Here is a 144,179-nt window from a genome sequence, read left to right as displayed (position 1 = left end):
ATGCTTACTCCCCTTATCTATGGTAGTCCAAGGTTTAGGATTCCATGGAAGATCATCTCGGAAAATGTATCTCATGAGAGCTGCCAATAGAAGGCGTATCCACAGATTAACCTTACCAAGAGCCTTGCCTAGATGTCTATCCATTCCATTATCCTTCTAGAGAGTTCCTAGCTGAGTTGCTGACTTGTCTCCAACCATTAGAGCTGGTGCACCTGTATCATAACATCTGCTAAGCCAAGCTAGAACTGGCTCCATATCTGCTCTGATGTAATCCTTCCACACGTTTTGAAGTTCTTCCCAGGGTGACAAACACTCCTGAATGTCATCTTCTTCTTCCACCTTTGCCTCCTCTTCCTCAAATTGTCCCCATAATCCTTCTATCACTCTCCTAAGGATCTCTTTAAGCTGAGAAGCACCACCACTAGCTGCTGTCCTAGCAGGACCTGCATGTCCATCCTGTGATGATCTCAATAACTCAGCTATATCTTTAAGACAAAACTTCTCTTCCTCCCCAGCAGAAGTACCTTTCTGTCCTCCCCCATCAGCTCCTGGATCAGCTTTGGGCTTTCCAATTATTGTTTGTAAAACTGCTACTCGCTTAATTGGAGCTGTGTTTGAATTTACAGCTGCCTTAACAGAACCTGACAGGTTTTGAGACGGACCAGCTGCTGTGGAGGACACTTCCGGTCCTGCCGAAGAAGAAGGAGGAAATGACTTTACCTGTCTAATGGTGGCTGAGGACGTGGGAGCCGCCATGTTAGGAGCTGCCACCACAGCTGGCTGACTGCCAGTATCACAAACAGCACCGTTCAAAGCAGGCTTTCTGATAGACTTTTTCGCTTTATCTGTAGCTGATACAGATTCTCCACTCTCCTCATCACTAGAAGTCTCTGGGGTAGAGTTAGAGCTATGCTTTCTTCTCTTTGATGTATGCTTAATAATAAAACAGGCCTTAGATACCTTCTTCTCCCAGTACAGTGCATATAACAAGTACGTAATCACTATCACCAGCAGCAGATTCACACATATCAAATAAATCACCTTTGGATCCCAGCCATCACTTAAAATTACTCTTTCACCTACTGGAATCTTAAACTCCCTTATCTCAATTGGCAGATCGCTCGATGTTATATTTCCATATCTCGTAAGCCAAAAGAATCCCAGGCACTGGTCATAGAGAAGCTGAATCTTATATTTAAACCATAAATATAATTTATACATTATATATCTGCCTAAACGATCAAGAATCAATCCTAGAAAATACCTGTAGATCAATACTGAACATATTGAAAAGACTAGACACTCTAAAATCCAAAACACTTTCATGTTTGCAACTCTGACTCGAGCAGACAATAAATCAAGCCTCTGGACAGCAATTATCCACAGTATCGTTTCAGTAATGGTAAAATGTCTGATCACATTCAGGTCCCAAAGACATTAAGATCTCAAATGAAAATTCAAGTGATTTGCATTAAAAACCTGCTCAGCAAGATTTCTTTTATTGACTATTCTTTTAAAACTGGTTGCTGGTAATGCAAGCTCAAATTCTGTAATTACCAGCCCCATTCAGAACACTATTGTGTGCCTAAGATATCAAACTGGAGATCTACATCAGAAACATGCAGTCAGGAATCATAATCTGTGTCTCAAAGAGCTAGAAAGAATGAGAGTACTCAATACACATTTTAGAATCATAGAATCAGTAAGGTTGGAAAAGACCTCAGAGGTCCAACCTGTCACCCAACACCTCATGACTAACTAAACCATGGCATCAAGTGCCACATCCAATCCCCTCATGAACACCTCCAGGGACTGTGACTCCAGCGTCTCGCTGGGCAGGACATTTCAATAGCCATCAACTCTTTCTGTGAAGAACTTTCTCCTCACCTCGAGCCTAAACTTCCCCTGGTGCAGCTTGAGACAGTGTCCTCTTGTTCAGGTGCTGGTTGCTAGAGAGAAGAGACCAACCCCCACCTGGCTACAACCTCCCTTCAGGTAGCTGTAGACAGCAATGAGGTCTCCTCTGAGCCTCCTCCTCTCCAGGCTAAGCACGTTCAAGTGTCTCAATGTACTTAAATTGAGGGGCCGAGAACTAGACATAGTACTCAAGGTGTGCCCTGAGCACACCTAACCATCTAAACAGGGCAGAGTACAGGGGCAGAATGACTTCCCTGCTCCTGCTGGCCACAATATTTCTGGTGCAGGCCAGGATGCCATTGGCCTTCTTGGCCACCTGGGCACACTGCTGGCTCATGTTCAGCCAGCTGTCAACCAGTACCTACAGGTCACTTTCTGTCTGGCTGCCCTCCAGGCACTCCGACCCCAGCCTGTAGTGCTGCATGGGGTTGTTGTGACCAATGTGCAGCATCCAGCATTTGGACTTGGTGAATGCCATCATGTTGGACTCTGCCCATCTGTCCAGCCTCTCAAGATCCATCTGGAGAGCTCTCCAACCCTCAACTGATCAACACCTCCCTCCAGCTTGGTGTCATCTGCAAACTTACTGATGATGGACTCAATATTAGAATTAGAATTAGAATTAGAATTAGAATTAGAATTAGAATTAGAATTAGAATTAGAATTGATCCATAGGAGACTTACTCATAACACTGGCTTGAGCCCTTCCCCACAGAATCACTGAATCACCAAGGTTGAAAGAGATGTCAAAGATCATCGAGTCCAACCTGTCGCCACAGGCCTCATGACTAGACCATGGCACCAAGTGCCACGTCCAATCCCTTCTTGAACACCTCCAGGGATGGTGACTCCACCACTTCCCTAGGCAGCACATTCCAATGATGAATGACTCTTTCAGTGAAGAACTTTCTCCTCACCTTAAGCCTAAACTTCCCCTAGTACAGTTGAGACTGTGTCCCCTTGTTCTGGTGCTGGTTGCCTGGGAGAAGAGACCAACCCCTTCCTGGCTACAACCACCTTTCAGGTAGTTGTAGAGAGCAATGAGGTCACCCCTGAGCCTCCTCTTCTCCAGGCTAAACAATCCCAGCTCCCTCAGCCTCTCCTCATAGGGCTTGTGCTCAAGGCCTCTCACCAGCCTTGTTGCCCTTCTCTGGACATGTTCAAGTGTCTCAATGTCCTTCCTAAACTGAGGACCCCATAACTGGACACAGTACTCAAGGTATGGCCTAACCAATGCAGAGTGCAGGGGCACAATGACTTCCCTACTCCTGCTGACCACACTATTCCTAATGCAGACCAGGATGCCATTGGCCTTCTTGGCCACCTGGGCACCCTGCTGGCTCATGTTCAGGTGGCTGCCAATCAGCACCTCCAGGTCCCTCTCTGTTTGGCAGCTCTCCAGCCACTCCAACCCTAGCCTGTAGCTCTGCATGGGGTTACCATGGCCAAAGTGCAGCACCCGGCAATTGGACTTGTTGAATGCCATCATGTTGGACTCCACCCATCTGTCCAGTTGATCGAGGTCCCTCTGCAGAGCCCTTGAGCCCTCTAACAGATCAACAACTGCTCCCAACTTGGTGTCATCTGCAAATTTGCTGATGACTAACTCAATCCCCTCATCCAGGTCATCAATGAAGATATTAAAGAGGATGGGGCCCCAGCACTGATCCCTGGGGGACGCCACTGGTGACTGGCCTCCAGCTGGATGTGGCACCATTCACCACCACTCTCTGGGCTCGGCCCTCCAGCCAGTCCCTAACCTAAGCCACGAGATGACAGCTTAGCCAGACAAAGGCTGTGCTGAAGTCCAGGTAGATTACATCCACAGGCCTTCCCCACATCCACCAGGCTGGTCACCTGATCATAGAAGGAATTCAGTATTCAGTATTCCTAAGGTTGGAAGGGACCTCAAAGATCATCAAGTCCAACCTGTCACCACAGACCTCATGACTAGAGTAGGGAGGACACTACTGCCCACTGCAGGTTTTGAACTCACAACCTTCCCATTAAGGGTCTGATGCACTACCAACTGAGCCACTTGAAGGAGATCAGGTTGGAGAGACAGGATCTGCCCTTCCTAAATCCATGTTGGCTAGACCTGATCCCTTGACCATCCTTCAGGTGCTCAGTGATTGACCCCAAGATGATCTGCTATGAAGGATTCAATCTTGGAGAGCCGAGCTCCAAGCACTGATGGACTGATAAGAAGGAGACAGTGTTGGCCTTGATGGCTTGTGAAACACGGTGCAGCAGTGCTGTTGGAGGAGGGCAGATATTTGATTACGAGTGGTTGTTATGACCTGAGAGGGTCAGACTTCAGACATACAGCAGATTGATGTAACAGAGTCCCTGGTTCCTGTTGTAAACTGCTTCTGCATTGTATTAGTTTTATAAAGAAGGATTCTGCATAATAAAGTGGATACCTGGCCTGCATCAGGCTGCGTCCCGTCTCTTAATCGTGGCAAATAGTGACCCCCGACATGATAGGGGTGATGAAATGCTAAGCTGCGTCCTGCCACGTATTCCCTCGGAACTTTGAATGAGTTGCTGAAAGGAAGCAGGAAAAGCTGGCCGGCCAGAGCAATTCCTCCTGCTGGACAAGAGGTGAGCTGTGGGAAACATGGGGAACCAGGAGAGTTCCTCAGAAAGAGACGCTTATGAAGTAATGCAGGAGCTCCTTAAAAAGCATGGCAAAGTTATCTGTGGCCGTGATCTTAAGGAGATGCTGGAATGGGTGCTGGAAAACATCCCGAGAGTTACAATATCTAGCATGTTTACGAGTGAAATCTGGGATCAAGTGGGGGTGAAGTTATGGGATGCTGCTACCACAGGGAATGTTGAGGTGCAGCGTATGCTCCCATGGTGGTGGATTATATTTGAGATGTTTAAAGCACAAGAAGGGAACTCAGAACAGAGTATTGAGGGAGCTCAGACTCCTCCTCTGTTACCCTCTAAGCTGGCAGCAAAGCCAAAGCTGCAGACTGAGACTTTGGGTACATACGCAGCAGAATACCCCCCCGAGGAAGACCTCCTAGATCCAGGTCCTGTCGATCCTGAATGGGAACCAGACCTTTATCTCCAGGATCCTCACAATGTGTGGGCTTCTATTAAGTGCCAAGCTTTGCGGGATGGAGACACTGAGGTTGCTGCAAGAATTGTGGCTCCCGTACTGTACGCGGGAAGAGGGGGTAGCCCTCAAGGCTTTGTCCTTCCCAGTGATTAAAGAACTCTGTCGTACTGCCGCTGAGCATGGGCTCTCTTCTCCTTATTTCGCTAATCTTTTAACATCTATACTCGACAATCATATAATGACACCATGCGACTTAAAATCTCTAGCACAACTGTTGCTAACTCCATCTCAGTATACTCTATGGGAGTTCCAGTGGAGAAAAGGGCTCCAAGCGCTCTTACTTACATTTGCGGGACATAACAATCAGGCTTTAGCGGCACACATGTTGGATCACCTCATGGGCACACACCGACCCGGCAGCGCAAGCCCACGACTGCCCACAGGAAGCCCTGGAAGCATCGTGAGAGGAGGCATGAAAGGCTTTTCTTAAAGTCCCAGACTTCCAAAAGCCACAAAAAGTTTTTACGAATATCATTCAGGAACTGCGGGAACCTTATATGCAATTCATAGATAGGCTTAAACTGGCCTTAGAATGTCAAATCGATAATGGGGAGGCAAGGGAAATATTACTGTTGAAATTAGCTGTGGAAAATGCAAATGCAGATTGTAAGAAGCTGTTAAAATCTTTGCCTAATCAAAACCCCACTCTGCTAGAAATGATTGAAGCATGTAATAAGATAGGTACGATGGAACATAAGTATGAAGCTATGGGTGCATCTTTTGCAGCTATGAATGGTCCAATGAATACAGGAGTTTGTTATGGCTGTGGGAAACCGGGTCATCTCAGAAAGAATTGTTTGGTAGCTAACACTGGAGCCAAACCTAAGGCACCCGGGATTTGCTCTAAGTGCCAAAAGGGGAGGCATTATGCTAACCAGTGTTGATCTAAGTATAATTTTCAAGGGCAGCCTGTACAGGGAAACTGGATACGGAGCACGGGACGGTGCCGTGCGCAGACACAAATCATCCAGCCGTCACCGGCCAGCCAGATACCGGCAGCACACGTGTCTCTGACCTCCGCCCAGCAACAGCAGGCAGTGCAGGACTGGACCTGGCAACCTCTGACACAGTAACTTTACTTGATACCACGGTACATTTATTGCCAACCAGTGTGTCAGGTCCTCTTCCAGTTAAAACTCAGGAATTAATATTAGGTATATCATCAACAACGATATCAGGACTTTTGTACTTCCAGGGGTTGTTGATTCTGACAGCACAGATAAAATTCAGATCATGGCATAGACTCCGTTTCCTCCCTGCTCGGTACTGAAGGGAAGTTGTATTGCACAGCTATTATTGCTTCCCTTGGGATCAGAACGTCCCCCTGCAAAGGGACCTTAAAGAAATAAAGGAGGATTTGGATCTACTGGGGATCCACAGATTCTGTGGGTACAGACTATCTCTCAAAAACGTCCTATCTGTCAATGTGTCCTGATGTATGGTCAGCAGAAAATAGTGCTTAGTGGTATTATTGATACTGGAGCAGACATCACAGTGATTTCTAAAGCTAAATGCCCCCCCACTGGCCTGTAGCTAGTGCATCTCAGGCACTGGCAGGCATAGGGGGAGCTGGAGAAAGTCATCAGAGCCTGAATTTCATTCAGATTCAGGGACCAGAGGGACACATAGTTTCTGTGAAACCTTTTGTTTTATCTGTGCCTATGGTGCTATGGGGTCGTGATGTGCTTTCACAATGGGGGCTGACCATGAACATCCATTTTTAGAGGGAGCCATTGCGGTGCGCGACACCCTTCAGTTAACATGGAAAACAAATTCCCCTGTCTGGGTGGATCAATGGCCCCTACCATTGGAAAGGCTTCATGCACTCCAAGAACTAGTCACAGAGCAACTGGGGAAAGGGCATATTGTACCCTCCATGAGTCCATGGAACTCTCCTATTTTTGTCATCAAAGAACAAACAGGCAAGTGGCGCTTACTCCATGATCTCAGAAAGATTAATGACGTTATGGAAGATATGGGGAGCCTTCAACCAGGGCTACCCTCACCCACAATACCACGATATTGGCATTTAACTGTTATTGACCTAAAAGATTGCTTCTTTAGCATTCCTTTGCATCCAAATGATGCTCCTAAATTTGCTTTTTCAGTTCCAGACATCAACATGCAACAGCCTTTGCAGAGATAACATTGGGTTGTGCTTCTAAGGAACTAAGGAAATGTGCTTCTATGGAACTAAGGGAAAAAAAAGAGGGTGTATCACCTTTGGAAGAAGGGGGAGGCAACCCGTGAAAAATTTAAAGATGTTGCTAGGTCTTGCAGGAAGAAAATTAGGGAGGCAAAAGCGCATTTGGAGCTTAGTCTGGCCTCTGCTGTGAAGGACAACAAAAAGTCCTTCTATAAATACATTAATAGGAAGAGGAAGGGCAGAGACAACCTCCACTCCTTGGTGGACATGGAGGGGAACGTTGTGATAAGGGATGAGGAAAAGGCAGAGATACTTAACACCTTCTCAATTTTTACTAGCAGGACAGAATGTCTTCCAGACAGCTGGCCTCCAGAGCTGGCAGAAGGAGCGAGGTAGCAGCATAGTTTTCCACTGTTCCAAAATGGGGTAGTTGGTGATCTGCTCAGCCGCCTGGATCCCACAAGTCCATGGGACCAGATGGGATCCATCCTAGGGTGCTGAGGGAGCTGTCAGAGGAGCTGGCCAAGCCGCTCTCCATCATTTTTCAGCAGTCCTGGCTCACTGGAGATCTCCCAGAGGACTGGAAGCTGGCCAATGTGGTGCCCATCCACAAGAAGGGTGGGTTGGATGAGCCAGGGAATTATAGGCCTGTCAGCCTGACCTCAGTGCCAGGCAAGATCATGGAACAGGTCATCCTGAGTGCATTAATACAGCACTTAGAGGATGGCCAAGGGATCAGGCTCAGCCAACATGGATTTAGGAAGGGCAGGTCCTGCCTGACCAACCTGATCTCCTTCTACGAGCAGGTGACCCACCTGGTGGATGTGGAGAGGCCTGTGCATGTAGTCTACCTGGACTTCATCAAGGCCTTTGACACCATCCCCCATAGCAAACTCCTGGCCAAGCTGTCAGCCCATGGCTTGGACAGCAGCACTCTGAGCTGGGTTAGGAACTGGCTGGATGGCCGAACCCAGAGAGTGGTGGTGAATGGTGCCACATCCAGCTGTCGACCAGTCAGTAGTGGAGTCCCCCAGGGATCAGTGCTGGGCCCCATCCTCTTCAACATCTTTATTGATGATCTGGATGAGAGCATTGAGTCTATCATTAGTAGATTTGCAGATGACACCAAGCTGGGGACAGGAGTTGATCTGCTGGAGGGTGGAGAGGCTTTGCAGAGAGACCTCGACAGGCTGGACAGATGGGCAGAGTCCAACGGCATGAGATTTAACACATTCAAGTGCCGGGTTCTGCACATTGGCCACAACAACCCCATGCAGTGCTACAGGCTGGGGTCAGAGTGGCTGGAGAGCAGCCAGGTAGAGAGGGACCTGGGGGTGCTGGTTGATGGTAGGAGGAACATGAGCCTGCAGTGTGCCCAGGCAGCCAGGAGGGCCAATGGCATCCTGGCCTGCATCAAGAACAGTGTGGCCAGCAGGAGCAGGGAGGTCATTCTGCCCCTGTACACTGCACTGGTTAGGCCACACCTCCAGTATTGTGTCCAGTTCTGGGCCCCTTAGTTTAGGAAGGATGTTGACTTGCTGGAACAAGTCCAGAGAAGGGCAACGAAGTTAGTGAGGGGCTTGGAACACAAGCCCTATGAGGAGAGACTGAGGGAGCTGGGGCTGCTTAGCCTGGAGAGGAGGAGACTCAGGGGTGACCTTATTGCTCTCTACAACTACCTGAAGGGATGTTGTAAACAGGCAGAGGTTGGTCTCTTCTCCCAGGCAGCCAGCACCAGAACAAGAAGACACAGTCTCAGGCTGCGCCAGGGGAGGTTCAGGCTGGAGGTCAGGAGGAAGTTTTACACAGAGAGAGTGATTGCCCATTGGAATGGACTGCCTGGGGAGGTGGTGGAGTCACCGTCACTGGAGGTGTTCAGGAGGACACTTGATAGGGTGCTTGGTTGCATGGGTTAGTTGATTAGGTGGTGTTGGGTGATAGGTTGGACGCGATGATCTTGAAGGTCTCTTCCAACCTGGTCTATTCTATTCTATTCTATTCTATTCTATTCTATTCTATTCTATTCTATTCTACTCTATTCTATTCCACAAGGAATGAAGAATAGTCCTACAATTTGTCAGTGGTATGTAGCAAAAATTCTTAGTCCTGTTCAAGAGGCATTTCCTGATGTTCTGATATATCATTACATGGATGACATTCTAGTGGCGGCACAAAGCCCCGAGCTCATGGAGATAGCCGTAGCCCTCACTGTATCTACTGTGACTAAAGTGGGTTTTTGTGTAGCATCTGAGAAAATTCAGAATGTACCACCTTGGAAATATTTAGGGTGGAGAATTCAGACCCAAACAATTGTTCCACAGTCTTTACAGATCAATGTACATATGCAAACACTTTATGATGTTCAGAAATTGCTTGGAACCATAAATTGCCTTCATCTTTTAAATTTCTTGCTAATTGGGGACTTTTTGTCTGGCTTTGTAGTTTTGTTAGAACAATTCTGTGTGCTTTTACTGCTTTATTCTTTTTGCTATCCTTTTTTACCTTGTTTATTGTAATGCTTATAGAGTTTGATTAATTTCTTTGTAAAGGGGATTCTTATTATATAACAGAAGGGGGAAATGAAGGGTTAAATCTTGGAGAGCCGAGCTCCAAGCACTGATGGACTGATAAGAAGGCCTTGATGGCTTGTGAAAAATGGTGCAGCAGTGCTGTTGGTGGAGGGCAGATATTTGATTACGAGTGGTTGTTATGACCTGAGAGGGTCAGACTTCAGACATACAGCAGATTGATGTAACAGAGTCCTTGGTTCCTGTTGTAAACTGCTTCTGCATTGTATTAGTTTTATATAGAAGAATTCTGCATAATAAAGTGGATACCTGGCCTGCATCAGGCTGCGTCCCATCTCTTAATCGCGGCACTGCTCCATCATTTTCCCTGGCACTGAGGTCAGGCTGACTGGCCTGTAGTTTCCAGGTTCCTCCATCCGACCCTTCTTGTGGATGGGGACCACATTGGCCAGTTTCCAGTCATCTGGGACCTCTCTGGTGAGCCAGAACTGGAGGAAAATGATGGAGAGCGGCTTGGCCAGCTCATCTGCCAGCTCTCTCAGCACCCTAGGATGGATCATATCCGGCCCCATGGACTTGTGAGTATCCAAGTGGCTCAGCAGGTCCCGAACTAATTCTTCATGGATTTCTGGGGCATTACACTGCTCCCTGACCCCATCACCCACCTCAGGAGGCCACTCGTCCTGAACTCCTCCTGCCTTGCTGTGAAAAATGGAGGCAAAGAAGGTGTTTAGGTCCTCAGTCTTTTCCTCATCTTCAGTCACAGTGTTCCCCTCCAGGTCCAATAAGGAGTGCAGGTTCTTCTTGCCCCTCTTTTTAGTGTTAATGTATTTGTAAAAATGCTTTATATTGTCTTTCACAGAGGTGGCCATCTTAAGTTCTAACTGGGCCTTTGCCTGTCTAATTTTTCTCCTACATAATCTAACAATTCCTTAAACACATCAGGAGAAGCCTTCCCCTCCTTCCAAAGGCGATACAGCCTCTTTTTTTTTCCTTAATTGCTTCAGGAACTGCTTGCTCATCCAGGCCAGTCACCTTCCCTGCCAGCTCATCTTTCCGCACATGGGAACTGCCAGTTCCTGAGCCTTCAATAGCTCATGTTTGAAGTAGGTCCAACCATCCTGGACCCCTCAATTCTTGAGGGCTGCTACCCAGGGAACTTTACAAATAAGTTTCTTAAACAAGCTGAAGTTTGGACTCTGGAAGTCCAAGGTGAAGGTTCTGTTGGTGCTCCTCCCTATCTCCCTGCATATTGAAAACTTCACTATCTCATGATCACTGCACCATAGACAGCCTCCCACCATCACATCTCCCACCAGCCCTTCCCTATTGGAGAACAGCAGGTCAAGAACAGCCTGACCCCTGGTAGGCTCGCTTAACAGCTGCATCAGGAAGCTGTCCTCCATGCGTTCCAGGAATCATCTGGGCTGCCTCCTCTCTGCTGAATTAAGTTCCCATCAGATATCTGGCAGATTAAAGTCATCCACAAGGACAAGATCTGATGATCTTGGGACAGCCTCCAATTGCTTATAGAATAATTCATCTGCCTCCTCAACCTAGTTGGGTGGTCTATAACAGACTCCAACCAGGATGTCAGATTTTTTAGGCCTCCCTTTGATTTTAACCCACAGGCTCTCAATCCCTTCATCCTCCATCTCAAGCTTTGTGGCAAAGAGTGACTCTCTAATATACAGAGCCACCCCTTCTCCGCTTCTCCCTTGCCTGTCTCTCCTAAAGAGCTTGTAACCCCCCAGTGTAACACTCCAATCATCTGTGCTATCCCACCATGTTTCTGAAATGGCAACTATATCATAGTCACCCTGGTGGACCAGGACTTCTATTTCTTCTTGCTTATTGCCCATGTTGCGTGCATTGGTGTACATGCACTTCAGCTGTGCTGTCAATTTCTCAATTAACCCTAATTTATGTCCCACTCCCTCCTCTTCAGAGGGACTGATTTCCTCACCTACCCCCTTCAGACCTAGTTCAAAGCCCTCTTAATGAGCCCTGCCAACTCCAGTGCTAGGACTCTCTTGCCCTTTCTAGATAAGGATCCAGCAGGTCAGGTGCAGTAAAAGTTGCCCCATGATCAAAGAAACCAAAATTCCGCTGCTGGCACCATCCTTTGAGCCAATTGTTGATGGCATGGGTTGTCCTGTTCCTCTCAGTGTACTCCCCTGCCATTGAGGAAACTGAGCAGAACACCACTTGAGCTCCCGTCCCATCAATCGTCCCAGGGCCTTGAATTTTTTTTAATCACCCTGGTGCTCTTCTTGTCAATTTCATCACTTCCAGCTTGTATTACCAGCAAAGGGTAATAGTCAGAGGGCTGGATTGGCTTTGGGAGTCTCTTTCTGATGTCCCTTACCCAGGCCCCAGGTAGGGAGCACACCTCCCTGCGGGATGGGTTGGGACAACATATGGGTCCCTCAGTACCCCTCAGAAGAGAGTCCCCAACAACTATAACCCTTCTCTTTTTCTTTGTGGAGCTGGTTGTTATAGTTGATGGGGACCGCTTGGCCTTCAGCATCTCCCCAGATGGCTGCTCCTTGGCCCTCTCCTCCCCACCGCCCTTGACCTGCAGGGCCTCATACTTCTTATGCAAGGGCAGCGGAAGAGGAGAAGAGGGCCGGGATGGATTTCCCTTGCCACCCCGGCAGGGACCTGTATCCGTCCCTCTCCATTTCCAGGGACCCTTACTTCAGCAGGGGAGATCTGCAGAGCCTTCTCCCAAATATCTAACTCCCTTTTGCTTTCCCTTATTGACCTGAGCCTAGATACCTCATCCTTCAGCTCAGCCACTTCATCCTTTAACTCCACCACCAGATTAAGGAGAAAGTTCACCTGGTCACACCTGACACAGGTGTTCTCTCCTTCTTCCTCCATTCCAAGTGCCAGGCTCCAGCACTCTCTGCAGCCAGCATCCTGAATGCTGATGCAGCAACTCTGTCTGGGTAGATACTCTTTTTCTAGCCTTTGTCTGAGTGACAACCATGGTTCAATGTTTGATTGAAAAAAAAAAAAATTAATTATTTTTTTATGTGAGCTGCAGGAAGGCTAGCTCTGCAGCCACAATGGTGTTGCATGCACAGCCCCGGCGGGTTTTGAACTTCCCGTGGCCGATGTCACGCTCCCGATCCCAAGCAGGCTCATGAGAGGACGACCCTGCCAGACCTCACTGCCAACCAGGGGTCCTCCCGACCCACAAAAAACCTGAAAAGAAAGTAAAAAGCCAGGCAGAAAGCTCACGGTTCAAGCAGAGCAGTCCTGGGTGCCAGTCCTGATTGGCTCTGCAGCCCCAATGCCTGGTTGCCTGGAAGAAGAGACCAACCCCCACCTGGCTACAACCTCCCTTCAGGTAGTTGTGGAGAGCCATAAGGTCTGCCCTGAGCCTCCTCTTCTCCAGGCTAAGCAACCCCAGTTCCCTCAGCCTCTCCTCATAGGGCTTGTGCTCCAAACCCCTCACCAGCTTCGCTGCCCTTCTCTGGATACTTTCTAGCAAGTCAGTATCTTTCCTAAACTGAGGGGCCCAGAACCGGACACAGTACTCAAGGTGTGGCCTAACCAGTGCTGAGTACAGGGGCAGAATGACCTCCCTGCTCCTGCTGGCCCCATTATTCATATCAAGGTCCCTCAGGATGGGGCCCAACACTGATCCCTGCGGGACACCACTACTGAGGGAGGGAACTCCCTGGCTCTGGTGCTACAAAAGTCAGCAGCCACTAACAAAATTCCTTAACAATTTCTTGTATGCAGAAGAATGCAATGCCTGGAGATTTTAGAAGTAATTTCCCTTCTGCTTTCTAACTGCCCTTCAACTGACATTTCCATAAGAAAGTAAAAAATGGAACTTGTTTGGAGAAGTTATAAGCCAGAAAGCATACACTGTGATTCAACCTCAGTAAAGATAATTACATCCAACTTGCAAAACAGTGCACAAATAAACACATTTAACAAGTAATATTAATATAAACAAATACTTTTACAATAAGTATTACTTGGCTTTGTCAACAAAGTACAGTTCCTTCATGTGTGATCTAAGCAGAACCATTGTGTCAGCAAGAATCCAGTGCCCCTTGATGGAGTTTTGGAGTATTAAAAAAAAAAAAAAAAAAGTCTTCTGAGTGTTTGAAGATGAAACAATGCTGCCTGCTTTTCAAACCTTTTTTTTTTTTTTTTTAATGACTTTGTGGTGTGAGAGCACAATGAAAAACAGAGGATGTTGCAACAAACTGAGAGAACATTCAGTTTGCAAGAGCAGATCTAGGATTTCTGGTGACTGCGCCTGTTATTATCCAGGTCACTCAGGAAGAGCCAAACAAGAGGCACAGTAATTAGAAAAATAAGTTAATTTTCATGTATGGCAGTCTCAGTAATATCCCTCCTTTACATCCAATGCAAGTTGACTTTAATTCCATATTAAAAGGTAGTTGTACATAAAATCCAGCTATGCAGTAGAATAGAATAGAATAGAATAGAATAGAATAGAATAGAATAGAGTAGAATTGAATAGAATAGACCAGGTTGGAGGAGATCTTCAAGATCATCACATCCAACCTATCAACCAATCCAACCCACCTAATCAACTAAACCATGGCACCAAGCACCCTATCAAGTCTCCTCCTGAACACCTCCAATGATGGTGACTCCACCACCTCCCCAGGCAGACCATTCCAATGGGCAATCACTCTCTCTGTACTGAACTTCTTCCTAACATCAAACCTAAACCTCCCCTGGCACAGCCTGAGACTGTGTCCTCTTGTTCTGGTACTGGCTGCCTGGGAGAAGAGACCAACATCCGCCTGTCCGCAACCTCCCTTCAGGTAGTTGTAGAGAACAATAAGGTCACCCCTGAGTCTCCTCTTCTCCAGGCTAAGCAGCCCCAGCTCCCTCAGCCTCTCCTCATAGGGCTTGTGTTCCAAACCCCTCACCAACTTTGTTACCCTTTTCTGGATTCATTCCAGCAAGTCAACATCCTTCCTAAACTGAGGGGCCCAGAACTGGACACAGTACTCAAGATGTGGCCTAACCAGTGCAGTATACAGGGGCAGAATGACCTCCCTGCTCCTGCTGGCCACACTGTTCCTGATGCAGTCCAGGATGCCATTGGCCCTCTTGCCCACCTGGGCACACTGCAGGCTCATGTTCAGCCTACCATCAACCAGTACCCCCAGGTCCCTCTCTGCCTGGCTGCTCTCCAGCCACTCTGACCCCAGCCTGTAGCACTGCATGGGGTTGCTGTGGCCAATGTGAAGAGCCTGGCACATGGATGTCTTAAATCTCATGCCATTGTATTCTGCCCATCTGTCCAGCCTGTTGAGGTCTCTCTGCAAAGCCTCTCCACCCTCCAGCAGATCAACTCCTGCCCCCAGCTTGGTGTCATCTGCAAATTTACTGATGATGGACTCAATGATCTCATCCAGATCATCAATAAAGATGTTAAAGAACATGGGGCACACCACTGATCCTTGGGGCACACCACTACTGACTGGCCACCAGCTGGATGTGGCACCATTCACCAGCACTCTCTGGGCTCGGCCATCCAGCCATTTCCTAACCCAATGCAGTGTGCTCCCGTCCAAGCCATGGGCTGACAGCTTGGCCAGGAGTTTGCTATGGGGGACAGTGTCAAAGGCCTTGCTGAGGTCCAGGTAGACTACATCCACAGGTCTCCCCACATCCACCAGGCAGGTCACCTGATCATAGAAGGAGATCAGGTTGGTCAGGCAGGACCTGCCCTTCCTAAATCCATGCTGGCTGGGCCTGATCTCTTGGTATAGCCTTACCCCTGGTAGGCTCACACAGCACCTGGGATAAGAAGCTGTCCTCCATGCACTCTAAGAACCTCCTAGACTGTCTCCTCTCTGCTGTGTTGAGATCCCAGCAGATATCAGGCAGGTTGAAGTCGCCCATGAGAACAAGGTCAGACCATCTTGGGACAGCCTGAAACTGCCTATAGAATACTTTTATTTCTGAACAAAATTAAAGGACACATCTCTGGGAAACTGGGTTAAGGAAGATATTCACATTTGTCAAATATTGTATTGCCAGTCTCAGCTCTCAATATATGCATTCAAATTAGGCTCCATACAAGGGGGGGGGGGGGGTGGTGAGGAAAAGAAGAAGATGATGATAAAAGAAAAATATCACTAGAATATTCCCTTCCAATTTTTCTCTGAGGATGATAAGAAATCTACTATTTGTGGTTTTTTTTAATCTGGATAGAGTTAGAAATACTAGAGTACTAGAACACTAGATTCCATTTGTGTGCCTTTTTGAGACCTTGTTTTAAGGAATTAAACACCAGAATACCAGAATTTCTTTCAGTTCTGTATCACCATTGTTCAGTTTATGGCTAGGAAAGTATTTTGCTACCTTGTAAACCAAAATAACTTCAAACACTGTGGAGCAGCCCCATGTCCACATTGTAGGGGTCCTTTCTTCCGCTGTATTTTGATGCAGTCAAAATCTGAGTTTCTTGTTGTTTGATCTTGCTTTTCTCTTGGGGTATATTTACAGTGCTTCATAATATTAACCTAAGTAGTGGTTCTTAAATTATTATGACTTTTAAAATGTGTTAACATCTTGAAACACAAGACTCTTTCTTATCTTACTTTCTTCAGTTTGTGCATTTTTAGGCCTCAAGGTTTCCTGTCTGTCCAGACAGATTATGCTTACCTATTAAACTATATTGTGGACAAAGGCTTGATGTTCTGTAGTCTAAAATAAGTATATGTATGTTGGGGAGCAAGAATAAAATTTCACTTATTATTTGGCCTATATTCCAATCTGGCATGACTATATAATTACAGTAAAATAGTCTTTAGGGCAGAGGTGCTTGGTGTATTACCTCATTTTGCATGCCTGGGGACTAACTAAAGATATTTGAATTATCAAAATCATACTTTCCAGCTGTTTTTATGATTGAGACTGTGAAAAGTGCCACGCAAAAGCATGGTATGGATGACCAAAAAAAAATTTCTTTCCATTTTGGAACAAAAATGTTATAGGAACTTGTCCAGATTTTGGTATCATTGGCACTAAGTTGGTTTAAATTATTGGATAGCATAGGACTTATTTTAAAATACTCAGGGCCTAATGCCATGGTGTTTTGAAATCAGTGAGAGTGCTAAATGCTTGGAAGCCCAGGAATTATGCAGTGCCTGAAAAATTAATTAAGGTACAGTGTTTTTTTTGTTTCATTTTACACGTAGAGTATTAATTCTCATTAGAGTCTCTTTCTAAGGAAATTAATCATGGCATGTTTAAAAAAAATACAAAAGCAATCCAGGTTTCATGTTGTCTTTGTCATTAAGTGTTTGTTTATTTTTTAATATTAGGGATACATTACTGTATTTTTACCCCAAAAATCTATTAAAAGAAAACTTTAAAAGACAAATTTTATACCTTGAAAAAGTTTATCTGAAATGCCAAAATTCTTGAAAGCCAGCCCTCCTCCCTGTCAATCTTCATAAGCCTCTCCTTTTCCATTTTAAAGAAATGTGACCACTGTTTGAATTCATTTGTATTTAAACAAAGCACTTCCAGGAAGAAAAATTGCATTGTCATGAGATTTATTTATATGGAAAAAAGATCTTGCTGACAGCTGTAGTTTAGTGACTGGCTAAATGCCCTTCAGAGTTTTGTCTCATATATAACAAAACCACTGCTTTCTAGAAAATAAAATAATGTTTTCCTCCTCAAGTGACCTGCCATTTGTAGAAATTAGTGTCAAGGATGGATTTCAGCACTGTGATGACAGTTCTGGAACACATAGTGCAGTTTACAGGTCAAATAAAATTACACGGACATTCTTCAGTTTCACCGCAATCATTCATGAAACTCAGGACCATCAATAGATTTATATCCTTCAGTGTGTGACAATGTTTTGAGGAACAGTGTCATGCTAGGTCACTCCTCCTTAATAACATTGTTTCACGTTGTGCTGCAAACAAAACCAGCTCAAGGTGAAATGAACTTTATGACGACTACTTTCCTGTAGAAGGGCAAAGAGAAACAATGAGGTCCTCTAGCTAGCTTCATTTGCAAAGTAGTCAATGTAAATGAAATATTACTAAAGAACCCTCCCTACCAGAATGGGATGTCCTTGAAAACCCTGATACTTCTGCAGTGAAAATAATTTGTCATCCTTAGTGTAGTGGGTTGTTGTTTAAAATTTGGAGGGCAGCTGTGTTTTTCTGTCACAGGGTAACTGTAATAAAGTAAAGAACATGTCAATAGAAATGCAACATGTTACAGCATTCTTTTGTAAGATCTATACATCTACTTTTAACTATTTTGTTCACAGACTCATTTAGGTTGGAAAAGATCTTTAACATCATTTGTAGTGTTAACACCACTACTGAGTCTACCACTAAGGCAGGACCCCAAGTGCAGCATAAACCACAGTTAGGATGAAACAAAGTGCTTCCCAGGTTAGGTGGGTCTCACTATTATGGTTTGCTCCCTCCTTCCACGCTCACATGCAAGCCTTTTTTTCCCCCCAATCCCCAAGTCACTCCTGTTACTCCTCAGGCTCTGCAGCAGTCACCTGGCCACATTTCCATCTCAAGTCCCACTTTTCATGTCAGCAGCCTCAGGGTGGTGATATTAGTAGCATCTTAGATGGTAAACAGGGGTGCAGGGCTTATATCAGCAAAGGCTTTTCTTTCAGTAAGTTTTGCTTGTTTGCTTGTTTCTATTTTAAAAGCATCTGCCACTTTTCTAAGTAGGGAAATATAAACCCTAATATTTCATGTTATAGTTTAGTGACAAGGATGAACAGCTAGATTACAATACAGTCTATGCTATTTTATGCATATGAGGTATTACTCTCAATTGGATCATTTTTAAGAACTGGAGAGCTTCTTGTGAGACCCCAGTCTCTCCCTCCATTCTTCCTGCACTGAAACAGGTCTTTGCTTACCAGTCGTTCCACTGTCACAGAAGGGCAGTATGAAGACCCTTGAGTATCTTTACTTTTTTTTTTTTTTTTAACATTATTAAACAACTCCACAATCGTCAGCTACTTATTTGTTTAAATGTGAAGGTATTTATTCATTTGTTAAGCTTACAAAGGACTTTGCCCCTCATCTCTCTGTTTGTTTGTTTGTTTGTTGTTGTTGTTATTGTTCTTGTAAGGCTCAGAGACAGACTTCCAGGACTGCACTCCTCCAAGATCTTATATGTGCTAATGAGGGAGCTCATTTTCCTAAGAAAGAGTGCAGGAAGTCATGTTTGATTCTTGTTGCTTGTTGTGAAGTCTTGTGGGTAAACGAAGAAATTGAACAGAACACGAACATAGTACACAAAAGTACATAAACAACATGAGATTACATTGTGTGTGAAAGATACTTCAAAGTTAACACATTGCAGTTGATGCTCCAGTGTGCATTCACAAGGACTTCTTACTTGTCTAACATGTCAGCAGCTTCTGGAAACAATTAGGAGGCCAGCTGCAGTCTAGAGCTGAGGGTTTGCAGCCATTACTGCCTGGGAGTGCTGTGGCATTAGATGGTGAAATCAGAGCCGCCTTGCCACATATCCAGCTTCAATAATGCCAGAGACATATTTTCCACACACTCCTGGAATTGCAAAGAACACGTCTCATGCCGTGATTTTCAGAGCTTAGGTTAGCTTTGTGCATTTGATTTCTAAATCATAACCACTTTTTGAGAACTTGGAAAAAACATTGAAGATCAATATTTATTATGATTGATCAAGAAGCATCAGGAGGTATGGCAATATATATATAATTCTTCTCAAAACAGCTCAATATCCTTCTTTACTTATCATCATGTCAATCCTGTTTAATCCTTTATCTTTGGTCAATAGGTAGTGAAGAAATCAGGCTGTGTTGTTACTTCATGAACCAGTTTTATCTGAATGAGATTGTGCTTGGATTGTTGCTAGACTTTACAGAAAACATGAAGAGGGCCAGATGACAAAAACATACTTTATACATACCTTATAAAAACTCACACAAGAGTCTTACTCACCAGTGACAAAATCTAATATTTTTTTTTTCAAAGAGAAAGCATTCTGTGGAAAGGGTAAAAATTTTATGTGTGAGGTATTGTGCATGAATGGGAGATTTATTTCTTATCTTTAGACTGAATGTACTTTAAAGGAAGTACACTTAATTTTACACATTCTCTGGTAGCTCATCATACACCTAGAATGAAATATTTATGTAGACAGTTTGTAGAAGCAGTCAGGCACTCAGAAACAGGCTGATCTTCTGTTATACTAGACTTTTCACATGCAGGCGTCCTTGGAGAGCCTAACCCCTATCATACACATAAAAAATACATACCATATGGTTGATATATCATATATAGTTTACCAGACTCTTTGCTATCTCTCAAAGGCCAGATGTTTCTTCAAGGCAATGGCTCCAAAAATGTTACAGCAGTTTTAGTAGTTACAGATGAGCCTACCCTATCAGGAATAACACATCTGATGGTCTCATTTTCTTACTCTGTTTTGAGACCTCTAAGTGTGTACACATGTCAAAAGGGCTGGACATTTCTCTGGCAAGTGAGAGGATTTGCCTTTTCTTAGGCTTGTTTATTTTGGAGGGGGTGGGAGAATGAGTAGAACTATAAATTAGTCCCTTCTCACCCAGCTCATTTTGTACGTTCCCATCTGGACCCCATTAGCTGCAGTGCCACCAGGGCTGCAATCAGCAAAACATGGGACACTGAAGAGCTTCTTACCACTCAGCCTCAGAACAAATGCTGTTAGGGAAAACTAGATCATAACATTATTTCCCAACCCTGTATTATAGAAGAAACTGGAAGCAAGCATATGTTTCAAAATAGGGTTCTGTTATGATGAGTTTCTTTTTTTTTTCTTCTATATATTTGGAAATAATTGATATGAGGGCTGTTATAGCAGTGCTTTATAATTGGGTTTGAAATGCTTTGCTATTTTCTACAGTCATATTAATGATCTAATCAGATGTTGTGGTGTCTTAGTCATATACATATTGTATATTTGGATTTGTAATCAGATGCATTAGGCAAGAGTATAGAAATGTCATTCAAGTTAAGTATTTTGAGTAGAATACAAAAGGAAGTGCAGAATACCTAATATCAATAATCACATATAATGTTCAATCTAACTGAATGGAAAACCATAACATTGTTCTTATTTGAATCTAATCATCAGAATTAGATGTTAAGAGCTTGTTGACAGTTAGAATTTAGAGGAAGGGCATTGTTCTACAAAATGCACTGTAAATTGTATCTGCACCTTGATACCATTTCCTTTTGTCCTGTTGCTCATTACTTGAGAGAAAAGACCAAACCCCACCTTGCTACACTCTCCTTTGAGGTACTTGTAGAGAACAATAATGTCTCCCCTCAGCCTCCTTTTCTCCAGGCTAAACAACCCCATTTCCCTCACCTGTTGCTCATAAGACATTTGCTCTAGACCACTGTCTCAGTCCAGAGAGGGAAAGAGATTCAGTTCTTTCCAATTTTCCCGTGTTATGTGTCATGGTTTGGGAGAGTAATTTCTCCCACCACGGGCAAAAATAACTACTCAGACAAACGGATTGCAAAAGTGATGGAAAGTTCAAATGGGAAAACAATAAAAAAACAACAGTAATAGTTTTACAGAGAACCACAAGCACCGTGACAAAAGAGAAAATTCCCAGAACATACCCAAGAACGTCTCATCCCCACCTGGGGGTACACCCAAAACCCCAGGGCTCTTTCCTCCCTCCCCAACCCAGCCTTGGGCCTGGGCAGCTCAGGCCATTTTACCTAGGCAGCAGCAGGGGACAAAAGAGGAAGTGAAGACCCCACACTGATGTGTATAGGGGAGCAGGCCATTATGGGAAATGGAATACCTGGTTTCCTGTGACCACCCCCCCTGGGCTGGGCCCACCCCTTGGGACCTCCCAGGTGTGGTCTGTACAGTGCCATCTGGGCCAGCACCCAGCCTAAACCACCACATTATGAAATTAGAGGTACAAATGAGGCCAAAATATCAACAGTGAGGCTATTTATTACACAAATAAAGTGGATGCATCAGAAGGAGAGAGAGAGAAAATAGAGAGTGAGAGAGAGAAAAGGGAGAGAGAAGACAAAAGGAATTATATTCAACAGCAAGGCTATTTATTAAGAGAATAAAGTGGGTGGATCAGAAGGGGAGAGAGACAAAATAGAGAGTGAGAAAGAGAAGAGGGAGAGAGAAGAGGAAAAGAATTCTATTGCCACACCCCTCACCCCCCAAGACAGTTTGGGTCTGTGGAGGAAGGCTTCTGCAGCTTTGGAAGGGTGCTACAGCTTTGGCATGTTGGCTCTGCTGTCCTCTGAGCAGCCTCTTCAGCTCCATGAGTTGCAGCAGGCGGAACTTAGGACACGGAGAGAGGGTTCCTCTTGGTCTTCTTCCAGGCAACATGGTGATGTCTTCTCTCCTGGTATTCTCTCCATTTTTCTTCAGAGCAGCATTGTCCAGGTCTTTTCCTTCTCTTCTGTTTTCCTTCAACTGAGAGAGTAGTTGCTCAGATCTTTTATACAGTTTTTAGGTATGAGTCCAGGTGGTGAATATTCATATTCCAGAGAGTATCAATAGCAGTGGCCTCTGCCCATTATTTCCAGGGCAGCTGGAGCAATCATTATCTATGCACCTTCCAGAGAGTCATTCCAGTGACGTCTGCCCAATACACATCAACTACTGTCTGGGCAAGCAGCAAAGGTGATTTTACCTTTGTTGAGTCACATTAAGAGAGACAAGATTTAGTCTCTCACAACCTCTCACTAGCTTTGTTGCCTTTCCTTGGACACATTCCAGCAATTCAATGTCCTTCTGGTAGTGAAGTGCCTAAAACTGAACTGAACACAACTGAGTTGCAGCTTCACCAGTGACAAGTACATGGGACATGATCACTTCCCTAATCCTTCTGGCTGCATGATTTCTGATACAGGACAGGATGCTCTTGGCTTTCTTGTTTTCCTGAGCACACTGCTGCCTCATATTCAGCTATTTGTCAATTAACACCCCCAGGTCCTCTTCTACCAGGAATCTTTCTAGCCCTTCTCTCCCACGCCTGTAGTGTTGCATGAGGTTGTTACCCAAGTGCAGGGCCCAACACTTGGCCTTGTTGAACCTCATACCCTTGGCCTCAGCCCACTCATCCAGCTTGTCTAGATCTCTATGTAGATCATCATTACCCTCAAGTAAATCAACACTCCTGCCCAGCTTGGTGTGATGTGGTAGTTTTAGGCTGTTCCTTTAAAATTTTCCACAGATCTTGAATCACTAATGGGTGTAAAAAGGCAAATAATGGTAATTCTAAACAATCCCATTGGAAAGATTTAGTTAGGAAAATAATCTCTCATTCTTTTTGCTTCTTCAGCTCTGGCTGATGCTTCTCCTGGCTTTACTGACCTTGACTGCATTGCTTTTGTTGTGACTGATATCAACAACAACTTCTCTGCTCTGTTTCTTGTCCCTTTTGTGTACAGGGGAAAAAGGGAAGGAGACAGGAAAGGGAGAAGTTATCAGCTACCCTGGTCTTTGACCAAGGGCATTCTTGTGCTGTTCATCAATTGTAAATATCTGTAAATATTGTAAATACTGTATATTTTGTACATATTCTTTGCATTCCATTTCAGATTGTAGTTTTGCTTGTAAATACAGCTTTCATTTTCTTCCAACTGAGCTGGTCTGGCAAATACAATGTTGGGGGGAATTTTCAACCCACCACAGAGTCATCTGCAAATTTATTGAGAGTGCACATGATCCCCTCATCTAGATCATTAATAAAGGTAATAAAGAGAATTAGCCTCTGTACTGAGCCCCTTGTGACTGGCCTCCGATTGGATTTAACTCCATGTAATGGGTTGAGGCAAACCCCCTCCCCACAACAGGCAGAAATAATGACTCAGACAAATGGATTGCAAAAGTGATGGAAAGTTTAAATAGAAAACAGTGAGTGTGTACAGAAAGCCAGAAGCAGAGTGACAAGAGAAACTCCAAAACAGACCCAGAAATATCCCATCCCCACCTGAGGGTGCACCCAAGACCCCCAGGGCTCCTCCTTCCCCCCCCCCCCATTAGGCTAGTCTCAGCTGGCCAGATCTGTGAGTGCCCATCCCCCCGTGGCCTTGGGCTTGGCTAGGCCCAAGGCCAGGAGACATCTCCCCCAGTTACAATGTGGCAGAGAGGAAGGAAAGAGGAAGTGCCAGACCCCACCATGGATTTTATAGTGATGAAGGAATTATGGTAGGAAATACCTAATTTCCTGTGTCCACCCACTGGGCTGGACATCTGGACACAGGAAGCACCTCATGTAGCAGAGGGCACCCAGCCCAAACTGCAACACTTCACTACCACTCTTTGGCCATCCATCCAATTTTTTTACCCAGTCAAGTGTATACCCATCCTAGCCATATCATAAATACAAGGGGGGAAAAAGAAAAATGATGAATTTGGAAATGTCACAGGAATATCAAGTGCTTTAGCGCTTTAGCCAAAAGCCTCTACATTCTCTACCTTTCCAATAAATTATGATTTTTTCCAAGAAAAATGGAAGCATTTAACTTAGCATAACAATCAAAACCTTAGCAAATACTTGGACTAAAACCATTATTAACTAAAAACATAATGCTTGATTTGCTAGAGTAACATGAGAAATTATACAGTCATTCTGTAATGACAAAATGTATTTCTTCATTTGCTTGCTCATTTCTGTAATGATGGCTTCAGAGTTTGATAATATGTGCAATGAATGAAATCAGTTTGACCACTGTAATAAATCAATAATCTATGTTAAAAGGTTTTGGTTGTTTGTGGTTGGTTTTTTTTCTATCAATCAGGGCAACTTAGCAAATTTTAGAAAAAATGTCATAAGCACATTTAATGGAAATCTTTGGGAGTAAATGCTACAAACTGAAAATTTTCATTCTAGACTTACATTGATAGGTAAAGCCATAGGAGGAATGAAATACTTTTAAAACTTCTCCCATCACTACATTTTCAAGAGAAAAACTATAAATGCTTCCTCCTTGCCATGTTTTGAGATGTAAAACTCTTAAGTAAAAAAAGGTGTTTATTTCATCTGAAGTACTTTCTGTTAATTTCCTTGTTTTTCCAGATGGCTGTCCTCATTTAATGGGAAAACAATGGCAGTTGTTATGTGAGCGGTGGAATACCCATAACTATGATATCAAAGAGTTGCAGGATGGAATTGGACTGAACTAGTATGTTGTTATTGTTGTTAATATATTGTTTTTTAGTGGCAAGAAAGATCTGACCTACATGTCATTAAAATGGAATGGAAAAGTGAAGTGTAAGAATATCTATTTATGGTACTGGAATGGACCAAAAGGGTCCTTTTGTCTATAAAAAGAGGAGTGTGAAGAAATGCATCTCAAACACAGGACAGAAGACTCTGAACAAGCTATAGAACTGGCTGGGATGCATTATGTATATAGGCTCAGCTTCTCTTGCCCAGTTTTCTATCCTGCATGAACATCTGTCACACAAAGTGTTGTTATTGGATGTAACTCTATGTGTCAATGTAATGACATTTTTTTTGTTTAAATATTCCACTTTTTAGATTTCTTTTTTTTTTTTTATTCTATACATATTTTACAAGTGTATATTTTATCTTTCTCTGAAAACATGAACACTGCTGAAAAATGGTTATTGTTATGGGTTGCAAATGCATGCTAGAAAATATCAAGCACACATGCACATTCTGGAATTCTGTACTGTTATTCAAATTAACTCTCAATTTAGAGTTACCCAGGTCAGACAAACCAGTAAGAATTACTAGAAAAAGATTAATTAGCTTCGGTAAAAGCTTCGAAAGCATAGGAAGAGAGCACCTCCTTTGCTAGTGCCAAAACTATGATGCACTGATTGCTCACAAGGTCTGTAAGTAAAATTGCAAAGAAAGTTCTCCATTATGCTCACGCTAGTTTGAGGTTTGATCTTGTAGGAATTTAGTAATTGTTTGCTTGAGGACAACTCTTTAATATAAAATAAGATATAAGAAGAAGGATCAGTGATATCGGTATCTCCATGGGAAAGCAAATTGATTAAGGCCTGAAAACATTTTCTTTTGATTACTTGGAAAATTTATCCTTTGCAAATTGTTTCTGCAGTCTTCCTTTTCTTGGATTAAAAACTTAGTCTCTTTTAAAAAATACAAATGGCATTAAATTCTTACAGCAATTTCTCATGCTTATCTTGTTTAACAAAATGTACTTAAGTAAAGGAACAATAATCTACAAAAGCTTTCAAAGAAGCTGTAATAAGAATAGTCCTGAAGACAATCTGACAGTCATGTGCTTTTTCAAAAAATGATAGCTAGCACATGATTGCTCTGGAAGCAAGAAGTTCATGCAGACTCCTAGTCCACTGACAGCAAATTGTCTGAGGAAGAAAGCAACCACTAGAGTTCAATGAAAGGGGTGATACAGAAAGAAACAGAAGGATGGAGAGCCTGACACAGGACAGCAGGAAGGAAGGAAAGCAGGTAAGCCCAGATGGGCATATTAATCATTATAGATTTAAATTTCACTCTCCTTGGTTTTGTTTGTTTTTTCTCTATTTATTCCCCCAAACTTAAGCCAAGAGAAATGGAAGATCTCCTGAATTTGGTATCCAAATTGTATGTATCATGCAATTAGACATTGATGGGATTAATATCTAAAAGGCCACTTCCATTTAATTTTAATTTTTTCCAAGGATTTTTTGGAGCAGCACCAGCCCTTCTGCCAAAAGTATTATTTGACCAATTAAATTCTCAGTGTTTCAACATGCACAGTTTCTTTCTTTGAAATGGATTCATGTTTAGAACATGTTTCTGTTTTTAGGAACCTTTCCCATGCATTAATCTTTATACTACATGAGCAGGCATCCTAGTTAATAAAAGCAGCTATGTGCTGTTTTGAAGGTAACATCAAGAGGTCTCATTTCAGTGGAGTTTGCAGCAGACACAGACACCCTGGGTGTAAGGTAGTCTGTCTCCATTCCACTCTCTGCCAAAAAAAATAAAAGAGTCATTCTGATTCATTCTGTCCAAGCAAACTGCTTTTTAGACATACCCTTAATTGTTGTCCAGCTTGTGTCTGATCACAAGACTACAACGGTGATTAGCTAAATAAATCCAGTCCCAGACCCTCTCCTAGCAGAGTCCTCTGACAATACCAGGCATTCCTAAGCTTTTAGTTTTCCAGAGTATATCAATCAGATCCATCTGATTTCCTTATAATTTTACAAGGAACTATCTTGCAAGTCCTGGAAGGACTTTTTTTTGGTGGTTATTTTGATTTTTTTATAACCCATCTCTGTAGGTGTTTCATTGAGAGTAGGGCTAAAAAATTACTGATTTTTTAATTTGTTTTTTTTTTAATTGGAAGTGGGGAGGTGAGGAAATATGATTGATATTATATACTATACAGGAAAAATGGTACCAAAACTTTGTGACCAGTATTAACAAAAGATCACTTCCTGTAGTGGTTTGAGCCTTAACTGGGACTTAAAAGCTCAGGTAGGGGCACGGCTGAGAATCCCTCCCCTGCTCTCCCCTCCTCCCTCCCAACAGAGAGGAAAAAGAAAGGTAAGGAGCAAATTCACCAAAAAATAATTTGGAAAAGGCTTGGAAGTAGAGAGGTAAAGAGTTTTTCTTTAAACAATACGTGTATATATGTATATATTTATTTATATATATGACAATAACAGGTAAGGTTCACAAGGACAAGGAACAAGGATGGATGGGAGGGAAAAAATAAAAGAATACAAAACCAGTCTCTCTGACGAGGCTCAGAGGCAGCAGGGAGAAGGATCAGGCCTGACCACATGGCAGAGGAGCAGGAAGGCAGCTGGAGTAGCTCTCGTCCAGGAAGGCAGGAGCCAAAAGGAGAGGTAATGGCTGCAATGTCCTCCCTTTTATACTCTAGCTGGGCAGGGAGTGGGGACTGGAACAGAGTCAGTGTCCCGGGGGAAAACTCCCTGCAGGGAGGGCAAATCACTTGCAAGCCCTTCCCCCCCTTGTTTTCAGGATGGGCGTTAACCTATCACACTTCCATATCTGTCTTCCAGCTGGGCAGAATTAGACAATTTTATTTGTGAGTGTTATGTAGCAGTTGAAAAGTTCCACTTGTTTTGAGGTTTTCTTTCAGTTATATTTGTGATAGTTCCAGTGTTGCTTTCTTATTGTTGTAACAGACCTCAAATTGATAAAGAATGAAAAGTTTATTTCACAAAGTTTATTTCTTCTGTAATAATTTCTTTATAGTTTTGTTAATGACAGCTTAGATATATTTTTTTTTTTATTTTGGTTGCTTTTGGCTATTTTTTTGCAGAATTGTTAATCTAATTTTCATGCTATTTATGACACCTAGCTCAAACACAGCCAGAAAGTGTAGCAAAGATCCACTGTCAGTTGCAATATCTGGCCACCCTCTAGAAAAAGTTCACATGTGTTTGAATGAAAAACATCAGAAATATATCTACTTGATAAGAGGTGAAGCTCTAGTGTCTCAAACCACTGAAAAATTCAGGGAGAGAGATCAGCTTTTGGAATTATGCATAGAAGCAGTCAAAAAATACTTCCCTGGCTTTTAATCTGTTCAAAGGTCTGAGACACGAGCCACCCCTCTCACACTGTCCTCCCTGTGCCATGTAGGGTATACACCAAGACCAGGCATTCTGTTACTCCAGTGAATTGCTGGAATTGTCAGCCTGTACATCAATGCTATTTAAATTTATAAATACATCTTATTATGTTATAAGTGAGGGTTTTTTTTTCAGATGCATAGTTGGAGGACTGTAGGCATGCTACATCTGTAATCATCGTGCAGGCAAATGGAAAACTCTTTTTTCTTTTTTTTTTTAACAATAATACGATTTTTAATGGAATTACTGTAGCAACATTAGTCTTCAGCCACCTAGTAATTTTATAATTCAATTTTATGGGTTGCCACATAAGATAATAGATAAAATACCATCGTCAGTAAATATTAGCCTGGTGAAGAGGAGGCTCAGGGGTGACCTCATTGATCTCTACAACTACCTGAAAGGTGGTTGTAGCCTGGAAGGAGTTGGTCTCTTCTCCCAGGCAACCAGAACCAGAACAAGGGGACACAGTCTCAAACTGCACCACAGGAAGTTTAGGCTCGAGGTGAGGAGAAAGTTCTTCACAGAGAGAGTCATTTGTCATTGGAATGGGCTGCTCAGGGAGGTGGCGGAGTCACCATCCCTGGAGGTGTTCAACAGGGGATTGGATGTGGCACTTGGTGCCATGGTCTAGTCACGAGGTCTGTGGTGACAGGCTGGACTCAATGATCCTCGAGGTCTCTTCCAACCTTAGTGATACTCATACTACTGATACTGAGTTATACAGAAAAAACAAAATTATTTGCTACTGTATATGTATCACTGATGTTATATGTCAATGTTCACAATATACATAGATATTACTTGACTGAGGGGGGGGATTTTATAAAACTTAAGTGAGCATGTTTAGCTCTTAATTCTCTTTTTGTTTGTTTGTTAGTTTGTTAATGCAGTGTATGCAGATGGGCCTTAACACCCCAGTGGATTTAGGCAAAAGGAAGAAAAACACATAGATCAAGATTAAGACAGCTTACTAAGCAAAGAAAGATAAAGAAAACAAAGCAAAACCCCTCAAGTAATGAGAAAACTGTCACTTGCCACCACCCACCAGATAACTGATACCCAGCCAGACTTGTAGGAATTAGTCATTGGATCTTGTAGGAATTCTGTCATTGTTTACTTGAGGACAACTCTTTAACATAAAATAAGATATAAGAAGAAGGATCAGTGAGGATCATTTCCCCAGAGGATCATTTGAGCAATGGCTACCTTGGAATAACAATGCCGCTCATGGTCTTAATACTATTGCTGAGCATGATGTCATATGATCTGCAGTATCTGTTTGGCCTACTCACTGATAAAATGTGAAACAGGGAAGTCTTTCACACTGTGGAAGCACAGCACTGTGCTTAACAACACCTAAAACATTGCTGCATTACCAACACTGTTTTGATCACAAATCCAAACCCAGTACTGTATGGGCTGCAAAGAAAGCTAATTCTATCTTAGTTAGACCCAATAAAGATGTTTTGGTACTTTCCCTGTGCTCTGTGCTTCCTGTGATACACAGACCTGGGCCCATTCCTGGAGGTCCCCTGTGCACTTTCCAAATCAAGTTAGAATTCCTTAAAAATCAACCTATGCAGAGAGGTTTTAAGGTAACAGTGGATGAATTGTTAACATCTATTATAGCTGAACAGAATGGTACAGTGTAACTGTGGGGAACCCCATGTGAAAACCAACCCACCACACAACTGCAGTCAAGAGGCAGAATTCATGGAAGATCTGCATTGGATTTGCACCTAAATCCAAAGCCTGCTAAAACAAATCAGAATATGATGATGCAAGGAAGTCATTGTAGGTGTTAACGTTATACTCAGGTTAGTAATTGGCTGGAGGGCCAAGCCCAGAGAGTGGTGGTGAATGGTGCCACATCCAGCTGGAGGCCAGTCACCAATGGCATCCCCCAGAGATCAGTGCTGGGCCCCATCCTCTTCAATATCTTCATTGATGAGCTGGATGAGGGGATTGAGACAGTCATCAGCAAATTTGCAGATGACACCAAGTTGGGAGCAAATGTTGGTCAGTTAGAGGGCTAAAGGGATCTGCAGAGGGACCTTGACCAACTGGACAGATGGGTGGAGTCCGACGGGATGGCATTCAACAAGTCCAAGTGCTGGGTGCTGCATTTTGGCCACGGTAACCCCATGCAGAGCTACAGGCTGGGGTTGGAGTGGCTGGAGAGCTGCAAAAACAGAGAGGGACCGGGGGGTTGACAGCTGCCTAAACATGAGCCAGCAGTGTGCCCAGGTAGCCAAGAGGGCCAATGGCATCCTGGTCTGCAGTAGGAATAGTGTGGCCAGCAGGAGCAGGGAAGTCATTGTGCCCCTGTACTCTGCATTGGTTAGGCCGCACCTTGAGTACTATGTCCAGTTTTGGGCCCCTCAGTTTAGGAAGGACATGGGGACACTTGAACGTGTCCAGAGAAGGGCCACAAGGCTGGTGAGAGGCCTTGAGCACAATCTCTATGAGGAGAGGCTGAGGGAGCTGGGATTGTTTAGCCTGGAGAAGAGGAGGCTCAGGGGTGACCTCATTGCTCTCTACAACTACCTGAAAGGTGGTTGTAGCCAGGAAGGAGTTGGTCTCTTCTCCCAGGCAACCAGCACCAGAACAAGGGGACACAGTCTCAAGCTGTGCCAGGGGAAGTTTAGGCTCGAGTTGAGGAGAAAGTTCTTCACTGAGAGAGTCATTGGTCATTGGAATGTGCTGCCCAGGGAGGTGGTTGAGTCACCATCCCTGGAGGTGTTCAAGAGGGGATTGGATGTGGCACTTGGTGCCATGGTCTAGTCATGAGGTCTGTGGTGACAGGTTGGACTCGATGGTCCTCGAGGTTTCTTCCAAACTTAGTGATACTCTGATACTGTGATAGTTGGTTTCTTGCATTACCTAAAATGAAAGTGAATGTATTTGGAAGCCTCATGAAGTCTGCAACTGTAGTTTCTACTGTTACTGTAAGTAACAGTAGGTGAATCATAAAACCCAAAGTAACCCTAACAGCAGACTTCTGGAAAGGGCTTATGTAAGCTACTTATAGTTATGCCAGAATGTTGCACTTAGTTGATGAAGAGGTAGAGCAAGTATGTTTTCCATGAAAAATGTGCAACTGGATTAATAGGAATATTGATGTTGTAGAAATGACTCTTTGGGGACATAAACAAGGTGAAATCATAAGTTAACATGTATTTTGAAAAAGCAGTTAAATTTTTAGCTCACAAGACTTCTTTGGAAATGAAACAAAAACAGTAGCATTCAAATTGAATAGAACTGGTGAGCAATTCTTCCATGTCTAATCTCAGATAAACAGAAGACTTAAGATCTTAAGAGGCCACATATGAGCCAATGATGCATCTTGCCCTACTGGAGGGAGAAGCTTCAGAAACCCATGCCCTGTGCAATGGATCTGAAACAGCTGGTTGTACCCACACTGACAGCAGGTGTTGGACTTGGGCTCTGCAACCTTTCAAAATACAGTGAAGTACTTTTGAATGTAACTAATAACTGTGAATTGCTTTTAGCTTCATAGAAAAAATCTGATCTGTACTCAAACTTTAATCACTTTTACTTTGTTTATGATAATCATCAGCGTTTATCACTGAGAAACAAGATCTGCTTTGACCTATAAAATGTAAAACCTCTTTAACTGTGCAACTTCCAAAGTGAATGAAAAAAGTGTATGGGGAAGAATAATTAGGCCTAGATTTATGATATCTTCTATGAGCTAGTGCATTTTCTACCTATGGTGTACTGAAGACATCTGTGGATTTATTTTTTTTAATTATTAGTATATTTGCATGAGGTTCATGGAGAACAGGAATGTTTAAGCTCATTTAATTCTAGCTGTAAGAAAGTAAGGCACCCCACCTTTGTGTTGTGATTCATCCCTTCTGTGCAGGACACGAATCCTTGGAAAGAAGAGATCTCAGATGCCTGGAACTGGATTTGGGGGTGAAGGTAAAAAGGGTAAAGTTACTTGAAAGCCCACTGTAAATGCACACATGTAACTTGCATCTTCTTAATGTATCTTCCATAGAACTAATCTCTTTTCCTGACTTACATGTATCCATCTGTTTGTGTATATCTCAGGAAAAAGGGCCAATAAAGAATGTAATTAATTTCATACTGAGAGATATGAAGAGAGTGGTGTGAAGACATTAGAAAAAATGAAAGAACCAAGTTCTGTTTTGATATTCTGATCCATAAACATATGCCACTGCAATCTCGACCTCTATGAAGAAAAAATGTCGCTGTATTGTACTGTCTTGCATTTTCCTTACTATTTTTGACTGATTTTGTAAATATCATTATATATATTTTCATTAGAATTAAAATTTGAAGATAAAATGCATATTTTACTCTTTATATTGAGTTAAAACATTTACACCTTTATACTTATAATAAACCTGAACAGGGTGTGTTACACTGGTGTAGACTGAAAAAAGCACTTTCATTTTACAGATACAATATTAATATACAAACCCCAGAATGACCTGTGACTTTCTTAATCCCAACTGTTCATGAATATGAGTCAAACTCCCAAAACCATAGGATTCTGCTAAATATCTTCAGTTCTAAAGATAAGATATTATGAGATCTTTTTCATGTCCTTTCAGTTGTAAACACTAGAATTTGAATTTCTAGACTCTTCTTCAATCAGCAGGAGGAGAAATGAACTGCTACTTTTTATGAACACTGAGATATTAACTGCATCACTTTAAGGAACTGTGACTATTTGCCAGGAGTTTCAGAAAAAAGAACATTGAAATTAAAACCTTGAGAGGTTGGTTAACATCAATAAATTTCAGCTCAAATATTATATTTCTGGACACTAATTACTTCTGAAAGCACTCTGGATTTTGCAGAACAGAAATGTAATGATGATTGGTCCTGTACATTAAAATCTATTCAAACCTGTTATCTTTATCTGTTATCTGCCATTAACTGTGCTTTGATTTAAATACACTTGTGAAGGTGTATTTCTGAACAACATATGACCACATCATCATTTATGAGATCGTACAGGGGTTCTAATGATTAACTGCACTTCTTTAATCAATACTCACTCTCTTTCTATAAAGAGATTGTTACCTAAAGCTAGGAAGGACATTAGGGAGATAAGGAAGGAATGTAATATAAACTGTTGTCACAGGATGTGGTAAGGCATATGTCTGACCCAAGAATGAAGTCCACATCTGTTCAGGTAATAGGGGAAGAAAGAGAGGGAGGGAGGAGTGCTTCCCTAGTTTATGGGAAACTCTGGATCTGTTTTTTGTTGTTAATTCAGGAAGTGCAGGTATATGAGGAGCTGTCACAGAAAAATTAAAAAGAGAGAGTGAGAGTGATTTTTTTAGTGACCTTTGTAGTTTCACAGCACTGAGCAAGCAACCTTCCAAACATCTTGGGAGCAAGACAGAGTGGAATTTCAACAGAATAAACATTGTGTGTGTGATCTGTGAATGTTGTCAAAGGAGTATTTTCATATACCTAAAGTTGTGATCAAGAACTTAAGAGCTTACTCAATGCAAGAAATATTGCTTCTTTGGCATTTGTGAATTGTATGCACTCACATTACCTCTCTTGTAGTGAGTGATATGTGGGGATTTAATTTTTTTTTTTTCATTAGTGTTATTGATTGGCACTGACATGAGTTTTAACTGAAATATGAAAGACTTGTACTACTGACTTTAGCTTTAGTCCTTCTGTATTGAAAGCATGTGCTATTGAGTATTCCACTTGCCTAGGATTCCTTTTGAGGTTTTCATTAGAATGGAAGACCTATACTGAGAGTGGCAAATGTGACGCCCATCTACAAGAAGGGCCGGAAGGAGGACCTGGAAGTTACAGACCTGTCAGTCTGACCTCAGTGCTGTGAAAGGTCATGGAGCAGATCATTCAGAGTGTCATTATGTGGCATGGGCAGGGCAACCAGGTGATTAGGCCCAGCCAGCATGAGTTGAAGAAAGGCAGGCCATGCTTTACAAACCCAATCCCCTTATATGACAAGCTGACCCACTTAGTGGATGAAGGAAAGGCTGTAGGTGTTGTTTACCTGAACTTTATTAAAGTATTTGATGCTGTATCTTACAGCATCCTCCTGGAGAAACTGGCTGCTCATGGCTTAGAAGGGTGGATGCTTTGCTGGGCAAAAAAACTGACTAGATGGCCAGGCCCAAAGAGTGGTGGTGAATGAAGTTAAATACAGTTGGCAGTTGGTCACAAGTGGTGTCCCTAGGGTTTAGTTTGTTTAATATCTTTATCAGTGATCTGGATGAAAGAGATTGAGTGCTTCCTCAGCAAGTTTGAAGGTAGCACCAAACTGGGTGGGAGTGTTGATCTGCTTGAAGGTAGGGAGGCTCTGGAGAGGAATCTGGACAGGCTGGATCAGTGGGATGAAGTCAGTTATGTGAGGTTTAACAAAGGCAAGCGCCAGGTCCTGCACCTGGGTCACAATAACCCCATTCAGTGCTATAGATCTGGGAAAGTGTGGCTGGAAATCTGTCCAGAGGAAAAAAACCTGAGTGTGCTAGTTGACAGCTGACTGAACATGAGCCAGAAGTGTGCTCAGATGGCTAAGAAGGCCAACAGCCTGTATCAGAACTACTGTGGCCAGCAGGAACGTGGAGATGATCCTCCCCTGTACTCAGCACTGTTGAGGCTGCACCTTGAATACTGTTTCAATTTTGGGCTCCTCACTACAAGAAGGACATTAGGTTGCTGAAGTGTGTCCAGAGAAGGGCTGAAAAGCTGGTGAAGGGCCTGGAGAACAATTCTTACGAGGGTCATCTGAGGAATCTAGGATTATTTACTGTGGAGAATAGGAGGCTGAGGGGAGACCTTATTGCTCTCCACAACTACCCTAAAGGGGATTGTAGTGAGGTGGGTGTTGATCTCTTCTCCCTAGTATCACATGATAGAACTAGAGGAAATGGCCTCAGGTTGCACTAGGGGAAGTTTAGATTGGATATTAGGAAACATTTCTTTAATGAAAGTGTGGTCAGGCATTGGAAAAGGCTGCCCAGGGGGGTGGTGGAGTCACGGTCCCTACAGGTGTTAAAAAATCATGTAGAGTCATAGCACTCCTGATGTTATGGAAGGCAATGTCAGGGATGGGGAGGAAGAACTGCCCATCGTAAGTGAAGATCAGGTTCGTGATCACCTTAAGAACCTGACAGTGTTCAAGTCCATGGGACCTGATGGGATACACCCATGGGTACTGAGACAACTGGCAGATGAGGTTGCTAAACCCCTCTCTATTATATTCCAAAACTCATGGCAATCTGGGGAAGTCCCCACAGACTGGAAAAGGGGAAATGTTACTCCCATTTTCAAAAAGGGTAAGAAGGAGGAACCAGGGAACTACAGGCCAGTCAGTCTCACCTCTGTGCCCGGAAAGATCATGGAGCAGATCCTCCTGAAGGCACTGCTGACTCAGAAGAATAGTGAAGAGGTGACTTGGAACAGTCAGCATGGCTTCACCACAGGCAAATCCTGCCTGACAAACCTGGTGGCCTTCTATGAACAGGTGACAAAATTAATAGATGAGGGGCGAGCAACTGATGTCATTTACCTGGACCTGAGCAAAGCCTTCGACACTGTCCTGCACCACATCCTGGTCTCCAAACTGGTGACACATGGGTTTGATGGGTGGACCACTAGATGGATAAAGAACTGGCTTGATGGCCGCACCCAAAGAGTGGCTGTCAATGGCTCCATGTCCCAGTGGAGGCCAGTGACAAGCAGAGTCCCTCAGGGATCAGTCCTGGGACCCATCTTGTTCAACATTTTTGTGGGTGACATCAACAGTGGCATTGAGTGCACCCTCAGTAAGTTTGCTGATGATACCAAGCTGTGTGGTGCAGCAGACATGCTGGAGGGAAGGGAGGCCATCCAGAGGGACCTTGACAGGCTGGTGAGGTGGGCACAAGCCAACCTCATGAGGTTCAATAAGAGCAAGTGCAGGGTCCTGCATCTGGGTCGAGGCAATCCCAGGCACAAATCCAGGTTGGGCAGTGACTGGCTGGAAAGCAGTCCTGAAGAGAGAGACCTGGGGATGCTGGTGGATGAGAAGCTCAACCTGAGCTCTCAGTGTGCACTTGCAGCCTGCAAAGCTAATTAGATCCTGGGCTGCATCAAGAGAAGTGTGGCTAGCAGGTCAAGGGAGGTGATTCTCCCGCTCTACTCAGCTCTGGTGAGGCCCCACCTGGAATTCTGTGTCCAGTTCTGGAGCCCCTATTACAAGAGGGATATGGACGTGCTGGAACGTGTCCAGAGAAGGGCCACAAGGATGATCAGAGGGCTGGAGCACCTCTCCTATGAGGACAGACTGAAGGAGTTGGGGCTGTTCAGTCTGCAGAAGAGAAGGCTCCCAGGTGACCTAATTGTGGCCTTCCAGTATCTGAACGGGGCCTACAAGAAGGCTGGGGAGGGACTTCTCAGGATCTCAGGCAGTGATAGGACTAGGGGGAATGGAATGAAGCTGGAGGTGGAGAGATTCAGGCTGGATGTGAGGAGGAAGTTCTTCACCATGAGAGTGGTGAAGCCCTGGAATGGGTTGTCCAGGGAGGTGGTTGGGGTGCTGTCCCTGGAGGTGTTTAAGAGCAGGCTGGATGAGGCTCTGGCCAGCCTGCTCTAGTGTGGGGTGTCCCTGCCCATGGCAGGGGGGTTGGAACTAGATGATCCCTGTGGTCCCTTCCAACCCTGACTGATACTATGATACCATGATTCTTCCCTTTTACTCTGCCCTTGTGAGATGGTTGGACTTGGTCTTAGAAGTCTTTTTCAACCAAAGCCATTCTATGATATATTAGTTTACTGACATGAATAAAATATTTTCTCTTTATTCCTATTGCCTTCTTCAGCATAGAGATAAGAATATATAACCATCCATAATGAATCAGACTAAAGATGATCTCATTTTTCCTGTTTATATAAGTGATAATAAGAGCTTTATAGGAAACGGTGTATGAACATGGAATGAATAGGAGCATACTGTTTCACTTCTCTCAGGGATTTCCTGATCTTTGTACTTAATAGCTCTTCCATTAGTTTGATCTATTTTTTAATTCATGTAAACTATTAGACTATGCAACAAACAATCTAATTATATTAATTTCACTTGTTGGTTTTGGGGCTGAATCTGACTTCAGCTGCTAGCAGAACTGTATTAACTTGTTCTTATATGCAGAAAGCATCTCAGATGACACAGGGAATTTGGTCTCAGGAGCACATATTAAACAGAAACATATTCAATGTTAACACTACAATAATATACCCCGTCTTCCAAAGAGCTTAGTGATATCATAGACATCTGTGCTCAATCAAGTCAGACGTCTGAGCTGTGAACTGTTCAGATATGAAGATTCAACGGCCTCAGAGTTATGACACCAATGCACAGAATTTCGTGGATGACTTGTTTATATATACATTTTTTTTTTTCCCTCTGAGTGACAGTAAAACAAATAAAGAAGAAAGGTGCAGACTTCCAGAACATATTTTGCCTGGAAATAGCACTTTAACATCTGTATTAGAAAGATGAAGCAGTCTTTGGTCTAAGACTCATAGTAAAGCAAGATGCAAAACAAATCATGTAAAGATCTGCAATACTTCCCTTTACTTTATGAGTATATAAATCTCAAAGATGGAAATGTGATTTCCACACAGCTATTTGCCAGAGATAAAATATGAGTATTCCATGCACAGACATTGATTTGACTTAATTTCTTGGGTTTGAAGCTCAAAAGATTTTGTCTTTCTAATTATTTGCATTGAAGAGTGAAAGGTGTGGAAGGCTCAAGTGTTTGTTATTGCTGACCAAGAAGTATGTCTCAGGAAATGTAGTGGTCAAAGACCCAGACAAAATAAGCATGTAAGAAATATTTGAGACTCTTTTGGCTGTGGCAAGAACAGACGACACAATGCATCTGTTTTATTAGGGTTTATTTGTTTGGGGTTTTTTGCTGCAAATTGGGTAATTACCTGAGTGACTTTCAATATTAAATACTGAAATATTGCACTCAAAGTATTCCATGTATAGCTGACTAAAGCTTCAAATTCTGTGCTGATGAAACTTAGAAGTATAAACTAAAAAAATGACATTGCCCAATTTTGTAACTAAACTTTTTTTGAAAGCCAGGAGTCCTATGAATGTCTGTTGAGTGTACCTGTTCAGGCAAATAATTGCAAGTATGTTTGGATTACTTCTGCATCAAAGAACCACTGAATTTATTGCCTGTGGACTTTTTATCCTACTATTTGCAGTAAAAGAACAGTGAATGTAACCATCTCCTTCCTTTATATACTTCTGGATCACATCAACTTTGCAGATTTGGAGATTCAGCTGTGTTTAAAAAGCTCACTCGGTGTTTAATACCCAGGTTTAATCAATATTTTCTTTATAAAAGTCCTTTCTCTTCTATTATTTTAAAAAACAAACAAATAAATGCCATATATTTTATATTATATGTTTTAAAGCATTTACCTTTTCTGTAATCACAACTCTTAAATGAAAATCAAACGGGAAAGCTTGCTGCAGTTTTTAGATATGGCAGTACAGCATGATGAGATTATTTCTCAAGCACAGAATGAGAAGATGAAGATTATAACATCAGCAAACTCTGGTTTTATGCAAGTTATGATGTTTCCAATCAGGCATATTGGCAGTGATACCACTTTTAGGGCATGTTTATAATGTGATTTGTGAGACAGCTGTCAGTAATAAACTTTGAGAAAGTTAAAGTATAAAACAACATTGCAGATGATCAGCACATGAATAACCCTGAACTTTCATGAGCAGACCTGAATATCCATGCCTGAATAAAACCGCAAAGTAATGATGTGTCAGTACCGCAGCTGGTGGGATTAACATGGCCGCTACAACTGTATTTATGACCCCAGGAAAAGTGTGCAGTCTTCAAGCCTACTGATTACTAGCAAGGTGATACTACTGTCTCAACTTATGTGCATAGATGGCTTAAAGATCATCTTTGTATGTCTGGAAACACAGCTGGCACTCAGTGAAGGGATGGTTCCCTTCAGTCCTGTGAGACTTTCCTGTGATGTGCTCTATCTTAAACCAGATTTCAGTTCTGGACATTATTAACATAGATGAATACTCAAAAATCAAGGATTTGTCCCACTCATTTTCATTATTGAGTAATTGCATTTTTTACTATTTTAGTCCTTTCTTCTCAAGCTAAATGAACTGGAGATAAAATGTATTTCCCAGTGTATGACTCAATTAAATCTGTTTAAATTCCAACCTGGAGATATAGAAAAAATTATTTCTTTAAATGGTGGGGGACTTAAGAGTTATATTAAGAGTTTTGCCACACATCTCTTGGTCTGACTAATATTTGCTTTGAAAACTCCCAGAATATGCAATGGGCTGGAGTAATAAGTCTCAAAAACTTTACAAATAAATGACCATGTGCCTTCATATAATTTTTAAAAAATGTGGAAAATTTGCAGTGGCACTAGACAAGGCAGTTGTTCCTTTACGTTTATGGGCTAGTATGCTGTTGGTGTGTTACTCATGTTTGAGTGCACTGAAATTTGGGGCATAGTAGCATCTGGAGGTTGCAGAAGTACTGATGAGGTCTGGTCAACTCACAAGAAAAACGGGACAATCTTTCCTTAGCAACATGTAAAAAAAAAATTTAGGATAGTCCTGAAAACGTGGGCAACCTATTGAAGAGCCACATCTTGCACTTGATACTTTCTAAAAGATGCTCTCATACTATGCAAGACCTGCCCACCCATATGAGAGTTATATTTTTATTTTAGAGGGCCAGATTCAGTCAACTTTACCTTATAAACTGAAGTGTAAGACAATATCCAACTTGAATAAACATATTGGAATACAGGCCCAAGCTTAGAGTCACAATCTATGTTTGAATTATGGAAACTGGAGAAACAGCCTTAAAAAAAAAAATCTGAGATTTTACAAGGGCATATGAGTTCCTTAAACCTTCCTTGTAGTTCCTGATACTTTTGCTAACGTGTGCTAACCCTGACAGAAATCTTTGTCTTCACTGCCTCATGCTCTGTGTGGTCATTATCAGTTGACCATTTTTTAACAATTAAGTTAATGCCTTGTAAACTTATCTGAATTTTATTATCTGCTGTAGGTAACTCTACAAGGCACAGGGCAATGAGCAGGCTATCATTTATTCACTAGAAATGTGATTAATTATCTCTGACACACGCCAGTGAGACATTGAAGAACAGCAGTCTGCAATATTTGGCCAACCTTTGGCCAGACAGCAGCCAGACTAAATCATCATATCTGTAGCTAAAGGTTGGATGGTAATTGGGGTTTGCTGGGTTTTATTTATTTTTCTTTTTTTTTTTTTTGTTTGTTTGTTTGTTTGTTTGATTTGGTTTGGTTTGCTTTTGTTATTTTTGTTTATTTGTTTGGGGTTTTTTATTGGTTTGGGTTTTTTTTTCCTATGGTAGAGGCTCTGACTGTAGGAATGATTCTCATTGTGGTCCAAAATCAAGACACTCAAACTCCAATTCAGGGAAGATGGAAACACCAAACATTGCTTGCCCACACAAGGGCAATCCAATGGTGCCAAAACTGTATACAGAATCAAATGTATGCCTATAAATCAACAGATGTGTGAACTCAACATGCTATCTGATTGCATAACAGAGTGATTTGGAAGTTGTAATATAGTTAAAGGACTAGCAAGATATCAGTATAAAACACACTAATGAATACTGTTAATTCCAAGCTATTTTGCAATGCTTCACTTCAAACACACACACACACAAAAAAAATTAAAAAAAATAATTAAATGTCAGTGTAACTAACATGACTAAAAATGTTTTTCAGGAATATTTTGAAAGGTCATTTGAAAGGTCATTTGTAGACACAATAGTACAATTATTAGGTCTTGTTACTCATGTGGCAAATGATGACTTCCAATGGCTTATCATGGTACAGCTCTTTTTCAGTTATTTTAAAGCAAAAGCAAGTTTAAATAAATCTTTCATCATAGAATCATAGAATTTTTTGTGTTCTAAAACTCATCTAATCCAACCCCACTGTAGTGAACAGGGACATATTTAACTAGATCACGTTGCTTCTGAGCTCCATCCAACCTGACCTTGAATGTTTCCAGGGATGGGACTTCTACTACCTCCTGAAGCAACCTGTTCCAGTATTTCACCACCGTCTTTATAACAATTTTTATCCTTATATCTAGTCTAAATCTAATTACTTTAGTTTAAAACCATTACCCCTTGTCCTATTACAACAAGCCATATCTCCTTACCATGTTATAGGAAAATTATAAAAGACAAGCAATAATTTTCAGATCATATGTCAAAGTGAAGACTTACTAAATGTTGAGTTTTTTAAAATATGAGACTATTATTACATGGGGGCTACAAACATCTTAAAACAGTACATTGGCTGGAGATGAATGGAGCATTGTAATAGCCACTCATTAAAGTCCCTTCTATGATGAAAAAATTCAAGATAGTTTTGAGTCTACAGACTCCATTTAAAACTAAAAAAAAATCTTATGCTCACTTGTTTGAATGCACTAACGCAATCTAATACCAGTACCTAGATTTAGTCATCCAGAAATCATATTGAAGTTCCTCCATCCCTGTGAGACTAATATTTCCCTATTTCCTTTGATGGGAATTTTGTAATAATGAACAACTTTAGATATATGTTTGGTGCGTTTTATCACATGCTAATAAGCAAATTGACAAATTGAGCTACATGAGCATAACTCTGTGTTATTAATTGCATATGCTGAGACACAAGGGTTTAAAAAATCTTTTGCATACATGTTGGAAAAAAAACACTTAGAAGACCTGAAAGTATTTAAGGTTTGTGATACTGCTTTTGGCTAGACTATGGTCTAGTAACTGAAATGTGCACTTTTTTTTTTTTTTTTTTAATCAGATTTAAGATATTTCTACAAAACTTTTTTTTCTGTGTAAAAGCTCCATATAGATACAGAATATTAACAGAGCCCACACTTGAGATTTGAACCTATCACTGCCATTGGTACATTTTGTGACAGATTAGGCTGTGCCTTTAAGAAAAGGACAGTTGCAGAATTCTCTAGCAGAATGTTTACGTGTAAAAAGGAAAACAAAGATTAATCCTAAACGAATTTCATTGATCACATGTGAGATGTATCATAGCAAATATATCTAACATTCTTGCTTTCACTCCAGCTCCAGATTCAGTCTGTCTGACTTTTTGCTTTTTGGCCATAGAGCATGCAAGTGACCCTGGACTACAAGCTGATAAGATAAGAACAATTAACTTTCTTAACACCTGCTTTGAGCTAACGAGTTTCCCTTAATATCCTTTTCTCTCTCTTTCTCCTTTTTCACCTCATTAGCTACTAGGGGAAAAGGGACAAGGGAAAGAGAGGTTTGGAGGGAGCCCGAGGGGGGATTCTCCTCAGGAGGATCTGTGCTTGTGTTATTTCCTGTAAATTCTTGTATAATATTGTAAATACTGTATATTTTGTAAATATTCATTGCATTCCATTGTAGAGTGTAGTTTTGCTTGTAAAATACTTTGCTTTCCATTCACTTCTCCGGCTGAGTTTAGCTGTGCTTTATGTGGGTGCGGACGGATTAAACCATCACACCACTACACATTTTTTCAGTTATCTTGACTTCTAGATAACTAAAAAACTCTCATTTTCCTCTGTTACAAGAGATACCTAAGAAAATCACTTATGTTTCCACCAGCCCATAAAATGTTTAATAGCTGTAAATGGTCATTAACAATGTATTATTGTTTTAAGTTGTAAGTGAAGTTGTTATTTCCTGAGTAGATGCAATTTTGCACTTTGTTTTACCATGCAAGATATCTTAGGTTGCTCTTCTTGCAAGTGCATATTTTGGGGTTTAGCTAAAGATAAACTTAGATAACAGTCTATTTCAGTAGCACATTGCTGTCTAAGATATGTTGGATTTAGATTTTGTGCTTGTCTTCGTAGTCATCCCTTGGAATTTCACTTGTTTCAGTGAAGTCAAAGCAAAATCACATCTGTAGACCATAAAGGAGCGTTTCCTAAGCAATGTGAGTAACATCTCTGCCAGATCTGGAGGGCTCACAACCCTCTAGGGTTGGTTCCATAATAGTGAGGGATATGCTGTCCCTGACAGTCAGGACATGCAGCAACAATACCACGAGCCTCAGCACTGGACAAATGAAATTGCTGGCTTAGAGCATGATAACCTTGATGAAAAAAAATTGATGAAAAGCTATGACCTGTTCCCATTGCTACACCTGATACAAGTGCATCTGCTTTTTCATTCCCTTCCACCAAAAAATCTGGTAAGGTTGTGTGACTCTTGATATGTAAAACATAACAAGGAGCATATAGTTTTTGAATTTCAACCCATAACAGTTTTTAAATCCCCTGAAGTTTCTCCCAATTAACATGACTAAGGACAGCTTTATCTAAATGTTGCACTAACCCAGCCACAGAGGCTGAATCAGTAACAATGTTAACAGGACAGGAAAATTGTTGAAATACCATAGTCATGGCCTTTAACTCAACAATCTGAGGAGAGACTTCTTGGTATTCCACTGTGTTCTGCCATTGATTACCATCATACCACACAATGGCATCTTTTCCTGTTTTTCCCGAGCCGTCAGTGAACACTGTGCGACCAAGCACAGGGTTAGATTGGCTTAACTGCTTTTGTGTGAACCAAATTTGGCCACCCATTTTTATTAATGAATGGGAAGGCAGATGATAACCAATTTGACCTATACAATTTGCCATTGATGCTTGTAGTGCTGGACTGTTAGCAAGGCACCATTCAAAATATTTACCTCGAACTGGTATCACAATTTTTTCTGCATTGCTTGCCAACAATTCCACACAACGAGCTCTTGTCTTCTTAATGATAAAGTTTAAACAGACCAGGAGCAGTTTTCTTGGTTCTAAAAGACAAGAAGGCCCATTCTAAAACATGAAAATGATCTTGCCAATCAGAATTCCACTGTGCAAGCACTGCAAAAGGTATAAGATCATCTATGAAAACAAACACCTGGACTGATCAATTCAAATCTATTCTCCATACATGCTTTTTGTGGATGGCTTGTTCCACCTCTTCAATTACTTGCTTTGCTTCTGGAGTTAGAACTTGTGGTGCAGAAATGTCCGGATCTCCTGTTAGCGGTTTTAAGAGTGGCTGCAATTTGAAGGATGTCAACCCTAGATAAGGTTGCACCCAATTAATCATTTCTGCTAATTTTTGGACATCATTCAAGGTTTTTACATTCATCTGCAACTGAATTGGTTGTGGCATCACTGTTTGGTCTAACACTTTCCTGTCCAGGTATAACCATGGCTGCTGACATTGTACCTTTTCTGGGGCAATCACCAATCCATAATTTAGTAGTGATTATTGTGGCTCAGTTTCCATTTCAGCTAGCATTGTTTCTGAAGGAGCTGCTAGCAAGATGTCATCCATATAATGGTAACAGTAGCCTAATGGAAATGAAGCCCAAACAGGACTTAATGCTTTTGCCACAAACCACTGACAAATAGTTGGTGAGTTTTTCATACCACTGCTGTTCACCAAGGGTACCGTAAATGCAAATTTCTCCATGTCCTCTTTAGCAAGAGGAATAGTAAAAACCCAGTCTTTTAGATCTATTATTACAATTTCCCATTACATTGGTATCATGGTTGGTGAAGGCAACCCTGGTTGCAAAGCTCTCATAGTAGCCATCACCTCATCGATTTTTCCCAGATCATGTAACAAATGCCATTTTCCTGATTTCCTTTTTATCACAAACACAGATGTGTTCCAAGGACTCTGTGAAGTTCTACATGTCCTCCAGCCAATTGTTCTTTACCTAGAAGGTGCAGGGCTGTGAGTTTTTCATGGGTGAGGAGCCATTGGCCCACCCAGACAGACTGTGGCAGTTTTAGGCTATGCCATTAAATTTTAGCTGCAGATTTTGAGCAGAAAAGTAGAAAAATATAAATAATTCACTATTAGGTGTAAAAAAGGGAAACAAAAATTATTCTAAACAAATTCATTGGACAAAACGTGTGGGATGGACACAAATGTACCCTAACAATCTTTAGCATTTCAATTCCATTCCCGTTCCTTTTCTTTTTCTCTAACTTAGCTGTTCTGCTGGGGAGATGATAATCACTTCTGCCTGGCCTTGTGAAAAGATAAGAACACTAACACTGCTTCTCTTTCTAACATTCCTTCCTTTTGCTAAAAAGAAAAGGGAGGAGTTTGATGGGGGGGCAGTGGAGCAGCTTCCCTGCTTCTCTGGGAACCCAGAGGGGGACAGGGGGTTCCGTGCTATTTTCTAATTGTAAATATCTGTGTAATATTGTAAATATTATATATTTTATACATATTCATTGCATTCCATTGTAGAGTGTACTTTTTGCTTGCAAATGCAGCTTCCATTTTCTTCCAACTGAGTTAGTCATGATTAGTTAATGTGAATAGGAAACTTCAGCCCACCACATTACACAAAATAATTGGCGCCTATTCAACATGGGGAGATTGATTGATAAATTCCTGCTCAGATTAAAGCATAAAAATGAAGCTGGTTTGGGCTCTGACATTTGATATATTCCGCACTCATGGTGGTCATTTACAAATGGTGTATCAGGATAATGTTTGACAAGCTGGGAAGATATCTGATATATAAATTGTACCTTTGGTTTAAGTACAAACTGCAGTTGTTGTGTGATTGCTGTCTTAGGCTCTTTTGACTTAAGAAATATGGGAATGTGACTGCTACTACTTTACCCACAGAAATATATGAATTCAGCATTCCTGTATGTGAAAGCTATGTGTGCAGTAGCAGCTGGGACTCCAAAGTGATTTATTTGCTCTGTGTGATTCTGCTGTCGGTAATAATTAATGTGTTCTTGTTAGTGGCTTTGCTACAGGAGAGATGAGCAGCTAACCTGAGTTCTATTTTTAGACTCAATAGGCATAGGCATAGGAGAAGCAACTCTAATTTGAATCCAGAGATTTCTAGTGATGAAGAGACAAGGGAAACAGGTAGGAATAGGCAGGGAGGAGTTATTGGTTAGGCAGATCTCAATGGGACAACTGGTAGCTCTGGCGTTCAGTCAGCGGCTGGGGGGGAAACACAGCCTACAATGGCAGCACCGAAGATGGTGGCTGCAGTTTCACTGGCAGCCATTAGAGAGGCAAAATAAATTCCTCCCACAGCAGCAGGACTGGAGGTGATCTCTGTAACAGCTGCTGGATCTCAAAGCCTGCTGTGATGGGTTGAAGGGCCAATCCTTCCTTCCCTCCCACCATAGGCAGAAAAACATGAGACTCAGACAAATGGATTGCAGAAGTGGTAGAAAGTTTAAATGGAAAAACAGTGAAAGTTTTACAGAGAACCACAAGCACAGTGGCAAAAGGAGATCCCAAAGTATACCCAGAAGCATCCCAACACTTCCCTCTGCCCAACTGAGGGTACACCCAAAACCCCCAGGGCTCTTTCTTTCCCGCCACTCCTCCACTGTTAGGCTAATCTCAGCTGGCCAGATCTGAGACTGCCCTTTCCCCCTTCTCCTCCCAGCCTTAGGCCTAGCCAGGCCCAAGAGGCTGTGAGATGTCTCCCACTCCATTACCAGACAGGGACCATTTTCAGCAGGAAGCTCTCTTGCAAACACACAGAGACCAGCAGCCTCAGAGGGCACCTCACTACTTTCCTTTTCAACTTATGGGAAGCGCCAGGACCCTGGTGGTCCCCAGGCACTCGGGGAGGATTGGCATAGCCATCTTCTCATGTGCCTGCCCTGATGCTGTGTGAGCCTACCAGGGGTAAGGCTCTGCTTGATCTCCTCTTCACAAATAGGGAAGGGCTGGTGGGTGATGTGGTGGTCAGAGGATGTCTAGGAGCCAGCGACCAGAAATAATTGAATTTTCAGTATTCAGTCAAGCTAAGAGGGGCAGCAACAAAACATCCACTCTGGACTTCCGGAGGGCAGACTTCAGGTTACTCAAGGAACTAACTCAGAAGATTCCTTGGGAAACAGCCCTTAAAAACAAAGGGGTCCAGGAAAGCTGGACCTACTTCAAGAAAGAACTCTTGAAGGTGCAGGAACAGGCTGTGCCAATGTGCTGGAAGATGAGCTGCCAGGGCAGACGGCCAACCTGGATGGGTAATGAAGTTCTAAAAGAAGTAAGGGCAAAAAAGAGGGTGTATCATCTTTGGAAGAAAGGTGAGGCAACCCATAGAATGTTCAAGGATTTGCTAGGTCCTGTAGGAAGAAAATTAGGGAGACAAAAGCACATTTGGAGCTTACACTGGCCTCTGCTGTAAAGGACAACAAAAAATCCTTCTATAAATATATTAATAGCAAGAGGAGAGGCAAGGACAACCTCCAGTCCTTTGGTAGACATGGAGGGGAATGCAGTAACAAAAGATGAGAAAAAGGAAAAAGCAGAGGTACTTGACACCTTCTTTGCCTCAAATTTTAATAGCAGGACAGAATGTCTTCCAGAGGGCTGGCCTCCAAAGATGGCAGATGGAGCAGTATAGTTCACCTGTGTTCCAGGAGGAGGTAGTTAGAGATCTCCTCAGCCGCTTGGATCCCCACAAGTCCATGGGACCAGATGGGATCCATCCTAGGGTGCTGAGAGAGCTGGCAGATGAACTGGCTGGGCTGCTATCCATCATTTTTCAGCAGCCCTGGCTCCTCCAGGGATGGTGACTCCACCACCTCCCTGGGCAGCCCATTCCAATGGCCAATCACTCTTTCTATGAAGAACTTCTTCCTAACATCCAGCCTAAACCTACCCTGGTACAGCTTGAGATTGTGTCTGTTTGTTCTGGTGCTGGTTGCCTGGGAGAAGAGAACAACACCCACCTAGATACAATCTCCCTTCAGGTAGTTGTAGAGAGCAATAAGGTCTCCCCTGAGCATCCTCCTCTCCAGGCTAAGCAACCCCAGCTCCCTCAGCCTCTCCTCACAGGGTTTGTGCTCCAAACCCCTCACCAGCTTTGTTGCCCTTTTCTGGACACATTACAGCAAGTCAACATCTTTCCTAAACTGAGGAGCCCAGAACTGGACACAGGACTCAAGGTGTGGCCTAACCAGTGCTGAGAACAGGGGCAGAATGACTTCCCTGCTCTATGCTCCAAACCCCTCACCAGCTTTGTTGCCCTTTTCTGGACACATTACAGCAAGTCAACATCTTTCCTAAACTGAGGAGCCCAGAACTGGGCACAAGACTCAAGGTGTGGCCTAACCAGTGCTGAGGACAGGGGCAGAATGACTTCTCTGCTCCTGCTGGCCACACTGTTCCTGATACAGGCCAGGATGCCATTGGCTTTCTTACCACCTGGGCACACTGCAGGCTCATGTTTAGCCTACTGTCAATCAGTACCCCTAGGTCCCTTTCTGCCTGGCTGCTCTCCATTCTGACCCCAGCCTGTATCACTGCATGGGGTTGTTGTGGCCAATGTGTAGAACCCAGTGCTTAGATGTGTTAAATCTCATGCCATTGGACTCTGCCCATCTGTCCAGCCTGTCAAGGTCCCTCTGCAGAGCTCTCCTACCCTCTAACAGTTCAACACCTGCCCCTAGCTTGGTGTCATCTGCAAATTTATTGATGATGGACTCAATGCCCTCATCCAGATCATCAATAAAGATATTAAAGAGCATGGGGTCCAGCACTGATCCCTGGGGCACACCACTAGTGGCTGCCAGCTGCATGTGGCACCATTCACCACCACTCTCTGGGCTCTGCCCTCCAGCTAGTTCTTAACCCAGTGCAGAGTGCACCTGTCCAAGCCACTGACTGACAGCTTAGTCAGGAGTTTGCTGTGGGGGACAGTATCAAAGGCCTTGCTGAATTTCAGGTAGACTACATCCACAGCCTTCCCCACATCTACCAGGTGGGTCACCTGATCATAGAAGGAGATCAGGTTGGTCAGGCAGGACCTGCCCTTCCTAAATCCATGCTGGCTGGGCCTGATCCCTTGGCCATCCTGTAAGTGTTGTGTGATTGCACTCAAGATGATCTGTTCCATGATCTTGCCTGGCACTGAGGTCAGGCTGACAGGTCTGTAATTCCCTGGCTCATCCAACCGGCCCTTCTTGTGGGTGGGCATCACGTTGGCCAGCTTCCATCATGGATAGTCTGTTCTCTTCCAGAAACTTGTTGAGCAATTCAAGTCCCTTTAAGAATTGTTACAGGTGGTGTTTTAGGGGGTATTAAAGCACATATTTGTCCAACATAATCAGCATCATTACCCCTACATGTACTTCTACGCCTTGAAGGGAATTTATTACTAGGACTTCATCATCCTATTAATAAAGCACTGAGCCTGTTACCAATTAGCCCCCATGCATCCAAGGGCATCTTGCATATCTTTTTGTCTGAAATAGTTATTACATCTGCTGTTGATACTTCCATCCCTGCTGATCCCCTTGTTTTGGCTGACAATTTGTCACACAAGGTGAGACCTGCTGAGCTGGATATGCCCCAGTCAGAAATGGATGGCTGACATTGGGGGGTATTTGTGTCATCACGTGTCCTTTTGTATTCTTCTTGCTGCTTACCTGCAAAAGCTGACCATTCACATGAAATCTAGATTTGGATTATTTAGCATAATGACCAGGTTTACCACAACAATTACAAGAGGAGCTTTTCAAGTTAGCTGCCAACTGTGCTCAGGTTTACCACAATTACAAGAGGAGTTTTTCAAGTTAGATCCCAACTATGCTTTTATTTGCTTACAATTAGGTTTCACATGTCCCCCTTTCCCACATCTGAAACACCTTAATGTACCTTCTGATTTCAAGGCAGCTCTAAGTGTAGCCATCTTAAAATCAGTGGTGCCGACTTTTGATCAAGCGGCAACAATATCAGCTACAGATGTTTCACCTGGCAATGCCTCAGTAGTTTTTTGGCAGTCAGCATTTGCATTGTCTTTCACCAATTGCCAACCCAAAATTTGTCTGAGATTTTTGTCATCAACCTGTTTCTCAATAGCAGCAGAAACCCTTTCTACAAACTGTAGAAATGGTTCCTTAGGACCCTGTTTAATGATTGTGTACCAGGGATGCAGAGATGCAAGCTCCATCATCTTTCAAATTGCAGACATTCCTATTTTTTGGCTGGCTTCCATTATGGAAGGGTGCCAGTGAGCTTGTGTATTAGGATGAGAAAACACAGCTCCTGTTCCCATAAGGGAGTCCACCCCTACTCCTCACAGAGGATCATTCTGATCCCTTTGCATGGTTTGTATTGCAGCCTTTTCAACTAATTTTCTCCAGTTAGATTAAAATACTGAAAACTGGACAGGCTGAAAAATTATCTGTGCAAAATGATGAATATCAAAAGGACACAACAAATCAGTATCTATAATACACAAAAGCTGCATTGTTTCATTTGGATTCACACCATACTTCGATACTGTGGATTGCAAGTCCTGTACAACTTTCCAACCCAAAATCTGTTGATTATCTTGCTTCCCCATCCCTGGAACTGCTTTTTCCACAGGGAAAGCCATAGGATCATCTGAAACACTCATAGACATCTCCTCTGAAATAGCAGTCATGCGGCAGTGGCTCCAGCATTTCCACTAAATCCCAGTTACCTACAGCAGCAGCTTTCTGGTGAAACTGCTGCGAAAATCTCGCTGCTGAACGCAGAGTCACGGCTACACTACAGGGAGGCAAGGTCCATGGAGCAGACATACCAGAAGACCAACATCCCCCTCCCTCTTGGTTCTTGTCAGTCTTTCGTGCAGTCACGGTCGCACTGTGATTTAAAGCTTCCCCCTCACTCTCGTCCCATGTCAGATGGCAAAGAAGGAAACTGCTGTTGTAAAGGAAACTGCTGGTATGAAGTTTGTAGATTATTACGCTGATTGCATTCTGTGGCAATGCCAGTGATGAGCAGCATGAGCAATCTGCCAGTGCAGGCCTAGAGCCTGACATGGTGGTAGCCCACGCTCAGCATAAGTGCAGAGACAGCTAGCAATGTAGAAAAACAGTGCTGTGCCTGCAGCATGTAACTAAAACAAGGCACTGGTAGCTATAAACATAGAAAGTTGTCTTGGAACAACAGGACATGCACCTGCATCAACAAACCTTGCATGTCATTAGTAGTTGGACCAATAATCTATAATAGTGTGATGTGTGGTCACTCATAGGGAACCAATGAAGCCATGCCAACAAGGCACTCCAAGTTTATATAAGTTGTAGAAGTTCCCTTGCTACGCACTTCTGCCTTTCCTTTCCCTTAGAATGGAATGGAATGGAATGGAATGGAATGGAATGGAATGGAATGGAATGGAATGGAATGGAATGGAATGGAATGGAATAGAATAGAATAGAATAGAATAGAATAGAATAGAATAGAATAGAATAGAATAGAATAGAATAGAATAGAATAGACCAGGTTGGAAGAGACCTTCAAGATCATTGTGTCCAACCTATCATCCAACACCACCTGATCAACTAACCCATGCAACCAAGCACCCTGTCAAGTCTCCTCTTGAACACCTCCAGTGATGGTGATTCCACCACCTCCCCATGCAGACCATTCCAGTGGGCAATCACTCTCTCTGTGTAAAACTTCCTCCTGATCTCCAGCCTGAACCTCCCCTGGCGCAGCCTGAGACTGTGTCCTCTTGTTCTGGTACTGGCTGCCTGGGAGAAGAGACCAACCTCTGCCTGTCCACAACCCCTCTTCAGGTAGTTGTAGAGAGGAATAAGGTCACCCCTGAGTCTCCTCTTCTCCAGGCTAAGCAGCCCCAGCTCCCTCAGTCTCTCCTCATAGGGCTTGTGTTCCAAACCTCTCACCAACTTTGTTGCCCTTCTCTGGACTCGTTCCAGCAAGTCAACATCCTTCCTAAACTGAGGGGCCCAGAACTGGACACAGTACTGGAGGTGTGGCCTAACCAATGCAGTGTACAGGGGCAGAATGACCTCCCTGCTCCTGCTGGCCACACTGTTCCTGATGCAGTCCAGGATGCCATTGGCCCTCCTGGCCGCCTGGGCACACTGCAGGCTCATGTTCAGCCTTCCATCAACCAGCACCCCCAGGTCCCTCTCTGCCTGGCTGCTCTCCAGCCACTCTGACCCCAGCTTGTATCACTGCATAGGGTTGTTGTGGCCGATGTGCAGAACCCGGCACTTGGATGTGTTAAATCTCATGCTGTTGGACTCTGCCATTCTTCTTCTATGCTTTACTTTACTGTGATATACTCACACCATAGGCCTGCACCATAGGCCTGCAATACTGGAACAATAAAGGAACAATACTCGATCATATTGGTCAGCTGTATTGACTCCAATCTCCGTCCTCCCCATTAACATTCCTCTCTTTTACATGTTCTTTCAGCTGATCACTCGGAGATTGATAATCCAGTGGTATCTGAGCAATGTCTTTGGGACTTTTGCAATTCATAGGGAGTTTAAGTTGTTCATTAGGAGAAGAAAGCTGCTTTTCAGCAGTGCCTGTTATTTTCTGAGCTGTTAAATTGGCTCCAGAGCAGCCAGTCGAGGGGGGGTAGAGGGTGCCGGCGTGTCCTCTACTGATTTATTTACCTCTCCCATAGACAAGTCAATCCCTTTTTCTTTCAACTTCCCCATTATTTCCTCCTCTTTTTTGTTCTGCTTCTGCTTAAGATCTTTCAGTGTGTCACTGAGTAAACACCAGGTAGTAGCCATCTCCACAACCCCCTTATTTCCTTTCAATATAGTGTACCACAAATGACTACCTAGCTTGTGCCGCACATCAGTGCTGAAAGTCATAACTGAAGAAGGTTCAAAACATTGCTGCTTACCCCACAAGAGTAATCTTAATTAATAATCTTTAATTTTTAGATCCCTATGTTTCAATAATGATTTCCAGGTCCCAAGGACTAAGTCCTCATCCTTTGTTAAACCTTGTCCCATTATGTTCCCAGTGGCTCACCTACCTCACCCAGGCAGGGGTCAAAGTTCAGGTCTGGACCAAAGGCAGTATTCTCCACTGCTCTCAGCTACATTGGGGTCCGTCACTGCCGCATTCCACCTGCAGCCTCCAATCACATCATGGGGTGACCAATTGTTACAGTATTTGGTGACAGACAAAGTGACAAAAATATACACTCGTAGCAAGCAGAGTATAGAGACAAAAGACTCCTTTTATTCCTGACAAGCAACACATATCTGTGTGTATGCATATTAGTATGGCTGTGAGTGATTGATTAACAAACTTCTCTGAAGATTCTTACTGGTTAGTAATAGCATCGCTGTGGTACTTGTTAAGCTAGCCCAGGTGGCTCCTCTATCACCTTGCAGTTTCTCATCCTCAAACATTCAGGCCAGGGACTTTCCAGATTCTCATGGGAGCACAGTGATGTTTTTGAGATCGAACTCTTCCTGGCTCATCAGAGGGCTTGCAGATTCATCACAGTTTCCCACAACTATGGTTGTTTAACTTGATTCTAACTGCTCCCCACTAAATTCCAGACACCCTATCTACTCCACCCTGGTAAGGTCACAACTGAGGTATCATCCTGTTCAAAAAGGAAAGTGAACTACTGGAGACAGTCCAATGGAGTGCCACAGGGATGATTAGGGGACTGGAACATCTCTCTTACAAGGAGAGGCTGAGGTACCTGGGACTCTTCAGTCTGGAAAAGAGAAGACTGAGAGGAGGTCATATCAATGCAGATAAATATTTGAAGGCTGGGCTCTTCTCTGTGGAGGCCAGTGATAAAACAAGGGGCAACTGGTGTGAACAGGAGGTTTTACTTTTCTGTGTTGTTTTCTTTTTGTAAATACTTTATATTTTGTCTATATTCATTGCATTCCATTATTGCTTGTAAAATACAGCTCCATTAGCTTCTCTGACTGGGCTCAGCCAACTTTTTGTTGATGTCAGTGGGTTAAACCATCACAGGCTGTCAGTCACAAGGGGTCTTCCCCAGGCTTCATTACTGGGGCCATTTAACATATTTATGAGTGATCTGGATGAGGGGATCATGTGCAACCTCAGTAAGTTTGCAGACAACATCAAATTAGATAGGAGTGTTGATCTGCTTGCAGGTAAATAGGCCCTACAGAGAGATCTAGATAGGCTGTATCAATGGGCTGAGGCCAGTGGTATGAGTTTTAACAAGTGTAAGAACTGGGCCCTGCACTTGGGTCACAATGACCTCATACAATTCTACAGGCTTGGGGAAGAGTGGCTGGAAAGATGACTATCAGAAAAGGGCCTGGAGGCATTGGTTGACAGCCAGGTCAATATAAGCCAACAACATGCTTATGTGGCCAAGAAGGCAAACAGCATCCTGGCTTGTATCAGAACTAGGGCATCCAGCAGGATGAGAGAAGTGATGTTCCCCCACGTAGTTGGCACTGGTGAGGCTGTATCTCAAATGCTGTGCCCAATTTTAGGCCCCTCAATACCAGAAGGACATTGAGTTGCTTGAGCATGTCCAGAGAAGGTCAACAAAGATGATAAAGGGCCTGGATGACAAGTCTTATGTGGAGCAGCTGAGGGAATTGGAGTTGTTTAGTCTGGAAAAGAGGAAGTTGAGGGGAGACCTTATTGCTCTCTACAACTCCCTGAAAGGAGGTTGTAGTAAGGTAGGTGTTGGTCCCCCTAGTATCAAGTGATAGAATGAGAGGAAATGGCCTCAAGTTTCATCAAGGAAAATTTAAATTGGATACTAGGAAAAGATTGTTCTCTAAAAGCACTGGGAGGCACTAAAGCAGGCTGCCTAGCTAGATGATGGAGTCAGTATCCCTGGAGGTATTTAAAATACATGTAGATGTGGTGCTTAGGGACATGGTTTAGCAGTGGACTTGGCAGTGTGAGGTAAACAGCTGGACTCAGTGATTTTAAAAGTCTTTCGATCCTGAAGTATTCCATTACTCTATGATTTTATACATAACAACCCTTGTAGCTGGATGGGGTTTAACCTAACCTCTCACTGATTTCCTAGGAGGTGCAGAGAACACCAGTAGCTTACAAGGAATCAGGTTATGGTTAGACTAATCAGGAGAGGGAACAGGAGAATTAGTGTGGTCCATTTCACAGTTTGTTCAGTATGTGTTTTTCCATACACTTTTAGAATTGGTCTATATTCTTGTTCCACCAAGTTCTTAAGAAAGATACTATGAATCACCCACTTAGATGAAATCATTAGTGAGCATCCAAAACCAAACAGAGATGAGTTCTTTGTGCATTACCTCAGCTATGGCTCCCAGCCCTGGGTGGGGGAATTCACTTCTGCAAGGGAGCTGAGACACATGTAAGGGGCTACTGGAAAGTCCTCACCACACCTGCTCGTAACTCATTCGTCCAGCTTCTCCTAGGATCCCCACCATATGATGCAGACATGTTCCAGATATCCTCTGTCCCTTTGAGGTAGATCAAACAGCTCATGCTTCATGTTAGCACTTGAAAGTGGCCTGCGCCCTTCATGGAGCCAGCAAAAGCTCTGGATGCTTCAAACTGCAAAGCTCTCAGACTCTGTCTATGATGTGCTCTACGTGCTGTTGACCAGTTTAGAAACAGGAACATGCATAGAGAAGGTGCAACAGTTTGTGTTATAAAAAAATATCATTATGTGCGAAATACTTGATTTATGTAATTCAGATAAAATGCCCTACTGTTTGAGTTCACTCATCATTGGTGTATAAGCACAGCAGACTGGATTCACAGGAGGAAATTAGAACAGACACCTACAAATCTGTAAAAACAGGAAAAACAAAATCCCAAGGCAAAACATATCCTATACAAAGATTTCTGGCAGCTCTTAAAAGTGGAATGAAATAGCCTGATCCCATGACTGGCTCAGATATTGGATACTGACCTTATACAGATTTCAGACATATGGACCCAAGATTGTATTTCTGAAAAAGCCACACTCAATAATTGCTCATCCAGACTGGAGATAAATCAACTTTATTTTTCTCATTTTGTCTTTGTTTGGTTTGTCTTTGTTTACACTTGAAGGAATGCCTTTTTGTGTTCCCAGAATTACCTTGTGGAGCTTGTGGAGATTTCCCCTCTGTATGCCATTGTAGCTATATGATTTATCTTCAGATATGTATTCTTTATAAATGAATGCTGCTGATGGATATTTATTTATTTGATAGTTAGACTGACAAGAAAGTAATATCTAGACTATTTTCCTCTGAATTTATGCATTTTCTATGCAGTTTCTTACATATCCATTTTTGCTGATTATTTCAGTAGCTCATTTTTTCTCATTTATTATATTGAGCAATGTGTAGTACAAGTAGATAATTGTTTGGTCTGCTGATTTCAGTAGCCATTGCACTATACTCTTCATGTAGGTTGTTGATGGCTTTTTTTAGTCTGCATTCTCTAGTATTCACAGGTGTGTTATTTTGTGTGTGTGTGTTATGGCTGTTCAATCTCCTCTCAGTTCTTTACATTATTTGATAAGCGTTAAATACATGGCGATTTTCCTGCATTCATTTTCCTCCTATGAGTTTCAGTTGTTTCTTTTGACTTGCTCCATATCTGTTGAAGAGAGATAAAGAGAGACTTCAAGGCCTTGGGATGGTTTGTGAAAGAGTCTGGGGCACAAGTGATTTTCTCTTCTCTACTTTCAGTACCCAGACATGACATGGAAGGGAGTAGAAGAATCCAGTCCGTAAATATCTGGCTCTGAGGTTGGTGTTACAGGCAGGGCTTTGGGTTCTTTGGTAATGGCTGGTTTTGTAGGACACCAGGATAGATAGTAGTATGTGGGAGTGGGCTATTTCACAGGGGGAAAATGACTCTAGGACAAGAACTAGCAGGGCTCAGAGCTTTAAACTAGAGTTGAAGGGGGATGGGGTTGTTGCTGGGCTTGCACCAGTGGGGCGGTGTTCTAGTGTTAATGTGGACCAGAAAGCCTCCCACCCCCACCAGGGTGGAATTGGTGTGCTCGGCTTGCTCTCTGCACTGTCTGTACACCAAGGCATGCAGCATGGGGTACAAACAGGAGGAGTTAGAAATCCATGTGCTGTCAAGGGGGTATGATCCATTGGCAATTACAGAGACATGGTGGGACAGCTCACATGACTGGAATGCGGTCATGGATGTCTATGTCCTCTTAGGAAAGATAGATCAGCTAAGTGAGGTGGCGGTGTTGCTCTCTATGTGAGAGAGCAACTAGAATGTGTTGAGTTCAGCCCAGGGATGGATGACGAGTGAGTTGAGAGTTTGTGGGTGTGAATTAAGGGGCAGGCTGGCATGAGTGACACTGTTGTGGGTGTTTATTACAGACAACCTCTTTGGGATGATGAAGTTGATGAGGCCCACTATACACAGATGACAGCAGCCTCACAATCACAGGCCCTAGTTCTCATGGGGGACTTTAACTACTCAGGTATTTGCTGGAAGGCCTATACAGCCAGCCACCCACAGTCCAGGAGGTTCTTCCAGTGCATTGATGAAAACTTCTTGATGCAAATGGTGGAGGAACCAACTAGGAGAGGAGCATTACTGGACCTGATATCATCAAGGCGGGACTGGTTGAAGCAGTGAAGGTTGAGGGCAGCCTTGGCTGCAGTGACCACAGGATGGTGGAGTTCAGGATCTTGTGTGGTAGGAATAGAATAGAATAGAATAGAATAGAATAGAATAGAATAGAATAGAATAGAATAGAATAGAATAGAATAGAATAGACCAGGTTGGAAGAGACCTTCAAGATCATTGCGTCCAACCTATCACCCAACACCACCTAATCAACTAACCCATGTAACCAAGCACCCTGTCAAGTCTCCTCATGAACACCTCCAGTGACGGCGACTTCACCACCTCCCCGGGCAGTCCATTCCAATGGGCAATCACTCTCTCTGTGTAAAACTTCCTCCTGACCTCCAGCCTGAACCTCCCCTGGCGCAGCCTGAGACTGTGTCCTCTTGTTCTGGTGCTGGCTGCCTGGGAGAAGAGACCAACCTCTGCCTGTCCACAACCCCTCTTCAGGTAGATGTAGAGAGCAATAAGGTCACCCCTGAGTCTCCTCCTCTCCAGGCTAAGCAGCCCCAGCTCCCTCAGTCTCTCCTCATAGGGCTTGTGTTCCAAACCTCTCACCAACTTTGTTGCCCTTCTCTGGACTCGTTCCAGCAAGTCAACATCCTTCCTAAACTGAGGGGCCCAGAACTGGACACAGTACTGGAGGTGTGGCCTAACCAGTGCAGTGCAGTGCAGTGCAGTAAGAAACTATCAAACAGGATTGCAATGCTGGATTTCAGCAAGGCCAACATTGGCCTTTTCAGGCAATTGCTAAGGGAAATCTCATGGGACAGGGTACTAGAAGGCAAAGGGGCCCAAGACAGTTGGCTAACATTCAAGGACCTTTTCTTCCGAGGTCAAGATCAGAGCATCCCAAAGAGCAGGAAATCAAGAAAGGGAGCCAGGAGACCTGCATGGTTAATTAGGGAACTGCTAAGCAAACTCAAGTGGAAGAAGAGAGTCCACAGATCATGGAAGGAGGGGCTGGCCACTTGAGAGGAGTATGAGGCTACTGTCAGAGGATATAGGGAGGCTACTAGGAAGGCTCAGGTCTCCTTGGAATTCAGACTTGTGAGGGAGGTCAACAACAACAGAGCGAGTTTCTTCAAATACATTGCAAGAAAAGCTAAGACTAGAGGTAATGTAGGCCCACTGCTGAATGAGGTGGGTGCCTTGGTGACAGAGGACACAGAGAAGGCAGATTTGCTAAATATCTTCTTTGTCTCCGTCTATACTGCTGGAGGTTGTCCTCAGGAGCCCAAGGCCCCAGAGAATGGAAGGACAAAGGAGAAGTTTTCCTTGGTTGATGAGGACTGGGTTAAGGAACTGGAGCTATTTAGCTTGGAGAAGAGGAGACTAACGGGTGACCTTATTAATGTTTATAAATATGTAACAAGTGAGTGCCAAAAGGATGGTGTCAGGCTCTTCTCAGTGATGTCGAGACAGGACAAGGGGCAATGGGTGGAAGTTGAGGCATAGGAAGTTCCATGGAAACAGGAGGAAGAATTTTTTCACTGTGAGGGTGATGGAACACTGGAACAGGCTGCCCAGGGGGTTATAGAGTCTCCCTCTCTGGAGATATTCTTAACATGCCTGGATGCATTCCTGTGTGATCTGGTGTAGGTGATCTTGCTCTGGCAGGTGGGTTGGATTAGATCTCTTGAGGTCCCTTCTAGTCCCTAACATGCTGTGATTCTGTGTTGTTTTCCATCTCTAGAATCATTCCTTGTTTTGTGAGTTTTTGTTTTTGGACACAGCAATGTCTCTGTAAAAACAATATAAATTGTACTCTATTTTTATTTATTAATTTTTGATTATTTAAATCAAAACAATAGAATTAAAAATGCATCAGGAGAGGACTGGAAAATTTAGGCGCTTGTATAATTTCTATATCATTCTGGATGTATCTAAAGATACAGATCTTGAATTCAGCCTATGTCTTTATTCAATAGGATTCACACTTTCAGGTGTAGTCCTTCTCTTTTTAGTTGTAGTAATGTTAGCATCAAATCATTTTACACGATGATTTCACTCTTGCCATTTATATCCATTTAAAGGTAATATTTTGTAAGATTAAGAACAAACTTTTAAGTTAGATCTGCATAGCTGGTTTTGCTTTTTAGATTGCAAAATCTCATTGTTTTCACATTAGGAAATCATATAGAAGTCCATTGCTGTAGAAGAAACTGTTACCGTGCCATTGGTATGCTATGATTTTCCATGACTCACAACACTGAAGAGAGCTAGCCAAAAAACATAGTTAAAACCAGCATAATTCCAATATTTCTATTCCCTTTAACAAGCACCAATGTTTATTATTAAGCTGAAGAGCACACAAGGTACAGAAGGTTGTGCTGCCATTCAGGGACACTTAAGCTGGAGAGGTGATCCTGCTCTGGCAGGGGAGGTTGGACTAGATGATATTTTGAGATCACTTCCAGCCCTTAACATTCTGTGGTTGATAATCTGATCTTGCTGAAACCAGCAGTGCCTACAATCAAAATGCAGCATGCTGCAGCACTCATAGTTCAAACAACGAAGACTTTAAATTTTGTGCATAGACTGAAAAACTATGGACATATTAAGCCACATAAATGCTAACCTGTGAGACAAATATTTTGAGGATTTTGCCAAATGCAGAGACATAGCCCTCAATTGCAAAGGCTACCGTGGGCACAGTGGTTTGTAGCAGACTGATGGCAAAGTCGTGAGGAAGAGGAAAGAGGTGGAGACATCACACCAAGAATGGGGAGATACAGGCACTGGAGCAAGAATTTGGAGCGGGAGGCAACAGAGTGATTTTCATGTTCAGTGTGTGGGGCTTTGTGGTCCCAAATGATTAGAGATGTGTGTTTATCCAGGCATGCTCCCAATATAATGACTTGATAGACGTGACTTGGAATGAGAGTTCAGCTCTGCTAAAGTGCATAACCAGCACCATGTGGTGCTGTGTGGACCTCAATTTCATGTTTCACTGGATCCATTACCTCTAAAAGTCAGACCTTTGATGGGTGCACAGTATTTTCCTGACAGCCATGGAATTCAGTATTGGAAAAGAAAAATAAAACTGAATGTCAAAGCTGGACAAAATCCTTGAAATAATATAATCTGATGCATAAAAGAAGATGTAAGCCATAAAGAACTTTACTGCATTACCTATGAACTCTGCATGAAAGCCATGGTTCACTTCTGAAATAGGGTTTTCTTTTCATATAGCTGACTAACCATGGTTAAAAATTTGGGACAATAGTTTCAGTGTGTTCTTTACTATAACTCAGCATGACAACTTTTGATAATGTTGGATGTAGTGTCAATACTGTTGAATACTGTTCTCCAGATTGATTGTTGATGTCAAATATCAACACTCAGCAATGACAGCTTTAATATTCCAAAGAACTCTGCCTTAAATTTTGGGTTCAAATAAGATGTGTTTATTTTTTTCTGAGCACATACATGGCATGCTTACAAATATATGCTCAAGAATAATAAATACAGTGAAATACATACTTACAAGGCAGTGATGAACTATTGTTATAATTAGTAAATATCTAATTGCATAGGTGTTAAATATTAATGTGGTAATGGTCCTCTTTAGACAATGGTGTTTTCTTCCAAGCTTGGTTTAGGATTAGAAAGGGTTGCAGCTTGTCGTATGGTTATATTACTCAGTAACCATGGTTGGTTTTGTTACACTCTATGTCCTTAATATTTGTTTGCCTTTCATCTTGGTAAACCTAAACAGATGACATTCCTGCAACAATTTTTGATATATATAATCTTCAGTAAATAATTTTTGCATCAATTTGCTGACAGTGATTACATCATTGCATTTATTAGGATATACATTAAAGACTGTAAAATTTTTAACAAAAGGCAGCTATTTTATTTGGAAATGGAGATATCTGGGTATACCCAGGAGATACCTGCTCAAAGGGGAGCTGCTGGTAGGGCATGCCATGAGAAACATCCTACACTCAGCTTATACTTTACCTTCTCAGTGCAATTCCTACTCCTACATATGTGCTGCTGTGTCTGAGTTACTACAGGCAGGGAGAGGAAGCATTGTTCAAAAACATGTAGTTAAAAGTAGGAGGTAGACTGCTGCTAAGAGCCTGACATCCCCCTGTGAAAGGTAACCTCAAAGAAAAGCAAGGCATAAGTAACATAGGGAGGCTTTGACACTAATCTGACATTAGCTATGACTTTCCTCTGGCATAATTATCTTACTGAATTAGCAGATTCCTGACTTCCCCCCCTGTTTTTTGTTAACCTTTCAGTCACTTGCAGGAGTTACAGTCTTCATTTTGCCAAAGAGTATGTCTTTGGAAAAAAAAAATCAAAATTTGAAGAAATGTGATGTAATTTAAACATTATTTTCCTGAGGAGAAAAGTGCTACATGATCATTAACAGCAGAGTGCCTTAAGAGTCCTACAATTTTGGGGGTTTTGGTTTTCAGAGCTGGCAAAGTTCATGGAATGAAGTGGTGACACAGAGCATTCAAAATTAAACAGAACTCAGGATGGCTAAAAGGTCTCTCAAAGTAGTGAGAAAGTTCAGGCTTGGAAATTAAATATCTCACAATAACACTCACCTAATGCCAGACAAGCCTGGTAAGAAACAATAAGAGTTCGTGTCACTGGATAAATAAGATTTTCCTTGCTGGGATATTATTGTTAGTGCTAGTAATGGCATTTTGTGTATAATAGACGTAAAATTATGCAAAGGTATGTGAGACTGCTGTGAAAGTTTAAAGTGGTTTCTTTAGACTTTTTAGGTGAAGGAAATATCAGAGATCAGACCTGTTTCCTGTTAGCATAGGTACATAAGTTGAGACTGAAATAAAACACATGAAACCTCCATTAAGAAGTAACTTGAGACACTTGCTCCCTCTTGAATTACAGCTCTAAGGGACTTGCAATGAATCCAAGAACAAATGGATTAAAAATAATTTTAAAATAAATCCACAGAACCATGGACCACAACATTAAGAGCATAAAATCTTGCAGATCAGAACCAGGGGAAAATTCTCAGTGCATTCGTATTTCCAATTGCACATTGTCTTTTTGCTGCCATTGTAGATGATGCAATATCACTAATCTGATATAGGACAAGAGAATCTATCCTACTCTGTTTTCTTAGGAAGAGGAAAGAGTCCATTAGCACACTAGAATTTGCTTTTGAATCACTGTTTTCTGTAATGAACTCCAGTAGCTCTTCCAACTGACAGAGTTCTCCACTTAATGGGTAACAGGTCTTGGAAAATATGGCCAGATAAGGCAGTGGAAGATCAAAATCACTGAGATCAGTTGTATATACAATGGGATCAAACTCTCTGTCTTTTTCAGTATGGAATGTTGGGTTAAATTAAGTACACAATGGAAAATGCATGTGCTTTTGGGTGCCCAAAATTGCTGCTTATATGGAAATTACTAAAACAGGACAACATTCTAAATTCTAAAATAAGAATATTATATGTTCAAGACTTCAAGGTATTTACTTGTTTCTTCATGTTTTTTTAGTATTGCTTCTAGAGAATGTTGTTTCTTTTTTTATATTCTTCAGATGTCAATAAAATTATTTATAAAACAACAGTATGAACAGAACTGTTACTCCACAGTCCTCAGCATGGATAAAAGAATAATCTTTGTCTTGCTCTTTTCTCTCTCTCTCTTTTGAATAAATTATTTGGCTTGCAGTTCATTCTTTCCTATTTAGAACAAACTTTCAAGATTTCTCAAGCACTAACATAGAGTCTGATCTCAAAACCAGCAGAAGCCAAAACAAAGAATTGCATCCACCTCAGTAAACTTTGGATTAGCCATACAACACACTATCAACCACTTTTTACTTTTGCCCAGGCCTGCAACCACTTTGCTACCATGTGGAGGATATTGATGTAGAAATACTTTGCAAGGAAAATTAGCAGAGAATGTAGAAGTAGTAGTACCAAATTTATTTTTAAAAAATGTAAAAAGAAAAAAATTCTGGACAGGTTATTACAGCAGCTGCTTGCTTTATTGCTACATTTAGTGCACTGGATGTGTAACAGCTTAACTTAATAGAAAGTAATTTCTTCTCCTACATTTCTTCTCCTACATAATTACATTTAGAGTATGGGAAATTTTGAACCTGCAAGAAGATATATTTATTATGTCACATGAACATTGTGTGTTATAATTGTTTAACTTCATTGTCATTTCCTTGACCTTTTTCAGGAGAGAAGAGCAAGTTAAAAATGAAAACCAAGGAAAAGACAGAAAGATCAAAACGTAGTGCAAGCCCTACTATTTTTGGCAAGTTTCCTAGTGCAGCACCCAGGGGGTTGATCCCGGCCAGAAGAACACTTTGGCAAACAGAAGTCTTAAATAGCAGACAAATCTGCTGTGAAATTTTGGCTGTTGATAAGCCAGAGAGAGCTGGTTGGGGACCAAGTAATTTTAATGTCTTCTGAAAGACATATTTCTGAGCTGGTTTGGGATTTGGGCTATTTGACTGTCAAACTGATGATCTAACAGTGAGACTGTACAAGAGACAGAGATTTCCAGTATTACTATAACTTACCAAACATTGTAGCATAGTTATTAATAAAGTGCTGTGATGACTTGTGAAGGAATGTGGTCTCAGTTACCCTAACACCCTGGGGTCATTTAAAGAACACAATATTCAATATTCATGTGGAAATAATTCTGAAATACTACAATTACTTATTTTGCAGCAGCTACATGTGCTACATAATATCTTTACAATGTTTATTTTGCTCTGGAGGGAAAGTCTGTGCATGACTTTATAGTTCTCTAGTACTCTGCACCTTAAAAATCAAACACTTGCCAAACGTTTACGAACTACTCTTTCTAGCCTCAAAATAGGAGACAGTGTTATTGTGTCTATTTTTTTCATGGAAGATAAAGCGAAATATTCATGATTAATGGCAAGAACATTGCTGTCCTTAGGAAAGTAGCCACTTAGGTGCATGAGTCACCTCTTTGTTGTATGTGCCGTACATAAAACAACAGTGCTTCAACTTATGCCTGGGAGGGTCTTGCTGGGTGTAAATAACAAGAGTTGGGAAGAGACTTGGAGCAGAAACAGAAATGTGATTTTCAGCATCCAGCGTTTCCTTTGATCAAGATAACTCATCTTCACTTTACTGGATAGCTAATCTGGCTTGTTTAATTTTTAAATATAAAAGTATACTTCTTTCTTGGAAGGTGTCTTGCAGTTAGCTAGTAGTGAGGTTTGCAGGAGATGCAGATGCTCACTTTTAAAACTAGTGTTCATGAGTTTGCTGGAAATAGTGTGATGGAGAGCTGCTCTGTTCTGATCATATTTCTGCTGTTTCTTTAGTGAATGCAAAAAATCTCTGGGATGCTTGAGACCTTTTTGCTTAGATAACCAGTGTAAGATAGATTTATAGAAATATACAGTTCACCTGGGTTTCATTAGCAAAATGATAAAGGAACTTACTGAGCTTCACTGCTGAGAAGGGCAGAGCTAGCTTAGAAGGCCACCCTGCAGTTCCTGCCCATAATTTCTTGGCCAGTTTTTTTCAGTAAACATTCATTTTTGGAGTGGTTTCATTGCTCAGTAGGTTTCTCTCACTAATGAGAGAGTCTTAATAGGCAGGAAATCTGGAAAAAGAAATAAACCATGTCCTCCAACATTCAGTCAAGGTGAAGGGACCTCTAGCCATGAGAAAGAAGGACCTGGTTTTGCCTGGCTCTGCTGTATTCTAGACCTTAGTTATTTCTAGATTTTATTTCACTGGTATTTGAAGGGAATTTATTTTTGCATGCTTGGGGAAGTCTTCCTCTTGATCAAATACAGCTTTGTCAAGGTGTATTAAGAGGTTAATAACACAACAGCCTCATAGCTGGTTATTGACCCAGTTGTCAGTGTTTTTTTTCCAAGGAAAGATGGCTGAAATGCTGCTGGATCTGCTGCAGTACATTTGGTGAATGAGGAGTTTCAGAGAACCACCATTTATCACTCCCAAAACTAGTAGATTCAGTATTTCAGTGTAAGTAATAAAGTTGTGCGTGAGCAGTTCCTCTGGGCTATTTCATCAACATGACAATGTTCACCTGACTGAAATGAGGCAGACATACTTAATGAGGATCTTCATGATGTATTGGACCTGTGCCTGTCAGGAGGATTAAGTTGAAGAAAAGAACTTGGGCAAATTTCTAGCCTGCACTTTGGCAGAAGCTCATTACAAATTTGAAGTAGGAGTGAAAGGGCCCAACAGCCCTTTCAAGCCTTGGGAAAAAGAACTACAAGCAGAAAACACTTGCATTTTATTTGGCTCTCAGTTCCTTGGAAGGGATCATATGATGGAATGAGCAGGAGGAGAGTGAGTCATTCCCTCTGAAGGGGCAGAAATCACAACTCTTCATACAGGGAAAGGAAGAACTTTTATTTTAATTTGCTGAGAACAGCCAAGGAGTTTAGTAATTATTCTGGCCAGGTTTATGCTGGAAGGACATTGTCAATTACTTTAGAAAACAGATTGTAAAACTCTTCAGCACTTTCTCTTAAATGCATGTAAATAATTCTTCCATTTCTAGTTGCAGCCTTCACCATTTGGCAACAATCTGTTCCTCCTCCTCACATTAATTGATGTTTCAAAAATGCCATTACACCTACATTACACACTGAATTTGCTCATCAGTGGTATATAAGTACACCTCTGCTATCTGCTCCACAGAGATTCAAGTTTCTGTGTGAAGCTATTACATCTAGATGAACGGCTGTCAGGGGGAAGGGGGCAGGGAAGTGTAAAGGGAAGAAGAATTAAAACACTGGTAACAGAATTGCATGTCTGAATACTCCTTTGGCCACGATCATCATTACAAAACTGACATGTGTCAGGAGCTCCTGGCAAGGGAAGACTTGCAGCCGATCAATATGATTGATAAGCAAGCTTCAACTTTATTGTTCAGGAGCACGGCTTATATAGCATCTCAGGCAGGGTTACAAATAGTTGGGCAGGGTTACATTACAGTTGCAGTTAGGTCTCTGTGCTATTTTGATAACTCCTATCTAACTGGTTCTTTTTTTCACATCCCATTATCTTGCAACACAGCTTTCATAGTTACAAGTCATATTGACAAGGCATTTCAGCTAACTGTGAGCAGTAAACAAGAAGATGGAGTATGGCCTACACATTCTGTTCAAATAGTTATTCCATAGAACCATGTCCCTCAGACTCAAGCCATTCCTCAACAGACATGATGCAGGAAAGAAGATTTCTTAAATTACATGTTTTACCCCTCTGAAGGATAGGCTGTCAGAATCATATTTAGCAAGCAATAACTTCAGCCACAGGTGCTAATGGGATGGAGAGGGTTGGTAACAGGGCCACAGGATGACTATGAAGAAACTGTAAGTGGGGGATTGTTTGGCTTCTATGACAAAGAGTGTTTCCTATGCCAACCTCTACGTGTCTGCATGTGTCTACATGCAAGGGTTGAAAAGGAGGGATACAGCTGCCTTAGCCTCTTCTAGTAAATCTGTCACCAATAAATGAAGTTAAAATGAATTTCTGGTGAAAGGGCAGCTCCACAGAAGGAAAATGTACCTCTCTATTCCCAAAGCCCTTCACCTCCTTTTTGTCCTGACATGTTATAAAGCTTCCCAGTATAGGGATCAATTTTGTGTTACTTTTCCCTTGTGATTTCAGTTGTGTTCTTTCCAATCCTGCCATGGCTCCAGTGAGCCTGTACTAAGTCTCTTCTCTTGTCTGTGAGAATGGAATCCTGCAAGACACTGGATCTCAGGCCTTTACTTCTCGCAGTCTAGAAAAGCCTGATTCTCTTGGTTTTCTGGCCTGCACAGCAGTTCCTGGGTTTCTTTTGGGAACCAGTGGTAGCTTTCCTCAGGCAAGTTATTAGGAACTGATATTTTCACATAGGGCAAGGAAAGGCTGGCTAAGAAGAAGCAATTTTAAAACTGCAGCAACAAAAGAAAATGAGATCTGTGCTTATTGTGGAGTGCAAGCTGAATGTGTGCCAATACTTTTGTTTAAAAGGCACTCTAGGAGGCATATTGTCTGCACAACACATTAAGTGGTTTTTCAACTTTTCTTGAAGCTCTTGAAGCCTCAGCTGGAGCACTAAGTATTATTTGGGATACTTTAATTAAAAAAATATGTGAACCAATTGGACAGAGACCAGGAAGAACACTGTCAATGGTCAGATTTTGGGAAAAAAAAGGGGCTTCAGGGAGTAACTGAGCAGGTGTGGCTTAGCCTAGAAAGACAGAAAACTAAGGGGAGCATGATACCTGTCTTCAGTGCATCAGTTACATATAGAAGGGAATTTAAAAAAAAATATTTATATGTTGCTGCCTATAGGAAATAACAGCTCTGTATTGTGTAAAGGGAGATTAATTGACACAAGAACAAAAACATTCTCATTGCCAACAGTCCTAAATCTGTGGAATAATTCATCCATTAAATGTGTAAAATCTTCTCCAATACGATTATGTGTAAACAAACATATTAAACATATTCTGGTAAGAATGAGGTTACCTGCAGATGATGGAACAAATGACATCTTGAATTTCCTTCCATTCCTATTTCTTATGTGTCTTTGTGTTTTTCATCTTAGCTATAAGAACAATGTACAGTGAAAACCGGGGCTTTAAAAATAATTCCATATTTATGTATTCCACATTACTGTCTACCCACACTGTTTTTGAAAGGAAGGTACACCTGAATTCTTCAGACTGCTCTAGCATGGATCATTGTACACCCATCTGAAAGCCCCACGCTTGGAAAGAGGGAGACTTTTTATCTGACATGGGTCATTAGTTCTTTGATTCTTCACATTTTTGAATGCTTGGTAGGCTGGCTGTTAACTGTCTTTTCCTCATTTTGTGATGAATTGTAAGGTCTTCTAGAAAACACACAGGAAAGAAAGACAATGACCCTTCTTTCCTGTATTTTTAGCTTGACTATTTATATATAAGCTGTACAGGAAATCTCCCACTGACTGAAACAACACACTTTGCACTTTACAGAATACAGCCTCAGTCCCTAAATGTAAAGATTTTTACATTTTACTACAGAACTCACACCATCTTACATCTGACAGAAACTAACCTATTTATTTCTGTCTTATTTCCACTTTAGATGTATCCTGTTTAATTGGATATATACTGCTCTGAAGGAAAGCAATCTACGGGGGTAATATTTTTATATCTCAAAATATTTTTTCAATTTAGCCTTTACTGTGTATCAATGTAAATGGATAAATATGATATTTCTTTAGCTGAACTTAATCTATAGAAAATGAGTGGATTAGATGGTTACTGCCAGGTGAGTTCAGGCTTGTTTGCCTTTTGTGGAAAAAATAAATGTGAGAGTTGTAACCAGTCTGTTGCAAGTCGAATCACTGTGATATCTCTGTTTAGTTGTAATGGTAGTATGTCTTCTCTAAGCCTTAAAACCATGTTATGCAACTGAACTATGTAGAAAGCAAATCACTTAGCTTCATAAAAATAACACTTGTAATTTACCTTCATTTTAACATGTATGTTTTAGGACTAAGGAGAAAACAGACTTACAGAAAATTTATTTTCAAATATGTTGTTAATTTCTACTTGTCTACAAGACCAAGACAATTAAAAATTTATTTAAAGTATTGTGGTGGTTTAAGCCTTAACTGGGAGTTAAGAGCTCAGGTAGGGGCGAGGCTGAGAATCTCTCCCCCTCTCCCCTCTCCTCCCTCCCAACAGAGAGGGAAAAATAAAAAAGGGAAAAGAGCAAATCCACCAAACAGTAATTTGGAGTCAGCTTGGAAGTAGAGAGGTAAAGAGTTTTCTTTAAACAATATATATATAACAATGACAGGTAAGGTTCACAAGGGCAAGTAACAAGGATGGATGCGAGGGGGACAAAGAAGAAGAATACAAAACCAATATCTCTGAAGAGGCATGGAGGCAGCAGGGAGAAGGATCAGGCCCAACCACATGGCAGAAGAGCAGGAAAGCAGCCGCAGTAGCTCCCATCCAGGAGAGGCAGGAGCCAAAAGGAGAGCTAATGAATGCAGTGTCCTGCTTTTTATACTCTAGCTGGGCAGGGAGGGGGAAGTGGAACAGATTCAGTTTCCCAGGGGGGAAAACACCCTGTAGGGAGGGCAAAGCACCCACAAGCCCTTCACCCTGTTTTTTTTTTCTTTTCAGAATGGGCGTTAACCCACCACAAATATGCATCGATTTCTGAATCCCTTTTCTGCAAATCAGTTCATCCACAGTATCACAGTGTAACTAAGGTTGGAAGAGATCTCGAGGATCATTGAATCCAACCTATCAACACAGACCTCATGACTAGACCATGGCACCAAGTGCCACGTCCAATCTCCTCTTGAACGCCTCCAGGGATGGTGACTCCACCACCTCCCTGGGCAGCCCATTCCAATGATGAATGACTCGCTCGGTGAAGAACTTTCTCCTCACCTCGAGTCTAAACCTCCCCTGGCACAGCTTGAGACTGTGTCCCCTTGTTCTGGTGCTGGTTGCCTGGGAGAAGAGGCCAACCCCTTCCCGGATACAACCACCCTTCAGGTAATTGTAGAGGGCAATGAGGTCACCCCTGGGCCTCCTCTTCTCCAGGCTAAACAATCCCAGCTCCCTCAGCCTCTCCTCATAGGGCTTGTGTTCAAGGCCTCTCCCCAGCCTTGTTGCCCTTCTCTGGGCATGTTCAAGTGTTTTGATGTCCTTCTTGAGGACAGCCATCAGCCAGCTCCCACAGAGGAGCTCCCATGTAGTCAGTAGAAAGAATGGGATACGTTCAGCCTTGCCTGCCATGCTCTGGTGTGGCACATCTTCTTCCAGAGGTCCTGGTTTTCTTCTATTTTGTACAGAAGGTAAGCTTGAACATAGAAAATTTCACCTCAACATGACGAGAAACTTCTTTACAGTGAAGGTGACAGAGCCTTGGCACAGGCTGCCCAGGGAGGTTGTGGAGTTGTCTTCTCTGGAGACTTTCAAAACCTACCTGGATGCATTCCTGTGCAGACTACTGTAGTGAATGATGCTTATGGTCAGGATTGTGCCCCAAACATTTCTACAATATATTTCTCTATGTGTTAACCCTCCTTTGTTCCCCCTCCTTTCTGGAGGTGGCAGGGGGGGATCCTGGCACCACTGAGTCCAAGTAAACAGCCTACCTGGGCGTGGTCTCACCCCTGTGGTACACAAGGGGCAGGCTATATGTTTGTTTCCCTGGGTATAGCATATACTTAGGCCGTCTTTGGTAGGTGTCAGTTCATTGGTTAATCTTTGCATTAGCAACAGATGCTCATGGGACCAGTATTCACTGGGGCAAATGGTAAATAGGGGTCATTTGGTAAATGAGCCCCCCACACATTCGTGTTGGAGCCTGTATCTATGTGCGTGCCAGTGCTGTTGTGATCCACCTTGTCTGGGACTCAAACCAGTGCTCCAAGAGGCCTCGCGGTCCTTTGCCACCATCACCCAGATGCGTGCGGTGGTGTGGACAGTACCCCGTGGAATCAACCACTGCAGGAGAAAACCTGGTAGCCTGTGTGAACCAGTGTTGCTGACTTGCCAGAGCCCCCTCCGAGCAGGGAACTTTTGTATCCTGGGAGAAGCAGCAGCCACGAGGTGCAGCCACGTGGTCGGCACCATTCCCTGTCTCCTTATTACAGCACATCCGTGCCACGTTCTTTGGACTATAAACATTATTAAGAGAAGACTTCACAAAAGTCTCAGCTTGTGAGTAAGCCAAGCCAAAGTTGGTGAGGGGCTTGGAACACAAGAGGCTGAAGGAGCTGGGGCTGCTTAGCCTGGAGGAGACTCAGGGGTGACCTTATTGCTGTCTACAACTACCTGAGGGGGGGTTGTAGACAGGCAGAGGTTGGTCTCTTCTCCCAGGCAGCCAGCACCAGAACAAGAACCAGAACACAGTCTCAGGCTGCACCAGGGGAGGCTCAGGCTGGAGGTCAGGAGGAAGTTTTACACAGAGAGAGTGATTGTCCATTGGAATGGGCTGCCCGGGGAGGTGGTGGAGTCACCATCGCTGGAGGTGTTCAGGAGGAGACTTGACGGGGTGCTTGGTGCCATGGTTTAGTTGGTTGGGTGGTGTTGGATGATAGGTTGGACGCGATGATCTTGAAGGTCTTGAAGGTCTCTTCCAACCTGGTCTATGATATTCTATTCTATTCTATTCTATTCTATTCTATTCTATTCTATTTATAGAGTTTCAGTTAAGGTAGCGTTTAAATTACTCCGGGTGGAGGGTTGCCGATCACTGACCAACTCCTCCCCCGCCGCTTTCTGAATCAGTTTCAATTCTAAGTTCTATGAATCATTTTATTTAAATGCCCATACATAACATTCTGTAAAGATAGTTCCACTAACTGAATATTGATACCTGTGAAGGGTGATTGTAAATACCCTGTTACAGAGTTTGTATATATATATATATATATATATATATATAAACTTGATATACATTTTCACTGATACATCTGCCGCTCATTTCTGAGGGCATATTCACAACAACTACCCCAAGAGATCCTGCTTTGGCAGGGGGGTTGGACCCAATGATCTCTTGAGGTCCCTTCCAACCTCTGATGTATCGTGATACATTTAGATAGGCAGGGAAAATCTAAATGAGATGCTAAGTATTTACTTCCTAATTTTTGCTTCCCAGTATCTATTTTGAAACAAAACCCTGATTTTTTTTAAGACCTGGAAACCTTAGAAAATAAATACATTTACTCCAGCCTCTTAAAATTATACTTGTATAAAGCAAATGAAATATCATCAAAATTTCAGACTGAAATTTCCATTTTATATTCATACAGGCCAGAAATATTCTGCAACGCTGATTTCTACTCTGTCCAGTGCAAAGCGTGTACTTTTTTCTGTTTTGGGAAATCAAAGATAAATGTTCATATTAAAACACAACCTATTAGTCTCTAGCCACTTTAATGCAAAAGCAGCAACCAACACTTTATGAAAATCACATGTTAAAAGGCTATTGGAAGTTCACAATGATGCATTTGTCTGCAAAGGTAGATAACTATTAAACTTGTTATGTATCAAAGAGGAGTGAAATGACACAGAAGACCTCCAAAGTTCAAATGAAATTTTAGACATATTCTGTGACTTTTTCAGATTTCCTAGTTACAGTATTTCAATGAGCAGAGGTAGACAGGACAATTATTCTCATGGGAAAGACTCAAGAGAGTCTCTTAGGAAACTCTGTAAATATAAATTAAATCTATGCAGGGATTCTGATATAAATCTGTGTACACAGATTTAACGGTTGATTCAAGATGATGCAAACCAGCAACCTGGAAGGGACGTAAAATGTATATGTGTTAGGTCAGAAGTGCCCATGTTTGACAATCTGACAAGATGAGTTTTACACATACAAATTATGATCCTGCAGTGTTTATTTACAGCGTTTATCACAACCTTGTTTAAAACGACAACACATGTATGTAAAATTTGCGGGATGATAACTGCAGGATGTGCGTTTCCTATGATGGCCTGACAAGACACTAGTTTCATTCTTGGTTTCCTGACCTCTTCCCTAAGCTTAAAGAGTTTTTGCTGCTTTTGATTTATCACCTTCTAAATCTGCAATATGTTTCAGTCACAAAAATAATTTTGGAATGCAGACATTTATTTCAAAAGTCAATATAAAGGAAACAGATATAATATATTATTAATTATATTTATCTCTAGCATTTTGACAAGAAGAAGTGTGTTTATTTAAAATGCTCTCCCTGTCTTGGAGTAGTAAATTAAAAAAAAATCATGCAGCATTCTTACATGGTTTGTTCTTGTAAGAGTATTTATTAGTACTGTTAATAAGCACTAGAAGTACAGCACTTCACAAAGGGCAAATCATGCCTGACTGATTAGTATCTTATGACAGAGTTACCACATCAGTGGGCAAGGAAAGAGCTACGGAATTAATCTAGCTAGACTTTCCATAAGGCCTTTTATGCTATTCTGGCCACTAAGTTGGAGAGATGTATGTCTGATGGATTGAGTGTTATATAGATAAGGAACTGGCTGGATGACTACATCCAAAGACTTACAGTAGTAAATGTCTCAGTGTCCAAGTGCAAAGCAGTAATGAGTGGTGTCCTTCAAGGGTTTGTAGTGGAACCATTATTATTTAATTTTTTCATCAATGACATAGTGCAAATGAGTGTACCCTCAGCAGGTTTGCAGATGACACCAAGCTGAGTGGTGTAGTTGACATGCCTGAGGGACTGAAGGCCATCCAGAAGGAGTTTGACAGACTTGAGGAGTGGGCCGCTGAAAAGATCATGAGTTCCAACAAAGCTGAATGAAAGGTTCTGTATCTGAGTGATAGCAATATCTAGTATTAGTGCAGAGGATGAAGGGATTGAGAGCAGCTCTGTGGAGAATGTCAGGGGGATACTGGTGGACAAACAATTGGGCATGAGCCAGTGAGGTGCACTCCAACCCAGAAAGACAGCTGTACCCTGGGCTACATCAAAAGAACTTTGCACAGCAGGTCAAAGGAAGTGATTCTTCCCCTCCACTCCATCCAGCTTCGGGGTCCTCATAATAAGGCAGACATTGACCTCTTTAAGTGGGTCCAAAGGAGGGACCCAAAAATGATCAGAGGGCTGGAACACCTCTACTGTGAAGAAAGGCTGAGAGTTAGGTTTGTTCAGCCTGGAGAAGAGAAGGCTCCAGGGATATCTTATTGCAGGCTTTCAGTACATAAAGGGGATTTTAATTTTGTTATTATTATTTCTTTTTCACCAAGGCCTGCAGTGACAGGACAAGGGACAAGTTTTAAACTGACAAATGGTAGATTTAAATTTGAAGTAAGGAAGACACTTTTCATGATAAGAGTGTTGAGACAGTGGAAAAGGTTGCTCAGAGAAGTTGTGGATGCCACATCACTGGAAGTGTTTTAGGTCAGGTCATATGGGGCTTGATCTAGTGAAAGATGCTCCTATTCATGTCAATGAGTTTGGACTAGAAGATATTTAAAGAAATCTTCCAACCCAAACCACTATAATATTCTATGATTCTGTAACTCTGATTTTCAGACATGATCATTAGATTAAGCTCTCAGTCTGATTCATATGTTATCTTAAAAAACCATTTCTTGGAGACTGAGGAAGAACCTCAGATGCCCCTCTTGTTCATATACATACAGCATCTACTCTAAATCATACTTAAGAAGACTGGGACAAGTTTCAGAAATCAGAAAATGTTCTACCAGCCAAAAAGTTCAAGGCAGGAGACAGGGAAGAGGCATAGTAAGAGTTAAATACTCTGAATCAGTTATACCTTTCTACATTGTCTGGGTCAGTTTTCATGTAGGACAGTATGATTATAGATTTTTGGGTCATGTCAGGGATTTTCAAGAGGAGGAAAAGAAGAAACTATTGTTGCATACTTTTCTTATTCAGGGAATACTGTGATGGTTTTATTGGCCATAAATTAATTAATATTATCAGTTAAAGTAGCACATTAAACAAACAACATGATTCAGTCAGCATCACTCATACCAAAAATTCTGAAACAATTTCCCAGTGGGTTACTCTTGACTTTTTCAACATGTGTTTTAAATTTATACATGTAACTGAAAGGAAATGAACATGAACTCCAGAGGACAAAGTAAAATATTTCTCCAGATATAGAGATGCTCTTTGTATTTTGATCACTGGTAAAATAGAACTGAGTCGTTTATGAAAAAATAAAACAATCATAAAGTTTGTTTTCTGCTTAGCAAGAGTAGAGGAGGAAGTAACTCCTGAAATTAATTTTTATGTTAATAATAATAATAATAATAATAATAATAATAATAATAATAATAATAATAATAGTAATAGTAATAATAATAATAATAAACAACCAGATTGGAAGAGACCTTCAAGATCATTGCCTCCAACCCTTCAACCAATCCAACCCACCTAAACAATTAAACCATGGCACCAAGCACCCCATCAAGTCTCCTCCTGAACACCTCCAATGAGGATGACTCCACCACCTCCCCAGGCAGCCCATTCCAATGGGCAATCACTCTCTCTATATAGAACTTCTTCCTAACATCCAACTTAAACCTCCCCTGGTGCACCCTGAGACTGTGTCCTCTTGTTCTGGTACTGGCTGCCTGGGAGAAGAGACCAAAATCCGCCTGTCCACAACTTCCCTTCAGGTAGTTGTAGAGAGCAATAAGGTCACCCCTGAGTCTCCTCCTCCCCAGGCTAAGCAGCCCCAGCTCCATCAGCCTCTCCTCAGAGGACTTGTGTTCCAAAACCCTTACCAACTTCGTTGCCCTTCTCTGGACACGTTCCACCAAGTCAACAACCTTCCTAAACTGAGGGGCTCAGAACTGGACACAGTACTCGAGGTACAGCCTAACCAGTGCAGTGTACAGGAGAAGAATGACCTCCGTGCTTCTGCCGGCCACACTGTTCCTGATGCAGGCCATGATGCCATTGGCCCTCTTGGCTACCTGGGCACACTGCAGGCTCATGTTCCTCCTACCATCGACCAGTACACCCAGGTCCCTCTCTACCTGGCTGCTCTCCAGCCACTCTGACCCCAGCCTGTAGCACTGCATGGGGTTGCTGTGGCCAATGTGCAGAACCCGGCACTTGCATGTGTTAAATCTCATGCCGTTGGATTCTGCCCATCTGTCCAGCCTGTCGAGGTCCCTCTGCAGAGCCTCTCTACCCTCTAGCAGATTAACTCCTGCCCTCAGCTTAGTGTTGTATGCAAATTTACTGATGATGGACTCAATGCCCTCATCCAGATCATCAAGAAAGATGTTAAAGAGGATGGGGCCCAGCACTGATCCCTGGGGCACACCACTAGTGACTGGCTGACAGCTGGATGTGGCACCATTCACCACCTCTCTCTGGGCTCGGGCCCCCAGCCAGTTCCTAACCCAAGGTAGTGTGCTCCCGCCAAGCCTTGGGCTGACAGCTTGGGCAGGAGTTTGCTATGGGGGACGGTGTCAAAGGCCTTGCTGAAGTCCAGGTAGACCACATCCACAGGCCTCTCCACATCCACCAGGCAGGTCACCTGATCATAGAAGGAGATCAGGTTGGTCAGGCAGGACCTGCCCTTCCTAAATCCATGCTGGCTAGGCCTGATCCTTTGGCCATCCTATAAATTCTGTGTGGTTACACTCAAGATGACCTGTTCCATGATCTTACCTGGCACTGACGTCAGGCTGACAGGCCTAAGTGAGATTGTTAGCAAGGCAGTGTTGGCTAGTCAGGTCTCATTATTCAGATGGTATCAGACTATTTTCTTTCTTGATCACTTTTGAATGTGAGTTTTGGTGTACAGAGAAGGTCCTTTTCAAGAAAAAAGTTGTCCCTAGTGCTTATTCTCCTTCTGTAAATTTTAGTGGCTTTGTTCTGACTGAATCCAGTGCGAGAAACCATCTGAAAAGGAAGATAAAGAATGTTTTGTGGTCTTTCCAGTGTAGGTTCTGTCAAAACTGATAGGAAGCATGGAATTAGTAAAAGAAGCCTAACTCCTTACTCTTTACCAAGTTCAAATCCAAGACATCTACTGATTTTGTTTCTTGCTACTCAGTTCAAAATATCTTTCATTATACAGATGTCAGGTTTGGGTTTACAATATAATCTGTGAAGTGTTTGTCTAAAAAAAAAAAAAAAAAAAAAGAAAGTATATCATGGCTTCTTTTGGTACAGAAAATAGGAAAAATCCTGAAAAAAACAACCCTGGTATTCAATCATAAGCAGAACTGATTTTCTTAATCCCTTGGCTGCTTTGCTTCATCTTATTCAGTTATTGGTGACAGGAACTGTACCAAAAATAATATTCCCCTCATTGTTCCAAACTGATAATGCCTAAATGATACTCCCTCTCTCCCCTGTCCATCTGAGAAGAGGCATGATAGAGCAACTTTGGTGGGCATTTGGCCCCTAGCCAGGGCTAACCACACTAGTGCTCATAGCATTTGATTTCATAACATGGTAACAGTGAAGTTGCTAACATCCTTTCACCTCTTTCTGTGGGTCAGGTTACATTACCTTTTGTATATGTCAATGTTCTTCTTTTCTCTTTCACGAAGGGGAAACTATTAGGGCTTTAGGACCAGAACTCCCTTCACAGAATCACCAAGGTTGGAAGAGACCTCAAAGATCATCAAGTCCAACCTGTCACCACAGGCCTCATGACTAAACCATGGCACCAAGTGCCATGTCCAATCCCCTCTTGAACGCCTCCAGGGATGATGACTCCACCACCTCCCTGGGCAGCCCATTCCAATGACGAATGACTCTCTCTGTGAAGAACTTTCTCCTCACCTCGAGCCTAAACTTCCCCTGGCACAGCTTGAGACTGTGTCCTCTTGTTCTGGTGCTGGTTGCCTGGGAGAAGAGACCACCCCCTTCCTGGTGACAACCACCCTTCTGATAGTTGTAGAGAGCAATGAGGTCTCCCCAGAGCCTCCTCTTCTCCAGGCTAAGGAACCCCAGCTCCCTCAGCCTCTCCTCACAAGGCTATGCTCCAGACCCCTCCCCAGCTTTGTTGCCCTTCTCTGGACACATTCCAGCAAGTCATCATCTTTCCTAAAGTGAGGAGCCCAGAACTGGACACGGGACTCAAGGTGTCGCCTAACCAGTGCAGAGTACAGGGGCACAATGACTTCCCTGCTCCTGCTGGCCACACTATTCCTAATGCAAGCCAGGATGCCAATGGCCTTCTTGGCCACCTGGGCACACTGCTGCCTCATGTTTAGGCAGCTGTCAATCAGCACCCCCAGGTCCCTTTCTGTTTGGCTGCTCCCCAGCCACTCCGACCCCAGCATGTAGCTCTGCATGGGCTTTTTGTGACCAAAGTCAGCACCCAGCACTAGGTTTTGTTGAATGCCATCCTGTTGGACCATTGGTCCAGTTGGTCAAGGTCCCTCTGCAGAGCCCTTCTGCCTTCTGACAGACCAACACCTGCTCCCAGCTTGGTATCATCTGCAAATTTGCTGATGAGTGACTCAATCTCCTCATCCAAATCATAAAGCACTGATCCCTGGGGGACACCACTAGTGACTGGCTGCCAGCTGCATGTGGCACCATTCACCACCACTCTCTGGGCTCGGCCCTCCAGCCAGTTCCTAACGCAGGACAGAGTGCTGCTGTCCAAGCCTTGGTCTGACAGCTTGGCCAGGAGTTTGCTGTGGGGGATGGTGTCAAAGGCCTTGCTGAAGTCCAGGTAGACCACATCCACAGCCTTCCCCACGTCCACCAGGCAGGTCACCTGATCATAGAAGGAGATCAGGTTGGTCAGGCAGGACCTGCCCTTCCTAAATCCATGTTGGCTGGACCTGAGCCCTTGGCCATCCTGCAGGTGTTCTGTGATTGCTCACAAGATAATCTGCTACATAATTTTTCCTGGCACTGAGGTCAGGTTGACAGGCCTGTAGTTTGCAGGTTCCTCCATCCGACCCTTCTTGTGGATGGGTATCACATTGGCCAGTTTACAGTCATCTGGGACCTCTCCGGTGAGCCAGGACTGTTGGAAAATGATGGCAAGCAGCTTGGCCAGCACATCTGCCAGCTCCCTCAGCACCCTAGGATTGATCCCATCTGGGATCATCATTGAGTCATCATTCCACTTTATGTGAATTTGGCTCAGTGATACACAAATTGATTTTGACATATAGCTGGTTTTGAAGAAAATGTCCTTTTATTTGGTTTTGTGGCCAGCTACACACACACTTTTCTATCTAACAACTCCCATGAAAACAGTATCTCCACACAAGCCACACAAAGTGTCTGTGTTGGAAGAAAGTTATTGAGATGTCAACAGGAATTCAACACAGTGGAGAAAATTATGCAATTGTGTCTAAAATCCAACCTATGGAAAATTAATTACATGTGAAACCATTATATAAGGCATATGTTCCTGTTAATTTCCTTTGTGTATCAAGGCAATTTAACTTGTTTGTGATATTATAAGAAGGGTTGTATAGCACAACTCATTGTAGGGCTGAGATTAGAAAGTGGTTTGATAACAGTTCAGTGAAAGCAATCTGTGTTATTGATCACTGGGGAATGCTGTCATCTTAAAAAAAATGCAAAGTTCAGAGGTCACAGTTCCAGGGAAGTGGAAGAAAATCAGTCTCATCCTGATCCCTATTGCCTTTAGCTCAGGAAGAGTTATGAAGAAGCCTGAACTAGTCTAGAACAGGGAAAGTGCACATCTAAAATACTTGTAGACCACCCCTCTTTTGCCTTTTGTATAAGTAATCACATCTGTGTTCTCTGTTTGGGAAGAACAGATGTGCAGAATAATTAATACAAGCTCAAAACAGTAGGAAATACCCCTTGATCTTGGTTGGAAACACTAAGTGCAGCAGTATGAGAATATGCAAAAATGGTTTGCAGAGAAAGGGGGTGGGGGAGGGGGGGAGAAAAAAGATAATAAAAAAATCACCTTCTTAAGCAAAAGTTTCCTGACCCTGAACTACTTAAGAACTTTTCTGTAGTAAAATTCTCTTGGCAAGAGGTCTGTTCTTGCAAGACAGGAGAAGTGAAAAAACAGAGTTAGTAAAAAATAATTTAATGGAATAAGACTTCATTTTTGTCAAGACATTCTATACATTACAAATAATACAATGCAAATGTGATTAGTATGGATATTAAGTTAGATAATTAATTCCACAAATCAGTTACACATCTAATTATTTTATTATAAAAAGAATAATGCAAGTTTGACTTTTGGCAGACAAAATATCTCTAGGTCCTGCAAAGGGAAGAAAGGTATGTGGCACATATACCTGTGCACAGATATTGGTGGTTCTGTATCTTCTTACTTAAGTTGTATGCCAACCAGGGGCACAGGCAGAGTATTTGTCTAGTTGTAGGGTAGTTGCTTTCAAGATATGAAATCTTAAGAGCCTGAGCATATAGTAAACTCTTATTTATATGGGTTATTACATGCAGAAAGTTTACATTTTAACAGTTTTTATGGAAAATATTTGTAATAGTTCACTATTTTTAAAAAGGCAGTTTTCAGTCTTCTTTTTGTGTTTTGCTAATTTACTCATTGATTTTGCATTTGCAAGGCTTTGACACATTGCAGCTACATTTTAACCATCAGAAGTGCTTCCTCAAATCTTAAAGAAAAAAATAAAAAGGCACTCACTCTGCCACCAATTAATTCACTCAGTGGATTTCTCTCCCATAGATGCCTGAGTAATCTGTGTCTAATCATGTTGTTTGGAATATTGTGCTCATTTGAACCAAATAGGGCAATGAAAGTTGTTTTGGTGTTTCCAAACTTAAAATATTCCTGTTCATGTAAGACAGTGCACTGTGGTTCATAAAGATTCCAGGTGGTACAGATGGCAGATCATGGCAGATGCAGCTCTCCTAAACAGAGAGAGACAAGTAAAGAGCTAACATGTACATGCTCAGTGCTGTGATATAGAATTTATGAGGTATGTACAATTACATAAACATTAACAATTGAGTCCTACACACATTCTTTTAAAATCGAATCTTATAATCAGTAATTGTTCCAGTGAACTCCAAAGAAGCACACTGTGAAATTAATTTTCTATTTAATTCAGTATGGCCTAAAAGTTTACACAGAAATAGAGAATAAATGAAAATAACTGTTACAAAACATTCCATTCAGATGAGAAAAGATTACCCCGCCATTTTAGTTTGTTGCAGTTTGAGCTGGGTGCCCCCCTGCAATGTTTACTTCCTGTGTCCAGAAGTCCAGCCCAGAGGGGTGGACACAGGAAATTATGTAGTATTTCCTACCACAATTCTTTGCACCACTATAAGATGCAGTGCAGAGTCTAGCACTTTCTCTTCTCTTCCTCCTCCGTCAGCCGGTAACTGGGGGAGATGCCTCCTGGCTTTGGGCCTGGCTAGGCCCAAGGCCATGGGGGGATGGGCAGTCTCAGATCTGGCCAGCTGAGACTAGCCTAGCAGTGAGAGGGGGAAGAAGGAGCCCTGGGGGTCTTGGGTGTACCCTCAGGTGGGGATACGATCTCTCTTGGTCTGTTTTGGGATCATTCTTTGTCACTGCACTTTTGGTTTTCTGTAAATGTTCACCGCTTTCTATTTAAACTTTCCATCACTTTTGCAATCCGTTTGAGTGTTTATTGTTGCCAGTGGTGGGGAAGGGGGCTGCCTCAACCCAGCACATTTTTGGTAGCAGAGGATGGTTATGGTGGGCAGGGGGTCTGCCCCCAATCCCTTTACATAGTTGGAAATGAATAATTCATTCCAATGCTGAGGAGAGCCTAGCATTTAATTAACTACTGGTTTGTGGTGATCTAATTTGGGAATTTTATTTTCTGACCGAGATGTTTCTTTTATTACACATCTCTACTTTGTTATCTCTATTTTGGGCAAAGAAGAGCAGAAGGTGTCCTGTATGTTCAGAATTTAATCTCTTTTTTTGTCCATTGCTTATATTTTAAAGACTTCAGACATAATGTGTATCTGATCAAGCCTCCCTTCCTCCTTCTGTCTTCCTCATCCTTCCACGAAAAGCAAAACCAACTAAGCAAAACTCTTCAAATCCTGAAAAGACTAAACACACACTTACATTATCAACAAACCTACGTATACAAATATTGAATAAGATTTTGTTCCACTGAGAAATTATTTTTTACCAAAAAAAAATAGAGAAAAAAGGCTACATTGGGTTCTCAAAAAATCTGTTGATTATGGTGAGTTAGTACATAACTTGAAGCTAATTCTATGTTTTCAGTTTCAGTATCTAATGACTATAGACTTGTGCTAGAGTAATGTCTAGAGTAATGTAGAGTCCCTCCAGCATATTACTTGCTGAGGTCTGGCTTAATCTCATCCACATATAGGTACGTAACTGAAACACTCATATTAGGTATTAAATCACCCTTTACTGTCTCACTTCCAGGGAGGGAATGAGTGAAGGCAACTTGAGCCAGTGTGAGAGCCCAACTTTCTATGTCTCAAACAATCTGTGGCAATAACTAGCCTGAATAGACAAGGCAATGGCTTTTGATACCCCTGATGATTCTCAACTACTTCCTTTCTGGAACTACCTCCAGAACTGTTCCTGGCAGATGCTTTAACAAGGGAAAGAGATAATTTCTGTATTGGTGGAATTGTTTAGTTCCTTGCTCCACACCGCTGCAATTGCACCATGGAAAAGCCTGTTGGAGGAATTACACTGGAAGGGCCTTCTGCAAATTAGCATAGTCTCTTTTTGTGGATTGGGAAGGCCACCCCAGACCCAAAGGGTATAAAAGGAGTGCAATCTCTTGGGCCCATCTACCACAAAAGTCCTGGCAAGGTTTACACCCATCACCTGAGAACTTGGACTAATCCCATGAAGACATTGATAGTTTCAAGGTTGGTGATATCTTTCTTTCTCCATTACTTCTCTCTCTTTTCTCTGCTTTTTCTTCCGATTTCACTCTTCTCATACCTAACCAAGTGTCTTTAATGCACAAATGTCCCAAGAGCTTTCACGCAACGCTCCTTGGATAAAATAAATACAATTAATTTGCTGTTTTGTGTCAGTTCACCTTAATTTACTCCAAGGGAATTTTTTAATCTAGCTGCCCAGATTTGGCTCATCAAATCACATCATAACCACTACCCGAGATCTGGCGGGAAGAAATTCTTATATGGACTGAAAAGGAAGAGTGGTACTTTGAAGTCCAGATGGTTGAAGTGAATCTGGGCAGACAAGACTTTTTAGAAAAGTTTGGAAAGCGAAGGGCTGTTAACAGTACCTTTCAGGTCTACTTTCTATTTTCACTGTGGATGTAAATTAGTAACTCAACAGAATTGTGTTTATGTAGAGTACAGAAGATAATAGCATGCTGCCTTTACATATGAATATTTACTTAGCTCAGTATTTACAAATACAAAGAAGTAAAGGAACATTTCTCCTGAGGAATGAGAGAGGGTAGGATTTCTTACTTTTATTTTGAATGAGAAAAGTCTGGCTTCCTGAATTCTGAAAGAAAATACATAATTTATTCCATTCTTGCAGAGCAGAATGACTTAAAACCAAAACTCACACAATCCATAACAGCTTTCAAAACATTAGAGAATTAGTTAAAAAATTTATTTATTGATAGAAGTGTGAAAATACTGATGAGGTTTCAATTCAGTATTAGAACAAAAATTTTAAAAATTTCCCTTCATGCCTGATTTCCACTGGATTAAAATGTCTGGGAGAAAGAGACAGAGAGAAAGATTTCTTTCTCTGAAAAGGAGATTTAAATTTCACCCTTCAAAAGTTTCATCAAAATTAGGACATTTCTCCTTTCATATATGTACATATAATTGTTCAGCTGTTTTCCATAATGAAAAAAAGCTGATGGAATGTAAAGTATGTATGTTTTTTGAAGCCAGATACACCACAGTAATAGGCTTAGTCTGGGAGCAGTGTGAAGAGTGGGGAGGGATAATGCTTTGTATTAGCCTAAGTCCGGTATTGACATTCCACTGTTCTACTGCCTGTATTATGTACTAAGTCTCTTTATATGCTCCTAAAGACCCTATATTTCTCCCTATAACAAACATTACAGAACAAGGTTTTAAAGGGTAAGAGATAAGGAAAGGGTTACAGTGCATTTTTCAACATCTTTCTGCTTTTACCCACAGTCTTTTCTTTATGAGTAATGGAGTTCTGGTGCTAGTATTTCTAAAGTGGATTTGGGTCTCCCTTGACCAACTTCAAAGTGTTGATCAGGAAACTGCTGCCTGTCGTAGGTGGGGCGACCTGGTTCAGGAACGGCACGGCGGCCAACCCCAGGCTGCTCGGTCCATCAGCTCGCAGACACCAATGTGGTGGACGGCAAATGGTGTTTATTAGTGAATGAAGCAGCATTATATAGCTGAGGTTTATGTCACTTCCGTCTGCTTGCACCGTAAACTGAACGCTATTGGCTATCAGGAGAGAGGCCCTATCTTCCCGTACAATGCGAGATCTTCCGGCTGCTGGGTCCTAGCTACCTACAATTCCCCCCTCCCTATGCATAACGAAATTAGCTAAAATATAACAATCCTGAGAAATATAACAATTTTGAAAGTATACATCATAAACTTAAATAAAAAATGTAAGGCACGGTGAACAGGTGGAAATTAGGGAGATAACAACAGGGTGTAACTTGAGGTAACTAAGGATAACTGGGGATAACACTGAGTAAATACATTCTTAAAGCAGTTGCTGGTGTTCTACCAACATAATGTAAACATTCTTTAGATGGCTCAAGGCATCACAGCCCTCTCTGCGGAGGCTATTTTGCCGTTCTCTGGATTCTGCCAGTGCGGAACTCCCAGGCTTGGACAGGACATTTGCCAGCTCATCATCTTCTCTTGCCACCGGGGTATATGGGTCACAGGGGTGTCTGATGATCCGGTCCTGTGAAAAGAAACTCACGGCTTTCATTAGTTTTATTCCATGTCAGTTTAATTGGTGGAAGTGGGTGTGCAGCAGTGGCCCTTAGAATAAATTTGTCACCCTGGCTTTTAATAGGGCTAGAGCGTCCCTTCCCAACAGGGGTGGGACTCCCGACATGACATATGGAAAAAGGGTGATGGTTTTCTCTGGTCCCATTTCACTGTGAATTGTAATTGCTACCAATTGAGCGCTCTTCCGAGCTCGGGTCAATCCCCCAACTCCACCCACCATGGGGGCATCTTCCAATTTCCAGCATGAAGGCCAATTTGTCTGAGGAATAACTGTAACATCTGCTCCAGTGTCAATCAAGAAGGGGACATTAATGGTGGTGCCATTGGGGGCATTATAGAGAGAACAGATCCCCCACACCACTGGCGGGTTGTCACACTTTACTGCCAGGGCCACCCTAAGGTCTCGCCCCCAAGGGGTGGTCCTTGCTATCCTTGAGATAGAGGCAGATTCGGTTGGACCATCGGTTGGGCCATAAAGTTGGTCGCTTCTCGAGGGGGTGGTGAGTTCGGGAGCGCTTCGCCCCATCTGGGGTTGGCATAGTTGGGCCGCCTCATGTCCCAAGTGGGAGAGGGCCCTGCGTGGCCTGGGTGCCCTCTCCCCACCCCGTTTCCCTGGTTTTTAAATCTGCACTCCTTAGCAAAATGTCCTTTCTTTCCACAGACCCAGCACGGTCCTCTGGGTTGATTCTGGCGCAGGGGGAACGATGTTGGCGAATCCCCCAACTGAGGGCAGTTTGCCACAATGTGGCCTGCCTGGCCACATCTAAAATATGCCATCACATTAGCTATTGCGGTGCGAACAGCCACCTGAATTGGGGCCAGATGCTCTTCATTCACGACATGCTTAATCATGTCTGCGAGACTTGACCCCGCTGGCAGTGATCATAGGATTTCTTTGGTTTTTGAATTACACTGCTGACGTAAGCAGTCTGCAAGGTCCGGGCCTTTTGCTTCCGTGGGCAGGGTCGAGGAGTCGACCACTGCCTGAAGGCGATCCACAAATTGCATAAAGCTCTCACTTTCATTTTGCTTTATTGTGAACCATGACGATGGCTGGGCGATAACTCAAGAGGCTGTGCGAATGACCTCTCTAGCTGCACAAGTAGATGTCATAACTTCATGGGCCCGCAGGCCTTGGGCCTGTGCCTGGGGGGTAATCATTGTTGGGTCCGTACCCATTAGCCGCTGCAGTGGAGCCGTGGAGCGGGTGATCTGCCCCAATTACTTGAGCTAGTTGCCTTGCACAGCTGTCCTCCCATTCTTGTTTAAACACAATCATCCCTGCCCCGTCAAAAATCAATCTACAGGTTTGCTTTATATCGAACGGGAGCATGTCATCTCCCCCAAAAACCCCATCTATGAGGGTGGAGACCATGGCAGAATTAAGCCCTTTGTCTGCAATTGCTTTAACAATCGCTTGCGCATCCTTAGGATTTATTGGCGTGTGGACCCTTTGTCCCTCGTCCATCACCTGGACCGGGAACACTAGCGTGGCTGATGGGGCCCAATCAGCACATGCAATCTTTATTTTCCTCCAATCCGTGAGAGGAATTTTTCCCCCTCGTGGTCCCTCTTTATAGTGGATGGGGATACTTTGGCTTTTGAGTCTGTCTACGCCCACCTCCTCCTCCTCTGAGTTTGAATCAGTTGCGAGCCACTCGGCCTGGCTAGTGTCTGACCCAGAGTCAGAACTCGACTGACCAGCTGCTTCTGGACTCCAGTACTTTTTTGTTGGACCCTGACCCCGCCCACTTCCCTTGCGGGCGGGCCGCTCCATCCCTCTTGGCTCGCTCCGCCTTCTGCTCGGCAAGGGGTTTGCCCTGTGAGGGTGCTTTTCCAGACGGTCGTTCTGATTGGCTTTCCACCCCTCGCTCATGCTCCGGCCCCACCCACTTCCCTCACGGGCGGGCCGCTCCTCCCTGCTTGGCTCGCCCCCACCACCTTTCTCCTTCTCGTTCTCCTCCCCTTCCCGTTTGTGTGCGCTAATTGGTTGTAGCGCCTCCTCCCTGTTCCCGCCAGGGGCATACTCGCCCCACCCTTCCCCTTCTTGTTTGGCGCCATCTTGGAGCGCATATGGTGGAGGTCTGGCCCAGACATCCTCAAACTCCGATTTCCCCGTGGCACCCCAGGCCTCCTCGGCTGACTCACCCCAGAAGGACTTGGCTTGATTCTGTCCCTCTGCGAGTGGGTCGGGGCTCGGGGATTTGGGGGGGCGTATCACCCTCCTGCAATACCTCAGGCTCGGCAGAATTGCTGTCGTCTGGGAGGTGCAAAGTCCACGTGGCTGTCCCGACTCCCCGCCTCGGGATGGCCGACAAACAGTCTCCTATCGCCCTCCAGATCCCCTTCTCCTGCCTGGCCCTCTGCAGAGCCCGCACGACTTTCGCACACAACCTAAGATCCTTCCCACAGCCTGAGGACATCGTCTCCTCGGCTAGCGCTTCAGTGCATCTGCTCCACATTTCTTGGTGGAGAATGTCCACCGGCTGGCTTTGGCCCCAAGCTGTAACAGCCTCACAACTGTGAGAATAAAATCTTCGGGTTCACAATCAATATCCCACTGCCTATGTAACTGCGACACGACCTTCACAAGGGCTTCCATCCTCCTTGTTGGTCCGGGAGCGTCCTCCCCACCAGGCTGGTCCAGCCGCTCCGGCCGCCGTTCACCCGATTCCAGGCGAATTCCAGGGTTTCGGCACCACTTGTTGCCTGTCGTAGGCGGGGCGACCTGGTTCAGGAACGGCACGGCGGCCAACCCCAGGCCGCTCGGTCCATCAGCTCGCAGACACCAATGTGGTGGACGGCAAATGGCGTTTATTAGTGAATGACACAGCATTATATAGCTGAGGGTTATGTCACTTCCGTCTGCTTGCACCGTAAACTGAACGCTATTGGCTATCAGGAGAGGGGCCCTATCTTCCCTTACAATGCGAGATCCTCTGGCTGCTGGGTCCTAGCTACCTACAGGAAACTCAAGTGTAGTTTTGTCTGAGTGTGATGAAGAGGTTATTAAATTTATTAATATGAAATATGAATTATGAAGACAGTATTTTTATTACCAAAATTATTAATAACCGATTAATCACTAATTTATATGCATGTTCTAGTGCTAGATGAGGATATTTGAACTGAGTGCTAGTGAGTGGAAAGCACGTGCAAAAGACTTTGTAGCTGTTGTTTGTAGCAAGGTGGGGTTCTGGCAGACTACTGTCGCCAGACTGGTTCCTAGGCAGGTCAGGATGGCAGCGCTGGGTGGCTGCTTCCTCTCTCCGCAGCAGTGGAGGGGAAATGGAACCTGGGCTTAGCCCGTGAGCACGGTTCTCTTCAGGTCTCAGCCGGCTCCCTCCAGATGATAGGGAGCAGTCCTGGTCAGGTCGGCCTGTGGGGCCGGTCCTTGGCATTGGCTTGCACAGCAGGGCGGGGTGACGGTTCCCGATAGGCGGACCTGGGGAGGTGGCCCAGCTGCAATGGGCTCCAGGGCTGGTGTGGAGCAGCCACAGGGAAGGAGCGTGGCTGCGTAGCGGCTACTTCCCGTTTACTTGTCTTAAGAGGACAGTGGGACTCTGCTCTGGATCTTTCCTGAGGTTTACAGGACTCAAGAGTGGCACAGGTGGCGACTCCTCTCCCGCAATAGCAGGGACTAGGCAGATGTGTGTACTCGGTCTCGGTCAAGCGCCTTTTCCCTGGCAACTGGGCAGATCTTACACTCGGGGGTCCAGTCCTCAGAAGGCACGGTGGGCTCTCCCAGTCGGTGCAACTGGCTGTGGCAATGCTGGGTTTCTCGGGCTCAGTGAAGGTCTTCCCTCTGGAGATAATTCACAGGTCTGCTTCTCGCAATGCAGAGGCTTTCAGTATGTGTGCATGTATGAATGAGAAGCTAACAACAATGAGCTCAATGGCAGAGGCTACAGCGTTGTCCCCTCGAGCAAATAGAGAGACAAAGTGAAAGAGGGGAAAACTTGCTTACAGTTTCCTCAAGGCTGGGTTTGACCAATGGGCACTCTTTTAAACAACTGGCTTCAGCCTATAGAAAGCGTGAAGCTAGAATTATGCCCATACTTGGTATTTGCACAAACACAGCATGCACTGGCTGCGTGCTGGCCTGGCTAATGCCTTGGCTTTTATCTTCCTCCTGAAGGAGGGGGAACTTGTCCACATGCTGAGACAAGATTCAATATCTGGGCATAATGTGCCTTCACCACACTGAGGACTTAATTAGAATTTTAAAAAACCATTTGTAGTGGATTGAGAGAGAATGCCTAGCTTTCTCTCCCACACAAAGAGGAAAAAAACCACAGCTAACTCAGCTGGAGAAGTGGAAGGAATGCTATATTTTACAAGCAATGTGGAAAGGCAGGTTAGATATACAATATATACAGTATTTACAATATATATACAGAAATATACAGCAAGGGAGAAAAAAAAAAAAGAATACAGGAATGAAATTTCCCTCCTCCGGACAGAGGAGGGTTCCGCCCCTATAGCCCCTTCTCTCCCCCTACCTCCCTTTTTTCCCAAAAAGGGCTAGAGAGAGAGAAAAGGTAATTAATAAGGATGAAATTTGGTTAGGCTTTAAAAGCGCATGCAGTATTAGTGCTTATCTTTATCCCAGGTTGCTCTGGCTAGGAGCCCAGAAGCAGGCAAGCTGGAAGGGAGAGGGAAAGGAACAAACTGAGAAAAAATTCCAGCTGCACTAACACTTAAAACTGCATTCTACCAATCTACCAATGAAATTCGTTTAGAATATCTGATTGTTTTCGTTATTATTCCAAAACATTCAGCCAGAGTGTCCCAGAACTATCCCTTTCTTAAAGGCACAGCCTCAAACGGTCTCACTATTCATGTAATATATAGATGGTAGTAATTTTTGCTCTATTTATGATGCTGTTATAAAAGAGGTGGATTTAATGGCTAGCAAAGGGGACCATTATACTATCCGTGTACACTAAAGCATGTACAATGTCATGAGATGATGGGAATGCCTGCCCAGCTTTGTGGTATCCTTATATAGGTTAAGGATGCTTATAATTCTTCAGGGACATTTCTGTTTGCTACGTCGCTGAAGAATAAGAGCTAAAAGTGTTGCTTCATGTTAAAAACTATCTCAAACTGAAAGCAAGGTACAATTCATCACAACAGTACAAATTTTCAATCTGAGGACCAACTCTTGACCCAGCACTGAAGAGTCAATACTAAACCATATCCCAAAGCACAGTCCAATGTTTGATAACCTTTTAAGTGAAGAAGTATTTCCTATTATCCAGCCTGAATTGCCCCTGGTGCCACTTGAAACCATTTCCTCTAGTCCTGTCACTTGTCATAAAAATGCTGGCTCCCTCCTCGCTCCATCTTCCCTTCAGTTGTAGAGAGAAATGAGGTCTCCCCTCACCCTTCTCCAGACTGAACAACCCCAGCTCCCTCAGATACTCCTTATAGGTCATGTGCTCCAGGCCCTTCAGAAGCCTGGATGTGCTCCAGAATCTTGACAGCCTTCCTCTATGCGGCAGTTTAAGCTGGGTGGCTCCTAAACTGAAGCCACAGAGTTACACCTTCAGTGTCCAGAGTGTCCAGCTCAGTGGGTGGACACAGGAAACAATATATTTCTACCCATAAATCCTGCACATTTATAAATCTGGCTGCAAAGGCATTGTCTTTCCCTTTCTTCCCTCTCTGCTCCCATGGGAGATGCTTTTCCTATCAGTAACAGTAGGGGATTATCTCAGGCCTCTTTAGCCTGTTTAGCCCTAATGCCAGGATATGAAGGGAGGGGGGAGGAGTCTCAGGCCTGGCCAGCCTGAAACCAGCCTAGCAGTGCAGGGGAGGAAGAGCAATCCCTGGGGGGTTTGGGTGCACCCCAGGTAAGGATAAGGGAAGCATTGGGCTTCTGGGTGTGATGTAAGGGAACGCTGTATGCTTTGGGATATGCACACCACTACGCTTTGTAGGTTTTTTGTGGAATATTGATTGATTTTCCATTTAAACTTTCCATCACTATCCATTCCATTTGTGTGTGTCATTCTTTTGCTCCTTTTGGGGCAATAGAGCATCTGTCCTGCTCTAAACTAGGATGTGATATCCGGGGGCCCAGAACTGAACACAGTACTTGAGATGAGGCCTCACCAGTGCTGAGTACAGGGCGATGATCACCTCGCTGTTCCCGCTGGCCACAATGTTTCTAATAGAATCCAGGATGCCATTGGCTTTCTTGGCCACCTGGGCACACTGTTGACTCATATTCAGTTGACTAACAACCAATACACCCAGGTCACTCTCCAAATCACAGCTTTTCAAACACACATCCCTAAGACCATAGCTTACCAGGGTGTTGTGACAACCTAGCACTTGGCCTTGTTGTACATCATACAACTAGCCCTGGCCCATCAGTTCAACCTGTCTAGATAAAATAGAATAAACCAGGTTGGAAGAGACCTTCAAGATCATCGCGTCCAACCTATCATCCAACACCACCCAACCAACTAAATCATGCAACCAAGCACCCTGTCAAGTCTCCTCCTGAACAGCGATGGTGACTCCACCACCTCCTCGGGCAGCCCATTCCAATAGGCAGTCACTCTCTCTGTGTAAAACTTCCTCCTAACCTCCAGCCTAAACCTCCCCTGGTGCAGCCTGAGACTGTGTCCTCTTGTTCTGGTACTGGTTGCCTGGGAGAAGAGACCAACCTCTGCCTGTCTACAACCCCCCTCCAGGTAGTTGTAGGCAGCAATAAGATCTCACTATGAAGCTTCCCTACCTTCTAACAGATCAACACAGCAACCCAGCTTGGTGTCATCTGCAAACTTACTGAGGATGCACTCAATTCCCTCATCCAGATCATTAATAAGGGTATTAAAGAGGACAGGCCCCAATACTGAACCCTGGGAGACAGCACTAGCGACTGGGCATCAGCCAGAATGGTCCTTATTAGGAGCTTACTTTGTGAATTTGCCTGCCATCAGCTTTACTAGTCTTCAGAACAAATCCATGTCAATACACATACACAAGTAATTAATTTAGCTCAAGACACATAAACTGTTTAGAAACAAACTGTTGCTTTAAAATGTTTGTATTATTACAACTAGAATTGCTTACAGGATTCTACTTATTTCAAAAAGCATGATTTATACTTCTTGGTCTCTTGTATACTTATTTATCTTTCATGTAACTAAATCCTGAAGATATGGTTTTGACCAAAAGATAGAGGAAGATGATTAACAATAATTTATTCTTCCCTCCAAAGTTAAAAATCACATCAGTGTTATTATAAAATGATCAAGTCTGAATTTGCTTGTCGTGTTTCCTTTACACACTGAGATGGTTTTTTTTGGTGGTCTTTTTCTTTTTCTTTTTTTTTTTTCTGTTTGGTGCAATTCAAGTTTTAACAAAGAAACAAACAGAAAATGACTTTGTTATTTCTGACAGCACTTCCACATGAACTGGAGCAATAAATGGCTAGACACAATCTTACTCAACCCCATTGGCTGTGAAATTTTAAGGGTAGATTTGACTGGATAAACTAACTAAGGATGCATTCACCTTTCTGCATCAACAAGGTTTTTGTTTTGTGGGGTGCCCTTCTCACACTGAAAGTCTTTCCCTTCCCACACTGAAAGTCTTTCCCTTCCCCTCAAATAGGTAATATCTCTTGTTGAAAATTATTTACAAAATATGACAAATGACATATAATTATGCTGGCATTGTGGATAAAGTTGCTTTAACAAGTTAAAAGAAGCTTTGTGTACACCTCTTCTCTCTTTTTGGTCCTGGTCATTCATAATCTATCTTTAACACTTTGGCAGTTATGCACTCTTTAAGTATCCTTCAACTATAGATGCCCTTACTCCGCAGTCTGTCTCTTCAGAAACAGCAATTCAATGGTTCCCTCACTTTGAATTTAAGGAGACACAAATTACAGTGCAGGCAAATTTAACAAATAAATTCCATGTCTTGGAAGATATCACTTAGAAGCTTAATATTCATGTGATCACTAAATTAATCTATTTCCATTTTTTCCTTTTTGGCAGAGTAATATGAGTTTCTGAGATGAATAGCCATAACATCTGGATTAAAATAAAACTTTCTAATCAACCTATTCACTAACAGAGAATCTGGCAATTACCTTAGTTTGTCATCTGTGAATAAACACTGTCATGTCCAACACCCTGGATATCACATCTCAGCTTCCTTGCAGCTCTGTGACTGCATGGAAGTGATACTTGTTGAATAGTTTTATTTTTGTGGCCCCTAAAACCTATCTAGGCAAGGACTGTGTTATGGCATTTTGGCAGATGCTGTATACAAAATATGGATTATGCTTTGAGGAAAAGGCTGAGGTACTTAATAACTTCTTTACCTCAGTCTTCACTGCAAGGGCCTCTAGCCACACTCCTGATGTTACGGAAGTCAAAGCCAGGGTCGGGGAGGAAGAGCTGCCCATTGTAAGTACAGATCAGGTTCGTGATCATCTGAAGAACCTGAAAGTGTTCAAGTCCATGGGACCCGACAGGATACACCCACGGGTACTGAGAGAACTGGCAGATGAGGTTGCTAAACCCCTCTCTATTATATTTCAAAAGTCATGGCAGTCTGGGGAAGTCCCCACAGACTGGAAAAGGGGAAACATTGCCCCCATCTTCAAAAAGGGCAAGAAGGAGGAACCAGGGAACTACAGGCCAGTCAGTCTCACCTCTGTGCCTGGAAAGATCATGGAGCAGATCCTCCTGGAGGCACTACTCGCTCAAAAGAATAGTGAAGAGGTGATTGGGAGCAGTCAGCATGGCTTTGCCAAGGGCAAATCCTGCCTGACCAACCTGGTTGCTTTCTATGAGCAGGTGACAAAATTAATAGATGAGGGGTGAGCAACTGATGTCATTTACCTGGACCTGAGCAAAGCCTTCGACACTGTCCCACACCACATCCTGGTCTCCAAACTGGTGACACATGGCATTGATGGGTGGACCACTAGATGGATAAGGAACTGGCTTGATGGCCGCACCCAAAGAGTGGCTGTCAATGGCTCCATGTCCCAGTGGAGGCCAGGGACAAGCAGAGTCCCTCAGGGATCAGTCCTGGGACCTGTCTTATTCAACATCTTTGTGGGTGACATGGACAGTGGCATTGAGTGCACCCTCAGCAAGTTTGCTGATGACACCAAGCTGTGTGGTGCAGCAGACATGCTGGAGGGAAGGGAGGCCATCCAGAGGGACCTTGACAGGCTGGAGAGGTGGGCACAAGCCAACCTCATGAAGTTCAATAAGAGCAAGTGCAGGGTCCTGCATCTGGGTCGAGGCAATCCCAGGCACAAATACAGGCTGGGCAGTGACTGGCTGGAAAGTAGCCCTGAGGAGAGAGACTTGGGGGTGCTGGTGGACAAAAAGCTCAACATGAGCTCACAGTGTGCACTTGCAGCCCACAAAGCCAATCAGATCCTGGGCTGCATCAGGAGAAGTGTGGCTAGCAGGTCGAGGGAGGTGATCCTCCCCCTCTACTCAGCCCTGGTGAGACCCCACCTGGAGTACTGTGTCCAGTTCTGGAGCCCCTATTACAAGAGGGATGTGGAGGTGCTGGAACATGTCCAGAGAAGGGCCACAGGGATGATCAGAGGGCTGGAGCACCTCTCCTATGAGGACAGACTGAAGGAGTTGGGGCTGTTCAGTCTGGAGAAGAGAAGGCTCCGAGGCGACCTAATTGTGGCCTTCCAGTATCTGAAGGGGGCCTAACAGGAAGGCTGGGGAAGGACTTCTCAGGATCTCAGGTAGTGATAGGACTAGGGGGAATGGAATGAAGCTGGAGGTGGGGAGATTCAGGCTAGATGTGAGGAGGAGGTTCTTCACCATGAGAGTGGTGAAACCCTGGAATGTGTTGTCCAGAAGGGTGGTCGAGGCCCCGTCCCTGGGGGTGTTTAAGAGCAGGCTGGATGAGGCTCTGGCCAGCCTGATCTAGTGTGGGGTGTCCCTGCCTATGGCAGGGGGGTTGGAACTGTATGATCCTTGTGGTCCCTTCCAACCCTGAATGAAACTATGAAACTATGAAATCACACCTCTTCTTCTCTTTACATTTGGTTTAGCCAAGATCAGTAATTTATTTTTATAAATATAAAAATAATTTTAAAAAAAATGTTCAAAGAGGTGAACCATTTCAAGATGAACCGTTTTAATAGAACACATGGATTAAGGACGTAGATTAAAAAGAGAAAAAAAACACAAAATGTGTTGGATTAGAATTAGTGAAACAATGTAAAATATTACAAAGTAATTAGATGCTGGGTGTGACTTCAGCCTGCTCAGAGATTGTTATTGTTCACTAACATTTGTGAATAATCTGAGAAAACTGTGAATGTTTTCGGACACCATATTCCACATCCATAAGTCATGGTTTTGTCTCGAAATGTTTTCCAATAAACAGGGAAACAAAATTCACTCTGAATGGAGCAGCTTTCAGTCAGGAAGAAGACCCACAGTCCTGTGGCATGGCACTTGGAGAGCAAATGTCAAGGACCTTACTCAGAGGATGTCTGTGTATACATAACAAAGTGATAAATTCAAACAAACCAGCAAAGAAAAGAACTGTTCATTAATTTTGGTTACCTAACTTGTTTGTAATAATAATCTCTGATTATCCGTAAATTATCATTGTGTGGTGTTTTTTTTTTCTTTCTAATAAGGTCTGGTCAGTTCAACCCTGCCAAAAGCATAATCCAATTATTGAATAATTTGTGTATTCTGTATATTAAAATCCACATGTCTGCACTTAGAAACATGAATATTCTACTTGCCCTTAGAGGCTTTTGAGACCAAAGTGACAATACAGTTAACAAAATGTAGAAAACATAAACAGATTTGTTATTTAAGCAGAGCAGAACTGAGAAAAAATGCCTATGTATGTATGCAGCCATAAATGGATAAAATCTTCTAAATTTTATAAAGTTAGATATAAGTTTAAATCCTAAAATATAAGACCTATAATGCTGATCACCTGATGCCTTTTGTAGCCCTGAAAACTAATGAAAATCAAATGGAAAACATTTCTTGGGAAAACTAGCACAATGTTAGGAGGAAAACTTTCAAATTAAAACCAAAGAATATGAAAAAAAACCAACCAAACACCAAAACAACAAAGCAAAGAAAAGAAAAGGAAATAAAAGAAACAAAGAAAATAAATCCACTACCTCTGACACTTCAACTGGCAGGTAACTTAATGAACATGGATTTTGAATCTCTTTCACACTCAAGGGTGAAATTGTCTCGCAAGTATATAGCAGAATCAGTGAGGGACAAAATGTCTGCCACAGTGCTGGGCCCTATAAGCTGGGATTCAGGGTCAAAACTGGAGTCTGAGGAACTTCATTTGAAGAACTCTGTTTTGTTCTATTAAAATCAGATTTTTTCAATTCAACTATTCAACTGGCATGGGGAGGAGGTTTTACTGCTCACTCTCCCTTTTGAAATCTTTTCTGTTCCAATATTTGTTCTGTTTTGTTTTGTTCTCGTTTGGTTTGTCATTGTTGCTTTTACTGTCTAAATTTGTGGCTCCCTCCGTTCCTGAGAAAGCAGAGGAGAATGCAGAATTCAACTAGTGTGGCCAGGTGTGACCGTTTGAGGCTGTGCCTTTAAGAAAGGGACAGTGCTGGAACACTCTGGCTGAATGTTTTGGAACAGTAACGAAAACAGTCAGATATTCTAAACAAATTTCATTGGTAGACTGGTAGAATGAAACTTTAAGTTTTGAGTTCAGTTGGAATTTTTCTCAGTTTCTCTCTGTCCTGCTTTTCCAGCCCGTCTACTTCTGAGCAGCCGAAGTTCTGACCTTGGATAAAGATAAGCACTAATCCTTCACTAATGGGCCTACTAAAATTCTTCTTTCTTAATAACTACCTTTTTCTCTCTCTAGCCCTCTTTGGGAAAAAAGGGAGGTAGGGGGAGAGAAGGGGGTACAGGGGAGCAACCCTCCTCTGTCTGGATGAGGGAATTTCGTTCCTGGTTTGTTTTTTTTTTCCTTGCTGCATATTTCTGTACATATATTGTAAATACTGTATAGATTGTGTATATTGTGTGTATCTAACCTGCCTTTCCACATTGCTTGTAAAATATAGCATCCCTTCCGCTTCTCCGACTGAGGTAGCTGTGGTTTTTTTTCCTCTTTGTGGGGGAGAGAAAGCTAGGCCTTCTCTCTCAACCCACTACACCAGGAAAATAAGTCTAACTCCATTCTGTGCTTCAGTGTACTTGACCATGTTCTTTATATGTCTGTAAAAATCTACATTTCTACAGAAGAAAACCAAACCAAGCAAAACAAACAAATGAACAAAAACCATTTTGAAGATAACACTTGTGTAATCTGCCATATTATTGCCATCTATTACAGACATACTTTAAAAGCTGGAAAAAAGGAAAAAAAAAAAAAAGTAAAAAAAAGTGAGGGTTCTGTGTGTTGGCTTTTCTGGACATGAGTGCTCCTTTTCATAAAAGTTCAGTTCCTCCACAAGAAGCAGTAAGAGAGCAAAACATCAGTATCCAGGGAGAGGGAAACTTTTCTTCAATAAGTGTGATTCAAGAATTTCTTGCATTCTAAACAGCCAGTGACACAGTTCTTGTAGTACTTTTTAAAAAGGGAAAATAAAGATAGTAGAAGAAACAGAAATGTGATAATTTTCAAGAGACATACTCCTACTAGACAGCCTAACAACATCAATAAAAAGTGAGTTCAATGTTTGCATTGAGGATTTATTCTTTATGAGATGTCAGAAATATTTCCCTGTCATATATTTCTTCATTTGCAAGATTTATTTTAAACACTACACAGGTATCTTCTGGGGTTATTTGAGAAGTCCTTACTTTGAAAATATATATATATATATATATATATATATATATATATGGTTACTTAAACATGAATAGCTATGATGTCTAAAACCTGTGTTTCATGAAGCATTTATTAGTCTCACTTGTAAAATGCACCTTTAATTTTTTTTCTCTCCAGAGTTCAAGATGTAAAAGGTATTGGAGATGTGGCCATGATATACATGGTAACTCTGTAATATAGACAGTTTGGTGATAATTAGGGCAACAGAAGGAGTATTAGAAGTGAAAATTAAATGTGTATAAAAATGTGAACATGCAATAGTAGGAGGGTTTGTGTCATATCACTGCTCTTGCAAGTGATTCACTCTAACAGAATAAAACTTTGGAATAGCAGAAACCTCTTCATTCAGATAGTGAGGTATATATTGTACCTTTACCATTGGTCATTCTATAAAAGTAAAGCTAATTTACTGTGTAAATTGCTTCTTTATGAAATCAGAAGCAAGAAACACTTCATAGACATAATGGAAGATAAATATGATGGTCATTTAAAGTTCATGTTGCAGTGTTTACTTCTGTTGATGTTTTATTTGCTAAAACAGAGCCTGTGGTGACTTTTCTGGAGACAGTTATTAAGCCCCGAAGACAAGGGTGGAAATGTGGAACATCTGAAAACAGAGGGATCATAGCTTTAATAATGGAGGAAGATACAGCAATAAAACATATTGTAACATGTAAAGCCCATTTGAAACCAATGGTATCCACCATGTAAAGCAACTCTCGGTGATAAGGTGCATGCTCTATAGCATGTTTAGGGTAGAACAGCTGTTGTTTATTTGCAAAATAGGAAGAGAATAGTGTCCTTAGAATTCTGTGATAAGGAATCTTCCAAGGATTGTAAACTTTGATTTGTGTTTCTGTGGTATCCAGATGTCTTTTTTATCTGCTAAACATTGCCACCAGTAAAGTGTCTTTGAAAGACATCTGTGCTTCCAGCCAGACCTGATTACTGCTAGAACAACCTCTCCCACAGTGTTTAATACCCTGCCTCTTCATATCTTTGTCCATCAGTCAAAAAATAACTCTGCCTTAGAATTTGGCAGGGTTGGTATCATTGTACTGGCTGTGGCTCATACTGCTGGGGTTGATGTTGCCTTCTACATATGGCAAGACTTTATTATGGCCCCAGATAATTTTTGAACAAGAGAAAGGTTTTTTTAGCCATTATGTACAGAATTACAGAAGTTCCCTTTTCTGCTTATGGAGGAAAAAAAAATTAAAAAAAAAAAACAGTATGAAAAGCCAAAGAAATTATTTACAGGTAAATTCCCTTGAACATATTACAAAAGTGTTCCTTTATACAGCACAGCTTCGAGGAGAACCTAAGTTTATAGGTTTACTATATAGCTCTGCAGAAGACAAAGACACTTAATAGAAGACAGGATAATTGTTCATAACTGATAAACCAAACTTTTTTGATTAATAAAGTAGGCCTCTTTGCAAAGAGAAAGCTTTTAATAGATAGCTATGAGAGTTTAATTTTTAAGCTATATGAACTGAAATTTCTGAGTTCCCTGTCTGATGGGAGCAGGGAGGAACAGCTGGAGCCTTATCTTGGATTGGATCCAAGACAATTTGCACAGGGAGTCTGGATAAGGATTTGATCTACTGCCTTGGACCATAACTTCATTTTGGAATTCATTGTAGTACACAAAAGGCAAGATCAGCTGAGCTAATTTGATTGGTATGCCACACATTCAAGATTTACACTATATCAGTTCAAATAACTGTTTGTTCATCTATAAAACAAAAACCCAAACAAAAAGCTCTCCTATATTTCAGAGCTATATTGTTTAATTGCTTTTTTTTTAATATGGCTTTCAGAATTAGTCAATAGTTTGTAATATGTTAGTACCTGACTTAAAGAAAGAAAATGAGGTAATATGTCTGAGTGTCAGGGTTGGCTGAGATGAGAATTTGACTTGCACCATGTAAAATTATTAAAATATTTAGCAGATGATGGATGTAAAAAGAAAGAGAAGATCAAGTATGAACCTACAATGGTTTTGGGAAAAGAAATGGATAAAGGGGGTGAAAATTTATATAGATTTTAAACCAAAATGTTCTTCCATGTGAAAAGAAAGAATTTAAGCTCTTCAACACCCAGGATATGTTCATCTAAATTTTGAATCTGAATATGTGAGATGCTAATTAAATACACCTGGTAGAAAAATACACATGTGGGAAGAAATTGGTCCGGTATGTACTGGACACTGAGACTTGTAAAACATTTTGTCCAAAATGTTTAAATTGTGAAAAACGAGAGAGAGGTATTTGTCTCTACTCCAAAGTAAAACAAGGCTTCTATGACAGGAAAATTTGCAAAGAAATGCTGAAGGAAAAGTGTTTATTTAATTGGAATTAATCAATGATTTGTGATGGTTACTGAGTAGTTGGGCAAGTCAAATACTTTTGAGATGCAAAATTCACTTTTCTTTGTGTTACTATTTTAGACATTCAGGCCTCCATGCACAAAGGTACTTATTCTGAGCAGCAGAATTAAAGCCCTCTATGAGGTGAGTAGGAACACTGTATAATAAATAAAAAATGAAACAAAAAACCTGCCAGAAGCAGTAAAATAATTTTCCAGAAATTATTAACAGGTGGTGTTTAAAACAGTTGGGCTTTCTGAGTTTCACTCTAAATCTGAAAATTGGTTGTTTTGTTCTATTTTGTCTTCCACTGGACTTTGTCTTGTACTGTCATTTACAGTTAGAGGCTTAAGCACTGGGGAGGACCTGGGAGTGCTGGGGACCTTCTGTCCCTCCTTACAGAACATGTGTAGGAAGATATGAGGTTCTCCCTCATTGCATCTCTACCCACATACACCTTGTTCTGAGAAAGCTCATTAAGTCTGAAATAGAGCAGGGTACACAATGAAGGCCCTGGGGCCAAAGACAGAGAAGCTTTTGAACAACATTCAGCAGAGACAGCATCTGGTAGATCACGAAAGGATGCTTGTGAGAGCCATCTGTTTCCAGCTGTTGATTGCTGCTGTTTGACTTCTTGGGAGACATCATCTTCTGGTTCCCACAAGCACTGAGAGAGAAAAATGTGATGTGCCAAACCACTCTGGGAATATTGCTGAATAGAGCCAATACGTTTGAAGGGTAGAGAGAATATTCTTTCTCTCTGTTGAAGCTTTCTATTGCATGAACAGCCTGTGTCTCCACCACCCATGGGTACAAACATGACCCAGATCATGCTGTAAGCATACACCAACATCTCTATCCTGTTAAATGCACTAGAGTGCATGATGTGGAGCTGTGGCTGGCTGTGTGCTTTTATTCCATCTTGGCTCTGTGTATGCATGACCAGATGGCATCTGATACAGCATAAAGCCTCTGAGTGTAAAGTTAGCCTGAAGAAATCCAAACCTCCTTGACATCCTTGCCTTGGATAAGTGTTCTGTGATCATATTGTGTGACCCAAAATTACTCATCTAATCAAACATTAGTCATGTAATCACTAGGTCCCAGAGAAAGTATGCTCATACATGATGTTAGCATAGAAGCTAGGACATTTACTTTGGGAACAGGGAAGGCAAAGCAAGACAGAACTGAGGTTGTCCAGTTCCAGTATCATTCTGTAAAATAACTACAAATGAAATATTCATAGGTATTTCTCACCTGCACACAAAGATGAGAAAATATAGAACTTTTGTGTAATATCAGCTTTTTAATGAGAAAAATGACAGCATTTGTTCATATTTTGGTGGTAAATTAATTGCCCATCCAAAGATGTTTTGTATTATGCAGTTTACAAGGCATGTGGTTTATTAGTTTGCTGTCTGTTTGGGGCCTGTGTGTTACCTAGAGGACATGAATAGAATAGAATAGAATAGAATAGAATAGAATAGAATAGAATAGAATAGAATAGAATAGAATAGAATAGAATAGAATAGAATAGAATAGACCTTCAAGATCATCATTGCCAACCTATCATCCAACACCACCCAACCAACTAAACTATGCAACCAAGCACCCTGTCAAGTCTCCTCCTGAACACCTACAGCGATGGCGACTCCACCACCTCCCCAGACAGCCCATTCCAGTAGGCAATCACTCTCTCTCTGTAAAACTTCCTCCTGACCTCCAGCCTGAACTTCCCCTGGTGCAGCCTGAGACTGTGTCCTCTTATTCTGATACTGGCTGCCTGGGAGAAGACACCAACCTCTGCCTGTCTACAACCCCCCCTCAGGTAGTTGTAGACAGCAATAAGGTCACCCCTGAGTCTCTTCTCCAGGCTAAGCAACGCCAGCTCCCTCAGTCTCTCCTCATTGGGCTTGTGTTCCAAGCCCCTCACCAACTTTGTTGCCCTTCTCTGGACACGTTCCAGCAAGTCAACATCCTTCCTAAACTGAGGGGCCCAGAACTGGACACAGGACTCGAGGTGTGGCCTCACCAGTGCAGTGTACAGGGGCAGAATGACCTCCCTGCTCCTGCTGGCCACACTGTTCCTGATGCAGGCCAGGATGCCATTGGCCCTCCTGGCCGCCTGGGCACACTGCAGGCTCATGTTCAGCCTACCATCAACCAGCACCCCCAGGTCCCTCTCTGCCTGGCATCTCTCCAGCCACTCTGTCCCCAGACTGTAACACTGCATGGAGTTGCTGTGGCCGATGTGCAGAACCCGGCACTTGCATGTGTTAAATCTCATGCTCTTGGACTCTGCCCGTCTGTCCAGCCTGTCAAGGTCCCTCTGCAGAGCCTCTCTGCCCTCCAGCAGATCAACTCCTGCCCTCAGCTTAGTGTTGTATGCAAATTTACTGATGATGGACTCAATGCCCTCATCCAGATCATCAATAAAGATGTTAAAGAGCACAGGGCCCAGCACTGATCCCTGGGGGACTCCACTACTGACTGGTCGCCAGCTGAATGGGGCACCATTCACCACCACTCTCTGGGCTCGGCCATCCAGCCAGTTCCTAACCCATCGCAGTGTGCTCCCGTCTAAGCCATGGGCTGACAGCTTGGCCAGGAGTTTGCTGTGGGGGATGGTGTCAAAGGCCATGCTGAAGTCCAGGTAGACTACATCCACAGGCCTCCCCACATCCACCAGGTGGGTCACCTGATCATAGAAGGAGATAAGGTTGGTCAGGCAGGACCTACCCTTCCTAAATCCTGCAACTCAGCACAATTGAAGCCCTCTGATTTCACTACTTCTTTTTATTTAATTCGGAAGCTATGCAGATAGCAAAACTACCCAAAGGTAAAGGCTCAAATAAACAAATGGCCAGCATCATGAAAGCAAAAAACATAGTCTTATATGCCTTTTCCCCACTTTTTCAAAGGTGACAACTGAAAGCAGCAGTGAGAGATTCTGAAGAATGAAGAAACAGCAAAATAACTGTATGCCAGTATTGAGCATGTGTGAAAAACTTGTGAGAAACACTTGTGCATTTTGCCTTATTGACAAAACATATATAATAAAGACGTCTGAAAAATGAGACAGACAATATGGCCAGGAGGATTTGCAGATATCTCACAAACTGGTGAGTAGGAAGTTAGGTTAATCTGAACAAACACACAGACATAGGTAAACATGGGAATGTTGAGGCACAGGAACTAATGATGTGGAACTGAATGGTAACTTACTGTGGTCAAGGCACATTATGCCCAAATATTGAATCTTGTCCCAGTACGTGGACAAGTTCCCCCTTGAGGGAAACAACAGCCAAGGCATTAGCCAGGCCTGCACAGACCCCTGCATGCACCCAGCGCATGGGATGCTTGTGCAATTACCAAGTATGGGCATGATTCTAGCTTCACGTTTTCTATAGGCTGAAGCCAGTTGTTTACAAGAGTGCCCATTGGTCAAACCCAGCCTCGAGGAACCTATAAGTATTACCCCATTTGGTAAACAAGTTGCCCACTCTTTCACTTTGTCTCTCTCTTTGCTTGAGAGGACAACACTCGTGCCATAGCCTCTGCCATTGAGCTCATTGCTGTTAGTTCTTTTCTCTCATACATGCAAGCATGCTAGAAACCTCTGCATGATGAGAAGAAGCCTGTATCCAGGCAGGTCCATTGAGCCTTAGCCCTGAGAATTAGCTCCAAGAGGAGGGACCTTCACTGAGCCTGGGAAGCCCAGAGTCATTACAGCCAGTCACACCGACTGGGAGAGGCCACTGTGTCTCTGGAGGACTGGACCCCAGAGAGTAAGATCCACCCAGCTGTGAGGGAAAAGGATTTAGCCTTAAGCAACAGACTGACCCTAGAGCACTGTCCGTGTACTAAAGCCGGGACCACTCTGAGAGGGTCCCGCTGCTCCTTTCAGCCAAGTAAATGTGAAGCTGCCACTTCACATAACTGCGGTTCTTCCCTGGGACTGTTCACATCAACCATGAGACTTGTAGTGGCCGGGCCGACCCCTACTGGGTCTGCCTCGCCTGCTGCCATGCCAGATCAGAAGCCTCCAAGCCCGCCTATCAGGAACCATCGCCCCACCCTGCTGTGCGAGCTGACTGTGAGGGCCGACCCCTGTCCCGGGACCAGCCGTACTAGCCCTGCCAGCTCTGCCAGGCCGACCCTGCAGGACCGCTCCCTATTGTCTGGATGGAACCTGCCGAGTCCTGTGTGGTTATTAAATTTATGAATATGAAATATGAATTATGAAAATATTATTTTTATTAATTATCAAACTATTAATAACCGATGAATCACCAACTTATATACATGTTCTAGTGCACATTCGTGAAATACATTCCACAAGTGGCTTAGTGTTATGATTATAACTTAATTGAACTAATTACAGACTATCTCTATATTTATATAGTGAAGGGTGCAGTTCTGCCGCTTGGCCACTAGATGGCGACTCGGCGGGACGCGGGCGGCTTCTGGCTATACACAGCAATATTACAATCTTACTATGCGTCAGCACTTACTCTGCTAGATGCGGATACTTTGAACTGAGTGCTAGTGGGTGGAAAGCACGTGGAAGATATTTGATTCCCTTCAGACAATGGGATCGGTCCTGGTCGAGGTCGGCCTGTGGCTCGCACGGCAGGGCGGGACGACGGTGGCCAGTAGGTGGGCTTGGACAATGTGTGGCAGCAGGCACAGCTACGGGGGTCGGCCCGATCACGGCGGTTCTCGGGGCTGATGCAAACAGCCTCGGGGAGAGAATGCGGCTGCGTTAGGCGGCGGATTCTCGTTTACCAAGCTTAAAGGAGCAACAGGACTCTCATAGTGGTCCCGGGTTCGGTGCAGTATAGGCACGAACAATGCTTTAGTCTTCCCTGAGGTTCACAGGGCTCAGAGTGGCACTCGGCGGCTCCTCAGAGCGGCACTTGGAGGCTCCTCTCCCGCTGCAGCGGGGCTAGGCATACGTGGACTCGGTTATCAATCAAGTCCCTTCTCCCCGGTAACTGTGCAGATCTTACCCTCGGGGGTTGGCATGATGGGCTCTCCCGGTCGGCACGGCTGGCTGCAGCAACGCTGAGCTCCTCAGCATTGGTCCTCCCTCTGGGCTTCTCAACGGTGCAGACGCTTCCAGTATGCGTGCATGTATAACAGAAGCTAACAACAATAAGCTCAATGGCAAAGGCTGCAGCTCGAGAGTTACTCTCTCGAGCAAGCACAGAGACAAAGTGAATGATGGGGGCAACTTGTTTACCAGCTGGGTGATATTTATAGATTCCTCAAGGCTGGGCTTGACCAATGGGCACTCTCATAAACAACTGGCTTCAGCCTATAGAAAGCGTGAAGCAAGAATTATGCCCATACTTGGTGTGAGCACGAGCACTGCATGTGCTGGATGCGTGCAAGCCTGGCTAATGCCTTGGCTTTTGTCTTCCTCCAAGGAGGAGGGGGAACTTGCCCACATGCTGGGACAAGATTCAGTATCTGGGCATAATGTGCCTTCACCACATCCTGCAAGGGAACCTGCTTACCAGCTAAGCCTAGGTTCCATCTCCTCTCCACTGCCATGGAGAGAGGACAGCCACCCAGCGCCGCCATCCAGACCAGCCTAGGAACCAGTCCAGTGATGGTAGTCAGCCGGAACCCAACCTTGCTACAAACAACAGCTACAAAGTGTCTTCCACGTGCTTTCCATCCACTAACACTCAGTTCAAAGCATCCACATCTAGCAGAGTAATCTCTGATGCTAGAAACATTGCTGTATATAGTTAGGTAGCTGCCCAAACCTGATTGAGTCGCCATCTAGTGGCCAAGAGGCAGAACACCCTTTGTTATATAAATACGGAAAGTGATTCTGTAAATATTTCAATTGAGTTCTAATTACAATGCTAAACCACTTATGGCATGTATTTCATAAATGTGCACTAGAACATGTAAATAAATTAGTGATTAATCGTTTATTAATAAGTTTTATAATTAATATAAATAATGTTTTCATAATTCATATTTTGTATTAATACATTAATAACCTCTTCATCACACGTATGTACCACTGACTTGAAAGACAGAAGCAAAACAAAACAACAAACTCTTCTATTTGAACTTGTATTTAAATAACAGGAAAAGAGAGGTAGAGATAAGATCTTAACAGAACTGCCTTAAAAGATAATGGAGGAAAGAATTTTGGATTAAGAACCTATTAAACTGAGGCAATATCCCCAAACTGCTTTTGTGAAAAATCAGGGTCTCTGAAAGCCTAAGATCTTTCAAAAGAAAGATTCAGAGATGAACACATTTGCATTTTAAAATAATCCTAAACATGTAATCATTCAAAGAGAAGATGATATATAAACATAATGAAAAACATGTCTTAGGCTAAATGTTAGCATCTGTCTAATCAGCAGAGGACTGACATGCTAAAACAACCTCCCCATAGGACAAGAGGAGAAAAATCCAGTTGAAAGATGAGAGAGAGAGATATCATAGGGTAAAGCACTTGGACCTGCTCCATCTGTGATCCTGCATATAGGTAATTTTTTAATTCAAAGTAGAGTAGTTCTAAGAGGGACACAGAAAATTACCTTTCCCTAGAAGACCTGGATTAGAGCATTTCTTGATTCCTTTGGGAGGCAGGGCAACTGAACCAAGCATTGTATTTGTAAGATGGAGAAGTCCCTCCATGAAAGTATTAATTACAGATGTTTTGACTAGGGAGCAGAAGGAGAAAAGGGAGAACAAGGAAGATGGATGCAAAGATACTGTGTTTTTCCATCTCTATTTCTTAATCTTTGTGTAGTCATCATTGAGTATTTTTCCTCAGAAAAAGCATATTAGGCTTACATTTGGGGTTAGAATGGAGACAGACTCTAACTGCACAGCATTGCTCATGTTGAGTTTTCTGAATAGAATTTCAGTGACCCTATGCTTCTAAGAATTACAAAGAAAGCTTCAACAAATTTTCATCCATTTGCCACAGGGCTGTCTTATGGTGGAATAAAGCCACCTAAAGACTGAGCAGAAAAGCAGAAGCACACTACAAGTGAAGTGAACTTACAGTCTAACCATTCCTCTCTGTTTCTGCCAAAGACAGCTCACTTTCTGATACCTTTCCAGAGAAAGTCCCAGCAGCTGATAGGTTTATCTCCATTTAGACTGCAGCCCCAACATTTGTCTTACTTCATCTTATTGCACCTTCATATCTTCATCTGTCTACCTTAGATGTTCCCTTAATTATTTTATCAGAAATGCCCCATAAAGCTCTGCAACACATGGTCTATGCCCTTAGGATGCTGTTTATAGGCAAACTGACAGGTAGCTCACAGTCACTGGAGCAGATGATACTGCTGGATGTGCATGAACCCTTAGGAAGCCTTTTCAGGCCTGAGACCATATCACACAGCTATGTGTGGTAGTTTTAGGCTGTGCCTGGAAAATTTTTCACAGATCTTGAACAGAAAGAAGTAGAATGTAAATAAATTACTATTGGATGCAAAAAGGAAAATAATGATAAAGTCTAAATAATCCCATTGGACAGATACCTAACATAAAAATTAGTTTGGTAAATTAACTTTCTCTGTTTTCGGCTTCCTCTTTATGGCAGATACTAACTTGTGCTTCTACTGGCTTTGCTGACCTTGAATATGTACTTCTTGTGATTAAGTAACTAACAGCAACTCTCTGCTCTTTCTCTTGTCCGGTGTACAGGGGCGAGGGAAGGGAGCAGGGAAGGGGAAAGCTGTTAGTAGCTAGCTGGTTTGTCCAAGGTGTTGTTTATAAACTGTACATATATGTAAATATTGTACATTTTGTACATATTAATTGCATTTCATATTGAGGTTGTAGTTTTGATTGTAAATACAACTCCATTTGCTTTCTAACTGAGCTGGTCTGGCAATTTTATGTTGGGGGGTAATTTCAACCCACCACACTATGCTACTTCTCATGTTCTTTGACCTGTAAGAAATTTCTCTTGAAGGAAATTGTAGCAATGGAAGCTCAAAAAATTTGTTCATATCAACAAGCACTTAGAGATGCATTTACCTAAAAGATGTGGACATTTTTCTTTTTATCTTCACTTTAAAATTCTCAACTAGTTACACATTCTTTTCCAGTTATTTCAACAGTAGGAGCTACTTGTCTCACACAAGTTTATCACATATATTACAAAAATATGCTGTAGATTTGTGGGGGGTTGAAGGGCCAATCGTCCCTTCCCTCCCACCACAGGCATAAAAAAAAAACTCAGACAAATGGATTGCAAAAAGTGGTGGAAAGTTTAAATGGAAAAACAGCGAATATTATACAGAGAACCACAAGCACAGTGACAAAAGAGGTCCCAAGGCGTACCCAAAAATATCCCAACATTTCCCTCTCCCCACCTGAGGGTACACCCAAAACCAAAACCCCCAGGGCTCTTTCTTCCCCCCCCCCCCCCCCTTCCACTTCCATCTCAAGGCCTCTTGGGCCTTGAGTCCCCCCCGCCATTACCAGATAGGGACCAATCTCCATAGGAGTGGTGAGGGAAGAAAGAGGAAATGCAGGACCCTGCTGATGGTTTTGTAAGGGAGCAGAACATTATGGTATGAAATACACAGCTTCCCGTGTCCAGCCACTGGGCTGGACCCTCGGGACACCGCAGGTGTGGCTTATGTGGCAGCATCAGGGGGGCACCCAGCCTGAACCACCACAAGATTATATACGTTTTATTAATGCCACATCCTTCTTATTCTAGATATATTATATATTTGCATGTTTAAAAAGAATTAGTGAAGAGAAATTAAAATCAGTGTACTGTTCCAAGTGCTGGTAAGAAAATGAAACTAATAATTTTTGTGACTCTGAGCTGGACTCTTTCAAGCACTTCCTTGTCCCTCTTGAAATGAGGGGCCTAGAACTGGACACGATATTACAGATGTGGCCTCAGCAGGGCAGAGTAGAGGGGTAGGAGAGCCTCTCTCAGCCTACTAGCCACACCCCTTCCAATCCACCCCAGAATGGCATTGGTCTTCTTGGCCACAAGAGCACATTGCTGGGTCATGGTCAACCTTCCATCCACAAGGACCCCCAGGTCCTTTTTCCCTTCACTGCTCTCCAGCAGGTCAGTCCCCAACTTATACTGATACAGGAGGTTGCTCTTTCCCAGATGCAAGATTCTACACTTGCTCTTGTTGAATTTCATTACATTTCTCCCTGCCCCACTCTCCAGCCTAAGTCTCCCTGAATAGCAGCACAACCTTCTGTACCTTGCGTGCTCTTCAGCTTTGTCATATCTTCATCTGGGTCCTCAGGGGTCTGGGGCTCCTGAAGACAGTCTCTAGCAGTATAGATGGAAAAAAAGAAGCCATTTAGTAACTCCACCTTGTGTCCTCTGTCACCAGAGTACTCACCTCATTCAGCATGGGGCCTATATTGCCTCTGGTGTTAGTTTTTCTGCAATGTATTTGAAGAAGCCCTTTCTGTTGTCCTTGACCCTGCTTGCAAGGTTCAATTCTAAGGAGGCCTTAGCCTTAGCCTGCATCCTTTGACAACTGTCTTATACTCCTCCCAAGTAGCATATTATCATTTACACTGACTGGAGAACTGGTCTCTGGCTTTTGATTCCCACAGGGCTGAAATAAATAGGAGAGCATCATTGAGAAAAATAAAGATCAAACTTGTAGTCTTCCTAGCTTACTGGAAGTGATAATAATAAATCTTCAGTGACTTTAGTATGTTTTATAGTTAGTAAAATTCTTTGGATCCCTATAGGAAGGTGGGAAACAGGTTAATGGAAATGGAAGATAAAGTGACTGGTTGACTAAACAGTTGCACAATTGCTATATATACGGTATTATATAAATTAAGGGTTTTGTTCTGAAAAATATTGAGATGCTTATCATGAACCACTTTCTATCAAGTTATAAAAGATACTTTATGCCCCAGAACTTCTGAACTAGATGCTCAGTATGATTTTTTAGCTGCTTAGGAAAATTACTAGGAAAATCCAGTCTCTAGACAGTTTGGAAACACAAGGTTGGATGTGAGGCAGAGGAGCAAGTCAGCTTTGTGTGCTGAGTACATGTTAGAGTTTAATCATGCTCTAAGGTTTTGCCTCTGCTAACTGCAAGCGGCTGACTCTTTGGCAGCTCTTCCTTGAAAAGGGTCTTTAGTACTATTTCACCAGCAAGAGAGTTGCTCATCTTGATCAAAACAGCAATAGCAAAAATTTCACTCATGGTCACAAAGGAGACAAGTGCAGATTCTCTGTGCTGCTGTGTAGTTGAGAAACAGGGAAGGGAAGTAAATTTGCTGTCACCTCTGTATAATTTGGTCATAAAGTACTAAGTGACTTATCTACATCTTTACCTTCTACACCTCTGTGTTGAATTTTTACTTTTTTTTTTTTAAATTTTATTTAATTTTATTTAATTTCAATATGGTACTTTATTGGCAGTCATTAACACAGGTAAGATTCAGTCACATTTCCCATTGTAAGGATCTATGCCTAAACTAGAACTTCATGGGGAGAAGAAACTTTCGGGAGATAAAGGGATACAGTTTGACTCACAAAATCTTCAGTCTAGGAGAGCCTGTTTTTTTCTCTATTTCTTAAGTATAGAGAAAGCAAAAAATAGTTTAAAGGCTAGGTATACAGAAAATTTATTATTCCACTGTCCTAATTGTGTTAACGGCTGCCATCAAGCAAAAGCAATAGATTTTGGTATGATCAATAAGCATGGTTATTTGGCATATAAAATATTTTTAATGTATTTTGGCTCACTGTTTGGAGGTAGTGGAATTTAGGGTTCCCAGAGAGCTTGACTGGGATCTGATCCAACACATTCAGATTCATTAGCCATGATTTTGTGTCCCAAGGTAACTCTTGGAAGAAAACAAACACATCTGGATTTCACACAGATTGTAATGGAAAGCTGCAAAAGGAAATGCTAAAGTGACTGTTTCATTGCTAATGCAATACACCCAAAGCCTAACCAAAATCTAATGCAAGTTTTGTGATTTATGTAACAACCAGTCTGTCCAAAATATATTACAGTGAAGGGCTTATTATTCCTCTTTTAAAAAAATGCTACAGGTCATGAGATAATAACAACCATACAGCCTTTTACAGACACAGAAGTGTGAGAGACTAAAAGCTTGTCTCTCCTGGTGTGACTCAACAAAGATAGAATCACTTGATGCTTGCCCAGACAATAGCTGATGTGTGGTGGGCAGAGCCACTGGAACGACTCTTGGAAGGTGCAAAGATAACATCACTCACTAGACTACAGCTGGCCTCACAACAATGGACTGAGGCCATCTTCAGGAATATGCATAAGACAAGATAATCTCCACCCATCAAGTACCCTGGAAAGGGTGAGACAATGGATTCACCACCTGTTTCCTGATGTGTAATGAGTGTGGGGGCATGAGGCGGAGGGCCCCCCCACCAATCCAGACCCCTGCCAAAACACACAGGAATACACAGAAAGATTTCCTGTGGAACAATACCTGGATACTTACCTGAGGATGATTTCCTGGCCCCTGATTACCTGAGGGACAATACTTGGACACATACCTAAGGACTAAAAAACTGTATAAAAGACTTGAGCAACTACTGCCAGCAGTGTGCCCAGGTGGCCAGGAGGGCCAATAGCATTCTGGCCTGAATTAGGAATAGTGTGGCCAGCAGGAGCAGGGAGGTCATAGTGCCCCTGTACTCTGCTCTGGTTAGGCCGCACCTTGAGTACTGTGTCCAGTTCTGGGCTCCTCAGTTTAAGAAGGACATTGAAACACTTGAGCGTGTCCAGAGAAGGGCAACAAGGCTGGTGAGAGGCCTTGAACACAAGCCCTATGAGGAGAGGCTGAGGGAGCTGGGATTGTTTAGCCTGGAGAAGAGGAGGCTCAGGGGTGACCTCATTGCCCTCTACAACTACCTGAAAGGTGGTTGTAGCCAGGAGGGGGTTGGCCTCTTCTCCCAGGCAACCAGCACCAGAACAAGGGGACACAGTCTCAAGCTGCGCCAGGGGAGGTTCAGACTCGAGGTGAGGAGGAAGTTCTTCACCGAGCGAGTCATTCGGCATTGGAACGGGTTGCCCAGGGAGGTGGTTGAGTCATCGACCCTGGAGGCGTTCAAGGGGAGATTGGACGTGGCACTTGGTGCCATGGTCTAGTCTTGGGGTCTGTGTTGATAGGTTGGACTCAATGATCCTCGAGGTCCTTTCCAACCTAAGTGATACTGTGATACTGTGATACTGGCTCAGCAGAAGAAAAACAGAGATGAAGGAAAACACAGGATAAGGACCATGCCGCTGAGAAGGAAAGCACGAGAGAAGGAAAAGCCCGGGACAAGAGAAAAGAGGACGTGGATCCTGGAAGAAGAAGACTGAACCCTCTCTCCATGTCCTAAGTTCCTCCTGCTGCAATTCATGGAGCTGAAGAGGCTGCCCAGAGGACCACATCTCTTCTTCAGCCAAAGCCTCAGCACCCTTTCTCTACAGATCCAACATCTTCTGCAGCATCTTTCCTCCACAGACTCAAACTGTCTTGGGGGGGTGAGGGGTGTAGTAATATAATTCCTCTTCTCTCTCTCTTTATTTTCTCCCTCTCCCCTTCTGATCCATCCACTTAAGTTATGTAATAGTCTAGCTGTTGATATTTTGACCTCATTTGTGCCTCTAATTTCACAACACGGGAATATTCAAAAGAACTTGAGTCTCCAGACCGAGACAAGAAGTCATGTATCTTCCCTTTTAGAACTGCTTGAGATGCTGGGTTTTGTTTTATTTCTTTTCTGTTTGTTTGTTTGTTTGGGGGGGTTGGGTGTTTTTATTGCTGTTTGTTTGTTTTCAGAGAATCAGGGAGGAGTCAAGTGGAATGAAAAACGCTAGAATTGCTCTATCTAAAGTTGAAAGCAAAGTCTATAGCTAACAAAACAGTTAGTAGCATCTCTCTGTGAAAATACCCTGAAGATGTGCAGCCACACAGGAGATGCAAGCCTTTTCAATGAATGATTCATAATTATCAAAATTTTTATTTTTATTTCTGAGCAGACCTCAAATGAAAAATAAATATGTATATTTCTCTTTAGTGTCATTTTGTAAATGTGTGGCCTCTAAAGTCTGTCTCCAAGGGAGGCACTTTGAAGTTATTTTCCTTTAAATTAGTGGTGGTAAAACAGTGTTCTAATTCATAGAAAGGAGGGGAAAGCATTACTCTTTCACTGTATAGTATTTATTGGCATACAGCTTTAGAAGTCAAAGCTTTCAGATGTCTTGGAGCAGGAGTAACATGTCCCATTTTTAATTTGGAGAATCTATAGCCAGTCTAGAGTCCAGCAATAACAGCTGCTACACAGGTGTGGTAGGTGAGGCACATGCCCAGAATAAGCTGTCTCTCTGCCACCTGTATCTTACAGGAATAGGATTGATTTGAGCCTGACAGAGTAGATGCCTTTCCAGCACCTGGCAAAACCAGCACCTCAGCTCCCCAGGCTTGGCAAGAAAAGTGCTGTAGATCGGCATTTATACACCTGACAATGCATTAGATCCACAAGGTCTGCTGGCACATACTCTTGTATTTTGGATCTTTTCCTTGCAAATGGGCAATATAGCTTAATTCCTCATCTTTGCCTGGCTGCACTTCTATTGTACAAGTGCATGGACAAAGAACAATGCAGTATACCCAAGCAAATGCAAGGTTAAACTCACATTATAAAGGTAGAAATGGCTCAGAAAAAGAACATAAATTCTCATAAATCCAGACAGATTTATTTATGAAAAACCTATTTTTGTTGTGTACCTTTCACTTAGGGTATTCAAGAAATGCTTCAGCTGTTAGACTTGCAGAAGCAGCTTGTGCAGCTGCCATGGTCTAGTCATGGGGTCTGTGTTGATAGGTTGGACTTGATGATCCTCGAGGTCCTTTCCAACCTAAGTTATACTGTGATACTGTGATACCTTAACCTATTGCAGAAGAAACGTACCAGAATGCACAAAAGCAGCAGCATAAAGCAGAAAAACAGTAAGCTAACCAACTCCCACCTGTCCTGCTGCCATTTCCACAGAAAACAGCCAACACCCAAACCCTAGAACCCAAAAGCAGCAACCAGAACAGGAAGCCTCTCATGTTGCAATATGAACTTATCATAGTATCATAATATCATAGTATCATAGTATCAGTCAGGGTTGGAAGGGACCACAAGGATCATCTAGTTCTAACCCCCTTGCCATGGGCAGGGACACCCCACACTAGATCAGGCTGGCCAGAGCCTCGTCCAGCCTGGTCTTAAACACCTCCAGGGACAGTGCCCCAACCACCTCCTTGGACAACCCTTTCCAGTGCTTCACCACTCTCATGGTGAAGAACTTCCTTCTCACATCCAGCCTGAATCTCCCCACCTTCAACTTCAGTCCATTCCCCCTAGTCCTATCACTACCTGAACTTCAAGCCCTATAGAATGGTTGTGGTCAAAAGGGATGGCTGAAGGTCATCTAGTCCAACCCCCTATGCAGTAAGCAGGGACATCCTCAACTAGATCAGGCTGCCCAGAGCCCTGTTGAGACCCACTTTGAGTATTTCCAGAGATGGGGCCCCAACCACCTCTCCAGACAACCTATTCCAGTGTTCCACCAACAGAATCATAGTTCTTTGTTCCAGCCATCACTTTCATTTTGAAGCTGACGCGAGGCAGGATGCTTTTGAATACCAGCAGCAGATTTTGTACTCAACCCATAACACTTGATTTGGAAGAGACTTTTAAAGATCACGTAATCTGACTCCCCTGTCATAGGTGAGGACATCTTTCACTAGAACAAGTAGTTCAAAGCCCCATCCAGCTGACCTCAAATCTTTCCAATGATGGGACATCCACAACTTCTCTGGGCAAACTATTCCAATGTTTCCCCACACCCAACATAAAATATTTCTTCTTTATGTCCAATCTAAATCTACTTTTTTTTTCAGTTTTAAACTGTTGCACCTTGACTTTCTCCATCTTTTTTTATAAACTTTCTTATTGAAAGGCTGCAATAAGTTCTCTCTGGAGCCTTATCTTCTCAAAGATGACCAATCTCAACACTCCCAACCTTTCTTCACAGAAGAGGTGTTCCATCCTGTCGAGGGTTGAGGGGAAGGCCTCAAGCCTTCTTCCCCCCCCCTGTAAGTAAAGGGAAGAAAATTGAAAGGAAAAAAAACCACAGATGGATTATCAAGGGAATGTGCTATATTTACAAGCGGGACTGCAGGATGTATATATATATATGTACACAACTTACAGTATTTACAATATGTACACAGAAATATTCAACAAAGTAACACAGGAATGAGATTCCCCTCCCCCGCCAGGAGGAAGGGCTTCCCCCTATACCCCCTTCTCTCCCCTTTTTCCCCAAAGAGGGTTAGAAAGAGAGAAAAAAGAGCAATTGTTAATTAAACGCAGTTAGTACAGGCCTTGCGGTTATCAGTTCCAAAGTCACTCTGGCCGAAAGCCCAGAAGCTGTGAGCTGCAGAGGGAGGGGGAGAAAGTGCAAGACTGAGACTAGTCTCACTGGGAATCAAAGTTGCTTTCTACCAATCCACCAATGAAATTAGTTTAGACCTGTCTTGTTTATAAAACATTCGGCCATGGTGTCCCTTTGTTAAAGGCACCGGTCACACATCCCTCCAATCACATTCATGATCCTCTTCCTGGACTTTCTTAAACAAGTCAATGTCTTTTTGTGCTGGGTGCCTCAGAGCTAGGTGTGGTACTCCAGGTGGGGTCTCACCAGAGTAGAGTAGAGAGACAGAATCACCTCTCTTGACCCACTGGCCACACTTCTTTTGCTTCAGCCCAGGACACAAGCACACTTTACTGTCTAATGCCAAAATTTTGATACCATTACTCCTAAGTCCTTCTCTGTGGGGCTGCTCTCAATCTATCCATCCCCTAGTTTGTATTGGTACCAGGGATTGCCTTGTCCCAGGTGCAGAAAATTGCATTTGGCCTTGTTGAACCTGATGAGGTTCATACAGGCCCTCTCCTCAATCATATTAACATCATACTCCTTTATTTTATTGCTTCTTATACGAGTTGTAGATACTTCACTGGTCATCATAAGTGCAGCATTCTCTGGACAGTTTTAAAATGAAGAATAATTATTCTCTTCCTTCATCCCATGCTCTAATTTCACTGGGATCAGATGGTTCTAAAGCACATAAAACAGCAGGGAAATACAAACTCTGAATGTATCATTTCTCAAAACTGCAATATTTCTTTTCTGAGTATGATTTTTCTGCAGCCACAGGAGGTTACTAATTTGCTCCAGTACTGAAATAAGCAATTGTAGCCTTCTTCAGGCAGCACATAAAGCCCTTAAGCAACAGTCCCTCTGCACACAGGGGAGCCTCCTCTTTCCAAGGCACAGGTTTTCAGAACTCCCTGTTTCCTTGCAGCAGCTCTTCTCCAACAGCAACGCTATCTTCCAAAGAGAGGAAAGCTGACAGCTGGAAGAGAGAGTGTTTTCTAATAGTCATTCTTATATGCTTCTGGAATAAAGTCCTTGTTTTTACTTTGCTGTGGAAAGGCAAAGAAAAGGGGGGAAAATGATGCTCATGCCCTGTGTCTAAAAGACAACTGACTGTGCATTTTTAGAGGTATCAAAACATTTTTTTCCTAGCCAGTTACATTTATTCATAAAAACTATAAACACAAACATATTTTCATGTGCATTTCAACAAAGGAAGATCCACAAATAGCTTCTTTAGTTGCCCCTGGTGGCAGCTGTCATTTGGTCTCAGGGAAAAAGAGTTTCCTAATGTTATTTCATGCTGCAGAAACAGGACACCCTGGAAATAGATAAACATTTCCCCATAAGTTTTTCATTGTTCCTTGTTCTTTCTGCAATATCTAGGTGCACATACACTAAAGAAACTAAGGTAATTTTTTTGTGGTTGATAGACAGTATCTGGAATATTTTTTTTCTCTCTGATTTTTAATATCTCTGAATACCACTTTAAAACATAGGGCAGTTTAATAATATATTAGCTAAATTTGCACATGAGAATGCAAAGACCCAGTGCTGGGTCCTAGAGTTTTATTCTCTGCCTTTTGGGGTAGAGTCGCACCTTGTTTTTGTCTTGTTTAAAATTTATCTAAATATATCTTTATAGTATTTACAAGCCTCATTACTGTAGGAAAGTTGATCCAAAAGCTAACTTCTTAAAGCCAGTTTGTAACTGTTTAGTCCTTCATTGTCTTCAAATCAGAATTCCTTTTACATCATTTACCTACCTGAAATATGGACAGAATTTAGATACGACGCTACTCTTTGTGTTATTATCTTTAATGTAACTTCTAGAAATTCAGCTGACCTAGCAAATGATGCAGCTTTTATCACACATAATGTTCTGCCAGTTTGTAGATGGGAAGAGAAATGGTTTCTTCTGGACAGTGGAAACACAAAATGCTAGTCTATCGTACATACCATTACAGAATACAGTGGTGAAGTTTAACAAACACAGAACCATAGAACAGCCCATGTTAAGAGGGAATGTTCCTTTGCCCTCCATGGATGCTTCTCATGGAGCCCCTCACAGCTGAACATTGGTGGCTATGCTGTCAGGTAATTCTTTTCAGTATGTGAGACATAAATTAAGAAGTGTGTTGTTCCCTGTCATCATGTCCAGCATCTGTAGCAGGAAGTGGTCTGTGGCACATTCCAGGAACCTCATGGATGATTTCTGCACCACCATATTGTTATCCCAAAAATTGTCTCTGTAATTGAAGTCACCCATGAGGACCAGGCTGTGTTGACTCAAGACTTTCTTGAGCAGTCACTACAAGGTTTCATCAGCCAAATTATTCTCATCCTTAACAAAAATAGTTTTACTTAACACTTCAATTACATTTTGCCTACAGACAAATGTTACTCAGCACTTCCAGCTCTGAATAAATATTAAAATTACCTATCTCTCACTTTCATTATGCTGAAGTATCTTGCAGAGAAACAGAAAATAGTGGCTAGCACAACTTGTTTATATTTGCACAGAATATAGTTGCACAGAAATTCTGCATATGTCTAACGGCTATAGGAAATAACAGTGTAAACATGAGATATGTGATGCTTTGACATCAGTTACTCATCATTTTATACAAATATATTTTTTAAGAGATTGATGAAAACTCCAGTGTAGGAATAATGACTGACAGGAATTTAAATTAAAAAAAAATACTTAGAGAATTGCATAGTGATACTATCTGTAAGCTGAAGTAATGAATGAACTGTTTGTCTTGTTATTTGATAGCACAAGCTGGTTTAATTCTCCATGGGTAATCAATTTTGATTAAGTAATCCACCTTGATTATCATGAAAACTTTTTTTTTTGTTTGGCTGGGTTTTTTTGTACAACACCACTGCACAGATTAGGACAGTGAGTTTCCTTTTAAGAAGCAAATTACAGATTAATTACACACCTTTCATGCAAATGTCCTGTTTCATACTAAAGGATTCCAGAGCTATTTACAAATATTATGTATGCAGGAAATACTTCATCAACAATGCATATCTTTCAGGGGATAGGGGAGGGTAGGAGCATTGTAAAATAGGTTAAGACACGCAGCAAAACAAGACAACTGAATTCAGATGAAGAACTGGGGGAGAAGAAAGAAGTGTTGCCAAGATTACCAGAACTAAAGCAAATCCTCTTCCAAAAGGGGACTGTAGTGTGCACTTGTAGTGTGCAAATGAAATGCTGAAGCATACTGTACCCACTTTCCTTCCCCTCCATATCACCACTCAATGAAACATCAATCCAAGTTCTGGTTTAGAGAATGCAGGAAAACTTAAATTGTTATGGATACACTCCTGATGTTATGGAAGTCAAAGCCAGGGACGGGGAGGAAGAACTGCCCATTGTAAGTGCAGATCAGGTTCGTGATCATCTGAAGAACCTGAAAGTGTTCAAGTCCATGGGACCCGACAGGATACACCCACGGGTACTGAGAGAACTGGCAGATGAGGTTGCTAAACCCCTCTCTATTATATTTCAAAAGTCCTGGCAGTCTGGTGAAGTCCCCTGAAATATGGACAGAATTTAGATACGACGCTACTCTTTGTGTTATTATCTTTAATGTAACTTCTAGAAATTCAGCTGACCTAGCAAATGATGCAGCTTTTATCACACATAATGTGTCGGACACAGACTGGAAAAGGGGAAACATTGCCCCCATCTTCAAAAAGGGCAAGAAGGAGGAACCAGGGAACTACAGGCCAGTCAGTCTCACCTCTGTGCCTCTGATTTGAAGACAATGAAGGACTAAACAGTTACAAACTGGCTTTAAGAAGTTAGCTTTTGGATCAACTTTCCTACAGTGAATAAGACAGGTCCCAGGACTGATCCCTGAGGGACTCCACTTGTCACTGGCCTCCACTGGGACATGGAGCCATTGACAGCCACTCTTTGGGTGCGACCATCAAGCCAGTTCCTTATCCATCTAGTGGTCCACCCATCAAACCCATGTGTCACCAGTTTGGAGACCAGGATGTGGTGTGGGACAGTGTCGAAGGCTTTGCTCAGGTCCAGGTAAATGACATCAGTTGCTCGCCCCTCATCTATTAATTTTGTCACCTGCTCATAGAAGGCCACCAGGTTGGTCAGGCAGGATTTGCCCTTGGCAAAGCCATGCTGACTGCTCCCAATCACCTCTTCACTATTCTTTTGAGCGAGTAGTGACTCCAGGAGGATCTGTTCCATGATCTTTCACAGCTCCCTGAGGGAGTTGGGGCTGTTCAGTCTGCAGAAGAGAAGGCTCTGAGGTGACCTAATTGTGGCCTTCCAGTATCTGAAGGGGACCTACAGGAAGGCTGGGGAAGGACTTCTCAGGATCTCAGGTAGTGATAGGACTAGGGGGAATGGAATGAAGCTGGAGGTGGGGTGATTCAGGCTAGATGTGAGGAGGAGGTTCTTCACCATGAGAGTGGTGAAACCCTGGAATGTGTTGTCCAGGAGGGTGGTCGAGGCCCCGTCCCTGGGGGTGTTTAAGAGCAGGCTGGATGAGGCTCTGTCCAGCCTGATCTAGTGTGGGGTGTCCCTGCCCATGGCAGGGGGGTTGGAACTAGATGATCCTTGTGGTCCCTTCCAACCCTGAATGAAACTATGAAACTATGAAACTATGATTTAACTCCTACAGCCACTGTACATGTATATCTCAGTGCATCACCATTTACAATTACCAATAAAGATTCAAAAAAGGAGTAAGACACAGCTTGTGAAAAAAGCGTTAAACTCACATGAAAGACAGTTTAAGAATATAGTCAATATTATGCATACTTGACACCAGTACTTGTTGTCCATTAGATATTTCTATATAATGTGCTGTGTCATATTTAAATATTGCGCACACACACACATAGTGCATAGTCACAACACAAAGTTATTAATTTCCTGGGCTCTCACCTTTGGGAAAACGGCAGTGTTCTCATCCTGTCCAAAGTTCACATCAACTTCACATGCTAATGCCATGTTATCAAACATCTCATGGGTGAATGGGTGACTGTTTCCGTAGTCCATCATTACGTCACCATCCACGGCACCCAAAGTACAGAAGGCACACTTCCTATTCATGTTTGCATTAACCAAGTTGGTTCATTCACTCCAACAGCATAGCTCATGCTGAGCACATCTAGCTGCCCACAGCTAACCCTGCTTCTGAATCACTGAAAAACTGTATATTCCTGAGGTTTCACACATTCTGTTTTCTGTTTTGACCTCTTACAGGTGTCATCTGGCTCCACACTCTGTATGCAGGCAGAGATAAAGGCACATGCAAATCCACAGCCCCTTACATAGAATACATAGAATAAACCAGGTTGGAAGAGACCTTCAAGATCATCGCATCCAACCCATCAACCAATCCAACCCACCTAAACAATTAAACCATGGCACCAACCACCCCATCAAGTCTCCTCCTGAACACCTCCAATGATGGTGACTCCACCACCTCCCCATGCAGCCCATTCCAATGGGCGATCACTCTCTCTGTATAGAACTTCTTCCTAACATCCAACCTAAACCTCCCTTGGCGCAGCCTGAGACTGTGTCCTCTTGTTCTGGTACTGGCTGCCTGGGAGAAGAGACCAACATCATTCTGTTTACAACTTCCCTAGTTGTAGAGAGTAATAAGGTCACCCCTGAGTGTCCTCTTCTCCAGGCTAAGCAACCCCAGTTCCCTCAGTCTCACCTCATAGGGCTTGGTTTCCAAACCCCTCATCAACTTTGTTGCCCTTCTCTGGACACACTCCAGCAAGTCAAAATCCTTCCTAAACTGAGGGGCTCAGAACTGGACACAGTACTCAAGGTGTGGCCTAACCAGTGCAGTGTACAGGGGCAAAATGACCTCCCTGCTCCTGCTGGCCACACTGTTCTTGATGCAGGCCAGCATGCCATTGGCCCTCTTGGCTGCCTGGGCACACTGCAGGCTCATGTTCAGCCTACCATCAACCAGTACTCCCAGGTCCCTCTCTGCCTGGCGGCTCTCCAGCCACTCTGACCCCAGCATATAGATCTGCATGGGGTTGCTGTGGCCAATGTGCAGAAGCCGGCACTTGGATGTGTTAAATCTCATGCCGTTTGACTCAGCCCATGTGTCCATCCTGTCAAGGTCTCTCTGCAGAGCTTCTCTACCCTCCAACAGATCAACTGCTGCCCCAGCTTGGTGTCGTCAGCAAATTTACTGATAATGGACTCAATGCCCTCATCCAAGTTATCGATGAAGATATGAGAAAGCATGGGGCTCAGCACTGACCCTTGGGGCACACCACTACTGACTGGCCACCAGCTGGATGTGGCACCATTCACCATCACTCTCTGGGCTCGGCCCTCCAGCCAGTTGCTAACTCATTGCAGTGTGCTCCCATCTAAGCCTTGGGCTGACAGCTTGGCCAGGAGTTTGCTATGGGGGACGGTGTCAAAGGCCTTGCTGAGGTCCAGGTAGACCACATCCACAGGCCTCCCCACATCCACCAGGCGAGTCACCTGATCATAGAAGGAGATCACGTTGGTCAGGCAGGACCTACCCTTCCTAAATCCATGCTGGCTAGGCCTGATCCCTTGGCCATCCTGTAAGTGCTGTGTGATTGCACTCAAGATGACCTGTTCCATAACCTTGCCTGGCACTGAGGTGAGGCTGACAGGCCTATAATTCCCTGGCTCATCCAACTGGCCCTTCTTTTGGATGGGCACAATGTTGCCCAGCTTCCAGTCTTCTGGGACCTCTCCAGTGAGCCAGGATTGATGAAAAATGATGGAGAGTAGCTTGGCCAGCTCATCTGCCAGCTCTCTCAGCACCCTAGGATGGATCTCATCCAGTCCCATGGACTTGTGGGGATCCAAGTGTCTGAGGAGAGCTCCAACTACCTGCTCATGGAATACAGGGAAACTATGCAGCTTCCTGGCTCCTTCTGCTAGCTCTGCAGGCCAGCTGTCTGGAAGACGTCCTGTCCTCCTAGTAAAAATTGAGGCAAAGAAGGTGTTAAGTACCTCTGCCTTTTCCCTCATCCTTTGATAAAACATTTCCCTCCATGTCAACCATGGAGTGGAGGTCGTCCTTGCCCTTCCTCTTGCTATTAATATATTTATAGAAGGACTTTTTGTTGTGCTTCACAGCTGAGGCCAATTTAAGCTCCAAATATGCTTTTGCCTCCCTAATTTTCTTCCTGCATGATTTGGCTAAATCCTTAAACATTCTGTGGGTTGCCTCACCTTCCTTCCAAAGATGATACACCCTCTTTTTTTCCCTTAGTTCTATTAAAAGCTCATTACTGATGAAGGCTGGCCATCTCCCCCGGCAGCTCATCTTCCAGCACATTGGTACAGCCTGTTCCTGTGCCTTCTAGAGTTCTTCCTTGAAGCAGGTCCAGCTCGCCTGGACCCCTTTATTTTTAAGGGCTTTATCCCAAAGAACCCTCTGAATTAGTTCCTTGAGTAGCCTGAAGTCTGCCCTCCGGAAGTCCAGAGTGGAGGTCTTCTTGCTACCCCTTTTAGCTTGACTGAATACTGAAAATTGAATTATGTCATGGTCACTGGCCCCTAAACACCCTCTGACCAATACATCACCCACCAGCTCTTCCCTATTGGTGAAGAGGAGGTCAAGCATAGCCTTACCCCTGGTAGGCTCACACAGCACCTGGGATAAGAAGCTGTCCTCCATGCATTCTAAGAACCTCCTAGACTGTCTCCTTTCTGCTGTGTTGAGATCCCAGCAGATGACAGGCAGGTTGAAGTCGCCCATGAGAACAAGGTCAGGAGATCTTGAGACAGCCTTAAGCTGCCTATAGAATGCTTCATCAACATCTTCTTCCTGGTTGGGTGGTCTGTAACTGACTCCAACCAGGATGTCTGCCCTGCTGTCTTCTCTCTAATTCTCACCCACCAGCACTCAACCCGATCGTCCCTAATCTCCATCTCAATGGCATCTAGTGCATCCCTCATGTACAGGGCCACCCCTCCACCCCTTCTTCCTTGCCTGTCTCTCCTGAAGAGCCTGTAGCCGTCAATTGCAGTGCTCCAGTCATGCGAGTCGTCCCACCACGTCTCTGTGATGGCAACTACATCATAACTTTCCTGCTGCAACAAGGCTTCCAGCTCCTCTTGTTTGTTGCCCATACTTTGTGCATTAGTGTACATGCACTGCTGCTGGGCTGCTGGTTTCACCTCTAACTCTAGTTTATCGCCCCCAGACTCTTGCCTGAGGGGACTAGTTTCAGCCCCTTCCCCCTTTGAAACTAGTTTAAAGCCCTGTCGATGAGACCTGCCAATTCCCCTCCCAGAATCTTTTTACCTTTGGGGGACAGGCCATTCTCATATACTGTGATCTTTCCCCTCCTCTGGGACAGATGTACTCCATCTGTTGCCAGCTGACCTGGTGCAGTATAAAGTTCTCCAAGATCAAAAAACCCAAAATTCTTTTGACTGCACCAGCCTCTAAGCCACTTGTTAACTATAGCTGCTGTCCTGTTCCTTATGGTATTCCCTCCTGCAACTAAGGGTATTGATGAAAAAATTATTTGCGTACCTGACCCCTCAACCAGATCTACCAGGGTCCTGAAGTAATTTTTGATGGCTCTGGGAGTTCTGGTTGCAACACCATCATTCCCTAACTGCCTAACTATTACGGGATAGTAGTCAGAGGGGTGCATCAGGCTAGGCAGCCTTCTGGTAACATCATTAACTTGGGCTCCTGGGAGATAACAGAGTTCCCTATGAGATGGGTCTGGCTGACATATGGGGCCTTCCGTTCCCCTCAGAAGGGAATCACCAATAACAATTACCCTCCTCTTTTTTTTGAGGGAGCAGGTCCTGATGCCAGGGGAAGGCTGTTTAACCTTAGGCTGCTTTGCCTTAGGCTGTTTAACCTTAGGATCTTTAGCCTGTGGGTGAACCCCAGATGGTGTGTCCTCTGGCATCAGGATTACCTCACCCTCGATCTCCAGTGCCCCATACCTGTTTTTCAAGAGCAGTGGGGAAGGTGAGGGGAGGCAAGGAGGTTTTACTTTGTGTCTTTTGAGAGGAACCTGCATCCATTCCCCTCTGCTTTTTGGATAACCAGCCTCTGCTGGGGAAGCCTGCAGAGCCTGCTCATCTCTTTCCTCCTCTGGTTCATCTCTTTCCTCCTCTGGTTCATCTCTTTCCTACATTCCCTTACATTTCTAAGGCTAGGAACCTCGTCCTTCAGTCTGGCCACCAGGTTAAGCAGATAGTCAATCTGCTCACAACTTATGCAAGAGTTGCCCCCACTACCCTGCATCTCAAGAGCCAGGCTCCAGCACTCTCTACAGCCAGATACCTGGACAGCTACCTGCTTGTATTCTACCTCAGTCTGGGTCGACACAGATTTTTTTAGGGAGTTTTTGCTGCAAGTTACAATCATGCCTGTCCCTGGCCACAGCACCTACTGGAGAAAATAAAAAATTAGAAAAAGTGCAGCGGCGCGTGAGAGCACGAGAGAATACAAGAGAATAGGGGCTTCCCGCTGAACAGAACCCCTGCGAGCCGCAGCTGTGGCTTTTAAAATCCCCTGCCGCTGACAATGAGATCACAAGCTGCAGCCACGTGAAAAGACAGTTCCTGCAAGCCTCACAGCCTCACAGCGCTTGCAGAAACCTCCACGGTGCCAGCGGTTCCCGTAGCCCGAGAATCAAAGCTTCTATTACTTCTATACTAGCTTACTATTACTTTACTTTACTAAAGCTTACTATTACTTCTTTACTTTTGGATTAGCTGAAGGACAGTGTTTGATGTCTATTTAAAGTCTGTGATTTGAAAAGATTATCCAGAACTGTATCTCATCAATTCCCCCCCCCAACATTAAATTTGCCAGACCAGCTCAGATGGAAGCAAATGAAAGCTGTATTTATTTATAAGGAAAACTACAATCTACAATGAAATGCAATGAATATGTACAAAATATACAATATTAACCATATTTACAGGTATTTACAATTAATGAACAGCACAAGGACCCCCCGGTCAATGTCCAAGAGAAGCTAATAGCTCCTCCCTCCCTGCCCCTCTTTATCCCCTGTACATAAAAGGGACAAGAGACAGAGCAGAGACATTAATACCAGTCACAACAAAAGTGATGCAGCCCAGGTCAGTAAAGCCAGCTAGTACCTCCCATCCCAAAGAAGTGAGAAGAGAGAAATAGTTTACATTACTAGCTTAAGTCCATTATCTTTCCAATGGGATTGTTTAGAACTATCATTATTTTCCTTTTTTACACCCAATAGGGATTTTTTTACATTTTACTACTTTCTGTTCAAGATCTGTGAAAAAATTTTAAAGGCATAGCCTATAACTACCACACTCATTTTACCACCACTGTCATGGACTTGTGGGATAGGGAGGGAAGGAGAGGAGGAGGTGTTGCCCTCTATGTCAATAACCAGCTGGAATCAGTGGAGCTCCACCTGGGTAGGGATAATGAGCTGATTGGGAGTGTATGGGTTAAAATTAAAGGCAAGACAGGGGAAGGAGATATTACTGTGGGGGTCTCCTACAGGCCACCTGACCAGCAGAACCAAGCAGATGAGGCCCTCCACAGGCAAATAGAAGCAGCTTCCAGGTCACAAGCCCTGCTCCTCATGGGTGATTTCAACTACCCTGACATCTGCTGGAGGGACAACACAGCAAGGCACCAGCAATCCAGGATGTTCCTGGACTGCATAGAAGACAACTTCCTCCTGCAAATGGTAGAGGAACCAACAAGAAAAGGTGCTATGCTGCACCTTGTTCTCACCAACAGGGAAGGGCTGGTAACCAATGTGAAGCTCAGAGACAGCCTTGGCTGCAGTGATCGTGAAGCATTGAATTTAATATTCTCAGGGCAATCAGGAGGAAGTATTCTAAGCTTACAACCCTAGACTTTAGGCATGCAGACTTTGATGGCTTCAGGGATCTGATAGCCAAAGTGTCATGGGACAAAGCCCTGGAGGGAAGAGGGACCCAGGGCAGTTGGTCAGTATTCAAGGACCACCTCCTCTGTGTCCAGGAGCTCTGTATACCAACAAAGAGAAAAGCAGGTAAGAATGCTAGGAGGCCTGCCTGGATGAGCAAGGACCTGCTGGACACACTATCACTTAAAAGGAAACTCTACAGGAAGTGGAGGGAAGGACAGCTAGAATGGTGGGTATAAAAAGAAGTTGCCCAAGCAGCAAGAGACCTGGTTAGGAAAGCCAAAGCAGAGTTTGAATTGAATCTAGCCAGGGAGGTTAAAGGGAACACTAAGAACTTCTACAGGTATATTAATGGGAAGAAGACGACTAGGGAAGAGGTGATTTGGAACAGTCAGCATGGCTTCGCCAAGGACAAATCCTGCCTGATCAACTTGGTAGCCTTCTATGAACAGGTGACAACATTAATAGATGAGGGGCGAGCAACTGAAGCTTTCAACATTGTCCCGCACCACATCCTGGTCTCCAAACTGGTGACACATGGGTTTGATGGGTGGACCACTAGATGGATAAAGAACTGGCTTGATAGCCGCACCCAAAGAGTGGATGTCAATGGGTCCATGTCCCAGTGGAGGCCAGTGACAAGCGGAGTCCCTCAAGGATCAGTCCTGGGACCCGTCTTGTTCAACATCTTTGTCAGTGACATGGACAGTGGCATTGAGTGCACCCTCAGCAAGTTTGCTGATGATACCAAGCTGTGTGGCGCAGCAGACATGCTGGAGGGAAGGGAGGCCATCCAGAGGGACCTTGACAGGCTGGAGAGGTGGGCACAAGCCAACCTCATGAGGTTCAACAAGAGCAAGTGTAGGGTCCTGCATCTGGCTCAAGGCAATCCCAGGCACAAATATAAGCTGGGCAGTGACTGGCTGGAAAGCAGCCCTGAGGAGAGAGACTTGGGGGTGCTGGTGGATGAGAACCTCAACATGAGCTCTCAATGTGCACTTGCAGCCTGCAAAGCCAAGCAGGTCCTGGGCTGCACCAAGAGAAGTGTGGCCAGCAGGTCAAGGGAGGTGATTCTTCCCCTCTACTCAGCTCTGGTGAGACCCCACCTGGAGTACTGTGTCCAGTTCTGGAGCCCCTATTACAAGAGGGATATGGATGTGCTGGAAAGTGTCCAGAGAAGGGCCACAAGGATGATCAGAGGGCTGGAGCACCTCTCCTATGAGGACAGACTGAAGGAGTTGGGGCTGTTCAGTCTGCAGAAGAGAAGTCTCTGAGGTGACCTAATTGTGGCCTTCCAGTATCTGAAGGAGGCCTACAAGAAGGCTGGGGAGGGACTTCTCAGGATCTTGGGGGGTGATAGGACTAGGGGGAATGGAATGAAGCTGGAGGTGGGGAGATTCAGGCTGAATGTGAGAAGGAAGTTCTTCACCATGAGAGTGGTGAAGCCCTGGAATGGGTTGTCCAGGGAGGTGGTTGGGGTGCTGTCCCTGGAGGTGTTTAAGCCCAGGCTGGATGAGGCTCTGGCCAGCCTGCTCTAGTGTGGGGTGTCCCTGCCCATGGCAGGGGGGTTGGAACTAGATGATCCTTGTGGTCCCTTCCAACCCTGACTGATACTATGATACTATGATCTTGCAAAATGACCTTATACCACGCTATATTCTACTGTCTTGCCATCTCATATGACTGCTTTACAGAACACAACCTTATTATCTTATTTCCCATTTTATATTCCTTTCTGCATTTGTCTTTTATCTATTTCAGTTTTCATAGTGTTTCAGTGCTCATATTATTTATAGAATTACCAACAAGAAACTACAAAACTATTAGTATATTACTTTCATCAGTAAAAAATCATGTAAAATTTGGTAGATAAATTCCTGAAGAAGACAGGATGAATGTTTTGTCAGCCCCTTGGAACCACAGATTGGCTAAGATGAGAGTTTAGGGTGACATAATACATTCTTCCATGTAAATGCAAGGAAGAAAAACACAAAAGAGTCTAGGTTTCATCCATGTTGTCACAGTCTGCTAAATTCATTAGCTAAAGATGGTGATTAATTCAACAGTCATGTACATGAAATGTGTTGTCAAAATAGTTTTTTAGTCTTAGTCCAAGTATAGCTTCAACAGCTGGTTGGTAACATGTCACTTCCTAACTTCGTTATTTTTCATCTATATGGCAACTAACAGATAAACTACTCTTCATTATCACAATACTGCAACTTTTAATACAAATGCATCAATGTTTTCATAGCACTACCACAACATTTTCCCAGTGGCAATATACTTCTCTTCAGATATGATCTCACCACTAAATTATTCCTGACTTCCAGCCACATACACCGCTAAGTTATACGTGTATTTTTCTTACTCATTGAACATAAATTGTACAGTATGGAGAGAAGTAAAATATGCCTAATAGAGAGGAAAACACATCCCTTGATGGGATTGAGGCAGGAAAAGGAAATATTGCTCAATTACTGCCCTTTCTTGTCTGCCTCTTGTTTTTTTCAAATAATTACATGTGACAAGCAAATGAAGTACAGCATATCTAAATAAATTCATATTGCACCAGCACGTAGGAGACTTTATCTTGTTATTTGTCTCCATTTGTTTGGCTGAGAAACTGGTGATCACTTCCTTTCACCTTGTGACCATTGCACATCTTCATGAATACTTGCAAAATGCACCTATTTGATGGCTAGGTTTGAAAACTTCAAATTCAGAGTGTAACTGTTTCCAAACCGTACAACAGTGCTCTGTGCTTAGTGCCAGCAAGAATGCTACTAATGAAGCATAAACACTTAAATGGCCAAAATAACCTTACAGTTTAATATATTCCTATTACTTTGCTACTGAGAACTCCTCTGAAGATTCATAGTTTCCTTGGGAGAAAGGAAAAAAACAACAGCAAAACAACACAGGAATCCAAGAGCTACAGCTCAATAGTGTTAATAAATAGCAAAGCACCTGGCAAAACATTGGCTGGAATAGTGGAACCTGGTCTCCATGTGTGGGGGGAATAATTTTTTTTTTTTACTAAGTCTTATACCAAGATAATGTTTAAATCAGTCAAGCCATTTATGCAATTTCCCAGCTAACTAGATCATTGTTTGAGATTTCTGTGTAAATTTTGCTTCCCAGTGTCTTTTCTGTAATAGAAGTTGCTGCTTCTAAAAAGGGAAAGAACCAGTGTATACAAACATTGCTGACATAAACAGCATGGCAGAGGAACTGAAGGCTTGTTTTGAAAATATGTAAAGCTTGTTTTGCCACATTAACACCAACTGGAGGTGCAAAAGCTCTTGACCTCTGGTAACCCAATTGTTTATTCAGTCAGGTGCCTAAAAAGAATTAGACATAAAAATCTGCAAGCATTTAAATTTGAGTATTGTTTGGGGTCTCTAATAATAGCCCATCAGACACTTGCAGTCATAAGAAATGGCTCAGCTGTTTCAGATGGGCTGAAATGGCTCACTGGCATCAGCCTGCATTTCTGTCTGTGCACTCAGAATTGCCTAAAGAATATAGTGGATGAAACTTGCAGAAAGAAAGGCTGGTTAGAATAGTCAGAGCCTGGAAGAAAGCCAAGGAATTATTTTATCCACAGAAGGCTAGATTCCTAAGTAAAGTCGCAAAATCTGGGCAAATATAGATTAGTGTAAGAACAGGATTAGCATAAGAAATATAGAGTTCCTTTGTACAATGTCTTTATATCAGCAAAATACTTAAAGCTATAGCTGTGCTTTCATTTCATATCTGCAGATGGTTGAAAGGCAGAAAGGTTATGTCAATTTCTTTATTTACACATAGAGGTCTAGTACTTACATTGAAAATAAATGGAAGATTTAGATTTTTAACCCCTGGGAAAAAAAATGCATTCCACTGAAAGAACTTATTAAGAAAATCCTAGGGCCTCAGCATTCAGGTATTCAGCAGTGCTGAACGCAACTTGTAAAATCTAAGGCACAAGTGCTCCCTATAAAGTTACTATATCCTAGCTGGGGGTCTAAATGCCTGCATATTGTGTAGCAATTAATTGTTTAATTAATTAAGGAGGCAGAGGCTATAAAATTACTTAGAAGAAGGTTCAAAGTTTCATTGTAGTGATTGAAAGCTACTTCCTGCCACAGTTTGAAGCACCATTTTAATTACAAGACCATGATGCTCACTTAATCTAATATTTAGACTGGCCAAGCATCTCTACTGTGGCCAGTTGACGTTGCCCCCTTAAGAAAGGGAATATGGTGGACGGAAGTTGGTAAACGGAAAGAATAATCTAAACTATTTCATTGGTGAAGTGGGAGGAAGCACCTTCTGAACTGGGAGTGAACTGAGCATTTCCAGGACTTTTCTATCAGTCTTGCTTCCGCTCCTCCACAGTGCAGCTCTGTCTCTGTGCTGGGCTTTCTGCCAAGGCCTCGGCCTTGAAGACCAGATAGAGGCCGGTATTAACTCCCTTCCAATTAACACGAACTGCTTCTAACATTTTTTTTTCTCTCTTCTCTCTCTTTCTATCCCACTCTGGGGAAAGGGGGGGGAGAGAGGGGAGAGCAGAGGTGGGGAACCCCCTCTGCCGAGGGGGGTTACTCTCATTTCTGTGTTACTCTGATGTATATCTTTGTATATATTGTAGATATTGTAAATTTGTAAATATTCCCCTGCAAAATCCTACACTGCTTTGTAAATATAGCTCCACTGCTTTGCTAATTTAGCTTGTGAGTTTTTTTTTCCTTTCCCTTCAATTTTTCTTTCCCTTTACTTTACAAGGGGGAAGGGAGGAGGCTTCTTGGCCTTACCCTTCCACCCCACCACATCTACCAACTTTACTTTGTACTGTTCAAGAGGAGATTGGATGTGGCACTTTGTGCCATGGTTTAGTTAGTCATTAGGTGTTGGGTGACAGGTTGGACTTGATGATCTGTGAGGTCTGTTCCAACCTTATTGATTCTATGATTATGATTATTATTCTTGAGCAGCCTCTTAAAACTATGGCCAAACCATTTTAAACAGATAGCTAATGTAACAGGATTTACAGTTTACATAAAGTCACACATACACAGTTAAAGGAGATGATTCACTGTGATTATTAAAATCATACATTAATACAAAAGAACAAGAAACAAATGAGAAATCTGTTTAAAAACAACATTGCAGCTATATGCAGAATCAGTCATGAGGAAAGAGTAGATTTTATGAATGGAGAACAAAATATACACTGTTTTAATAATAAAAATTTTGTATTGACATGAGAAATATGGCATAATTGTTTTCTCATATGCTCAGGAAAAAGCCACAATTGACATGACTGAAAAATTTAAAGTTGGAAGAACAAAATTAAAACTATTTTAGAAGAGTAGCAGTAGGTTTCAATTGCTCCCTGACTAAACAACTTGTTATTTAGGCATTATTCTAAGCCTGCCAAGGACAAATGGTCCAAGAAGGTTATTCCTTCCTTACAGCCAGTTTGGCTTTTCTTCTGTAGTGAACGATTTGGGTTTATTTTATAATAAAAAGTAATCCTGCAAAACTGCTTAAAAGCACTGGTTCCTAGTTTACACTTCAGTCTAGACTGTCTTGTCTACCCTGAACTTCTAGAAAGTTGTAGAAAGTGTTTGGTAAAAGCCTTTTCAGAATTGTATGTCAATAGGGACCATTACATCATCTAATCTGACCTGCAAGGTACCAAAAGACTTTACATTTCATCCACTTATTTCTGTATTAAGCCAAATAATCTATTTGGGTAAAACTTTTCTCCCAGAAAGGCATGCAGGCTTGAACTAAACAGGTTGAGAACTCTATGCCTTCTCCAACAGTTTTGGTTTTAAAATTAAAATTAAAAAAGGGTGGAATATTTCATTTTAGTAGGTGTCTATCCAGATTCTGCTGCCAACCACTGGGATTTGCTAAGCCTGTCTCCATTAATACATCAGTGATTCTAGTATTCATTTTTCTCCTCCCTACCCCCAGAATAACCAGCATATTCCTCTTGGTATGTTCTTTAACCAAGTCTTTTTAAGCTTTCCACTGTAAATTGCATTGTGATCCTAAAATCTGTTTTTTGTAGCTCTTCCATTGTTCAAAAATCCTTTAGAGAATCTAGATATCAGAACAGCTTTCTAGCACTCCATTACTCCTTCTTAGTGTGTATAAACCCAAAAATCACATCATCCTTCCTCTATACTATCATTCTGGAAATTCATGTCAAGTTATAAGGACACTATCCCTAGCCCTTTCACAGCCTCTCTTTCCAGGACAGTACTCTAGTTGATAGCTTGCCTTTCACAGTCCAACACGTGAATGCCTTGCCTTTGTCACAAGGACCCAGTTTATCAGGCAATTCAAATTCCAGTGGAGGACTGTCTTGAGTACTTAGACTACTTCAGTCTTTGGAGCAAATTTATTTAGCAGTAAATCTTTGCTCCAAGTCATACAGAACTAGGGCAGATATTTATAAACAGAAGTCTCAGAATAACATTTCCTTGCCAATGATTACTTTATAATATATTGGTTAGTCTTCTCTTAACCCACTGGTATAGCAAAGTATCTGCTTTTTAAATCAGAATTAATTCCATGTTACATAAAGACTTTCAAAGCTATAGGCAGATTTCAATCCTGCAATTACCATCATCTCCTAAACTAGTAATTGCAAAGGAAAACATCAGGTTTGTTTGACAGGTAATGTTAATGTAGCTGGCCTATGCTTGCTCTGTTCAATCTTCCTGTACATCACCACCACACCACTATTCTCATACTTTCTGAAACTTCCTTGGTATTATCAGTATTTACCTTAAAAGGACAACATTAGGCCAAAGATTTCCTTTGCCACCTATTCAAGCAGGTAGTCAAAGTGACACATATTTCAAGACAGACAGAAGGTATGACATTTCTGCATAATTATCCAGTTTAAATAATAACTAAACTGTCCACTTTGTAAAAAGATCATAGGTGAGCCACTGAGAGCTGTTGGTCCTTCAGCATCTCCCACAAGTTTTCCTTGTGCTCAGAAAAAGGCTTTTCCCCCAGTACCACCACCCACGACGCACATGGAACAATTCATGAGCTACAGGACAGAGAATTAGAGTATGTGTCTTCTAGAGGCCTAAAGCCACAGGAAGGACAGTAATTGAAGAAAAGACTAATATGCTCCATTTTTGCTTGATGCCAATCACTCAAATGATGCCTGCAGTGAATACACACTCTCAAAAGTTATGAAATAGAGCATATCCTCATCTTTCTCTGGGTCCATCTCCTTACCCACAGGCTCAGATTGCAAAGAAGCTAAAAAGCGTATTGTCTCCCTTCCCAAAGAGCCTCTGTGTCATGCTCCTTTACTTCATTTCCAGCAATATTAACACAGCTGGCACATAGCAACTGCTTTCCTCTGGCTCTGCTTCAGGAACAGTGCTGCTGAGTGGACCCAGAAGGTGGGAATAAACCTTTCCCCACAGCTGTGGTAGGTTAAAGTCACCCTTTCTCCTCCAGAACAACTTTAGCCATGGTTATGCTAGGGCTTTAGGTGGCACTGCAGCTGTAGGGGTTGTTGAGGGTATAAGTACTGCCTTCTGCTATAGGTGCTCCACACACAGAGGTTTGGGCTGTTATACTTCCCTCCCTCATTCTTATCAGACAGTCTGTGCCAAGGAGGAGGTTTAGATTGGATAATATGAAAAATTTCTTCACTGGAAGAGTTGTTAAGCATTGGAACAGGCTGCCCAGGGAAGTGATGGAGTCACCATCCCTGGAAGTATTTAACAGACATGTAGATGTGGTGCTGAGGGATGTGGTGAGATTGGTAGTGCGGGTTAATGGTTGGACTTAATGCTCTCAAACACCTTTTCTAACCTGAACAATTCTATGACAAGAAGTGAGCAATAAGCAGGGTTCAGGCCATTAATTCACACTAGGCCTGCATCTGTTCCCATTTTATTTTTCTTTGCCTCAGCCTGAGATGAAGCAAATCTGTTGATGTGCATGGCAGCAGGCAATGAAAGGTGACTGTTTCAAGGATAAATTCTTTACAACAGATGTTTTTTGAATAAAGAGGGTTTGGGTTTTTCATTTAATGCTTTTAGCAAACTCTAAGGAAGTCAAACTCTGTTCTGAATATATAAAAATTCAACTTTGCAAAAATATATATTTATCTTCTGATTCTATTTACTGGAGATGTTTTAAACCAGACTCATGAGCTTCTAAAATTTCTTACCTGAAGTATCAGATAGCAATTTATGATTGGTTGGGAGAGGAAAATGTTATTTTCTGATAAGTTTTTTTACTCCACAGGAGAAAATGAACTAATGAGACAAATAAGAAAAGGAAGGGGGGTGGATCCCCAATTATTGTGTCTTATTGAGAGCTAATACATGTTTCTTCATAGCATAATCATCGGTATCTACCCTTCATTTTTAGAGTAGGTTCTCATATCTGAGATAGGTTGAGCTCTCTTGAAGTCCCTCAAACCCCTGAAAAGCACTACCAGAGAATCATACTACAAAGTCTCGAGGAGCACAGTGCTGGGAAACCCCTGTGATGATGACAAGTGTCCTAGCACCAGGCAGCTGTGAGTGGTGTCACTGAGAAATGTACAACAAAGCTAGCAGAACATCTAAAATCTTTCTTTTACTAGCAGCATTGCATTTTGAACAGTTTTAGGAAAACCAATTAATTTAGCCAGAAAGACAGGCAGGGATTTTAATTCCCAAAAAGAGTATAATTACTGAAATTATTATATGCTCAGTACATCAGAACTGGTATCCTTCAGACTGAGGAATGAAGGGAACTCTTTACAGGCTGAAATCAGAAGATTTTCATATAGAATAAACCCTGACTCCAGGGATGCCACTTATAGTCTTGTACACCATTTACATCTCTAACAAGTTAAGGAAACTATTAAAAAGTATCTGAGCTGTCTGCAGAAAAATATTTTGACCTGTGGTTGTTTTCAGTAGAAGACAGATTTTATTGGGTTATGTTAGAAAGATCTTCTGAGTAGCAAAGTAGATACATAACCATGCTCCATTCTGTGCATTTTGTTTGTGTTGTATACATTCAAAAGAAGTTGGCTTAAAATTTCATTCTGCAGTTAGCAACATACAGATGCTTTAACTACGGTGCATAAATCTTCAGAGAAGTTTAACCAAGAAGCTGAATTTAACCTTGAGACACTGCAGTGATCTTCAACTCCAGATATCATACTTTAATTATATTACCAGATGGTTAGAAACCAGCCTAATTCTATTTTAAACACCTACCTATTCCCAGATGTTGCATTCTTGCTTCTAGGCAAGTTCTCTCAGAGGATTTTAAAATGCAGCACAAAAGTGGCTGTCATGATCACAGGGTTTTAGACTGCAAAGCAGAGGACAAATAGTCATCAAAAATCTCACCAGTCTTATGATAGTAGACTCATAAAGTACTTGTGTGCTTTACTAAGTAGCTTAGGCTACCTAATGCCTAGTTTTCAATGTTACAACTGTAGAGAATACCTGGGTTCAGTGATACAAACGTTGCTCTGGTTTAAGTGAATCGGGTTTAAGTGAATCGTTGGCAGAAGAGTGCAAGTAGTCAAGGTAATTATCTGGTTTTACTCAGCTCTTTCCCAGGAGCTGTGTTCTGTTAACTTTACTCCATCTGAACAGTTCTGTTGAAAAGAATGAAGAAGAAGCCTCTGAAATCTAAAGGCAGTGAAATACATGCTATTTGGGGGGCATTTTTGCTTGCTTGTTAATGCTGTATTTCTCTGCCCTCTAGTGGCGAAAATGCACTCTCAGGAAACGACTTCAGTAGGTTTAAAACTGAGATTTTAGCCAGGAGATATTTAAAAGTTTTGAGGTTCTAAATGAAAGATAAAGTTACTTTTTATATTGAAATTGCATGGCAAAGCATTTAAGATACCAAAATGTAACATGAGTCCACAAGTACTGAAATATCTGCATTAACAAACCCAATCTGAAATAAAGGCTGCTGCTGCAAGTGAGAGTGTGCATTACTAATAGAAAATGGGATACAGCTCAAATAACTTACTGCTTGATACATATTTTGTAGAGTATTTTAACTAAGAATCTCAGGCTGAAAGTGCAAAGTATATGCAACATGTTGCTAGCAGAGGCAGAAACACCAAAAATGTGTTAAAATACTTAAAAATTTATAGGATCACATAAATGATTTTATCTCAACTAAATCTTCTATATTTGATCTTTATCAGTTGTTACCCTTTTAGATAATTTCTGCCTTAGAATTTCCAGTATGTTGCAGCAAATATAATAAAGTTTATCCAATTGCTAATATCAGAGCCTATGATGAGTAAGACAACTTTCTTAGTAGAGTAGAGTAGAGTAGAGTAGAGTAGAGTAGAGTAAAGTAGAGTAGAGTAGAGTAGAATAGAATAGAATAGAATAGAATAGAATAGAATGGAATGGAATGGAATGGAATGGAATGGAATAGAATAGACCAAGTTGGAAGAGACCTTCAAGATCATCGCATCCAACTCATCATCCAACACCATCTAATCAACTAAACCATGCAACCAAGCACCCCATCAAGTCTCCTCCTAAACACCTCCAGTGATGGTGACTAAACCACCTCCCTGGGCAGCACATTCCAATGGGAAATTACTCTCTCTATGAAAAACTTCTTCCTAACATCCAACCTAAACGTCCCCTGGCACAGCTTGAGACTGTGTCATCTTGTTCTGGTGCTGGCTGCCTGGGAGAAGAGACAAGCTCCCACCTGTCTACAACCTCCTTTCAGGTAGCTGTAGAAAGCAATAAGGTCATCCCTGAGCCTTCTCTTTCCCAGGCTAAGCAATCCCAGATCCCTCAGCCTCTCCTCATAGGGCTTGTGCTCCAAACCTCTCACCAGCTTTGTTGCCCTTCTCTGGACACATTCCAGCAAGTCATCATCTTTCCTAAACTGAGGGGCCCAGAACTGGACACAGTACTCGAGGTGTGGCCTAACCAGTGCTGATTACAGGGCCAAAATGACCTCCCTGCTCCTGCTGGCAACACTGTTCTTGATGCAGGCCAGGATGCCATTGGCCTTCTTGGCCACCTGGGCACCCTGCTGGCTCATGTTCAGCCTACTATCAACCAGTACCCCTAGGTCCCTTTCTGCCTGGCCACTCACCAGCCATTCTGACCCCAGCCTGTAGCACTGCATGGGGTTGTTGTGGCCAATGTGCAGAACCCAGCACATAGATGTGTTAAATTTCATGCTGTTGGACTCTGCCTGTCTGTCCAGCCTGTCAAGGTCCCTTTGCAGAATTGTCCTACCCTCTAACAGATCAACACCTGCCCCCAGCTTGGTGTCGTCTGCAAGTTTACTGATGATGGACTCAACCCCCTCATCCAAGTTATCGATGAAGATATTAGAGAGCATGGGGCCCAGCACTGATCCCTGGGGGACATCACTAGTGACGGGCAGCCAGCTGCATGTGGCACCATTCACCACCACCACACTCTGCGCTCAGCCCTCCAGCCAGTTTGTGAGCCAGCACAGAGTGCTCCTGTCTAATTAGGGACACGCTAGATGACAAGGAACTTGAGGTAGAGGATGAAAGGATTGAGTGCCTGTGGGTTAGAATCAGAGGGAAGGCTAACAAAACTGACAACCTGGTTGGAGTCTGTTATAGACCACCCAACCAGGATGAAAAGGTTGATGAAATATTCTATAAGCAGCTGGAGGCTGCCTCAAGATCTCGGACCATGTCCTTGTGGGTGACTTTAACCTGACAGATATCTGCTGGGAACGTAGCAGAGAGGAGGCAGTAAAGAAGGTTCCTAGAGTGTATGGAGGACAGCTTCCTGATGCAGCTGTTCAGTGAGCCTACCAGGGTTCAGGCTCCACTTGACCTGCTGGTCTGAAACAGAGAAGGGCTGGTGGGAGCTGTGATGGTGGGAGGCTGTCCAGGGTTCAGCGATCATGAGAGAGTGGAGTTTTCAATATACAGGGAAATAGGGAGGAGCAATTACAGAGTCCTCACTTTGGACTTCTGAAGGGAAGATTTCAGGTTGTTTAAGCAACTTATTCAGAAAGTACCCTGGGTAGCTGTGCTTAAGAACAAAGGGGTCCAGGACAGTTGGACCTACTTCAAACAGGAGCTCTTGAAGGCGAAGGAAGGCTGTGCCCACGTACCAAAAGATGAGCCGCCTAGGAAGGTGACCAGCCTGGATGGGCAAGCAGCTCTTGAAGGAACTAAGGGGAAAAAAGAGGATGTGTCACCTTTGGAAAGGGGGGGAGGCAACTTGTGATATGTTTAAGGACGTTGTTATATCATGTAGGATTAAAATTAGAGAGTCAAAACCCCAGTTAGAACTTAAGCTGGCCACCTCTGTGAAAGATAATAAAAAGTATTTTTATAAATATATTGATGCTAAAAATAGTTTCATAGTTTCATTCAGGGTTGGAAGGGACCACAAGGATCATCTAGTTCCAACCCCCCTGCCATGGGCAGGGACACCCTACACTAGATCAGGCTGGCCAGAGCCTCATCCAGCCAGGGGCAAGAAGAACCTCCACTCTTTATTGGACCTTTATGGGAAACAATGTAAGTAAAGATGAGGAAAATGCTAAGGTACTAATACCTTCTTTGCCTCAATTTTCAACAGTAAGGCAGGAGGACTTAAGGATAACTGGCCTCCTGAACTGGTTGATGGGGTCAGGGAGCAGTGTAATGCCCCTGAAATCCATGAGGACTTGCTAAGCCACCTGGATACTCACAAGTCCATGGGAACAGAAGGGATCCATCCTAGGGTGCTGAGAGAGCTGGCAGATGAGCTGGCCAAGGCACTCGCCATCATTTACCACCAGTCCTGGCTCATTGGAGAGGTCCCAGATGACTAGAAACTGGCCAATGTGATGCCTATCCACAAGAAGGGTCGGATGGAGGAATCTGAAATCTACAGGCCTGTCAGCCTGACCTCAATGCCAGGCAAGATTATGGAGCAGATCATCTTGGGGGCAATCACTGTGCACCTGAAGGATGGCCAAGGGATCAGGCCTAGCCAACATGGATTTAGGAGGGGCAGGTCCTGCCTGACCAACCTGATCTCCTTCTATGATCAGGTTATCCACCTGGTGGATGTGGGGAAGGCTGTGGATGTGGTCTACCTGGACTTCAGCAAGGCCTTTGACACCGTTCGCCACAGCAAACTCCTGGCCAAGCTGTCAGCCTATGGCTTGGACAGTAGCACTCTGTGCTGGGTTAGGAACTGGCTAGAGGGCTGAGCCCAGAGAGTAGTAGTGAGTGGTGCCATATCCAGCTGGAGGCCAGTCACTAGTGGTGTCCCACAGGGATCAGTGTTCAATCCTATTCAATATCTTTATTGATGATTTGGACAAGGGGATTGAGACAACACCATGTTGGGAGCAGGTATTTATTGTTTAGAGGGTAGAAGGGCTCTCCAGAGGGAACTTGACAGGCAGGACAGATGGGCAGAGTCCAACAGGATGGCATTTAACACATCCATGTCCCAGGCATCCAGCACCAGAACATGAGGACACAGTCTCAAGCTGTGCTGGGGAAGTTTAGGCTTGAGGTGAGGAGAAAGTTCTTCACAGAGTTATTTTCCATTGGAATGGGCTGCCCAGTGAGGTCGTGGAGTCACTGTCTCTGGAGGTGTTCAAAAAAGGACTGGATGTGGCACTTGAAGCCATGGTTTAGTCAGTCATGAGGTATTAGGTAATAGGTTGGACTTGTGTAGTGATGATCTCTGAGGTCTTTTCCAACCTTATTGATTCCATGATTCTATGATTTCTTTCCCACAATACACTGGCAAAAATGCATTTCACATCCTTGACCAACATAGATATGCCAGCAGAAGTCTGTAGTACAACCTCAGCTTAAGAATGCCATTATACAAGACTATATTTCTGTTCTACATAAACTATCACAGCACAGATGTTTCTTTGTGGCTTCACTAGGATTGTTCCCACCATTGATTTCTGGAGCAATACCACATTCCCTGAGAGTGCAAACATTGTCCCTGTGATGAACTTGCATGTCTCCTTTCTGCTGTGCTGGAGCCATTTCAGTACTCAGCTATTGTAATTGCAATCGACCATTTATGTGACTTGGGATTTTAAACAAGCAAGATCTGCTCTGGAGTGAATCCTCAATTCCCGAAGGTGAGTGCTCCTCTGCAAGTTTGTAATACAAAAATGCTATATAAAAGGTCTTTAATTTAACAAGAACTGTTTTTAATACTCTGCATTTACATGTCAGTGTTCTTTCTCTCTGTGATTTTCTCTGTGGTGTTGGCTATGAGTTGAAATCAAAATGTGCAATGGCTTTTGAAATGCTCCACTCAGCTGGTGGCAGCTGACAGAAAAATACTGACTGAAAAATTACTGAAAAAGCTAACTTGTTAACTGTAGTAACGAGGAACAATATGTCTATAAACCTAGAATAATAACCATTAACAAAATGTACTCCAGGGTTTCTTTTTCACTTTGTTGTTGGGTCTGCTTGACTCTGTCCCCTGCAAGTCATATGCAATCTGAATGCAACACTTGCACTACAGTATGGATCCCAGCATTTTAAGGAGTCTCAACACCTTTTACCTTTTGAGATTCCATACCATTGTGGATGCTGAATTACAGATTTTCTATGTGAAGGTTTAAATGATCACTTTCCAGTAGACAGAAAACTTGACCTGACTATGAAATACACAAAGTGTTTAGGGTGGGGTTTTTTTTTTCTTTTTTTAGTAGAACACCCACTATTACTAATTGCTAATTAATAAGCAGTAGAAACTAAAGCCTCTTATATTTCATTTTTAACAGCTTTGATAAATTGTATTACCACAAAGGCATTCCTGACTTCATACTACTTGAATTAAGAAAAGCATTGAAAATTTGTGACACTCTGGGAGAGTCTTATCTAGCCTTTATGTAGTGACACAGGCGGTTTGTGTTTTTTTGCTGTGTTGTCTTATAAAATATCATGCTAGTAAAATTATTTATCAAAATTCTCATAGTCACTTTTCTAGATAGTTTCTCCCTATGCTAATGTCTCAGCATCACAGAGGAGTTGAAACAACAACAAAAACAAACATAGATTTTTTTGACCATCAATTGTAGTTGAAATAGCACCCCAGTGAGATTACAGCTCTTGGTATATGCAAGAACAGCTACAGTGATGAAAAATTCACAAAGCCACAGAACATGGGATCAGGTATTGACTTCAGATCCTCATGTACTGTTTTGCTTTATCCCTGCCTCTTACAGATTCAAGCAGCTTTAAAAGATACAGGCTTTTTTTATGACAGTATCACAGTATCACCAAGGTTGGAAGAGACCTCAAAAATCATCAAGACCAACCTCTCACCACAGACCTCATTACTAGACAATAGCACCAAGTGCCACGTCCAACCCCCTCATAGGATGAGCTGCTGCTGGCAAGGCTACAGCTTCCAGCCTTGCAGAAAGATCAGATCAGATCTCTCCACTCTGTATTGTCCTTACTGCTTGTGAAACATTCTTGTTCTGGTTTATTTTTTAATATTTTGGTGTAAAAACTAGGCTAGGAGCCTCAACTGCCAAAAGACTTCTCTGAATCTACTTTGCTCTTCTTTCCCATCTCAAAAAAAAACAACCAAACAAAAAAAAAAATCACAAAAAATCCCAAACACAACCAAACACAAACCCCCAGGAAATATTTGAAATAAGCTCTATAAATTCTAGTGTGTATGTATGCATTTACACACATTTAGCTACCACTACTTTCACTGAAGCAGAAGGAAGAGAGGACAAGAAACCACCTGCCTGTTATTAAGCACTGAACTTGAATATGACTGTTCCTAAAAGTCATTATCCACACAGATTGCAATAGATGCATTCATGGCCTGCATTGTCCAGAGAGGACGACAGCAGGAGTGACAATATGATGCTTAGTTGAGTTGGATGCCCCTCTAGAGTGGTGTGATGGGTTGAAAATTCCCCCTAACATTAAATTTGCCAGACTAGCTTAGTTGGAAGCAAATGAAAGCTGTATTTGCAAGCAAAACTACAATCTACAATGAAATGCAATGAATAGGTACAAAATATACAATATTGACAGTATTTACAGATATTTACAATTAATAAACAGCACAAGAACCCCCCTGGCCAAAGACCAGGGGAAGCTAATTGCTTTTCCCATCCTGCCCCCCTTTTACCCCCTTTTGTACAAGAGGACAAGAGAAAGGAGCAGAGAGATATTTTTAGACTTAGCCAAAACAATGCAGTCAAGGTCAAGCAGAAGCCAGTTAGTATATCCCAGCCTGAGGAAGAGAGATAGATTGTTTAGCACAACTAGTTTAAATCCATTATCTTTCCAATGGGATTGTTTAGAGCTATCATTATTTTCCTTTTTAGATCTAATAGTGATTTATTTACATTTTACCACTTTCTATTCAAGATCTGTGGAAAGTTTTAAAGGTACAACCTAAAAGTACCACAAGTGGCTTACTGAGTAGTGGCCACTGCTGTGGGACAACACATGGGCTATGTGCTCCTGAGTGGGAACAAACCAACACAGAAAAATAAAGAGGAAAAAAAAAAAGAGGAAAAAAAAAAGAGCTGTAAACCCAAGACAAAACAAGTGCATGACTGTCCGGGGTTAACACAGCCCACTCTCACAACTTCTCCACCCCTCTCCTCAAACAGGAGGGAAAATAACACAAAGAAAAACCTCTAGGTTGAGAAAAAGAGTTGAGATAGAGTTTTACTGGAAATGAGAGAATACAATGCACAATTGCCTTAGCCTATTTGCAGAAAAACGCAGCAAAATACAGCAGCAGAAGCCAGTGACCTTCCCCACCCCCAATTTTACAGCCCACTCAGGAGAAAAGACCAACACCCCAAACCTGAAAAGCAAAAGCATCAACCAGAACAAGAAGCCTTTCATGTTACAATCTGAACTTCAAGCCCCATAATGCTCTGTTACAGCCAGCACTTTCATTTTGAAGCTGGCATGATGGCAGCTTGGAATTGAATATCTGCAGCAGATTCAACTCAACCCATGACAAAGGCCTAGAAGCAGCAAAAGGTCTTGGGAATCTGAATTAAGCACCCTCTTGTGCAGGCAAGCAGAAGGAGGAGACTTTTATTATTTGTTTTTCCTATTGAAGATCATCTACAGCAGTTTTTTCTGAGCTGTACAGTGTGCTCATGGCCCTTTTTAATTACCTATGATAAGCTATAAGCTACTCTGAAGAAAGCTAACTTCTAACTCTCTTATAAAAGTGCCTTTTATACACTTTATTCATGGCTTCTAATAAAAAAAAAA

This window comes from Melanerpes formicivorus, unplaced genomic scaffold (assembly GCF_026170545.1).
Source record: "Melanerpes formicivorus ecotype bairdi unplaced genomic scaffold, bMelFor1.0.p_v2 SCAF_1, whole genome shotgun sequence".
Taxonomy (NCBI): domain Eukaryota; kingdom Metazoa; phylum Chordata; class Aves; order Piciformes; family Picidae; genus Melanerpes; species Melanerpes formicivorus.
Note: the sequence above shows the minus strand (reverse complement) of the source record.